The sequence below is a fragment of the Lytechinus variegatus genome, chromosome 4 (assembly GCF_018143015.1).
Source record: "Lytechinus variegatus isolate NC3 chromosome 4, Lvar_3.0, whole genome shotgun sequence".
Taxonomy (NCBI): domain Eukaryota; kingdom Metazoa; phylum Echinodermata; class Echinoidea; order Temnopleuroida; family Toxopneustidae; genus Lytechinus; species Lytechinus variegatus.
In genome coordinates, this window is record NC_054743.1 from 63,653,553 (window position 1) to 63,778,506 (window position 124,954).

The following is a 124,954-nucleotide window of genomic DNA, read 5'->3' on the forward strand; positions in this document are numbered from 1 at the left end:
TACAGTATATGATGTAGATCAGAGGCATTTTATCAACATTTTTGTTCCTCAATCCATCAGATCTTTGGTGTTCAAAAACACCACAGAGATTAGAAATAACACCAAACTTATAATGTTAAAATAGCAATCATTTATCTTTTTTATTCATTTGGTTTAAAACATTATACATGATACAAAGGTCCAAGGACCGATCTGAACAATTTCATAATAATAACAACAAAATTGCAGATGAAAATTAATAGTAGCAACCAAATCAGACTACTGAACTTCGAACAAAGAAAACATAAAAATGCATTGGAATAAAATAGTAAAATAATAGATGGAAACATACATGTATACATTAAGCCTGAGTCATATCGATTATTTTGAAAACCGGTGTTCGACAGCTCTAATTCGATTGAACATCGATGCATCGAATATTCAAGGCGGGGAAAATTTAGTCTTTTGTTTTTGCGTCGATTGCGATGCGATGCGCTTTGCATATGCACTACGCACTGACGGTAAGCGCTGGCGTTGGCCGGGTGAGCGTTGCACAAGCAGATGACAGCAAAGTTCGTTTGTATTTTCCAAGATCACAAAACAGACAAAAAAGGCCGGGGACCAAAGCAGAATTCTTCCCAAAATATCTTCAACAATGATATTTGCAGATGACAACATATAAGTTTAAAATGAAACAATAATAAAGACATGAATCACGCAGAGTCGATCCGAATGATTTTCGGTCAACTAGCCCCGTCCGCAGCTCCGTACACTCACTCTCCCGAAACGACAGGCGTGCTTGACGTCAGCGCCAGCAAACAAGTGCAATCAACGGAGAGCGCTGTAACTTGCCTGAGATTGTGTAGTTGGATCCAAAATGAGCTCCAAATAAATTTATGGGAATAAATACGTAATTTTCTCTGGATGGTCATTTGAATTGCTATTCAATGCTGATATAACGATTGTGAGGAAAGATTGTGGAATATGAGTTATGACGATGTTCGAGAATAATCCTGATAATGACAATCCAGTTTTTTAGACGCAATTGAGCATGCGATCAAAATAAATACGAATGTATCAAATCGATCCCTAAATTCATCTAAATCATTACGATTTAACAAGATTTTATGGTCATACTAAGAATATTGACGATGTCAGCAAAGTATGTTATGTTCATATGGAAGAATTAATACTGGCCGGATTATTTCTATTGTTATTCCATCTCTGGACGTCTCCTCCAAGCTCCGAGAAAATAAGCACAATGCACATGCGTGTTCGATGACGTATGACATATTTTCCCATTCATGAAATCAGAGCCCAAAGTTGGGCAAAACTAGCTTCAAATTGATGGGAAAAAAAATCAAACGCAATTTTCTCTGTTTTGTCATGTAAACTGTTATTATATGGTGATATTACGAACTTGAACAGAGTTTTTGCATGTAGACTATGTTCGAGAATCAATCCTGATGTGATGATTATTTTTTTAGACAAGTGCACTAGCTCGAAGTCAAGTCGATCGTCATGAGATGTCCGCCATTGAAAATTGAAACGAAATACAAATGTTTCACATCAAGCTCTAAATTCATATTAATGATTATCATATGCAAATTATTGTTAAATAATGTTCTATGGTCATGATATTAATATTGTTCATGAAAGCAAGATTTATTTTACGTTGATCGCGTCAATTTCCGGCCATTTTCTGGTTTGATTAAAGGACAGTACTGCGCATGCACGATCGATGGCCATGACTTCCATTCATGAATTCATCGTGCATAAATTATCTCGGCACGAGCAGACGAGTAAGACTCGAACTATGATCGAAATAAACTTAAAATTAATGGTGAATAGCATCATATTTACTCAATCGGTTTCATTTTGGGGGCAATAGAAATCAAGTAAGTAGTAGTAAAGTTGGACATTACTGATATTTTGATGATTGTGTAAACCAAACGAATCGGCCGGCCGACGTATTTTTTTTTTTCGATGCACCGATTTTGCAAAATCTGCACCGGTGTTCGATGACATCGATCGAACACCGATTTTAAAATCGATTCGACTCAGGCTTAGTATACATGTATAAAATAAAATGATAATGTGTAATTGAATAATATATATTTATATAATATACAATAATATTTTTTTTAAATATAAAATATTTGATGTGAAATATGAAACTATAAAAAAATATATGTTATATAATCTTGATTTCCTTTTTGCTTATTCTGGTAATTATGTCATTGGGACAGATGCTACTTAAGCATCGCCATTAAACTTCTTTTTTTTGCATCTAGGTATCTGAGTGATTAGGATTATTGAATTTGTTGAAGTGAAGATGTGCAAAATGATAATTGAAAGGTTTTAACAAATGTCCCCCACATCCTTAAATCTCTTCAAATTGAGCTTTCTTTTTCTAAACTGAGTCTGAGGAGAAAGTCTCGATAAATCTTTACAATTTAGAAAATAAGTATGTTATTGGCTTCATGTAGACATATACCTGTATGCTTGTATCTCTCTTGTCTGCCATGGGCGGGATCCATTATCCCCATGAAAATGTTGCTTTTAAAGGATTTGTAAAGCTCAGACATTTATCTAAATTCTGCTTATTCGTGTCTTCTTTATGAAAAGCATGAAAGGGATCCATTAATATCCATCTCCATGGAGACTGCTTTCCGTGGGAGAGGGGAGCCTGTTATGCTCTTTTGCCTAGATCCAGTTCCTTTTCATTCGCAACATTACCCTTTTAAATGGGGAAACTGGAACGAATGAGATGGTGACATTTAAAAATAAAATGGAAATGCATGTTTCGTATAAAATTCGCTTCTTAGAAAAAAATAAGACAGAAATATCCCCCTTTTTCCTGACTCTGCTTTCGTGTTGTACTGTGTTTCAAAAGTCATGGAAATTGTGTTAACCAAAGTTTCACATTTAACTTTTACTGCATTCATTTAATTGTCAAGTAGAGTTAATAAAACAAAGAATAGAAATTATGTTTTTAGAAATATGGATGGCTGCGATCTGTATATTAGGTTTTAAGCTTTTAAAAGGGAATCGGAACCCATGAGACTTATTGGAAAGAGTACAATGAGTGGGGCCATTTGTAACATTTCAGCTGATTTTGTAGTAAAATCTCAATTTTCTTGTACCCAAATTATCAGATATTTCTATTCATTTCTCTGATCATCTCCTCCTGACCTTGACATATATGTGACATGAATTGTATTTTCCCATCATACATGTAATGTTATAAGAAAGCAAGATGTGAGCTGAAAGATAATGGGAAAATCTGAAACAAAGTTTGTACAAAACAAACGGAGAATTGCCCACAAAATCAGCCATTCTGAAGCATGTTTTGCTTTTTGTGGATTCCTATAGAAAGTATAAGACTTTTCTTGCTTCCATACACTGTATCTCCCTAATTTCATAACCGATTTTGATAAAACTATATATACTTGTATGTTGATCCTCTCATCTTAGTCTTTTTATTCAGATTGATTCACTTCTTGATTTCTTAACAGTCCCCTACTTTCAGAATTTGGTGTGAAACTGTTACAATTACTTTGTTAGATTAAATTTATTTATACATTAATTTACTTTGAAAATAAAGTAAGGTATGATTGATATTCATACAAAACTATTAAACAAATATCAATATTGGAATTATTGGTATCATTTAGAAGTAATCTGGGAAATATAATATATTATTACCTCGGCTGTAGCTGAGCCGCCATATTAATTGGCGCTAAAGCGTTCAAGGAATAATCCTACCACCAGGTACCCATTCACCTCACCTGGGTCGAGTGCAGCACAATGTGGATAATTTTCTTGCCGAAGGAAAACATGCCTTGGCTGGGAATCGAACCCACGACCCTCTGTTTCACAGAGGCTCCAACTACAGTGTAACTCGTGACACACTAAAAGCACAAGTCTTCAATCTTCACTATAAAGAGACTTCTTTTTTTTTTACTTTCGGCTGCCTCCAATGAAATATTCAAGATGCATTTAGTGGCACATTAGAATTGTAGAAAATATTCCTTTTTTATAATTTTACAAACATTATTGATTTTATTTTCTTGATTTCCCGTGGGCAGGTAAATGCATATCCAATTTAACATAAAGCTAGTATCAGGGGAGTTCTTTTTTCAGAAATCAATCCAAATAGATTATATTTGATCAGGTGTTTACAACGGATGGGGGTTTTCCCTAAAAAAATCTGATCCACTCCACTATGTAAATGAAGAAGGCATTATTTTTCAAGAAGGAGGAGAAGAGTGTTGATGATCTATTAAATACAGAGTCCATTTTGAAGTTGATTTGTATTGACCAAAGTTATTTATTTACAATTTAGAACAAAAAACTCAGCCCATCTTGATATTTGAAAATGATGTAGTTTAAGAAGGTTCATATTCACTGTTTCAAATTCTCAAGTAGTCTAATACAACTTGTGCATAATAAACCATTTGGTCTAGTCTACCGTCAGTTTGGTCTAATTGCCGATTGGTCTAATACCAACTTATTCTAATTTTCATTTGGTCTAATGTCAAGTCTAAAGTCAAGTTGGTTTAATTTCCATTTTGTCTCCTTGCTATTTTGTAATTTGCTCATGATTTTGGGTTGATAAACAGTTCATCTAACCATGTAGATAAAGTGGTGTTTAATAGACCGAGTGGATATCAGATTAAATGGGTATCACATAAATAGGAATTAGATGAAAATGGTGAAAAGTCCTAGAAGTGGCAATAATAATAATGATGTTTTATTTGCCAAGGGTAGCCACTTCGGTATTAGGAAACTGCTCTTCTAGTGGGCCCTTCATAACGTAATGGTATTATTACCCTTCTCCAATCTACATGTAAATGCTGAGTGCTTGGAGAAGGCAGGAGGTCCCATGTTTAAAAGTCTTTGGTATGACTCTGCCACCCATTCATGAGGCGGACACTATTACTGTGCAGAGCCATCATGCCCAGTTAGAGTTATTAGAATTTTAGATCACATGTTTAAAGATGAACTGGTTGTAGGCAACATGAGATAAAGCCATTTGGGATGAAAACCAAACAGGGTATTTAAACCCTTTGCCAATTTAGTTTTTAAGAATACCAATACAAATGTCAGGCAGTATCTTTTTCAAACTTATTACTGTCTGTACTTGTGTTCTCTTGTTATCCACTCTATTATCTTGCAGGTATGAATGTTACCATGGTGATTGTAGACAACATGTCCTTGATCCGATTGGTCCATACTGACCAATTTTGACCGCGATAACCCTCCCATCAATCTAATTGCATAAAACGCGTCAAAAGTAGTTCATCTCTGCTGGCGCCTACCGCCCAATTGAATCACGGTCACTGCCGGCAAGTCGGATCAAATCATGCCAGTCCCTTGAGCAGGCGTGAGGCATGTTGGGTTCTGATCACCTGTATTGTCCCGGTGGTGCAGGAAACACACCCACATCCTAATTATATCCCACCTTCACATCCAGAAGGACTGGGGCAATGATGTTACCGAAAACCCTCAGAGACCTCTGGTTGTTATTAATAAGTGCTCTACAAAGCGATATGTTATTAGTAATATCCTACATATCTGCATATTGTGGGGTGCCTCAGGGAAACCAATTAGGGACTCACATTTTCATTTATTTTGGCATTTATGCTTTATTGAATGATAAATTGTCTTTTCAAAATAGGAAGCTTAAAACACGGAAGACAACCAGTAAAATTGTAATATGATTCTTTAGTTTTCAGTACATTTTAGAATAATTTCATTTGCATTTCCACAAAAAAATGGGCCACTCTTTTTTTATACAAAATATCAAGAAATCCTCTAGCTATCAGAAAGAAAACCCCTCTCCTATTTAATTCCTAAACACATTTACAAAATGGTGAAATATTAAATGGGTACTCCTCCTTGATATTAAGTTTATTTGAACACAAAGAGTAACATCAAACATAGGAAATAAAGTTTTGTTGAAAACACATGACAAATAACAAATGTCTTATATTCAGAGCTTTTCCAATTTGTTTAATAACTTGTGGATGAGATACACTGCAGCTTTGAAATAATCAAATCCAATAATCCAAAATAAAAAGGATAATGATGCCACAAGTCCAATTTGTTTTTATTATTATTTTTTGTATATGAAATCAACGAGACAACTTTCTGCTATATATTACTAACAAACCTTTATTGCCTCCGGGAGTTTGTGAAATAAATCATTGTATCCCCCGAACAGAGTTCGTATGATACTATGGATTTGGTCTCGTCGCGCCGCCACTGCAGAGATTTCATTGTGAGCGCTCTATCTGCATTTCTTCTCCGATCATCATCAAATGTCGCATTTTTTGTGGAAAATTTGGTAAAACCTGTAACTTCTGCTTTTTTTCCAGTTTGTCATAGTAGTTGGCACACAGAAGCAATATTAGAAGGTGAAGCGAAGATGCCTATCATTTTTGGTGGGGGGTCTTAGGGTTAGGTTTGCGAAATATATCAGATTACCCTATAATTGTGTTCCCTAACAGGTGATACTGGACAATATTTTATGTTCTGAAGAGTCACGCTGTTGCATCATATTATTGTCATCAAATTTGGTACCCACAGGCAAAATGTGGGCAGGGTCATTGTCGCCATGATAATTGTATTTATTGGTCAAATTTCTGTGTGAGCTCGATATATCGCAATGACGGATGACGCGGTGGGTTCTGGGGATACATATGCTCGGCCGCCTGACCCGCCAAGCATCTCTAGTTATTATGTTTTTACATATTGTTATTGTGGTTATTATTTTTGTTGTTGGTATTATCATTAATATGTTTACTATGGTTATTATTATCATCATCATTGTTATTCCTTTTCTTTTTTTGTTGGCAGGTAAGTGATTTCTCCTGGAGTCATGATGGCCGAATGGCTCTGATCTGCTATAAGGATGGCTTCGTCCTAGTAGGCTCTGTGACCGGTCAACGCTATTGGTCATCTCTGCTTGACCTGGATGCTAAGCTGCTATGTGGGGCATGGGCACCAGATGATAAACAGGTAGGCATGACTTTGTGCATGACCGAGCCATCAATCAAGAATGGCATCTAAATTAAAAAGATGAGTTGAATACCTAGGGAAGTCACTTCCCTGCATGGACAACCCATCCCCCGGGATCATTTTCATGAATATTTTTCTGGTCAGTCATTATCACTGACAAATGTTATAAGCTACTGAAATCCTTGCATATGTTTGGTTGAAAGCAATTTAACAATAAAAAAAAAGTTGGCGCATGAACTCCTCTGGTCAAAATGTGCTAAAAAGTGATATTTTCATTATACCTCAAGACTGCATTGAAATTCCTTGGAGGCAATTCTGAAATATAGTTTGTTCAGAAGGTCTTATGTTAAAGTTATTTTTTTTTTAATTCTCGAAAAATCCCTGCTATATATTGTTTGTACTGTTGTGCACCCGCACTTTTTATTCATCAACCACATAGCCACAATTGATTGAAGAGCCATTGAAATGATGAAATTAATCATATTTTACCCATACCGGCAGTACATGTTTCAGCCCAAACCAATACAAATGAATTTAACCTAGGGCATAATATAATGTGTCTTACAATACAGATGCTTTTCAATTCAATTCAATTCAATTCAAATATGATCTTTATATGATCGAGGATTACCATTCTTTTATGTCTCTTATTTTCATACCGCTTATATTGAAAAATGTCCAATGCTGATGGGTGCTTTTGTCACAGTGCACCAAATTGATGCCTGTTGCCGTGGTTATCCACGCTATTTTATTCGTGAGTCCACTGTTTTGAATTAATGAGCCCACTGCTAAAATAGTGGACTCATGAGTAAAATAGCGTACTTAACCATGGCAACAGGTGTCAATTTGGCGCATTGTGACAAAAGCGCGCATCAGGATTGAACACTTTTCAGTATACGCGGTAAATAAGCGTAATTTATACAGAAAATCTGCATAAACCATGGGTTCAACCGAGGGTTTTCAAAACCACCTTTGTGAATTTGGGCCATTGTGTGTTTATTTGGCATCCTCTCTCATATTTGCTTTTGTTCCCCGATTATTGATACCTGATAAATACCTGAATTATGATTATTTTGGTGTGTACATGTGTACTGTACGGAACATTCTATTTTTGATCATTGCTGAAGCTCCCAGCTTGCCTGTACATATATGCATACAGTCTTTAGGTGTCCGAGTTACGAAGAACGTCAATAAGTCCTTTCACACCTTCCAAATAAGGAAAACATACCTTGTGGTATTCCAGATTTAATTTAAATCTTCACAGAGAGTTGAAGTCAAGCTTATATAAACCTGAAGTGGAATATTAAATCAAAGTCTTATTTTACATTCTTCATAATTTTGTTGGTTCATGCTTGATTATGTTTTATTAATTTGTATTTGTAAACTTTTCATTTCATATTTGTATTTTTTCCATATTATGTCAGTCTCCGGACTGTTTTACAATGTCTTTGAAACAAATATCAAATTGAATATGAATATGAATCAACTATTTCTCTTAAGTCAAATTCTAATACAAGCAATATCTTTTCAATAAATAAAACATCTTAAGCCAGGCTGACACTTGCACGACTTTTGGCCACGATTTTGTCGTGGCAAGTCGTGCCATTTTGGGGCACGAACTGGGAGGCTCCCGCACTGTTTACGACTTGTTCACGACGAGTTCACGAATGCGTGTCATTGTCCACATTGATATGAACTGGCACAACGAGTTCACGCATAGTTTGCGCATAGTTTATGCACTTCCCGCATTGGCACGACGAGTTTGCTCAATTCGGACGGTGTCGTGCTGAACTATTCGTGAACACGGCGTGAGTTGTTCATGAACTATTCGTGGCATGGCGGGCACTGCCACGCACTGGCACGCACTGGCACGCATCCTCCCGCATCGTCCAGACGAGTTCACGAATAGTTTGCGCATAGTTCACGTCCAGTCGCTAAATTTTGTCATGACCAAAATTTTGAACATTTCAAAATTCTCGTCCCGACATGGCACGCAGTCACGACGGGTCACGTGTTTACGCACACTTCATGCCAGTTCACGACGAGTTTGCGCACTGGCACGACTTGAGTCGTGCGAATGCGTGACACAAAATCATGCAAGTGTCAGGCTGGCTTTAGCAATATGATTCTGTAATATGTTTATTTTTTGTTTTAATACAAAGTATGGACCCATCTGGGTTGGAAATGTGTTTTACAATGTCTTTGAAACCATGTTAAATTGAATATGAATATGAATCAACTATTTCTCTTAATTCAAATTCTAATACAGACTATATCCTTTCAATAAAACATCTTGGCAATATGATTCTGTAATCTGTTTATTGTTTGTTTTAATACAAAGTATGAACCCATCTGGGTCGGAAATGTACAACATACATGTACATATTGTATGAGTCGGTAATGAAAATAATGACATACATGTATCTGTAGCCTGTACAAAAGTCAAGGGTATTTTTTTTATTTGGAAGGTGTGAAAGCTTCTAACATTTGCAGACTGTACTAACCCTGGAGTAGAAAACGTATCAGATATCTACCTGCTTGCTTGTTTGTTTGCCATATTTTGATGACAAATAGAGCGGAATCGCATTTCCCAGCTTCGTACCTGGGAAGAAGACAAATCTGTGAAAGGGGGATTTGTCAGAGAGTAACACAATTTTGACCGAAATCGCTCTGCCTTCTGTACTGAAAAGCAGAGGAAAGAGATGTTGAGTTTCATATATGTATACTCATCATTTTTCTTTTTTTTTTGGTGGGGGGGAGTCTCTTCTCCTTTTCCTTGTTCAGGGAAGAGGGAAGGGTCTTTTATTTTCATTTTAGGATACTTTTCAATGTCTACAACTTAAATGTTTAAAATATATTCCATTTTTTAATTATTTTTGGGGTATATTTGTATTTTTTGTTTTTTTGGCTGTTGTCTTTATTAAATACACATTTTCACCTCCCCCCCGCCCAGCACACAAACTCACACACTCTCTTTCTACCTTTCTCTTTCTCTCTCTCTCCCCCTTTCCCATTGACTCCTCCCATTTTATCCATGGTTTATCAACCCAATCTGTTTTTTGTAAAGTCTCCGGAGAGCAGAAATCCATTTTAATGGAGTATCTTTGCCAGATATTAACCAATCTATTGTGTTCAGCCTTACATCCTCATAAGGTTATTTGAGCGATAAAATCCTTGGGGCATTTATTATGTGACGTTGCCTAGCAACATCATCCATGCGTTCAATTTATGTGTTTTCGATTTGAGGAAAACATATCTAGAACCTTTTAATTGCAGTATTTTAAAGTATTTTAACCTTATTATTATCACGGTAAATTCTCATCATTTAAAATGGCACTTTCCTGTGTTACTGAATTGCTTTGTGATGGAATATTAATTACCAAGGGTTTCGTGGTGTCTGTATAGTTATTGGCCCGTAGTCTAAAGTTGTTGTGTAAGTATGGACAGCCAATTGTTACATAAATCACTAACAGTAGACATGTCATATTTCAGCTCATTTGGCTCTCCAATCATTCGTATTTGTCTATAGGAAGGGTAGATAGATAATTGTCTTCACAGAGCTACATGTACCAAGTCTCACGCATTATGCGTGAGACTCAAGCATTTTGGACTCTTGTTCATCCCCTCAAATCTCTGTCTCACGCAACTATCACAGCCTATTAGTACACAATGTCCGTGATCTCACTCAGATTCACAGAAAATCTCACGCATAGCTGGTCTTTGAACTTGGCATCTCTGTTTTCACCATTGATGAATCAGGACAGAGCACAGTAAACATAAGAAACATACAATTCAATAAAAATTTTGATACATTTGGCTTCCCATACTGTCTTAAACCACAACTTTAAACCCGAGTTTAAGTTAAACCTGACTTCAGAATACGGGCCATTAATTTTATGTATAGTAAGACTAAAGTTTGATCAGAGAAAGCTGTCCATTGAAAACAGTCATTGTATTTTTCTTATTGCTATAGGTAATTACTTCTTATTCAGATTTCTTTTTTTCTTAATTTTTTTTATTTCATCTGTTAACACACACACACTCCACCCCCCCTTGAGCCCGAACTCTCCTCTTTCATTTCACATCTCTCTTTCTGCCCCTCTCCCAATATCTACCCCCCCGCCCTCTGCCCCAAGCTCCCCTATTTCATTTTTTTATCTCTTTTATATGTCCCTCTTCTGATATCTTCTAATCCCCAACCCCAAACTCTCCTCTTTAAAGGACAAGTCCACCCCAACAAAATGTTGATTTGAAAAATCCAATAAGCATTACGCTTAATGGTATCAAAGTTGAATTTAGCTAAGAAAGATTGACATTTTTAAGTTTCGCTTTTTATTTTCCAAAACAGGTTATCATGTATGACCATTTTGTTCAGTATGTAAATGAGGGGACTGATGACATCACCCACTCACTTTTTTTTGTCATGAAATTTGAAATATTTTTATTGTCCCCACATTTTCCAGTGAAACAGTTTTATTTCTCCATGAATATTTGGTATTGCCATTGCTTTAACATTTCATGGTTCTGTCAAGTTGGTTATTAATGTCATATCAGTAAAAATTTCATAACTTTCTTATTTCACATCCAAATTGGATGAAATTTTTATTTAGTGTTAGGCCTATGCTTGTTTGATTTTTCTCTATTCATTCAAATCAACATTTTTCTGGAGTGGACTTGACCTTTGATTTTCTCTCATTCTATATCCCCCACTCTCCCTCTATCGTCCCCCCTCCCTCGTTAACAATTTGTTCTCAAGTATCACTTAGGTCCTCCTTCGTCCTTTTTGGTAATCCGAAAAATATATTTCATATACATCCCATCATCATCTCTACAAGATGGCCTCAGAATGTAATAAAATAAACAAGAAAAGGAAACCGAAGTAGAATAATTATTTTAACCTCTTTTCCCACTCTCATTCTCTCCCTCCCTTTCTCTCTCTCTCTCTCTCGCTCTCTTATTTCCAACCAAGGTTTTGTTAGGTACGTCCAAGGGGGAAATCGTCGTGATGGATATCCACGGTGCCTTGGTGACTCAGTGTAACCTAGCAACGGAGCGCCCCCTCAAGGCGCTGCTCTGGTCCTCAGAGAAATTTCGGATGGTTAACATCGGGGACTGCGAAGGGGACGAGCGAAAGAAGAGGAAAGGTAACTGGGCGTGTCATGGGATGAAGCATGGGGGGAAATGGTTTCACGGTAAATAGGACGCTGGTAAATGGACTGTAATTTAATTGCCATATCCATCTTATGGACTTGTCTTCCATCGGCGAAGTGGATTGCTTTCGCCAAACCAGCACTTTGCATGTGTTTTTTGCACTTTAGTTTTCTTGTGAATTTTTGGTGCTAATTATTCTGATCTGTGTAGACTGGGAGCATCGATCAATAGTCTGTTCTAGAACTATGAGAAGACAAAAAAAAATATCAAATTTTGTTTATATTCTATTATAACAGATTAATATTTTAAAGAATTGCCCAATTAGCATCAACAGATATCTCTATGAATCGATTTTTGTTTATCCATTTAAGTAGGCAGTGATAAAGCGGGATTAGAACAACAAAAAAACAAGATGATTATTTCATGGAATTACCCAATAAGCCTGTTCACGGTTGTAAACTGCTCACGAGCAGAAAAAGGTAATTTAAGATAAACCATGAAGGTGGCTTTCAAATTCACTGACATAGGCATTTGTGATTTGATGATTATTCATGTTTTCCTTTCAAAATACTAATTTCATCACATCCTAGCTGAATAGTAATGAATAGAGCCTTTATAATCACTGGTATTTGACAGTAGCGTAAACAATAGTCAAATGTGCCAAAGGCAGACAATAAAACAGATTTCCACCTGGTCTATACAATGCCTTTTTTTCTTAGAATTTGAATGCTCTAGGTAAAGTTTGCGCAACATCTACATTTGAAAATGATAGTGCTCATCCTAATGAAAAATCGCAAAGGTCATTTGAAAAAATTTGATCATGAGCTAACCGTGAATTGACTTTTAGAGGTAAGACTGTACCATGGAGTTTTCTAAATTGTAGGCTAAAAAATTGATCTACTCAAGTAGGCAGTGATGAGCAGAATACAAACAAGAACAAAAAGATTGATTAATCCATAGAGTTGCCCAGTAGAGATGTGACTTTAACACTTATAGAGATTTCATTTTATGACATTTGTTTTCCCCCCCCCCCAGTAAGCAGTGAATCAACAATAAAAAGGTTTATTATTTCATGGAATTACCCAATGGAGGTATGATGGTAACACTAATAGAGATTTTTTTCTTTGTATTTCATTCGCCGACCCAAGTAGGCAGTGATAAGCGGAATCGTAATAAAAGGAAGAGTCCAGTTATGGCTGTAGACCTGGGTGACGGCGAGATCCAGCTGATGAAAAGTCACGATGATCTCACTCCTATATGCGTCAAGACTGGAATGACCGGTAGGTTTCTCAGGGTATGGTTATGTGCACAGCTATTTGTAATGTCCAGATAAATCTACTTGTGCTCCTTAAAAATTGACAGTAGTAGGACTATAGGCACCACTTTTTCTACGAGTCATCAACATTGAAATCTCAACTAGGGTCTAGTTTTGAAATGTCATTATTACTTAAGAAGCATGTGGACCTGGTTCATGAAACATGATGAAGTATCCCTGATAATCTTGCATGAGTTTCGAGTCACATTACCAAGATCAAACGCCATTTAGGGTCAGTGAAATTTGATCATCTTTCTCAACCAATGTAGTGTTTGAAATGTCTTGATAATGTGGGAAATGTATGGACCTAGTTGATAGCAAAGTGATTGTACTGACATCTTACTTGTTATTCTTTGCCATATAAAGCAGCTGTAAAGATGGAGTGGAGTGGTTGCGGGGGCTTCCTGGCCGTGGGTGGCACGCAACCTGTTGAGAGTATCAGCGCCGTCAAGTTCTACGATACCACGGGACATCTACGCTTCACTCTCAATATTCCATCTCAGGTATGACCAAAAAGTCTTAAGGCCACCGCACACCTTACAACTGTTCGCGATCCGATTTTGGAACAAATCACATTTTGCTCATTTTCTGAAAAAGTGAATGGAACATATTTTTTTTATCTGAGGTTAAAATTAAATTGAAGGAATTCTAATATAACCAATTTGTAAGATTGTAAGCCTTTATTTTGGAGTAAAGCCCAAATTAGTTTCAAATCGTAGCCAATCATATGACTGCTATGACATCATTACGACTAGATATTAAATTTGCTTTTATTCTAGGAAGGATGATAGCATAGTCACAGACTTAAACATACACGTAGGCATTCGGACTATGATTTTGAACATTACACAGTAAGATATTCCAAGTCTCAATAATAGCATCAAAATCTACTACGTTTTATTCCAAAATTGCATATGGACTTTACCAATCATAAGGTGTGCGGTCGCCTTTAGAGGGATTTTGTGTTTCGGATGATGCTTGTATAATGAGTAGCACTGACATGTGTCATTTTATTTCGATATTAAACAAGGAATAAAAATAATATAGAACTCAAAATGATTTTTGGGGATTCTTGTTTCTCGTAGAATAAATGTATACTTGCACTATCAAGGAAGGAAAGTTGACATTCATTGAAAGTTTTTGCTCTTGACTGCCGATTACATTTTTGCATACAAAATTCCCCCTGAAATCATAATGAATCCAATATGATTGTAAATGGTCCCTTTTTTGGCAACAATTTCCGGATATTTGCCTATGAATAGTTTGATAATGTAAAATACTTGAATTTTACTTGTTGTGTTATTTTGAAATTTTATTTTGGTAAATGCAAAAGTATGCCAATCATGAATAGAGTTCACTTTGTAACTTTTTTCTCTCGTTCCTCTTGCCTTGTTCGTTTTCAGAGACCACTCTCCGCGTTGACTTGGGGTCACAACGACCAGCGACTCTTTGTTGCATGCGGCTCCATCCTCCACGTGGCATGGATCGAGAAGGGCGTGGCCCCTCTGCAGGTGCTATGTCGGGAGGTGATCACTCCTCTCACCAATGAGGAGAAGCTGATCACCAAACTTCCCTTGCCTCTAAGACTCAGAAATTATGTCTCTGAGAGATTGTCTCTGACAATTAAGGTATGTGTTACTTAAGTTGTGGAGCAAAATTATTTGCATGGAACTATTTTAACACCTTAGAAGTGGACATATATTTTTGTTGATACTTTTTTTTGCTGAGTGGTGTCCAAACACACAGGCAATTTTTTCTTCTTTATTGATTCAGTGCATGTGAATTTCCTCTCTCAGTTTAATACAATTTTCAGCTTGGATGTTGTTTGAAGGTTTGCATGGTGGCATGTACAATTGCTGATGTGGTTTACGGTACACCATGTGGAGTGTTATAGAAACAGTGGATAGGAGAGAAGAAGTGGATAGGCGAGAAAGTGGAGATGTGAGAATAGAGTATTCTTTCTTGAAAATAGTCCTGAAAAGGACTGTAAACCAGAAGGAATGTTGAGTGAGAACAGCTTGAGTAGTAGAGCTGATGAGGAGATGCTGGCTTGAGTCGGCGAGTAGAGATGATGAGTAGTAGAGAGACTCGATGTTTCGGACAGGTTGACTGTCCGTCTTTCTCGCCTATCCACTTCTTCTCTCCTATCCACTGTTTCTATAACACTCCACACGGTGTACCGTAAACCACATCAGCAATTTTCAGCTTACCTGACTAATTCAATAATGATAGTTCTTTTTGTACATTGTATGAATCTGAAATTTTTGAACATTACCGATGATATTCATAATTTTTGTAAGTTCATTGTTAATATTGTATCGCTTCAAATTTACATTATTTCTTTCATGAAACTTCTAAGAATAAACCGTGACGTTAATGATAGTGATGGTGGTTATGATAATGATGATGGTGATGACGATGATGCTGATGATGATGATTGGTGACAATGATGGTGATAATGATATTAATGATGGTGAAGGTGATGATAATGATGATGATAATGGTAGTGATGATGATGGTGATGATGATGATGACAATGATAACAATGAGAATGATGATGATGATGATGGTGAAGAAGAAGAAGATGATTTTGATGATGATGATGACGATAAGGATGATGATTATGATAATCATCATCACCATCATGATTGTACTGGTTATGATAGTAATGTTATATTATTAATGAAACCAAAATCTATTCTATCTCATACAGGGATGCATTCCAGATCCAGCCAAACTCCGAGAGTTTGTCAGTCAACCACCACCAGGTAAGAAATAAACCCGGGGAGCATTTCAAGAAACAAATAGTGATTTTTTTGCTGACTATAGTTGTAAGCTACTGAAATGCTTCCATCTGATTGGCTAAGAATAAATTAGTGAACATCACAAACTATACACAACAAAAAAAGTAAGTCCCCCCTAAATCAAACTGCTGTAACTTTTGAACCGAATTATTTTGAGATATGATATTTCATGGGTGGTTTTATACACTCATTAAGCAGCTTCTGGGGAAAAATGAGATTGATCGATTGAGTCATGCATGAGTAATTAAAGATTGAATTAAAAATGACCATTTTTGAAAGTCACAAGAGTCGTTTTTCAGATTGTGCAAATACAAAGTTGGGCAAAAATTGTTTTTAGGTGAACTTTATAATGTTATGCTGTTTTACTATCCATCATTTAACCATTTCAGACCAAATTTTGATATCGTATGTTCATGGTTGAGTGAGGACGATGTATTGCAGGGGCCGCGGAAGCGGGGAGGGGGGGGGGGGCTGGGGGGCTTCAGCCCCCCCCCCCACTTTTTTCCATAGGCAAGTACAAAAATGTAATACGATTGTGATTTTTGGCATGGTCAGCCTCCCCCCACTTTGAAAACTGCTCTGCGGCCCCTGTATTGTGACGTGTAATCATAGGGTTTTGGGGTATTATCTTTTACAACTTGTTAGATCATGTTAAAATTTGAAAATGTTGATGGCTCCCCCGATTATAGGCCCCTCCCCCATTTAAAATTCTGGATCCACCACTGATCTGTCCATACATTCAACTGATCCTGAGAAATTGTTAGGAAAAGAATACATTTATGCAGTATAAGGAGTATTCATTCCTAAATTTTCGAATGTGCTCGCTCAACCATGAAATGGCTAAAGTTCGGAAAGTGTTTGGTGATAGAAATGATGGATGATAAAAACAACAGCAATTAAAGACACCTTTCAAACCAAATTTGCCCCCAATATTCACTTTATTACCCTTTAAAATGAGTCTGTGACATTGAAAATACCAATTTTCCCACTTTGATGCGTGCTCACTCATCCATAAACAAACAAATCGATTTCATTTTTGCACAGAATTCTGCCCATAGGTTGATAAACATTACTGCCAAACGACATTGCTAAAGACAGTCTTGAAAAAAAGTTCCACCATATTGAATAAGGGGTTTATGTATGCTTAAACATATGCACCCATAATGTACACAAGTCTATGAGAGAGGAAGTCAAAATTTTAACAAATATGAAATGAGGGTTTGTTTCATGGACAGTTTTTGTTACTTCTGCCAACAGTTATTTCATGAAACTTCGCACATGGCTTCAGAGTAACACTATCCAAAATGTGCGCACACCAAAATAACCATTCGATTCGGTACAGAGCGGGGCCAAGGCCTTGAACTTTCTTCTCATTTGCATAATTTTCGAATATTGTGTGCTCACTGATGCATTAAACATCGGGATTTTCATAAAAATCAAATCAAATGAACTGTGCAAGGAGTTGTGTGACAGATATTCATAGTTACAAATTGCATTTTTTCCAATAACGTAAAAAAGAGCTAATCACATTCCACATGTTCATTCAAGCGTAAATGTTTAATTTGACACCTTTGAATCATTGAAGCATGTTAATTGGTCATGAGCATAACAAAAAAGTTGAGAAAAGATCATTTTCAGTTAGAAAAATTAGGCAATACTTGCCTACGATATTTGAAAATCGCATTTTTTGTTTCCAATAAATGTTCATTGAACCGTGAAACGGTGAATATTGTTGGAGATAGTCTTCCCCAAAATAACTGTCATCATATTCTAGCATTTTTCATTGAAAGAAATATGTAAAAATCCAATTATAGCAAATTTGGACTTGAGTTTATTCAACCGTGAAATTTAGCTTAAAAAGTTGTATCGTCTTTTAGAAAGTACCCTTTCCAAGCCTTCTGACTAGTTTTCATGATGAGAATGTGGAATTAGTTCCAATACAATGGAATCAAAGTCGTGATATTTTGCTTGTGACTTTTGAAAAGTGACATTTTTGCCTTCTGACGGTGCTCACTGAAGCATGACGTAAGATACATCCACAACATTTACTCATAGGGTAGCTTATAAAATTACCTACACGCTCATGTAAAAATATATCAAAAACTCGCATTGGTTCGGAAATTATTGATGTTTGTTTAGGGGGGGACTTACTTTTTTTGTTGTGTATAGATGCTTCATTGAATGCTCCCGTTGAAAGCATTTTAGAAACAATGAAACATTTCATGATGCAATATATTTTGGCCGAGGTTCATTTTACTTAGTCCCATGCATACATTTTTATGCAGTGCATTTGACAATTGTTATAAGCAACTTAATGTCATTATTGTGATTCCAAATTCTCAGAACATACAATACTCTTTGCATTATAATCAACATTATTAATATTATTTGAAGCTCCTTCCACAATCGATCTCCCAAAATGAAATTAAAAGTATCATGAACTGAAACAATAATAATGCCTTTAAAGGAATATGGTCTTTTGTTAAATCGATTGGAACATAAAGGCATTGTGTAGTTATTCTGACTTATCTTTCAATTAAATGGCAGTGGGTTCAAATCCAAGCCATGGCATGTTTTCCTTCACTGACGACATACAAAACCTAGGTGAGGTGACTTGGTACAGGCAGAATCAATTCCCCCAGTGCATTGGAAGTGGCAGTAGAATACATCTACGTAGACAGAGCTATATTAATGCCAAAAAAAATCATGAAATACCATGTTCACTCTTTTGCGTAGGCAATGAAAGACTGCACTGCACGATGGTACGGACAGAGTTCGACTCAAGAACTGGTAGTCCATGTTTCACCCTCTTTCTGGAGTTCCTAGGAGGACTTGTCCCCCTTCTGAAGGGGAGAAGGATAAGCAAGCTTAGACCGGAGTTTGTGATCTACGATCCCAAGACAATACCAAAGAGTAAGTCCTCTGGGAGATATCCTTTGTCATTTTGTTGTATGAAATTTTTTGGGGGGAACTTGATTGACGACGTGCCGTAGAATTGTAAATGCATTAAATGGTTGTAGCATTGTGCGTTCGGTAATTATTATAGCTTGACTGTCATGTGGTAGGATTCAGTTGTTGCAGCCAACTACAAATAGGGCTCTAATGTTAGGAATGGTATCACTAAACAGCAAAGAGAGTTTAAGCGTCTAAGTAGCAAGACTTAATTTATTGGCAAATGCATGAAGTGGTATTCTCGCAAACCTATTGTATTGGGGAGTGCAAAAATAAAATATTTCAGCAATGGGTCATGCTTGCATCATACACTCAGCAATGGACAAGTACAGGGTTGAATGCATTCTATAGCTCTGATCACAAAGTGTAGGGAAAGTTCAGGTCACACTCACATTGTCATAGATTTTTTATTCCTAATTTTATATCGATTGCAATGTGAGTTTGATTGAATATATCTCATCTTTTTGTGAGAATGGGCCCAGAATAGAAGAAAAGGGAAGAGGAGAAAGAGGGGGATGAAGAGAAGACATTGTCCGTTGTTGAGCCCAGCCCTTATCCTGTCAGTCCTTGCTCTTGTTAGCTCAACACTCCAATTCACAATCATTTTCATCTTGCAGGTAATGAGGACGATGCCGGCGTCCCAACCTTCATGAGTTCAGACGACAGCTCGTGCTCGGACGACAGCGATGAGGATCTGATGTGCAACATGCGACGAAAGACAGACAACCGCAACAGCAGCAGTAGTCCCAAGCCTAGGGAAAGTACACAAAGTGCATCAGACTCGCCAAGACTGAAGGAGAAGGAATTTGATAGCTTGTTTCTAGATAGTTTACCTGAAGTAAGTCACCTAGCACCCATTACAGAAATGGTTCTGTTCGACCACAGCTATAGTATTGAGGCAAAAATCCAAAGCACATGGTGTTTAGAGGTTAAAAGTCAAGTTGCTTTTGATTATTGAAGTCGTTGATGATTTACATGGGCTGGTACTTCTTGAGCATGTCCCGTCATCATTGATTTCATTCATCTATGATTCAATTTTGCGATTTCATTCTATCATTTGATTCTATAATTTACTCATTTGGTGTCATGCAATGTCATCATTTGATTTTATTTGATGATTTCATCTCTGATATCAATTAGTGATGTCACTCACTTATTTCATTATTTGATATTATTCAATGATATCATTTTGTGATTTCATTTAGTGATGCCATTCCATTCAATGAATTAATTTCTCCTTTTCACATGAACGAAACCTAAAAAAAAAACAGAAAGCAGGCGTTCATTCTGTGATTTCATTTTTTTAATCTATTCTATGATTTCCATCTCGTGACCCTATTCTTTGATGCCATTCCCGATTCCATTCTTTGACCCAATTGTCTTTGTTTGTTCTTACACAGCGCAATCCCCTGGTGGAAGTCACATCTAACATCTGGGGCACCAAGTTCAAGATCCATGGCCTGGCTGAATTCCTGCCAGCCAACCTCGGCCAGATCAACTACAGGACAAGCTTACTACATCTACAACCGAGGCAGATGACCATTGCTCTGGTGGAACTCAAACCCGAGTTCCTGCGCAGTCGGCAGGAAGAGGACTCTGACTTTGATCCTAATGTCTTCAGTGAAGACGACGATGATGTTCAAGGTGAGGACTTTGTAGAAGAATGCTAATTAGAGTCTTGAAATTTATCATTATTATTTGTTTGGCATCACATTTGCCTGGGAAGATATAAGCGAACTGATAAACTGTGGCCCTTATGTCTCTCCTGCCGATATTCCAGATTGGGGTTGTGCAGTTGGACCTCTCCTCCAGGGTTTCTTCCTACTGTTACATGAATAGGGCTGTTGGTTCTTAACATGCCATTGTGGTGAATTTCCTCTACACAAGGGACTCCATTTAACATCATATCTGAGGGACAGTGGTTTCCACTGTAACACAGCCTGTGTCTGTGAAACAAGGGAGGAGCACATTAACAAACAATGCAGGTTTTACATGCGCCAAACTATTTTGACTGAAGTAAGATTGTATTCAGGTTCAAGATAAAGACCATTTGTGGCAAAGAAAGAGGGAGGCAAAAGATTTTTATCTTTTTTTAGCAATAAGTATTTTGAGTCCACCAGTCCTTCCAATATCCCAATTTTTTCATCGTTCCTTTGTTTTTCTTTTCCTCTCCTTTGCAAGATGTAGTGAAGAGTCCCCCTCTTGCCAAAGCAGCAGCAGCACCAATTGCCCCGATGACATCGACCAACAGGAGCTTCTCAGATACAGTAGATTCAAACAACCACAATCTCGTCAGTGAACTGACCCAACAAAGCAACGTTGAAAGTCAAACTGTTGACGAGGGAGAGACCGATTCCATTCCGCTTTTGGCAGAAACCACTCGGGAGGAATACGCTCAACAAGGCGCTATCCCAAAACAGAGACTGGTCTCGCAAGGAAGGCGAAAAATCGAATCGGAATGTGGGACGACGAGCTTAGCCGGTGGTCGCACGGGACCGCTGGATGTTGTAACGGACGTTCGGTTGATGAACGGCGGAGCGGAAGCGCTAGACGAGGGAATTATCTTACCATCCGATGTACAAGGCGAGGAGGAGCTACAGACTGATTTGCCGCGATGGGCGGACACAGCTCCAAGACATCCACGGCCAGGACATTTATGTGACGGTCCAGGTAGTAGTAGTCAGTCACCAAAGAAGATGGCTCGGAGAAGAGAACATTATGAATCAAATGGTCACGGGACGGTGAAAGACACCGATGTGACATTAGCGAACGGAGTCAGACATGTAGCAATAATGAATGGTAGTCCTCAGATAGATAAAATACGTAGAGCACCTATAAGTGTGAATGAACCAGATCTTGACTCGTCAGAGCCAGTGAGGGCGCCCTCCCCCAAGCCTTGTGAAACCCCGGTTGAGGATAAGGGGAAGGAGAAGAAACAAACAGTGTCATCACCTCAGACTAAATCAAAGAGGTCCAAGTTAAAAGGAAAAAAAGCAGAAAATGGACAAGAAGGGGCATCATCTGAGAAGCAAGGATCACCGAAACTCTCCGGAAGCACCCCGGAGAATTCCTCCGGGAAGAGTCGGAAGTCGTTACGCAAAGCGTGGTCCAACTCTGACCGCTCGCCCTCGAGGTCTCGCATGAAATCCCAGGGAGAGAACTCTGACAGTGAGGCGGAGAATCAAAATGCCAACGAGGCAGGGGATTCGTCGACGGCAAGCAGCGCTAAGTCGAGAAAAGCAAAACTGATGAAACAGTACGCTAACTGCAAATCCAAGGTGTTTGTGATGCATAACAAAGCTCCCTTGTGGAATGAGAATACACAGGTTTATCAACTGGACTTTGGCGGGAGAGTCACACAAGAATCAGCTAAGAATTTCCAAGTGGAGTTACATGGAAAACAGGTAGGACACAGAATCCTTTTTAGTACTTAATCTTTTTCAAGAAATTAAATGATGGTAGTATTGTTTATTTCCAGAAATGATGATGTCTCTTACTTGTATTTTATAAATAGCCAATTATATCTCAATTGTGTGTCTAAAACAATAACACTTTACACTTATGAAATGGATACCATGTAAAAAAAAATATAGGGTTGTGGGATATACATGTGAGAAGGTTGTAGACTCATCTTTTCTGACACCTAAAAGTCAGAAAATAATTGATGACCACGGTGTAGTGGTCCACCTGCATTCCCCCAATCAGTTATATCGGGAGGAGAGACCTGCGGGTCATAGTGATTCAGTTCGCTTTTCGCCTCCCAGGCACAGGTGATGCCAAACAAATAATGATAATAATGATGTTTTAGTGATCACTGCTAATTTTTGTAAAGGGTGTGGAATTAGGTTACGCAGGAATGGACCTTCCTATTTGTGAGAGGAAAGTCCTCTGGAGCCTAGGAATTGAAGATGATGAGAAAATTTTTGATCAGTTGTGATGGATTATGTTTTGGTAGTAAATTTTTTTTTGTTTTTTGTCAGATTAACATTTTATGCATAAGTGAATGAGAATTGCATTTATTATTGCAGCATCGAAATTTTCTCCTGGTAGACGCGATGGTGTGTTCCTTGGAGTCAGGGTGGGGGTGATGCAGGAAAGGTCTTGTTAATAATGTGGCGGGTATCTTGCATGTTTGATTTTCATCATGACCATGCAATGACCGGAGGTGTGGGTTGGAAGGGGGGGGGGCGGCTGAGTCACCCCCATCCCCAGCCTTAATAACACATTAGAATAGCCCAACCTTTTTCGAGCTAAAGCAAAGTAATATACAGTCAAACATGTCTTAGTGGCCACCTTTCTATAGGGTCATTCCATCTGGATTCACCCAGTGGTTGCACCCGACCGTCTCAGAATTCGTTGTAATTTGGTATACATAAAATTCACCATGGCTCAAGCACAAAACAAAAAAAATTAGTCCAATCGGTCCGTCGGTTCTCGCGCTATGGCCCGCCGTATTTTCCTTGTTTTGACAAAAATGGGCGTGACCTTCAACTTTCAATGGCCACTGCGTCGTTACGGGTTGACCAATTTTCATAAAACTGGTACCATTTGATAGGAAATTCAGAGGGGAATCCAAAACATGCATCAAATAATGTATTGGAGCAATTTATAAGGTCATGACCTTTGACCTTAACTTTGACCTTGAGTTTGACCCCCGGACAAATAATTTTTTAACTTGATTTTCGTGTATGTTAATTATTGGTATGATATTGACAAAATATGTTAAAATCAATGATGATATTTTATTTCTTCACCTTTAAAAACTCTTCCAAAGATACCATGAAATTTCACTCTAGTCCCACACACTGATATTCATGTTAGCAAAGTGTTTACCAGTTACATGATTTCTTCCAATTTTAAGTTACAGTATGCAAGCACATGAAAAGAAATTAAGCTTAATCAGTTCACAAATAAAAGATTAAACATTTATGCTCATCAATAGGTATCTGTTTAGGCATTTTGATGTTCATCAATATATACTCATTTTGATGTTCGGCAATATATATCATATATATTCATGGTAGTAAAGTCTTCACTTTTATCATCAAAATATATGCATGTATATATATATATGTATATGATATATATAATACATGTATATTGCTGAATCATAAAATGCCTAAACAGATACCTATTCATGAGCATATAGGTTTAATCTTTTATTTGTGAACTGATTAAGCTTAATTTCTTTTCATGTGCTTGCATACTGGTAAGATTGGAAGAAAAATCATGTAACTGGTAAACACTTTGCTAACATGAATATCAGTGTGTGGGACTAGAGTGAAATTTCATGGTATCTTTGGAAGAGTTTTTAAAGGTGAAGAAATAAAATATCATCATTGATTTTAACATATTTTGTCAATATCATACCAATAATTAACATACACGAAAATCAAGTTAAAAAATTATTTGTCCGGGGGTCAAACTCAAGGTCAAAGTTAAGGTCAAAGGTCATGACCTTATAAATTGCTCCAATACATTATTCGATGCATGTTTTGGATTCCTCTCTGAATTTCCTATCAAATGGTACCAGTTTCATGAAAATTGGTCAACACGTAACGACGCAGTGGCCATTGAAAGTTGAAGGTCAAGCCCATTTTTGTCAAAACAAGGAGAAAAGGGCGGGCCGTAGCGCGAGAACCGACGGACCGATTGGACTAATTTTTTTGTTTTGTGCTTGAGCCATGGTGAATTTTATGTATACCAAATTACAACGAATTCTGAGACGGTTGGGTGCAAAATTGCACATTCATTGGGTGAATTGGCATGGAATGACCCTATAGTGAATACCTCTCTCTAGTGGCCAACAAAATTGTCACCCATAGGAAAGGAATATGTAGTCTTCTATTAAGGCTGCCTGTCTCCAGTTGCCACTTTTTCTGTTTCCCCCTGGATTGTTAGACAGGTTTTTTCTGAACCATGAATATATGTCTAAGGTGTTAGATCACCAATTCACACAAATTCTCTTTTTTTGTTTTCTGCCCCGGTGTCCTTCCGCCCCACTGATCCAGGTGATGCAGTTCGGCAAGATAGATGGCCAGGCCTACACCTTGGATTTCCAGAGCCCCTTCTCGGCCATCCAGGCCTTCGCTATTGCTCTCGCAAACGTGACGCAGAGGCTGAAGTGAGGTGGCACTTGTGTGGATGCCTTGGGTTTGCCCATCTTCCAAAGGCTCTTGCAATCTCACTGGAAGCCAGGACCTACTAGTGACATGGACTAGGAACATCAACCTCCGGCAGGCCTGTATTGAGCCCATCATCCATTACACAGGCCTCCGCAATTACTCTTGCAGAAAAGTAAGATGGCTTCACTGGAACATTGGCGAGATGACAAAAGCTTGGAAGAGCAAACTATTGTGTGTTAACAATGGTTTGACTCTCTAAACCTTTGTCTTATCAGAATGTTCCTCTCAGGCCCCCTGCAGTTTCCTCTGGAACTTTGGCCTACTAGTTAAACTCAGACCTCCATTAGGTCCATTCCTGACCTCAGTCATTGGGTATCCTAACCCAGGCATGGGCCTACATGTATAACATGATAGCACTCAAATCTTTCATTATCACTTGTGTAGATATGCAGGGCATTAATTTGTTATCTTTAGGCCTTAGCAGTTCTTTGGATGCGGCTCGAAGACCAAAACGTGATGGGATCATCCTAAATGTACATGTAGCTTCAACCCTCAACCCTAGTGAAGTTTGGATTTTAATGCACTTGAGACCATCCAGGCTTTCGGAATACCTCATGCAAGTGTGGTCAGTGGTGAAAGTGTTGCTGATCACGCTTTCATTGCTTGCAGATGCAGTAGAGAGCGAGTGTCTCTGGTGAAGCACTTGAATGTAGTCATCACTGTCCATAAAGATAAGACATCACTTGTAGATGCCGAGGAAAAAAGGGTGCAAAATGAAGGAAGGTGCCAGGAGAAGCATGAGACTGCCATTGACAAACAAAGTAAATGTAGTTCAAAAGTTGACATTAAGTGTATACAGACTTGTCTTTTCATAAGGCTGTTCTTGACTTAAAAGTAATTTTAGAAAAGACTTGAAAATAGAAAGCCATGTGTTATTCATACAATCTCTTTTAGGATTCCAAGTGTTGCTACTGATCGTTATTGAATCATGGCAAATGGATAACCAGAAGAAAAAAATGATGATATTGATATTGATTTAGTGCTTTCGACAAAAGTTTCAAAGTGCTGCTTATGCATATACAAACGAAAGTGTGAATTACTGTACATGAGGATAATTACATGTACCAATACGTGATAAGGTATCACATATTTATAATTATTTATTTGAATGGAAACACATAATACATGATTAAATAATCTATAAAATGACAAAACATGTTTTATCGTCTAAAATCCTCTTGGATGATTGAACATTGATAATATGCCTTTGATTGCCCAAATGCTCAAGGGTGGTTTGTCACAATCATACTATTTTTTTGAGGGATTCATGGTCTCCGCAGCCATTATAATTTTGTTTCTTGCAGAGTTATACATTTTTTCCCCAAAATCGTAAGCTCAGCCTTCAAATACATTTTAGGAGGTATCGTACAAGGACAGTCTCTGTTCAATTTCCATGAATATTTCAATGCAGCCTTGCTTGGTTGAAATTTCTCGCAGTCTCCCCTATAATCCTTGTTCAGTAACTATACAGTCTTCAAAAGCCTCTGTCATCACTAACCCATCTACGATGCCCACTGCGTAATAATTGTAGACCACAGCCACCTATGACGCGCCCCCTTGCCACCTTTGCCCCCCCCCCCAATAAAGAGTAAAATAAGGAATTGTTTGATGACAGCAGCAAATGTAAACCAAGGACGAGTCATCTCAAAAATTTGGTAAATGTTTACATGTTACTTTTCCATCTAACGCCTGTGCGTTCAAACAAAAACATGAGAATCGTTTGGCTTTCCTTACATAAAGTCTTCTTTAAGGTTCTTTTTTAAGTTAAGAACATGCTTATGAAATATGGCCAAGGCTACAGAATAATGATTATAATGAGCCATTTTAGAGAATATATACATATATATATTAATATCAATAGAAAGATAAGTTGTTAAATGAAGCACAAATCACAAATTCATTCAAAACACTTGCCTGTGAATTTGTATCGGTGTATGCTTGTAGTAGAAATTATATTGTTTTTGGTGCTGAAGGATTTAATAGCTTACCATGTGATTGCCATCTCTCTCTCTCTGTCATACTTGCCTTTCAATTTCTCCTGAAATTCTATCTATAAAAATAGATTTATGTTGTATTAGTGGGAATTTATTGTCTCGGAATGATTAGATAAGGTTGAATATATATAACCCAATAATAATAATAATAATAATAATGGCAAAAGGTGTTGTATAGATGTTTCAAAGCACACAGGTGGATAGACTTATAATAATATTCAATAATTGGTTTATATGTTTGTAATGACAAAAATAAATGATAATAATACTTGTATTCAGTTCTTGTATTTAGCACATTTTAAGTCTCTGAGCACTTCCAAAGAGACTTTGGATATCTACAAAAGTTATACTAGATTTTGCAGGTAGTCACTTGCAGTATACAGAGAAATTAATATGTGGGCCTACACACCAAAGTTTTAGCTCATCAAATTATGAATGCGAGGACTTTTGAAGAGTAGTTACATTATACAGAGAAATTAATATGTGGGCCTACGCACCAAAGTTTTAGCTTGTCGTATTGAGAGTGTGAGGACTTTTGAAGTGCATTCACTTGCAGAATACAGAGAAATTATGGTGTGGGCCTACACACCGAAATTTGTGCTTGTCATATTGTGAATGTGAGGACTTTTGAAGAGCAGATCTTTGCAGTGGACCTGTTTATACTATTATTATTCTTCTTGATTAGGAAAAAACATGAGCAAACCATCAAACCACTCATCACCTTTCAGGACCGTCTCTTCTAACTAAATTCATGATACATGTATGTATCGTGCAATGTTATTGATCAATACGCAGTAGTGCACGTTCTATTGGAATGATCTGACCAATGCGGTGATGTCCTCAATACCACATGCACAGAGGCATGTAAGTGCGACTCTATGTCGTGTGGAGTGTTGTGGCCCAGTGGAATAGTCTCCGGACTGTGAAACAGAGGGTCGTTGGTTCGAATCCCAGCCATGGCGTAATTTCCTTCAGCAAGAAATTTATCCACATTGTGCGGTACTCAACCCAGGTGAGGTGATTGGGTACCCGATAGGAAGAAATTCCTTGAACGCTCGAGCGCCCGATCAAGGAAGCCATGGTAAAGCTAGGGTAATAATAATAGCAGGGCCCGCTGGGAGAACAGTTTTCGGAACTGAAGTGGCTATCCTTGGTAAATATGTCATTATTATGTCATTCTACGCTCATTGCTAAGCTTGTGTGGTACGTGCCCGGGGATGGTCTTTGTGGGCAGTTTCTTATAATACATGATTCAATAGGAGAAACTAGTCATGGGGAACACCAACGAGGCTTGTTGAATTCAGGGAATGTAACGTTTCAATATTTTATTTTATTTTGATATTTGCGTTGTAGGTTTTGGGGTGGTTCTTAGACATTTGGTGAGGTTTGGTTCAAAATTTCAAATACATTCAATGATCCTTTATCAGGGGTGTGAGTGTTCAGATTTTTATCTGATTTCAGATTTTTTTTGTTTTGATTTTCAGCTTTTTTTTGGGGGGGGCATTCCTCTGTACAAAAAGAATGGAAGCTATTTCTATTTCAGACTTTTTCACCACTCCTCAGCTTTTTCAGATCTTTTTATTTGTGACCACTCACACCCCTGCTTTATTATCATCATACATAAAACTATCTTTGCATAATGAAAAAGGGAGCTTGAATTGGTTACAATGTATATTCTTGCATACAGGTTATAAAACATTCATCAAGTTAATGATAATGGGGAAGGAAGGTGTGTGACAGTGTATTTATTATAATCAGCTTTCTTAACTTTTAACTCTTGTTTACTTGGAAAAATTTTAACTTATTGGAAATGAAATGAAATTTAGAGTTTGGTAAAAAAATATAAACGTTGGTTTTGCTCTATGTATAAGCTTGGATTTGATGGGATTTCTGGAATGTCAGAAATAAATATGCATATTTAGGATTTTGAATATGTTTTGTTCACCGATATTTGAAATTTACAGCATAGAGTGGTATTGATTGCAAAGTGGATAAATTTCAACATAGATAGTGACGATGAAGACGCACCCAAAATCTTGATAAACTGGACCATTTGTTCTGTATTGATTTTCACAGTTCTCTATATTACCTCTGAATTGGTTACAATATTTCTTGACTTTTGCTGTATTCCTATTTGAGGGTTTTTTTTTGACAACCCAAGTATGTTGTTTGGAGACTGGGTATCAGAGAAACAAACAGATTTTAATGTAATGTTATTCACCCGACGTCACAGTTTCATATTCAAAACATGGCATAATTTAAACACTTTCAGTGTGTTCATTTCCTGGTGGGCTTCACTTGTGCAATCAGTTTGTGACAAAGGATTTTGACAAATAGAAGTGTAGTTTTCCAAGCACAGAGCAACTGGTGTATATTGTATGTTTGACTTGTTTAAAGTGGGTTGATATTCACCTGGGCCCGTTACACAAAGCTTAGCAATGATTGTAGGACATTTTTAACGATTGATTGCACTGACCGCAATGTGCAATCAGTGGTGAAAAATCAAGCGTACGATTAATCGCTAACCACTGTGTTACGGGACCCTGGTGTACAAGTACATGTAGTTGGGCTATTTCTTTATATCACATTGCCTAAACCACTTTGGTGTACAATGAATTTGGTCTATTTGTTGTTTGCTCCAATACTACCTGTATCTCTAATTCTCATATAGCCTAATTACCATGGTTTGTCCAGTGTTCACCGTTTCCTTATTATGTTTTACTTTGTCAAATGAACATTTAGTTCTTAGACATTTCATCTAATCGTATTAGACTAAATGGTGTTAGACCTGGTGGATATTATACAACATGAGCATAGCCTAACTGGAAATGAGACAAAATTGAAGACTGGCAAAATGGTTAAATTAACAAGATGGTTAGGAGATGAAGTGGTCATAGACAAAGTGGCCCGTATTCTGAAGTCAGGCTAAACTTAGACCATGGTACTCTGTGCTAAAATCACGAATAGCCACTCGTGTCAAAATTTTGTTTGCATTTTATGTTTCCTGTGTTTACTGTACTCTTTCCTAAGTCTTTGATGTCGAAAAAAACATCATCTTATTCATCCATGAGAGGCAGTTAATAATGATTTGAGAGCCAGATGATCTGATACACTGAACCTCTACTGTTAGAGATTTATGTCACAATTGGCTTTCCTTGGTTGAACCACAACTTCAGACCAGAGTTCCAATTTAACCTGACTTCACAATACGGGCCATTAGTAGGTTTAGGTCATGGGGGACGAGACCAAATGGAAATAGATGTATCGGGTGAAGACCATGTGGTAATTTACCGTGCACCAACTCATATCGCCATATATTTCTGAGCTTTGACACAGTGCATTGTTATAATGTATCAAAACTGTATTCTGATGTCGGGTTTAAGGAGACCATGGTCTAACTCTCTGCTAAAATTATGGGGAGCCAAAAATTCAAAAATTCTGTTTATATTGTATATTTCTTATGTTCACTATTTTGTTTTCTTTTTGCTTTCATAATGAAGAAAAATGCTTCAAAATTAGTAAGTTATCATTCCCAGACAATTTGGGTGCCATATGAGTTAGTAAATTGGATGTGTATTCTTAGGGGTTGGTGCCTCAATTGGCTCTCTCTATAGTCGAACCACAACTTTAAACCAGGGTTTAATTTAAACCTGAGTTTAGAATACGAGCCTCTGTATTCAGGATTATGCTTTGAATGGCGAATATACATTTTGTTGTTTTTCACTGCTCTGCACTCACATCTCGCCGTGTCAAGAATATGATTTGAGATGAGAGACCACAAAAAATTGCCTGTTCATAGTCATTTGTGAAACCAAGTTTCCACCAAAATGGTTTAAAGAGATCAATGAATATGGTTTATTATGATGTGTTTGTATGCACCGGTGTCACATTTGCTCCTGTCTTAAAACCTAAGAGGGCATAGAGATAGAGTTGGGATTGTATTTGGTTCAGGATAATATAAAGATAATGGTTTATTTAGCTTTGGAGGTTTGGTTTTAGGTTTGGCTCGACGCACAGATTTTCCATCGGAGCATTTGTCGCCATAGCAAATGTCGTTGAACCGTACATGTATGTACCAGGAGTAGGATCGTCCATTCATTGAAGTATGTGATTTGTTTTTTTATGTCAAGATTTTGATCTATTTATGAAATAAGTGTGTGAGATATAGTCACCATATGTCGTAACTCATGCTCGTAAAGTTTATATCGATTGGTTCTCATTTCATTTGTGAAACAATCTGTGACATGATTTTTGTAAACATTTTTTTTGTTTCCTTCTCTTTTATATAATCTAATGTACAGGTCTGTATAAATTTGTGCCGTGTACATGTATGTATGTATGTATGTATAAAATTGTTATATGTGTGAAATACTTGGATGATGCACATTGTCATTTTGGTCAAAATAATTATGGTACGATGAACATGATTAAATCTTGTTTTTCCTGTTGTTTCATGGTGAAACACTTTCACAGAATATCTGTGTCCATTGACTTTTATTTTAATACATGTATTTATTAAGATCCTTCCCTCCTTTTAATTCATGTGCATCGTCGTTTGAACCCCCCCCCCCCCCATATAGAACGGGCAGTTTCATGAACAAAAAGTGAAGATTAAATTGGTTCATGTTTCACATAAAAATTTGCTTAACCTTATTAAAAACAGGAGTTCAAACAATAATTTGAAATTGAGAAGCTTTCTCAATCATTTTGAGTTACTTTCGTATTTCTAAAATTACTCTTCTTTTATGATTACCTACTGAAGAAAAATAATTAAAGGTATGAAGAAAGTTGAGAACTTCTTATTTTGAAATAAAATACTATAAAACAAACCTTTGAAGTTTCAGCGTATTCAAGAAAAAGCATGTTTATTTTCTTTTAAATACAAATACATCACATGATGTGAGAAAAGCGATATTTATACAGACAGGAATGAATCTAACCTACAATTAGAACCTTAACTCCAATTAGAGTGTGAAGAATAAAAGTTTGTAATCAATCAATTGGACTTTGAAACAAGGATGCTGATTGGTTTGAATGCTCAGCCTCTTGAGTCTAATGAATGCAACCATTCTCCCGATTGGTTACAATCATTTTTGCATCAGACTCGAGCACTGTTTCACAAACGGTATCATCACTGAAATTGTGGGATCTTACAATTTCGGTGAAATCCCTGGTTAAAATTGGCCTAGAAGTGCTGGTCTCTTTACTACTACAGGAACTACTGGAGAAAGACAACTGTCTGTGCTGACAATCTTCAGTTTACATCAGATACATTTTTTCCTCATTCCCTTGACTTTGACCTCTTTTTTTTAGAGTTTGCCTGAGAAGTAACCTGCAACAATTAGAGCATTTTTTTAACAAGCTATGAATAGGGCTTGTCAATTTAACAGAGATGCCAACCATTATGATAAATTAGTATTAATATGACAGTAGTACAAAAGTACAAAAGGGCATCCAATTCAGGGTTAAAACGAGGGGGGGGGTGGGGGCTAAAGTGCTACTTTCACAAGAATATATGTAACGTATGTAAAACATGTTTGTAAGAAGTGAAAGGATTTGGAATCTTGTAAGTCATTGGCCCGTATTCTGAAGTCTGGTTTAACTTAAACTCAGGTTTAAAGTTGTGGAATAAGTATTGGAATCCAAAAGTATCAAAATTGTTATTAAGTTGTATGTTTCTTATGTTTACTGTGCTCTTTCCTGATTCATTGATGGTGAAGACAATCATCTATTCATACTTCCTACACAATTACGAATGATTTGAGAGCCGAATGAGTTGAAGAATGATATCTCTACTGTGAGTGATTATGTAAAAATTGGCTGTCCATACTTATTTAACCTGAGTTTAAGTTAAACCCGACTTAAGAATACAGGCCATAGAAATGCACCACACTGGCTTGGAGAGCAAAGAGTTGTGCATTAGCACTGCATGATAATGGTCAACGAAAAATGAAAAAAAAGACATATCTGAGAAAGCACACATTTTGATGGAGAAATACTAATTTTGGAGGTACATGTACAGAATGTTAATTTGCTCTTCCAAGGGTAGGCAGCTCTGTTAATGCACTAAATATTCTGGTCATTAAAGGAAAGTCTCTGAAAGAAAGCGGGGGAAACAAAAGAAGTATTGGCAAGTATCAACACCAGACCCAGAACCCTTCTCGTGTGTTAAGCTTTAAACAAGGTATAAATGAGAAAATTCCTCGATTACATAGGCATGTACTTCCATAAACATATCATACGAGTCAAAATGCAAAATCCGAACATGATTTTGTCATTACTAGCTATTCAACGTCTAAAAGAATCTAAAGAAATCTAAAGAAATCGTAAAAATAAAAAAGAAGCAAATTACAAGCACACTCGCCGTAAAGGCCACAATCACAGAACAAAGAATAGGGGAGCATTTCACGAAGGGGTTTAGTCATTGACATTCTCTGAGTTAACTTCTCTCAGCCAATCAGATGCAAGGATTTTAGTAGCTTTTAACAACTGCGGGTAAAAAATCCATGCCAAAATTTTCTTGAAACACTCCCCCCGATTACCAAGTATAACTGGGCTGGTTCAATATATATATAACTTTGATTTTACGTTTCATAAAGCTGTTCGTAAGTTAAGAGCGACTTTAAGAACGACTGGTGATCCTTTCTTGTGGTGAATGGTATACACCAAAATAATCATTGGCAATGGTTTAGCGCATAACAAAAGATCACCAGTCATTATTAAAGTTGCTCTTGACTTTACGAACAGCTTTATCAAACACACCCACCTGTATTCTGAAGTCTTTTAAACTTGGGCCTAAAGTGGTATATTGGCGCTGAGATATCAAAATATCCATCGTGATATATACCAGCCCAGAAATTTATCACAACCCCTATTTAATAAGGCCACATGCATACAAATGTCACTTTGTACGATACTCCCTTCTAAAAAATACTCATTCTACACAAAATTCACAATACTAGACAATTGATAAAATAAAATTAAGAAACAATCACAGGACATATACAATCCCATTCAACTCTCCATATTCAAGTCTTTTTTACTGCAAATACCCATGGCTTGCACCCAGTGAATAGGATTGCATATATTCAATCAGAAATAGAAGTCAGAAAAAAATCTTGGAACCAGCACGATTTGTACCTCTCATCTACCGATTGCCAGTCATTGACTCTACCACTAAGCCATCACTGGTCCATGGCGTAGTCCTGATGATATAAGAACCTCAGTTATTTTAATTTGACTTGAATGTCCAACTTACAAACTTTCAGATCAAGTATAGGATCTATATAATTACTGGGTGCGAGCCAGACATTGTATTTACTGTTAAAACCTTTCCATTAAGCCGTATTCCAATCAAGTCTTTGGTAACCCATTCTTGCATTTCTGTCCCCCCACCCCACCCCCTCAGTTGTTTAGGGTTAATTGGTAATGATTGGACCAATGGTAGATTGGCTCAAACCTGGGAAATGTTTCACAAAGATTGAAATATGACTGAAATAGCATTTAAATTCAAAGTTGCCCGTGGTGCATAAAGGCGTCCGCACACCTTACAATTGGTCTCGATGGTCTGCGACCTGATTTTGGAATAAAACGTAGCAGAATATGATGCTGATATTGAGACATGGAATATCTTACTGTGTAATGTTTGAAATCATCTCAGGAATATATGTTTGAAGCTGTGACTATGCTATCATCCTTAGAATTTCATCTCCTCAGAAAAAAGGCGAAATTAGTATCTAGTCTTAATGATGTCATATCAATGGTACGATTGGCTATGATTTGAAACTAATTTGGCCTTAACTCCAAAATAAAGACTTACAATCATTGTGAATTGTTAAATTAGTTTTCTCTAAGTTAATTTGAACCTCAAACAAAAATGATACATTTCATTCACATTTTCAGAAAAAGAACAAAATGTGATTTGTTTCCAAAACGGATCGAGGACTAGTCGTTGAGTGTGCGGAGGCCATTATGGGTGCTTGTCATAGCATGCACACCTACATGTAATAATCACTGCCTCGTAACATACCATGGGCAGAAAATCCCACTCAAATACTTTTATTGGGAGATGAACATTCTGCTTTGATTTGCATTGGTCTAAAACTTCTTCTTTATACTGGAAATCATTTACTTAATTCAATTCTTATTTCTCATTGATATACCTCTCTTCAATTTTTGTCAAATGTACCCCCTCAAAATTGGTAAGTTTATTTTGGATTGTCCCTCCAAAACTGGGTTCCCACTGTAAGGATTAATCTGCTTCAGAATGGCTGCAATTATGACACTACTGATTTTACAGACATTCTTGTCAATATTGCAGATTTTAACAATCAACCCCACCAAAATTAGTTTAACAAAGTAAAGGAACTTCATAAGTAGTAACCAAAAAAGATGACATCACATGCAATCGACCTTTGACCTCTACTCCACCTCGTCGTGCACGGGTCGATAGACCTTGCCCAAGATGAAGCGGCTGCGCAGCAACTTGAAGAGAACGTAGTAGTTGCAGAACAGGAGGAGGGAGAGGGAGATGACGTAGTGCCAGTGAGAATGACGGATGAGGAGATAGAGTTGGGTTGCTATGACGCCCAGCTGTAAGAACACGAAGAGGTTGAGGACTCGAAGCGGGTCGTGGAACATGAACTGTGTGGGATGAGAAGAATTAATAGATAAATGCCAAATGCATCTTAAAAATTAGTTTGAAAAGGATCCAATCATGACAAACTATGAATGTATCTGTATGTAGAAATAAAATATTCCATATGATTTCTGGTAGAGAATGTATAATTGCTGAGAAATTTGCAAAATAAGAATGGTATTCCAGCCGCATGCTGGATCTTTTTCTAAACAACAATGATACACTGTCACACATGTGCTTATCTGTGTTGGTGATCTTCAATGCGATTTATATGTATGTAATTGGGTTTGGTCAAACGTGTATCAATCAGATACATGTACATGTATGTCATTATCAACATCACTGACCATCACCATCGCCAGGGCTTGAACCTCGAACCTGCATGTATGCATCAATTTGTAACTTTCCTACATAGCTTGGATTACAGGCACACGCCAAAATGCCCTGATGTGCAATCTTGATTTTGAGAGCGGTGTTGGCTCAGTCGGTAACGCGTCTGCCCATCGTGGGTTCGAGTTCACCCCGGGCTGATGACTGAAGCCAGTGTGTTGTGTGTAAACGTCTCTCCCATGTTTCATTGATACAGGCTATGTTACAATGGAAAACACTCCGTCCCTCGGATAGGACGTTAAATGGAGGCCCCGTGTAGAGGAGAGTCACCACCTTTGCACGTTAAGAACCCACTGCACTATTCGTATAAGAGTAGGGGGAAACCCCGGTGTAGTGGTCCACCAGCATTCCCCCCAATCAGTTATATCGGGAGGAGAGACCTGCGGGTCATAGTGATTCAATAGCTTTTCGCCTCCGGCACAGGTGACGCCAAACAAATAATAATAATAAAAAAAAGACTTTCGCAAGAATTCGTTTCATATTCAAATTAGAATGACTTTATCGCAGTACTGTGACAATCCATTGAATACATATGCATAAAAAAATTGCATGCATCGGTTATGGCATAATCTGTGCCCTAGAAGTGGATCTGGGGGTATTTCACAGAGTGAAGTATGTATGACTCACAGTCATACTTAGTGCTGACCCCCCGGGGGGGAGGGGCACTTCCATTGACGATTGGCGACCATGGGGTCTCGAAAAGCACCCTAAACACGTATTTTCCATATTCTGAAAATGCACCCCTTAACAAGTATTAGCTTGTGAAACCCTACCCTTAACAAGCATTGGAAACAAAACGATACTCTTGGGAAGTAATCCCTGAAATGAACGCCTAAACAAGTACAGCGACATTTTATTATGTCACCGGTCCGTCGGTCGTCGGTTATACCTTTACACATCATTTGGTTTGGTATGGCCCCACATCTCGCGCAAATCGGACTCTAAACACTTTTATAATATTTGGGGCAAAAAGGACATCCTTTATAAAACATTTTAATTTTGTTTTATCATCCCTGCAAATTTGACCCTAAACAAGTAGCTTTCCTAGTGAAATAGATACACTTTTTTCATTATTTTGTGTTATTGACACCCTTATCATGTAACGTACGTAACATGCCCTATCTTGAAAAAAAGACATCCCTTTTACGTGTTTTTTTTTTGGTAGCTCATGGTAACCACTCATCAATGTAAGTGCCCCCCCCCCCCGGGGCTGACTCGCACATGATACGTAACACGCAATCTTATTGATGCCTTTTGTAAAGCTCACAACTGGGAATTTAAGTGCGACTCTTGTCATACTTAACTCTTGTCATATTTAACTCTTCGTGAAAACAACCCACTGGAGTAGGTGATTCGATTTCAAACCTAAGAAAGTTCAATCTGCACTTACATAGAAACGAGCGTAGGACCGGTCTGAGGGAAAGGCTACATTCTGTTGTCCAGTTGCACGATAGATACCCTTGTTGTATCTGACCAGTACCCCTTGCGGCCACACCGTTGTGTCTGACCAACTAAAACAAACAATTTTGAGGATGCAATTACTCATTTGTATTTGAATAAAATGAAGAATCGTATGGTTCACCTAACATAATTATATTGTTTCCATTTATTCAATTACTATATACACTTATTAACTACTCATTTATACATTCATCCGTCCATCTTATTCATTCGTCCATCCATTCATTCATTCCTTCACTCATTGTACTTTCTCGACTTGACTATTCTAACAGTCTCTTTTCAGTTCTTCGTGCTAAAGACCAGAAAAAACTTCAAAGAGTTCAGAATCGTGCCGCACGTTTAGTGTTTTCAGTTGGTTGCAATTTACATGCGTCTCCTTTGATAAGGGAACTCCATTGGCTCCCTTTTTCTCAACGTGTCATGTTCAAACTTTGTCTGTACATCTATAAATTGGTTAACAGTACTGGTCCTTCATATCTTGTAAACACAATTGCCCATTACACACCTGCTCGTAATCTACGTTCCCTGAATGATACCACCAAACTTGTTATTCTGAGAACAAACCTCTCCATAGCAGAAAAACGTTTTAGGATTGCTTGATCTAGACTTTGGAATACACTCCCCTCTACCATCCAAACAACATTGACCATGTCATTTTAAAACAACAACTTAAGTCATATCTTTTTCCAAATACCTAGTTTTCTGTTTTCATTTACGGTATTTAATATGTATTTGTTTTGATAATTTTTGCTATCACCATTTGGTTTGACTTGGTTAACCCATCTGGGGCCTGATGGCCTCAAGTGCTATACTAGAGCTTCTGTGAATGATGTACTAACCAGGCTTGTCTCTTAAATTGTTGGTGAACGAAGCAGCTAGCAAGAGGCCACCAGGCCTCATCTGGCGCAGTTGGGAACAGAGTTGATGCAATTTAATGTATACAATTCTATATTTTTTGTTACTTAAGACTTATATTTATATTTTACTTCAGATGATTGTAAGGGCTGTGATACTTTTTGTGTGGAGCACATATAAATAACCGTTACTATTATTATTATTATTATTCATTCATTCATTCATTCGTTCTTTTGTTCCTTCCTCAATTCCTTATACATTCATTCATTCATTTTACATTTACCTTTTACTCATCTATCTATTTGCTTATCAAATATGAATTTATCATAATTCGTAAATATATTGTTCATGGAAACATATTTTCATCGACAATTTCATATCATACGCTTCATATAATTCAACATTTAATCACACACACTGAACAGAATGGTGCTTTAAAAATTCATTTAGAATGTTCTAAGCAAACGTTTTTAAAAGGTTGAACCATTGTTAACAGACAATAACTCACCACTCCAAACTTCTGTCTGACTCGTAACATTCTGTATATTTTGATATACTGTAAGATCATTGTAAAACAGACATTTTCCAAGACCATTACACTAAACCTGATTACACCACTACAGATCTTCATAAATAATGAGTTGACACTTTGTGAAAGTTGATACAATATAAAACAGATATCAACATAGACCATTACACATAAACCCTGACTATGGGTCCTTACATAATACATTGATACGTAGTTATAATTCCAATATGCACTGAACACAATGCATTGAACACCAAGAAGTTTTTAGGTTCAGTGCTTTGTGTCAAGGTGCTAGGTGCTTACAGGTGTTGAGGTGTGTTGCTATACCCATGTTCCATCTTCTGCCACCGACCGAGGTGTAGGGAGCACCGATGGAGTGCGTCGCAGTACGCCACGGGTAAGAAGTGTGAGCCAAACATCACGAATGAATTGATCCACACAAAGGCTATAAGAAAACAGGACCACCACAGATCCAAGTACATTGCCGGCTGTAATAAGAACAGAACATAAGAATCAATTCAGTGGTGTGACTACACACAAGTGGAAACAGCTGAAATTGCAAAGGGGCTCACAGGCCTAATTCATTTCCCATAGACTCGTGTGTTAGAGTGGCACTTAAAAAGAATTTATAAAAAATAAGGAGGAAATTCGAGGGTTGCTTGTTTACTTCCAGTGGATAGGATAAATGTCTGACATTCCATATCTGACCAGAAAAGGGTACCTCGACTGGCTCATTTTAAAAATATATCAGCATTTATGAAGACTACACCTACGGGACCAAATTCATCACTTGAGAGAGTAAAATGACCCTAATTTTTGCGCCAGTAAAAATATAGTTCAATAGTGGTGATATATATTTCCAATTAGGAAAAAATGAATTCAGTAGGTACCCTCCTTATAATCAGTGTTAGATTGTCAGTCATATTCATTCATTTTTATCAATCAGCAATATCAAATTTAAAAATTGGGCAATGGGTTGGGTCGAATGAATATCTATGGCCTGCCAGTTGTGATTAGGCCCGTGCAACCAAAAATCCTTTACATTACTCTACAAATTACTGGAAATACAGCACTTACAATCGTCTGTTTTGTTCTGTTTTTCTGTTACCATGTGTTAAATCAATACTCCATATATTCCGGGATGAATTTTATGCCAATCCTGTGACTTACATATCCCACTTTTTCTTCTTTATTTCTCTCTGATAATGTTTGCCAAGTTGAATGGAGTTAGACCTTAATCATGTACTGATTTAACCTTTTGTGTGTAGTCACTTTAATCAGTTTTTATGTGAAACAATGTAAAAGCATTTGTAATTCAGCCATTTCCCTTGGCTGCAAGAAATGTTTTGAGTTATCAATAAAGAACATTATAATTATTAGCCTTTACTGTTTTACAGGAAATGTTTGAATTATCAATACAGAGCATTATTATTATTATCCTTTCCTGTTTTACAGGCAGAGTACCGGGTACACAAAAAGCTGAAAAGAAAAATCAAATATCAAAGAAGCTAATACAATAACAGCTTCTACTTTGCTACTAATAACAGTTTTATGAAACAGGGACCAGCCACAGTATGCCATTTTGGCGGGAAGAGTAAGGTGTTATTCAATTACCTGTAAGAAACAAATCGGCACAAAGCCAACGTAGTATGCGCAGACCATGGAATTGAAAAGCACGCTCTTCATACGGGAGTTGAAGTCTAGCTTGAGGAGGTCGGCTTCCTGCCTGATCTCGTTGGGGACGTGGGAACATTTGTGCTTGGCAGGCGTCAACATGGTGATACCGTTCCATAACAGTTCCTCCTTGCTCCCCTTGGCCGGGGGAGCAAGCTGTGAAAACAGGGTCGTGTTGAAGTCCAGGGTCAGGCCGTACAGGAGAAAATACGAGATCAACCTGTTGCGAGTCATGAGAAGGAAAATGGTTAAAGGTCAAGTCCACCTCAGAAAAATGTGGATTTGAATCAATAGAGAAAAATCAGACAAGCACAATGCTGAAGATTTCATCCAAATCGGATGTAAAATAAGAAAGTTATGACATTTCAAAGTTTCGCTTATTTTCAACAAAATAGTTATATGAACGAGCCAGTTACATCCAAATGAGAGAGTCGATGATGTCACTCACTCACTATTTCTTTTGTTATTTATTGTTTGAATTATACAATATTTCAATTTTTACGAATTTGGTGATTAGGACCTCCTTGCCTGAAGCACAAAATGTTAAAATAATGGAATTCCACGTGTTCAGGGAGGAATGAAACTTCATTTCACATGACAATGACGTGAAAATCAAAATATTTCATATTTCAAACAATAAACAAGTGGAATGCCTCTGGCCGTCTTACCTGCATCACGCATTTACATATAGCAGCAGTGCTGACTTTGAAAACTACTCTAACTCGCACAAGATGTTCAGTGATACATGGTTACTATTATGTCCACTTTTTATGAACTAGACCAATAAACTTACAGAGATATGATGGTTATTCAACAAACAAAAACCAACATGGCCAAAGTTCATTGACCTTACATGACCTTTGACCTTGATCATGTGACCTGAAACTTGCACAGGATGTTCAGTGATACTTGATTACTCTTATGTCCAAGTTTCATGAACCAGATCCATAAACTTTCAAAGTTATGATGGTAATTAAACAGATACACCCAATTCGGCCAAAGTTCATTGACCTTTGACCTTGGTCATGTGACCTGAAATGCGCACAGGATGTTCAGTGATACTTGATTACTCTTATGTCCAAGTTTCATGAATCAGATCCATAAACTTTCAAAGTTATGATGGTAATTCAACAGATACCCCCAATTCGGCCAAAGTTCATTGACCCTAAATGACCTTTGACCTTGGTCATGTGACATTAAACTTATGCAGGATGTTCAGTGATACTTGATTAACCTTATGTCCAAGTTTCATGAACTAGGTCCATATACTTTCCAAGTTATGACGTCATTTCAAAAACTTAACCTCAGGTTAAGATTTTGATGTTGATTCCTCCAACATGGTCTAAGTTCAACATGGTCTGAGTTCATTGACCCTAAATGACCTTTGACCTTGGTCATGTGACATGAAACTCTGATAGGATGTTCAGTAATACTTGATCAACCTTATGGCCAAGTTTCATGAACTAGGTCCATATACTTTCTAAGTTATGATGTCATTTCAAAAACTTAACCTCAGGTTAAGATTTGATGTTGACGCCGCCGCCGTCGCCGTCGGAAAAGCGGCGCCTATAGTCTCGCTCTGCTATGCAGGTGAGACAAACACAAAAGAAATAGTGAGTGACATCATCGACTCTCTCATTTGGATGTAACTGGCTCATTCATATAACTATATAAGCAAAACTTTAAAATGTCATAACTTTCTTATTTTTCATCCGATTTTGATGAAATTTTCAGTGTTATGCTTGTTGAATTTTTCTCTTTTTATTCAAATCAAGTTTTTGTTGGGTGGACTTGTCCTTTAAAGGTAAAAGACAGTAGTTGCAGCAAACAATTATTTCATCGTAAAAATATGATCATACATCTAGACCTGGTACATTAACATAAACTTATCCTTTTTAAATCATGAAATATTAGCTCAAAATCGATAATTCTGATGATCACTTACACAGAAAATCATATATGGGTGCATTAGTATTCCTTTGAAAAATATGCGACATTTGACTGAATTCCGTGCATATTTTGCTCATTTCTCAGCAATAACGGATTTTTCTTCCATTTGGCACATATTTTTATTTATTTGGCACATATTTTTAATTCTACATATAAACACTGGTAGTAATTTCACTGGATTCTATTTGAGATCATTACCACAACTGGTATTTGTCTTTAAAATCAAGGAATGAAGGAGTGCAATCCTCAACATTACATTGTTTGAACGGAATAGGCAATTATACATGTACCTGTATTTTTATGATTGAATGATTGAAATAAATTTTAAATTGATTGATTGAATTAAATACTGTATAAGTGGAAATTTTCGCATATTTCGCGGCTAGATCGGCGAGCTCGAATTTATGAGCATCTATTTTAATGCAAGTTTTGAACTGCGGTTCAATTGCGTGTATCGTTTTGGCAAAGAGATTGCATAATTTGATCTAAAGAGGGCGGCATTTACGCAAGCAAGCTTGAGCTCCAATTTCATGTGCATTGCGAGAATTTGTTCCAAAGCAATGCGATCATTTTTTTAAGTCGCAGATCCGTATCTAAAGTATAATTTTGGTTGAAATATAAATTGCTTTTGCTGTTTGATTGGTGAGTGTTTAGATCTGTTTAGTTTTTAAGAATATGTTGGGTGGATCGCTCATGTTTGTTGAATTGATCCCATGCACAAGTTTGAATAGCCGTAATCCCCCAGGTCCTTACCTGGTGCTCAGCCATCCATACCAGGCCAGCAGCTAGCAGCCCTAGCAGCGCCTCCGTTTTGCCTTCCGCATTGTCCGCCCCACAAAGAAAAGTTGCGCTAAATGTCACAAAAGCTCATGATTAGATCAAAACAACGCTGAATTATGCCGCCCTAGAGCTAGAATTATGATCAGAAAATACCATTGCGTTGCTGAAATTTTAATTAAAACCATTCACAGATGGGCAAGACGGAAGTGACTTTGTGATTATGGAGTGTGCAGCGCGAATTTGAAAACCAGCGAATATGTTTTGAAGCCGCCGAGCGCGAAAAATTAATCCCGCGAAAATAACAGCGTTTACAGTACACTATTTGTAGTTTGTATTCTACGGCAATGTTGCAAACAAACTTATTTTAGTTGATTGCAAATATTTCAATTGTCCAAAAGTTCAAAATTGATTGATCAATATCAACTACTAGTATAGCCAGTTTTAATAAAATTTCTTTATCAAGAAACGGCAATGAATTCATACATGCAATTGATTTCAGGACTTTGAGTAAATAAAACAAGTCTGCAATTAATTGCAAGCACATGATTCTTATTTGACCCTTCCCAATGTGCTTACTTTTGCTTTTGTCACTGTATTACATGAATTATTCGAGGAATTGTAAAATTATCTATAGGTCATCGTTTTTCATCTATTTTCATTTTACAGTGTTTACTTGAATGATATCTGAATAGGTAAAACTGGAGTAAAGTCACTTACGGGTAAGCGAGGAAGAGGAGATTCAGAGGAGAGTTGTTGTTCATCAGCTGCCAGAGACACCAGAGTCCAAGATTAAGGAAGGTTAAGGTGATGATGAGCTTGATGGCCTGAAGGATGCAGTAACGCACTGTAACGACTGTTACTATTGGTGTCAGCTATGGAAACAATAAAGATCAAGGTATTGATCAAGATTGAGGAAGGTTAAGGTGATGATGAGCTTGATGGCCTGAAGGACGCAGTAACACACTGTAACAACTGTTACTATCGGTATCAGCTGTGGAAACAAAAAAATCAAGATTGAGAAAAGTTACGGTGATGATAAGCTGGATGGCCTGAAAAATACAGTAATGCACCGTAACAACTGCTACTATCTGGGTCAGCTATGGAATCAATAAAGATCAAGGTATTGATCAAGATTGAGGAAGGTTTATAGGCTTGATGGCCTGAAGGATGAAGTACCGCACTGTAACAACTGTTATTATCGGTGTCAGCTGTGGAAACAATAAAGATCAGGGTATTGATCAAGATTGAGGAAGGTTAGGTGATGATCAGCTGGATGGCCTGAAAAATGCAGTAACGCACTGTAACGACTGTTACTATTGGTGTAAGCTGTGGAAACAATAAAAATCAAGGTATTGATCAAGATTGAGGAAGGTTTATAGGCTTGATGGCCTAAAGGATGAAGTACCGCACTGTAACAACTGTTACTATCGGTGTCAGCTGTGGAAACAATAAAGATCAAGGTATTGATCAAGATTGAGGAAGGTTAGGTGATGATCAGCTGGATGGCCTGAAAAATGCAGTAACGCACTGTAACCACTGTTACTATTGGTGTCAGCTGTGGAATCAATAAAGATCAAGGTATTGATCAAGATTGAGGTAAGTTACGGTGATGATGAGCTGGATGGCCTGAAAAATGCAGTAACGCACTGTAACGACTGTTACTATTGGTGTCAGCTGTGGAATCAATAAAGATCAAGGTATTGATCAAGATTGAGGAAGGTTAAGGTGATGATGAGCTGGATGGCCTGAAGGATGCAGTAACGCACTGTAACGACTGTTACTATTGGTGTCAGCTGTGGAAACAATAAAGATCAAGGTATTGATCAAGATTGAGGAAGGTTAGGGTTATGAGCTGGATGGCCTGAAGGATGCAGTAACGCACTGTGACAACTGTTACTATCGGTGTCAGCTGTGAAAAAAATAAAGATCATGAAATTATGGATGACTTTCAAGTTAGGATTAGTATGACTGGAAAATGGTACAGCAACACAGAATGATGGCCCCCTTCTGATCTTGGCTGCAGTTCGCACGATCGCAACAAAATTTGGCGTGCACATTCTTTACCACATAAACTACAAGCAAGTATAAAAAAAGTTCTGAAAATAATCATTTTTCATTTATCATGAATAAAATATGCAAATTTATTCATTCATAAAAACATATTTGCATATTTAACACCCAATTTCACTTCATATTTTCTTCTTTTATTGCAGATGTCATCTCTGTAATCTAATTTAAAGGTTTCCACAAAGAAAAATTGTGAATACCAAATTTTTCTTTATGTATTTCTTTGTTTTTAGAATTTCTTATGTATTTCATCTTTTGTTTTTCATTGTTTTTTCAATGTGAAATTATTACAGACCATTGAACAATTAAACTAAACTCTAAATATATTTAGCAGACCAATTAGAATGAAAAATAGTCACCCTTTTGTGAATTTCATCTCCCACAGACTTTGTACACAAAGCTAAAAATGAGCCATTTTCGGCATGACATTGCCTCATAAAAAGTCACGTGATGTCGCGATACTGCACTGTATACCCACATGTCTCAAAAGTTGCGCGAGACTTCAAAGAAAAAATTCATAAAATTTTGCGGCGCTATCTTTTGCGTGTTTTGGAAATGTCGAGCAAAGCATCGAGGGGAGGGGGGCATGATGGCCTAAGTCTAAAATGTCCTTTTAGAGTTAACACAACCCCCAAAATCAAAAGTAAGTCTAAAATGTAGACACATGATTAGTAAATATCATGCTACGTGTACATATGACTCTCGCCTTTCAATGAGAGGGTCATGGGTTCAAAGCCCAGACATGGTGTTAACTTCCTTCATCAAGAAGTACATCCACATTGTGCTGCACTCTACCCAGGCAAAAAAAGGGGGTACCAAGCAGGAATGCTTGAAATTACTTGGGGTTATACCTTGGTCACATTTGTTCTACGGCGGTCGTACGGCGAGTCGAAAACAGCCGTTTTGACATTTTTGTACCAGCTAAGTATAGGTGGTTTGAATAAACATGAATAAAATGGCTGTTTTCGACTCGCCGTATGGCCGCCGTAGAACAAATGTGACCATGGTATTACTGTACTGTGCTTATGTCAACGATGCCTTGAGCGCTCGGTATATACTTGTATTATAACTATCAAAAGATAATTTGTAATTCACATAAAAAGCAAAAATAGCCTAAAAAATAGCCCATATATTGATGACATTATCCCACCCTCACCCCTCAATCTGCGTTTTAAATTCAAACGTACCTCAATGATGAAATGCCAAACCAAGCGCCGGATGAGAACCAGTGTTACAAAGATCATGAGGAAAGGATCAATGAGATGAAAGTTCTGCAGGGGAGAAACAAGAAAGAACTCAAGTCTAGTCTAATATTTTCTACAGTCAATATGAATTTGAATTTTGAATACATGTATGATAAATGATGTAGGATATACAGGAAAAAATATGATTCAAGAACAAACTGTTTTAAAGGGGAATGAAACCTTTGGAACAAGTAGGCTTGTGTCGAAACAGAAATATCAAAGAATGAGAACAAGAAAGTTTGAGAAAAATTTGACAAATAATAAGAAAGTTATGAGCATTTTGATATTGCAATCACTAATGCCATGGAGATCCTCCAATTGGCAATGCGACAAGGATGTGTGATGTTGCATGTGAACAAACTTTCCCATTGATGGACTATAAAATACCCTAAAAATGTGTCTTTTTGCTTTTTCTTATGGTGATACAAACTCTTTATCCATCAAATTTTCTTTAAAAATCTGTATTACATGCCCTCCTTTAGAAAGAACAAATGATCTACTGATTGATGTGATAAAAGAGGCAGTTTATGTGAAATATATACTAAAGTAATGGAAACAGTTGTTCACAAGTGACACCACACACCTTTGCTGCATTGCCAATGTGAGGATCTCCAAAGCATTAGTGATCACAATATTCAAATGCTTATAACTTTCTCATTATTTGTCCAATTTTTCTCAAACTTTTGTTGATCTACTTCTTTAATTTTTCTGTTTTCACACAAGCTATCTTGTTCTAAAAATTTTGTTCTCATCTGGATAAGTGTTTACAAAGAGTAGATGCATTTTGAGTAGCATAAACTTAAACTAAATTGTATTCTCAGCCAATGAGATCGCAAAGATTTTTAGAAGCAAAATTGCATTCACATTAAAATATATTTGCAGGACAGGAAATAGGTTTTATTCATTAGGAGCTACTTTTTATGGGAAGGGCAACTGTTGAATATTTGGGCTATTTCTTTTAATTAATTCAAGAGCTACTTTTTTGTACAATCAACAAATTCTGCAATAAATGCAAATATAATCATCTATCATAAGTAGAAAGAAATTCACGCTTCACTATAAAATGGGTACCCAGTAGGAAGAAATTCCTTGAATTGTTTGAGTGCCTGTCAGGGTAGCCATGCTAAAGCATGGGTAATATTAAGCAGCACTAAGTAGCGCTATTTAAATTTTGCATATCATTATCATAATTATTATTATTACTATTGTTGGAAGCATTATTTCAAGCAAGAATATATGCAAAACAAGTCAAATTTTTGCCAAAGTTAAGTTGAACAGATTTCTGTGGTCACAAGAGATAAATTGACCGACACAAAGTCACCTTTATAAATTGAAGACATTCTCATATCTGGCAAAGGGATGTTTTCAAAAATGTTCCTCCCCTTTCTCACACTTACCATGGCTGTGTTAGAAGGGGCCAGAGGCAACCACCAGACTGTTTTATAGATGTTGATATATTGAAGAAACAGGGCAGTCAGTAAGTAGATAACAGTGTGCGTCTCAAAGAGAAGACTGCCCTCTGTTGGCAGGTTAGGGATATCAGGATGACGGATCGGTGTGATGGTGATTAGAGTAGTTAGAGGGGTGTTGCTGCCACTGCCGCCAGTACCGCCACTGTGAAAACAGGAAGCTAAAAGATTATACATGTATGTTCAACATGATAGGGAGTAAAAAAAAATGCACATGTAAATTGTTAACCCTGTATGAGTCAAACTTCCACAAGTCAAGCATTTTTCTTTTTCGAAAAAAATGTGCAAAAAATGAAGAATATTTGCCAAATAAAGTCAACAAGATTTTGTGGTCCCAAGATATTCAAGTGTCAAGTACGGCCAATTCACCTGTTAGTAGAGTAGTGTCAATTTCATCAATTAAACCACTTATCAAACTCCCTCCATCTCTTCGAAACCTCTCTTCTCTTAACCTCTTCAAAAAACTTCTCAAAACACACTTATATAACCGTAAACCTTAACTTGTATTATGCAATTAACAGCGCTTTGTATCCTCTGGAAAAAGCGCTATATAAATCCAATTATTATTATTATTATTATTATCAAATATACATGATCAAATCAAAAGTTAAATTAAAATTGAATTTTTAAAAAATCATAACTGTATTGAACTCAGTATTTTTGGTTACAAAAATGACATTTTTTAATGTGCATTATATGTTGCAAAGATAGACAGTATATAAATAGATTCACCACAGACAGGGTGGTTGCACTGTGCAAGAGAATTAAACAAGGAACTGCAAGATTGACATTTAGATCTAGTTACTCTTTAGATTTCAAGATTTCACACCACCCAGACAAAAAATAAAAAGATTCCCCAAAGCAGAACTTTCTAGTGCTCCCAGCCTACCCTCCCAAAAATGAAAATAAACAATTTTTTAATCGTCTGCCCTCATTGGTCAAACGTCAGACCACTCTAGGGGACATTGGGACCTGCACAAGAAATTTATTGAGAGAAGATGGTATCTTCTTTTTTTGTTTTTCTTTCAATCTTTATTGATCAAAAAAATAAATCACAGTACAAATCAAACAAATCAACAAACTATTTACATGATTAAACAGAGCAGCACTTACATACATGTAGGTATATATACTTGTCAAGACAGATATATATATAAAACAAATTAGATATCAAATCTCCACTTTTTAAATGTACAGGTAATTTACAATTTTCTTTGCCAAAACATATTCAATATCCTTAAAGGGGAAGTTCACCCTGAAGAAAACTTTGTTGTAAAAATAGCAGAAAAATTAGTAAAAAATATTGGTGAAGGTTTGAGGAAAATCCGTTAAAAAGTAAGAAAGTTATTAGAGTTCAAAGTTTTGGATCTGTGACGTCATAAACGAGCAGCTGCCCCATGTGTTATGTTATATAAAACGCATGAATTTCAATTTTTTTATGGTTCCTGATTACTTAATTTTGTTTTCTATTCATGATCAGGTGTGAAAAAAATTTGTCTATTGATATAAAAAAGGTACAGTGAAAAACATTTTCTATTTTCTGAGAAAATGACATTTCATTGATTTTTTACCATTCGCTATGTATGAATGCTGCTCGCATATGACGTCACAACTTAAATAATTGAAATTCTAATAACTTTTTAATTATTTGATGAATTTTTCTAAAACCTTCGGCAATATTTTTTATTAATTTTTCTGCTATTTTTACAATAAACTTTTTGTCAGGGTGAACTACCCCTTTTATACCTAAGATGGTCTCTTCTTTGTAACTGATGTTTAAGCCGCCCTCTATATGTGTTCGGATCGGTAGCTGCAAGTAGAAGTGCAGAACCTTTGATTTGGCTCTGCAGCTCAGTGCATCGCGCACACAGATTAAAGGTCTTAATAACTCTCTGATCAAGGTAACCGATGAAATACAGTGCGTCCAAGAAAACACAAAACCGAGATTCAGTGTAATTTTTTGCAATCATGATCATAAATTTGCTTCATGAAATGTAAATGAACAGAAAGATATGCTTCTTTTCTTTCATTTGAAGCCCATTTCAACGGTTAGAATGCATGCATGACTGAGTTAGAACAATGGAAAGTGGTGTTACCAAATTTTCATTTGCACGAGCAAATTGCGATTTTGGTTTTAATTGTCTTTTAAAGCTGTCTTATCAGAAAACAAAGTTAATAACATCCATCTTTTCTTCTTTCCTATATGAGACATCATGCATTAAATATGACTGACACATGGATAAGGAAACGTGCTCATTTTTTGCCTATTCGACAGATCGTTGAAAATCAAGCATTACTTTTCCCATTAAAGCAAAGACAATGGACTAGAATACGTGGTGAGTGCTTTCTTACAGTTGGCTGGAATATGATGTTGTATGGAGCCTATCAAAATTTAAAAAAAAAATTGCTTGAAATTATTGGATGAGTCAGGGTCAGCGGAATGTTGGATGGGGGTAACCCACTTAAAAAAAACAACCTCCCAAGACCCCAAAACGGCTTTCTCCTCTGCACTTGCAAAAAGTGAAATGCAGTGACAAAACTGAAAAAAGCTTGAGATACAAATTCATCAAACCTATTACTATTGTAACATTGAATTCCCATTGCCATAGAATCATTGCCATAGAATCCAGCCTGAGTAAAATCCACAGCATTAGCCTCCTATCAGTGTCAAAGCTTATTCTGAATACAGAACCAAGGCTCAACACTAGCGGTGACCAAGGGGCCACCAGAAATTTGCCTCAGGCAACCATTATTGAAAAATGCTAAGTTTTGGTGGCTCGAATCGGGCTACCAATAATTTTCAAAGTAGTGCAATTTTTCTCCCAACTTTGCCCGCATTTATTAATTTTTCCAGTTCAAATTTCAAACCAGTTCGTAATTTGCCCTTTTCCTTGATCTACACACACACAAAGTGTCCAGAGTTATGACAGTACGTACCGCTATATCCAGCCGGCCGCCCACCATGAGCTTAATTAAGCCATTGCAGCTAGCAGCCTAGAGATGCGATAGGAAATGTTGCTGAGACTATTAAGAAATCTTCTACAGAACTTTGAAAATCTAAGTCAGTCACATTTTTCAGCAATGAAATGCCCTTCTACAGTCCATACTGCTAAAATGTACCCTGATTATTTGCAAGTATTGTCTGATTAAAGAATATGTTGCTACTGACAAAAAATAACTAATACAAACTAAAGGATATAAGAATAGAAATGGCCCATTCCCAAAAGGAAAGTGAAAATTATTTGCTTGGCTTTTAATTACATTCCAGTCATAATATACTTTTGCCACAGCTGTTTAAAAAATATTTGTAAAGTCTTCTTAATTTTTCCCCTTTTTTCTCCTTTTGCCCATGTTTATTTTCATTTTGTTTCATCAAATTTTCTTTCACGATCTTTTGTTTCTTTTCTTTCTATTACTTTTTCCTTTCTTTTTTTTTCATCATTTCTTATTTCTTTTGTTTTATTTCTCTTCTTTCTTTAATTATTATTTTTTTAGTATTATATTTTTTGAAAATTATTTTGTTTGTTTCCCCCCTTTTGTACATTGTTCTAGTTTTTTCTGTGATATTTTCCTGCTATAATATGCTGCAACAGAGAAAACAAAAAATAAACTGGATTTTTGGCCTGCATGTATCTAGCTTTTGGGATTCAAAGAGGAAGAAAGGAAAAAATGTTGTTTACATCTGAGTTTGTCATGCATAATTTATTTGCTTTACCATTATGAGTGCGTGTCTATACATGTATATAGATTTAAAAAAAAAAGTCCACACAACCAGGAAACAATACAATTCATTTATTCTCTTTCTATCATTTCATATTTATAATGATAGAACAATTTATATTTTACCACAAAGCAATTTGAGAAATATAATAACCACAAACAAGGTTTACATACAAGATGTACAAAATGAAAGTAAATTTGTGGTTGTGACTGCAGAAATAACATATTAGCAGTTTGTTTTATTCATTTCTAATGTTTTTCTTTACATTTTTGGGGTCACCAAAAAATATTGAATAAAGGTTTTGGTGGCCCGAACAGGCCACCATAAAAAAAGTTAATGTGGAGCCTTGACATAACAATAAAGGGCTTTCCTTTTTCAGACCAAACAGCATTCACTGTTACCCCATTATCTGCTGCTTTATTGGGAAAACAAAATGTTTGTTTTTCAACGATCCGTCGAATAGGTAGTACATGTAGACTCTAGTAATCAAGCGCGTTTCAAGCAACTTTTTCTTGACCATGCGTCAATCAGATTTAAAGCATGATGTCTCATATGGAAGAAGAAATAATGGATATTTAAGTTATGAACTTTTTTCTGAATAGACTGCATTAAAAGCCAGAAAAACTAAATCAAAATCGTAATTTGCTCGAGCAAATTAAAATTTGGTAACACTATTTTCCATAGACCAAAAGCTTCAGTCTCTGTATTTGGTTGTTCCGCTGAACTGCGCTGGCTTCTCTCACCAATACATAGACTGAAGTCAATGGAGGCCAATATGTAAAGCCAACGTATTAGCAGTAAAGTTAGATCAAACATTCGGCGGAAACCCAATTTTCGGATCGTTTTTTGTACAAAAAATATGACATTTACGAAAAAGAAATTACATCCAACTTGACAAGGAAATATCTAAAATTAAGAAATTTCATAATATAGACCGTAGTTACCGCTTACATGTATTCCCTTCAAATGTCATCCTCGATCCTTTCATTCACTCATTCAATGAACAAGGTTATGATACCGTATAACCTTGTTCTCAGTTACATCTCCATGTGTGGCAAAATAAGTGTGGCAATGTTTGGTTTATTTTCTCTTTTTCTATGGGACGAATACTTGATTTTCTTACACTTTCAGTTTTCATTACAGCTATTTGTCATATAACTTGGCTCTTATGAAAATTTAATTCTTTAAATTATTTTTTCTTAATTGAAAATAGAGATTGAAAAATGGAAATTTTCTTGCCATATTACTTTCCACCAATAGAGGGCTTAAAAAAATATGCCCAAAAGTTTTTGACTGCTCTGGTGTATACAAAAATTATTCCCAAGTTATTCCCAAGGTTATAATATAACCTTGTTCTCAGTTATATCTCCATGTGTGGCAAAATAAGGGTGGCAATGTTTGGCTTATTTTCTCTTTTTCTTTGGGGCAAATGTTTGATTTTTTGACACTGTCAGGTTCCATTACACCTATTATTCATACACCCTGGCTCTTATTTAAATTTGATTCTTTAAATCATTTTTTCTTAATTAAAAATAGGGATAAAAAAATGAAAATTTTCTTGCCTTATTACTTTCCACCAATAGAGGGCGTACACAAAAATATGCCCAAAATTCAAGTTTTTGAGCGCTCTGGTGAATACAAAAATTATTCCTAAGTTACTAATGAAAAATCAATTGCAACTGTTTGGAAATTAGTAATTTTGGTCACAAAAGTGATATTTTAATGATTTTTTGAAGTGTGTGCTCTGTACAAAATTGGCATACCATAGTCCTACCTGTAGATTCCCTACAGGCAGGGTGGTAGCAGTGAACGAGTGATCCTTACCGACATCTCTACCAGTCGCCATATATCGCAATTTGTGCCGCTGCGTTGTGCTTCTCTTAGACTAGCTTCTCTTTATATCGCTAATTGTGCATTCGGAAATTGTCGCTCGCATATCGAAAATTCAAATAGGAAACTAGGAAAGCCTCGGTAAAAGCCCAACTCAACGAATGTTAGGGCAGCAACCCACGTCTGCCAGTTTTTCCTCTCCAGCAAAAAATATGAAAAAAAAGTGAATCAATCATTGGTAATGTATATTTTAGATCTTGTTTTATTACACATATTTTGTGGTATCAAAAGAAAGTTTAGCATTTACGGTTTAGCTACTCTAACGAAAATAGTTGGTCATCGTTCAAGAAAAAAAATCTACTGAAAACACTATAGACCCGAATTGGCATGATTGGGAGAAATGATTACACAAGCGGGCTCACACTAACGTACTTCCTTTCCTTCGGTGAATGGGGATGATACACTCCTAGTACCAATGAGGTCCAAACATTACATGTATGGACCTCATAGGCGACATCAGTGGAATTGCAGGGTTAGAAATCTTTGAGTACAGGATATTTCTATATTATTTCACAAGTACGCTCTCTATTTCTTTTTTTTGGCCAATATTATAATTAAGGATCGTAAATTCATTGTAAGCAACAAAAATAAAATGAAAGATATTAAGGGAAACTTACATTTTGACGACTTTTTCCTGATTTTCTTGGCAGTTGCTCTTCACTTCTGACTCGCGATCGAAGCTGTTATGCAGATCACGTGATACGCTTTCTCGTCAGGTGATCGATTGGTTATTCTTTTCGCCAGACATTGATAATGATATATTTCATAACGCTAGCATTCATCGCAAATTCAGGTGAAAGCGATTGGAGTTAACAGCGCAAGCTTTAAATTTTTCAAAAAATAAAGTTTAATTTATTGCATAAGTTTCGCGCCGGACATGAAGGATCATTTGGTCCCATATTGGCGTAATGCATAACAACGGGGGGGGGGGGGGGGGTGTCCCTACCACTTCAACGACTATAGCCAGAAATTATGATTTTTTTTTCTCTCCTAGCTTTTTTAACCAAAATACCCCCCCCCAAAAAAAAAGGGAACTAGTGTTAAAGAGAAAGAGAATTATGATAGAGGAACACAAAATACTTTATTTTTTCAGCTTTTATTTATTCGACTTATAATCCCATAATCAAATATTAAATGGGGCTTCCACAGTTTTTTAAGCCCGGGGGCCACTTACATGAGTGGATACCATATGCGCGACCAAAAAAAAAATCTTTTTCACTATAGGGCACGTTACGTACGTAACGTGATAAGGGTGTCAAAAACACAAAAATAATGAAAAAGGGGTATATCTATTTCGCTAGGAAAATTACGTGTTTAGGGTCGAATTTGAGGGGATGATAAAACAAGATTAAAATGTTTTATAAAGGATGTCCTTGTTTTCCCCGACACCTCGTCTTTAGAGTCCAATTTGCGCAAGGTGTAGAAGCTAGGTGGGGTCGTACTAAGCCAATTAAAGGTAAAAAAGCCGAAGACCGAAGGACCCGTAACAATAAACATTCCTGTACTTGTGCATTTCAGGGAATATTTAAAGAGTATCGTTTTGTTTCCAATTCTTGTCAAGGGTACGGTACACGTCAATACTTGTTAAGGGGTGCATTTTCAGAATCAGGAAATTACGTGTTTAGGGTGCTTTTTGAGACCCCATGATCGCGCATGGTATCCACTCGTGAATGGAAGTGGCCCCCGGCTTTTAAAGTCAATTCATAAAAATATTCCTCCTCGGGATTAGAGCTTTCTTTCATGAAATATCAATCTTTTTCGTGATTACCAGAAATACTTAAAATGTCATTTTTAAAAATCTTTGTATAAAGCTTTAGCTCATGCGTTGCGCCTGCAATATTTTAATGTTGAGATACAACTTTATGCTTTTAATGAATTCCTAAAAACACTAAATTCTCAGATCATTTGTCGCAATCGAATGACATGGAAATGAATGATTAATAAGTTTCATGAATAATGTTTAAAATGCGTCTCTCTATAAGTTTTGAATATTTAAAAAAAATGTCAGCTCGTGCTTTTTGCTCGCAATATTTTGATTAGTAAGAAGTTCTTGTATATGCGAGTTTGATAGATAAATAAATAGAGAGAGAGGGGGAGGGTCCCTCAGCTACTTGTCCTCGCTTATTCCAGTTTTTTTTATTATGCTCGTACGTGTTGTGAGGTTTTCAAAGTCTTCTTTTTCTCACCCTTTTTATTGTCTCGGAGCTTCCCTCTATTTCTTTGCTACGATGTATAGCCCTTCTTACTTGTTTCAATTCTTTTATGTTCTCATTTCACTGAAAACATAATTATTAAACTGACGTAGAAGACTTTACAACAAAATTTTGATATTGTTTTTTCTTGTTTGTTTGGCTTTCTTTTTTCTTCTCCTCATTTCTTGTTTTTTTTCTTCTTAGTTTCCTTTTCCTTATTTTCTCTTATTTCATTTCATGAGGCATCCGCCAACTTATATACAACAACAAACATATTTAGAGGCCGATATCCAGTGAGGGGGCGTGGTGGTATGCCCCTCTAAAAAAGGAGGAAAATAGAAAGGAAAAAAAGAAGGGAAGGGGAAAAAATAAGAAAAAAAGAAAGACGATGATGGCAATGATGATGATGATGAAAATTATCTTGGTGAAGATGATAGTGGTGGTGATGGTGGCGGTGATGATGATGATAATGATAATGATGGTGGTAGTGGTGATGAAGATGAGAATGAAGTTGGTGACGATGCTATGATGATGATGACGAGATGTAATTTTGTTAAGTTGTCTTAAAAAAATAATAGTGCACAGGCGAAATCATTTAAAGTTTATTATGAAAATAGCAGAAAAAAATAATTTGAAAAATTGTACCGTTGCGTATCCAGTGGAAAATCCATCCCCCACCAAAAAAGAAAAAAAAGTGAGATTTTGTTTTGTTATTTGTGACGGCGTAGGTCTATGCGAGCAGCTATGGGATGGGAAAAAAAGTAAATGAAATGTCAAGAAATACATGATAATGACTTTTATTGTACATTCAGTATATCAGTAGATAACTTCATACTCTTTCCAAAAAAGAAACAAGTCGGTATATTATGGAGCATTAAACATGGGCATTTGCTCTGTATATATTATGCAACTGCTCGTGTGTAGCGGTAAGTTATTCACTGATCTACATAATTCATGCGGCGCACGGCGCGTGCGCAATGTTTAATAATTATTGCTGTGAACACAATGAATGTCATCAAAAACATAATCTCACATATGCAGATCAAATAATGCCAGCTCGACGCGCAAAATCAGAAAAAATATATTTTTTCTGCCCTGATAATTTGGTAACCTTATAACCTAACCAAATTTCTAAGTATTTTAAACATAAACAGGATAACTACAGACAATGATTTAAATTAACTTTATATTCTTTTGCGAAAATGAATATGAAGGACAGCTTTTTGATAAAGAACACAGTTTTAGAGTGTTAGAGCGCGATTTATACCTACAACCGCTAAATCCTGTCACTGTCGGTATGAAGCAGTGATTCCATCAGCTTACGGTAATAATTTTTGCAACACGAGCGCCAGTCCGAGAAACAGACAGGCATTTGCCCAAACGGACAACATCTCAACCTCTGCTCATTTCTTTTTGCACGGGCACATAAATCTCGACGTAACCCATCACATTTCTCCCTATTTTCTCCTCCCTTTTATTTTCCATTAATTTTTCTTTCGTTCACTTTTTTCTGTCTTCTTTCCCCAATTTTTTTTACCCATCACATTTCTCCCTATTTTCTCTTCCCTTTTATTTTCCATTAATTTTTCTTTCTTTCACTTTTTTCTGTCCTCTTTTCCGCTTCTATTTTTGTTCTCATCTCACCGCTTTTCCTCATCCCCCAGCCTCCGACGCCCGTGCAGATTCGCAAACAATATCAAGAGTATGTCTACTTGCAAGGGCGGAAATCTCTCCCCAAAGGTAGGGGGACCAGGGGCTGGAAAATTTGACAAACAAACAAACAAACAAAAAAAAGAAGGTTTATCACCCCCTAAAGAAGGTCATCTTAACCAAAAGAAATTTGACAAGCAAACAAGCAAAAAAAGGGGGCATCCCAAAAGTAAGATCGTCTCTTCCAAATGTTTTATTTCGATTTTGAATGAAATGACCAAAAATAGTAGGGGGATATTTCATAATGTGCCCCCTACTATTTTGGGTGAGGGGTACATGTCCCCGGCCCTGGGATTTGCGCCCATGTGGGTGGGGGTGTTGTGCCTCCCTATCGGGATCATATCACAGCGAGTATACACTCTTCCATATGGAAGAGTGTTTACTCTCTGTGATTTCGATCTCACACATATGAAAAAAAATAGAACAGCTAAGCCTTGATTACAGGCCAAAATGCCTAACGATTTCTCCGCGGCATTAACAACTCTCTTAAGGGGAGCTCCATTTATAAATAGAGTTGCATGAACAGCTGTCTATGGCGACAGAATCGTAGGCAGAATTGTTGCCAGAAGCGTGGGAATTTGGCAGAAAATTCAAGAAAAGAACCGGTGAGTACCGATTTAAGAGTAATTATATATTCATTAACGTTTATTGAATCATAAGAATAAAGATTTTTTACGGAAAGAAAGCTTAGTTCTAAGCTAGGGCTGCCCAAATGCGCGTGAGTGGAGTCCCAGTTTCTTAACACGGGTAAGTATTGCGGTGTCGCCTAGAGTGGGATGATACTAAATGTCAGGAATTGTTGAAATAAATCCCCCGAAACGACAGTTACACTTTCCATAGACCAAAAGCTTCAGTCTCTGTATTTTGGTTGTTCCGCTGAACTGCGTTGGCTCCACTCACCCACTCACACATTGTACGAGGTTAGTATGTACTAACCTCGTACAATAGACCGTGTTTGACCCTGGATTTCGAAGTAGTCGGCAAACATCGCTTCATTGCTGAAGTAATATTTGCCGAAGCTCCTTCTCGCTACGCACCGGGGCTCTTGCCGGTAAGTAGCAATAATTTGTTGAATATGAAAATAATAATAAAATAATAATCCGATAAAAAAAGCACATTTTGCTTACCTCGGCCTCGAAAGTGACTTCGCTTGTCTCTTCCACGGAAATACAAGGAAGCCCGTTGGTGGCGCTAATAATTTCACAACCTTGATTCAGCTCCTCTGTAATTTTATAACTGTATCTAAATTCTTTGAATGCGCAATCCTCATGATTAATTTACTAATTATGGGCACCAATTAATGAAATGCCTTCAAAAAACATAATTAATGATTATTATTGGTGATGATAACACTCATTTGCATTAATTTAAAAAGATGACTGATAAATAAAAAATGAAAATAATATACGTGCCTGGAAAGAAACCAGCAGTACAAGCTTTGACGAACGTCAATAATACGTATACAGTATACCACAGTCTATACAATGAAAAGATTGGACACTTCACGGACTTTGCGTAATGCCTTGCGTCGATATGCGTGTAAAATAGTGTAGGTGCCTATTCTTTCCCTTGTCGTGTCTTTGATATGAATATAAATCGCGCGCCCTCTTCAGGAGAAAATTGATATCAACGCTGACTGATTTCTACCTCCGTAAAATCTTCACTAAAGATCAAGAAAATATACATATTTTTAGAAAGAAACTTCAAGGAGAAGTCACGGAAGGATCTAAATGATTCGGTAAGTGTCATAGCTAGCCTGGGGCGTTGTGGGGAGTGAAAGTTATATACTGTACGTAGCTCACTCCCCACTAACGCCTGGAATCACCGTACATGCCTTTGCGTGTAGCCTGGGATTACCCATGGTGAACCTAGACCTAAATCACCAATTTTAGTTATAGTTTTTCGCCCAAAGTTATGTACATGGGCAAGTTTTATGTTTACCCCCATTTGATTATATTTGTTTTATTTTTCATTAAATAAATAGTCGTAAAATTGAAAGAAATTAAGAGCAATAGCGTTCACTTACCCCCGTCTGTTTACGCCGCCATTTTGATTTCTTTTGTTATGATACCTAGATACACACGCGTGCAGAGCTGCAACTTAGATTTAAAAAATACTTGCATTTGTCAATAAAAATCACGATTTGTAAAATATTTGTTTCGGTTGAAAAATATCATGAAATAATTTATATGATATTTATCGATAAAAAAAAATATTTTGCGATTCCTGATATCTATCGGCAGATGCAAATATTTTTTTAATCCAAGTTGGCGGTTTGACTGCCAACTTGAATTAAAAAAATATTTGCATCTGCCGATAGATATCAGGAATCGCAAAATATTTTTTTTATCGATAAATATCATATAAATTATTTCATGATATTTTTCAACCGAAACAAATATTTTACAAATCGTGATTTTTATTGACAAATGCAAGTATTTTTTAAATCTAAGTTGCAGCTCTGCACGCGTGTGTATCTAGGTATCATAACAAAAGAAATCAAAATGGCGGCGTAAACAGACGGGGGTAAGTGAACGCTATTGCTCTTAATTTCTTTCAATTTTACGACTATTTATTTAATGAAAAATAAAACAAATATAATCAAATGGGGGTAAACATAAAACTTGCCCATGTACATAACTTTGGGCGAAAAACTATAACTAAAATTGGTGATTTAGGTCTAGGTTCACCATGGGTAATCCCAGGCTACACGCAAAGGCATGTACGGTGATTCCAGGCGTTAGTGGGGAGTGAGCTACGTACAGTATATAACTTTCACTCCCCACAACGCCCCATGCTAGCAGGTTGTGGAATATTTATTTATACATAATATTTTATGTGGGCAAAAGCCCACTGTATTTTTGAAGTGTAGTTGTGTGTCGCGTGCGTATGACTGATAATCCTTCGCTCGCGAGACGATATGAACCCATGGGTGCCACTCACCATACATAAATGGGGATCACAGTAAAATGTCAGAAATTGTTGAATAAATCCCCAGAAAGAAACGACGGTTATTCCTGTCTACATTTTCCACTGCTTTAACTCATGCATGCAATATTACTGGCATTATGAGATGGGCTTCAAATGAGAGAAGAGAAGCATATCTTTCCCTTCATGTAAATTTCATGAAGCAAATTTATGATCATGATAGCAGAAAATTCGCTGAACCTCTGTTTCGTTTTTTCTGGGACGCTCTGTATTATGGGAAACTGCACTAACATCATAATGAACGTGTGGGACCTACCGATGTCGAACAGACGAACCCTGGGATGAAGTATTACCCCCATGAACAACATTAGTGGCATGAATCGGTGGAGGTGGCATCGATCGGCTCATCTGAGGTCGTCCTGGACCTCGTCGACCTCCTGCCATGGTTCTCAATCGTGTAATTTTGCCAGGATATTGTTGAATTCACATCAATGATTTTCCAATGTTGATTACCAATTTGAGAAGCGTCAATAGCGCATAGTGGGCCTAGCGCGATGTTTTCTTCATTGATTTTTTTAGTAAACATCAAAATATAGACTAAATGTTGTTTGAATTTTTTTGTTTTTTGAAGATTTCTGATTAAAAAAAATAATACATTGACATTATTTTCAGCTTTAGTTTCCGAAATTGTAATTTGTAATACGTGTAGATTGGCAACGTCATAACTCATACGTATCTTTTGTCGAAGTTAGCAGATCATTTTGGGGTTTGGGGTTAATACAATTTTAAAAAATAAAGGGTGTATAGGGGTCTTTTGCAGAAAGAGTTACGTATAAAGGCAATTTAAAAAAAAATCAATTACAAGTCCAAATTGCGCGCTGTTGATTGGTTGAAATTCAAGTTGCACATGATTTTTAGAGTTGCGTTTAATTTGCAACCCTTTCTGCAACAGCGGCCCCTGGATATCCCCCTCCCCAAGTGACAGCGACTCCCGGGTCCAGTCTAGGGGACCTAGCTCTCTCAGCTGGACATGACAGAAGAAAAATACAACAAAGAAAAAGACATTAAAAAAAATCAAATCAAGAAAATCAGAATAAAAAAATAATAATGAAAGAAACAACAGCTAGATCAAGAAAAAAAAGAAGGGATCGAGCTAGGAACAAAGAAAGAAAGAAAGAAAGAAAGAAAAAATGAAAGAAAGAATGAAAGAAAGAAAGAAAGAAAGAAGATGGACGAAGAGGAGTGTTGGGGAGGAAGAGATGGGTGGATGGGAGTTGGGGGATGGGAGGGTATAAGGGATGTGTTGATGGAGGGGAGGGGTGACTGAAAGGGGAGTGAAAGAGGAGGGGGAATTCGATGAAAGGAAGAGAAGGGGTGAGGAACTTGGGTGGAAATGGAGGTGGGTTGGTAAGAAAGAAAGAAAGAAAGAAAGAAAAAAGAAAGAAAGAAAGAAAGAAAAAAGAAAGAAATAAAGAAAGAAAAAAGAAGAAAAAAAAACAAACAAAGAAAAGGTAGCAATCATCAGTGCCATTATTAAGTCGATTGAGTATTCTTTCATTTCATATCAAATTTAATTGACAAATATACATTCTACTGAAGAATATCACCACCACCACCACCTGCAACGCCACCATCATCATCATAAACACTGTATACCACTAATCTGCTATGCAGACTCTGAATGGCTCGTGAGGAGTGATCTGCTATACTGGTTTGCGAAGCAGACCAGCCTGAATTAAGGGCAAGCGAAGCGAGCCATTTCAGATCTGCAGCCTCACTAGACCTAGTCTGCTATGAATCAGCTGTGGTACACACTGCAGATGTGGGTCTACATTTGCAGACTAACATACCACCATTATCATCATTATGATCATGGTCATCATCATCAACAAAGGCATCATCATCATCGATCATCATCATCATCATCATCATGTCATTCGCTGTCAGCCTCTTTAATAATAATAATAATAATAATAAATAATTTGTTAACTTAAACATTAGCTTTGTTGGGAATATCATGCCTTCAATCACAATAAAGCCTGATTACAGTCGCTTTTTTTTTATTTAGAATGATATACAATGTTATAAGAACCATTTGATTTACCATATTTTATGTATTTTTAATGACTGCTGTAAAATATTCAATCATTTAAATATATAGAACTTTTTATTGTATTACAAAATATATATTTCAAAAAGTTTTGTATCATTAATGAATGCAGAAGAAAATAACACAAAATTAATAGATTATATGCATTGCTTTACTAGTGGGTTCATATAGTTGGCATACATGTATTCATGTTTCTATATGTACATCTATATCTATCTATCTATCTATCTAGTATCTATCTATCTATCTATCTACATCTATCTATCTATCTATCTATCTATCTATCTCTGTCTGTTCATATCACATCTATTTTTTCTGCATTCCTCAATAGCTTTCTCAATTTTGCTTGAAAATGATGTGAGGTTTGTTGATGCCCCGGGGTTGATGCTTTTCGATCTTCATCTTTGTATTCCTATAAGCCTTTATAGGCCTGACAGATTGGAAAATCATATACAGTCTCATAGTTTTATTTTGATGACGTTGCTAGCTGTACTTTATGTGAAACTATAAAAACAAATAGGCATGGTGTCATAATCTTCTTTTTTGGCAGATGAGGAAGCAGAACACTAGTACAAAATGGGCGGGAGCAAATCATTTGATTTGATATATATGAAGTGTGCCTGCGGGGTTACAGAAAAAAACAACAACAATATTTTATTCCCCTATCATTTCCTTTTTTCCCTTCCAAATCTCGGTTATTGACCAAGCCCCCCCCCCCACTCCACCGCCACCACCAAATTGCACCCAAATGAAATTTCAGAAAAATCCTTTTTTTTGGGGGGGGGTCTATTTCTTTTTATATTCTGGTACAAAAATGTCGGCTACCTTCAATTTCATACACGTAGATGAATGAGGCTGTTCCCCAATCCTTCACTCGGTGATTTGTTTTTCGTATTCTGACGGCTACGGGAGAAGGTGAATATGATGTTTGTTTTGTGATTCGAAAGGGAATATTGTAAATCTGTTAAATTGTTAAATGTAAAGATGTATTTTATGGCTTTGCGTGTGATAAGTAGATTTTATATTGTTCTTGCAGTGCACGGACAGTCGGCAAACAATTAATTGTAGTCCCATCCATTGATAATTAGGGCTGTATGATGTTAGAATGAGTGGGAGCGCAAATTTTAATAGCGTAGATTGTAGCCAGCCAAAATGGAAATATTTTGGCCAGTTTAGATAAATAATTTTAGATCATGTATTATATTCTCTTATATATGAGTAGTTGATCACCTTACTGTAATTAGGCATCAGGATCATGACATCGTACATAATTCACTTCAGAAACAACACAACTTCACAAAAAAAAAAACTAAAGAGAAAAGAAAAATGGGAGAAATGAATGAAAAAGTAAAGAAAGGAAGAATAGAAAGAAAGAAAGGAGGGAAGGAAGGAAGGAAAAAAAGAAAAAGAAAGGAAAAATGAATTAAAAAAGAAAAAGGGAAGTTAAAATGAAGTTAAAAGTAGGGACCCCAATCGAGAAAATCAAACAAAAATCTCCTTCGTTTTACACTATTAAAAGCACTTACCTCGATTGAAATAAGTGGTACAAATCTATTGGAACAGGTCTTGTTATTCCAACATGTAAATGAAATGTGGAAAAAAGGGTTCAAACTTGGCCAAAAACGTTCAATTTTCCCATTGACTCCGTCCGCGCTGCTTTGTGTCAATATAGCCTTTGCGGCCAGTTTTAGACAGTTTGGGGCGGAGCTAACTGCGCGAAAATATCAGGTGATCGCTGGCGCATCGCGTAAGTCCGATGACCCCTAAATCTAGTCTTGTAAAAGACGTCGTCAACCCGCGCCGTTATTCAATAAATGATCTCGATCCCGAAATATTTCCACCCAGTTATTTCACTTTTAATGTACGCGTCCATCGAACATTGATTGAACAGAAAGAAAGCGTGAGTGAGTCAAGGAAATGAGAGAAAACAGAGAGGGCAATCGGGAGAGTATTTAAATTGTTTTCAGATATTGCTTGTGTGTCATTTATGTAATAATGAAGTCATCAAGCTCGCCCGGCAAGCTCGAAGAGGACGAGCAGAATACAGATAATTTGATCGTTAGATTGTTACATTGTTATGATTTCATTCCTTACTTTGATCTAGAGGATGGTGAATTCTTCTTATTTAGATAATCATGTCACGAGCTCTGTCTCTTTATTTTGGCAGCCTAGCTATTACCTCGGTTGCGTTTGCTTAGCATGCAAAGGCCGTCGGAGGTGTGAAAAAACGCCCGTCTTAACATTTTAAATAGCTCCGTGGTTTGAATAAAAATTAATAAAACGGCCGTCGTATTAACAAATGTGACCGAGGTAGAGGCTCCAGTGGCGTAAGCGGAAGGGGGGGCGGGGGTATATATAGGGGCTCACCTTAACCCCCTTAAATTCCCCCCTCCTATTTTTTTTGCTTGCTTGCTTGTCAATTTTTTTTTTTGGTGGGGGGGGGGTAAGTCAAGACCAAGTCGAAATAATGATGATTATTTATTCTTTATGACTTCTAGACGATCTTATACCGCCCCCAAGAAAAACACACCTAGCTCTTACCAGATCATTCTTCCGCGAGCACATTGTTCCCCTTTATTGTTCCCACTTACGATAATGACTTAATGTCGACCTTTCTCAATGTTTTCATATTTCTCCCCCCCCCTCTCATCGCAAGTGGGAACAAAGATACGAGGGGTGCATTGAGGAGGGACATGAGGGTTGAAGGAAAAGAGTAAGTTGTTGAGATTATGGGTTTGGCGCCCCCCCCCCCTTATCCGTTGTTTGAAATATATTTTCTATACATGCTTACACACACAAAAATCATATACCAGTAAAAGCCAGTGATCTAATCTTATGTTTTTATGGAATAGAATCAAGTTATTAAGAACATTTAAAAATTATCTTTGCATGTACATATAGGCCCAATTTGAGTAAGGTTTGGGGGATGTTTATATCGAATTCTGTCTTTATAATTTATAAGGTTTGAACATTCCTGCAGTGGAAAATAAATTTGAAAAAGGCCTACATACTGATTTTAATTATGAATTGTAATGGATGATTCTTACCCGGATGCCCTCGTCCATCTGGAGTATACCCTGGATCGGAAGGCAGGGGACACGCCCAGCTCAGGGATCCCTGGGAGTATTCTTGTTTTTTCAGGCTAGAACACACAAACCCATCATGGGTTCATTCAGAAGATCAATGGAAAGAGGTGCTTTTCACTGGTCGGCACATGAATGCTTTGCCCAATCAGAAGTGAAAACGCAAGAAAAAAAATCATTCATCTCATGAAATGTTCCCATCGATGGGGACGGAATGTCTGGCTTCCAAGACCTTATCGGACATGCGGTTTCATGTCTGTCAACACCGCGGCAACTTCAGAGAAACAAATTCTTTCACACCCTCCTTATTCCGAAAAATCCCCGTAAATTACTTTCTTTTTTTGTCAACACCTTTCGATATCGATCTTTTAAAGTACACCCTTTAAATACCGACAGTTGTAATATTTTGGCATTTCTTTACGTAATCAAATAATTTCTTTTGTGCTGTCATACATGAAGAGTTCATATTTTGGGGGATCTTGCAGACTGAACAAATAAAACGTTTTCTCATGCAGGTTCCCTCATGTTATCGCTGTATTATTCATAAATGATGCCATGTCTGATTTGTACACCATGTTAATTCTTCTGATGTAATACTTTTTGTAAATGTTCATGATTATGACTTGTGAAATAATGCCATATCTTAAAATTGACGAGAAGAGCTCCACATAGCAACCTTCAGAATATTTTTCTTTTTGGACTACTCACAAGTAGCCAGGGACACCAAAGGAGGGGGCAATAAGATAAAAAGTGAGTATTTTCGATCGTCTGATCGTTGTTACATGATGATACCCTTTATACCCCCACCCTATCCCTGTCCCCTCATATCGACCCTCAACTATCACAGGTTTAAGTTGAGACTCATCGCGGAAAAGGAGACAATTAAATGGAGAAATGTGAATGAGCCATGTAGGCCCCCTCCCAGTGTAAAAAAAAATCAATATATGGCACATCCCTTGATATCAGATTTCAATTTCAATTTGACAGTCGCATTGGATACCTTATTTATTTTTATGGGGTAGGCAGTGGTATAAAAGCCCCATATTTTTGTCAACGCAGGTCAATGTTTTGACTATCTTTTCATCCACGACAGGGCATGATGATAAGACGAAGTGTTTGAAAAATATATTCCCATGATAAGCAGATTACGGATGTATAATTCAGGGGGGTTCTATGAGAAACATGTTTTTTCCAACTCTCCGCTCAATCATACCAATGACCTCCAATTTCCAGGGGGGGGGGCGTAAAAAGGTTCTTTGCAGGAATTGGCAGAATAATTATCGTAGTTCAGGACATACGTACGTTTCTCCAATTAGGCAAATAATTTTTTATTTAATTCATTTATTTATTTTTGTTGATGGCAATGATATCAAGGGCGCAGCTTGGACCGAGGGAACGAAGAGACCCCCCCCCCTCCGCCTGCATTAGAAAATAAAAATAACTGACGTCTCGTCGAGCAATTTTTGTAGGCCTAATATTAAAATAATCAGTATGTATGATCTCTGTAGAAATAAAATCTTAAATATGTGTGATTGTGAGAGGGCATTGTGCGTAAATATTGCCATTAAAACATTGATTTTTTAATAAACAAAATATATTTTAGTAGGCCTAAACAATTGATTACTAATTGAAAAGTATTCAGCTACACACCGAGGGATTCCCCTATTTTAATTTAGCCCGTACGAGCGAGTGTACAGTTACAACGAACATGTCCATGCTTTTTTTACACACGCAGTCTCATCCACTCTAATTATTCCCATGCCACCATCTCGGTCACAGACCTCACGCAAATGTAAACATCCTTGCACAGAATTCACACCACACCACACAGTAACTGTATACCGCCATTATGCCATGTACAATATCTCATACACACGACCTTTCAAAATCACGACGTTACAGAGTTTCAACAAATTTTACAAATCATAAAAATTGCCTGAATCAAGACTATCACATGGTCTACGTTCGTGATAGGCCCCTCCCACCACTTCGGGCGATCTTCAACTTCATGACGAAAATTACGTCACGTACACGTCATATGGAGGTTTTTGCTTTGCATTTTGGAATTTATAAGTCAGTTCACTAATTTTTTTTTCTTAAATTAATCTAGATGCAAGACTTCGTCCCAAAACCATCTTTTTTAAGAATGAAAAGTCCCAAAACGGACCCCAAGATGTTTTTAGTGAATATCTTGAAGTAGAAAAGGGCGGGTCCTTCAAAAAGATTATACAGCTCTGCATGAACTTCCAAGACGGCCCCTGAGACGAGAATTTAGGGAAAATCCCCAAAGATGCAGCAAATGCAGAATTTTTATTGGTCAAATTTTGGAGGGCGCCGCCCCCAAATCAAGAACTTGGCTCGCTCACACGCAATCGTGGTGACGTCATGGTAACGGATCTCGTGTGCAAAACTTTGAATTTCCCATTGACTTTATACACATACAAACTCTGCACAATTCATGTGGAATACAAGGACAAAGTACGATATTTTCCCATTCAATGGACAAGTAGAGGTAAGCCATTCGAAAAAATAAAGATCTAAAGAACCACTGACCAATAATTACCGATCCTTTAGATAGCAAAATATTCTTAGCTACCCGAAATAACTCAATTTAGGGTGAAATTATCAGTCAAGAGGAAGCATCATCCGGGGCTTCGTAGGATCAACGGACGCGCGCGACGCACTCGCAATGGTATGTAGGGATTTTGATAGAGAAAATGCCGTAGGTATTGGGGACCCTAGGCTATAGAAAGAAATGAAGGACGATTAAAGGATGCAAGTTAGAAAGAAAGAAAGAAAGAAAGAAGGAAAATAAAACAAAAGAGAAAGAAGGAAAGCAAGAATTTAAAAAAGGCAAGGAGATAAGGAAGGATGAAGAAAGGATGAAAGAAAGATGGAAAGAAAGAAAGGAATGAAGAATTAAGTAAGAAAAGAAAGTAAAAAAAAACAGGAGAGAAAGGACAAAGGAAGAAAGAAGGTAATAAAAAGAAAGAAGGACTTGGGGAAAGAAATAATGAAAGGAAGGAAATAATGAAAGAATAAATGAAAGGGGGAAAAATGAAAGGGAAAGAAAGGGAGAATGAGTGAAAAGGAAGGAAATTAGGAATGAAATAAGAAAAAGAAGGAAGGAAGAAGGAAAGAAAGACAGAAAGAAAATATTAAAGGGACATATTGATGAAAGGAAGGAAAGAAAGATGGGAAACAAGAAAGAACAACATCACCAAATCAATTATTTGAAAATCTATGAAATGATTACCATATCAAGATTTTGCGATAATTTCAGTGGAAAAGTGATTTTTTATGTGAGATTTTTCAGCTCTGATTCAGAGTTTGATCGGGGAGTTGTGTGTGCAGCAATGTGTAATTAGGTGGTTTAAAACCGCCTCGATCATAAGAATCCCCGTTAAATGACGAAATTTTTTAGGCTAAAAAATACCCATTATTCCTGCATTCACATTGCCCCGAAACATATCCTTCCAGATAAATTCCTGAAGTTAGGAGCATGCGCAGTATGGTCTGATAAGGAGGCAAGGCGTGAGATTAAAAAAACACAAGCTCAGCAGCCACTCATGGCTCCCGCACCCAACTACGCGCTTGGCCAAAAGTTCCCGTAAATTGCTTTCACATTGCCAAAATACCTGCGACCTTGGAAAAATCCCTGCGAAAGTTCTCTTAATTTTGCCAAGTACCTACTATTTAGTGGGTATTTTCTTTCGGGGATATTGCGCGTAATTTGCTTTCACATTGCCAATATTACCTGGTATTTCTGATCGGATAAATTTCCTGATCAGAAAATACCTGGAACTGACAAACTTCGAGGCAGTCTGAAACCACCTATTGAGAACTTGCCAATCCCCCAAGCCTGCCATGCCATGCATATGTCACACCCTACCATTCCATTGTGACAGTTTAGCATAAAACTCTAATCTGTAGCCTCAACTTCTCGACCATAAGCAAGTAACCGCAGAAATGAGCAGCGAAAAAAATACACGGGGCGGAGGGCAAATTCACCCTGGAAAAGCCTGAAGTCGCCCTCGAAATCACCCGAAATCATGCTTTCGGGGGCGACATAAAATCTTAATGTTGCCCCTGAAATTATTGCTGAGCAATAACAACTCAGCGGCCCACAAGCGCCATATGCTCGAGCTCCATTACCCATTTAAAAATAATCAAAAATCTGCACTTAAAATCATGAACAAGCCTTGGAAATAGCGAGAAGCACAGTTCCAAATTCCGAAGTTGCGTCTTTTTCTGTACCACGTTTTTCCATACACATGGTATGGAAAAAAATTAATGCAACGGTTGGGAAATGGTTGTATGTATAGGGGTCCATTATGACTACCACCATGTGCAATTTCTAATGCACATTTTCCCCTACAGATATCACAATTCTGTGATAAAATAATTCGAATTACACAGGAAATAAATCCCAGAGACTAGTAACCCCGGTGGGGTCACTCAATATGACTTGGGGACCGCATGACCGTTACCAAAATCGCGGGAAAAGGGGTCAATTTCACGGAACGTCCGCGGACAGAACTCTCCTCGAAGTAGTGAAAATAGGGGTGCTCACTGTCCTCGATCTGATGGAAATAGGGGTCAGGAAAAAGGGGAGAGAACGATTACGGGAAGTAAAATCCATCGCCGAGTCACCAGCCACAGAGGGTGCCCGCATCATGCTCTGTATCTTTATATGGACAACTCTCCATTTATTTTTACAAAGAATTCTACTTTTCTTATTTTTCAAGAAAAATAAAGTTCTTTTGGATTATTGTATCAGTATGACTTGGCTCTTAGTTGGTCATCTTTAAAGGTAAATGCTAGTTTTGGTAACGATATCAAAATGAGTTTGTACAGAATCCAATGAAATGACCACCAAAGTGTCTGTTTGTATAAATAAAACGCATGTGCCAAAGAATTCTGGAAGAAATTGTGTAATTGCTGAGAAATCAGCAAATAAGCACAGGAATCGGGTAGGGCATCGGGCCCGACGCCCTAAGCAATAATTATACATTGTCCCATGTGCGCTTTTCTGTGTTGGGGATCTTCGGGGTGAACATTTTTCAGCGTAGATTTCAAGATTTCACAAAGTTCAGTTAATGTAACTGTACCAGATCTAGATCCTTGGACCTCGATGATATACTGACAATTAAGCATTGTAAATCAGTGTTTACTGCAACTACTGGAATTTCTCTTTAAGGACTGAGCACTCTGACGCCTGTGTTGCAATTTCCTCTGAGGAAAGGGTGTTAAATGCCCTGTCCTTGAAATACGGTAAATAGGGGTAAATTTGCGAAATGGGCAAAAGTGTCCTTACAATCTTATAATTAGGGGTGTTTCAAGGTACCATTTTACCGCAATTTTGTCCTTGTTTTGCGTGAAAATAGGGGGGTAAATTTCACAAAATGTCCTTGAAATTGACTGCAATAGGGGGTCACTTGCATTTGTGGTAACGGTCATACGTGTCCCCAGCGTTCTCGCCAGAAAAAATTCACCCATGTCGGGGACTTTTGCTGCCACTCCCGGAGCGCGGAAGCGACGGCCTTTTCATGAAATAGAGACGCCAAGGGAGCCCCATTGTGGCGTATTTTTAAGCCCACACAAATGCACATAAATGCTAGGCCTGGGAGTAAACATCGATTGATCAAATGGTTCGATTGGCATGCCGCCAATCACCAATCGATAAGCAAAATTTACACAAATCGAATGTTCGGCAGATCCCGATTATGACATTGGGAGAACTCAAATACCCAAGTAATAATAACAAAATGACAAGAAAACAATGATGACACTTCATACAGGTTTAAAAATTATGTTACCGAGATAATTTTTCAAAAATAATCAATGATTGTATTACATTCACAGTTACCAACATGAAAGCGCTCCAAATTTTTTTTTATCCCACCCAACCTTGCCCTCGATACACAAAATGAGTTCATTGTCTGCGTGCACAAAACAATAAGAAAACACACAACCAAGCTCACTTGAGCTGATTGGACCTTCGGATAGCCAATGAAACTTTTGGGGAAACAAAGAAGAAGGCAGTGGTTCCCTTATCAGGAGAGGTCATGACTTCAGAAATAAATTGACCCCTCCCCCATCTGTGTGTGTGTGAGGGAGAGCTAGAGAAAGATAAGGGTGGGAGCCGGAGAATTCCTTTGTTTCAAAACAATAATGCAACCTTTTTTCTATCCCCCTCACACAATGAAAACTACATTCCAACATGCGCCCGTCTTCACCGGTACTTTCTCGACTAGTCTCCAAAAATAGACCCAGTTATACATGTAGGTTCAAATGATAAAAAATCGTAATTTTATAAGGTATTTCAAATTAAATATTTTGCAAAATATTTTTTTGAAATACATGTGTAGAATCGTGGGCAGTGCCACAAGTGGGGGCGGGGACATGGTGTGGGCAAGGGATGAAATTGTTCAAGAAATGCTCCACCTGGGGTCAGTCTCAAAGAATAGTTCATGAATGAGTTGTTTACATCTTTGGGATTTGGACTTTGCACTGGCTGATGTGGGCTGATTCATTCATATGCAGGGGTGTGGCACTTGGAGGGATGCATGCATAATACCAGAGTATACCAGCATGGATTTAGGAAGGATTTTCATTGGAACAATAAACTGAAAGTTTTAATCTCATTTCATGTAGTTTCTTTTGATATAAATATCATGGAGAAGGGGAAAAAGGTCCTACTTTCATTTATTCTAAACATGTGACTTTGATGGAGATTTCACCATAAAGTAGGTCAACTATTGTGACTTAAAAGACCTGATTCCCGACGAACAATCGAATCATTCGATTATTTTTTCAGGAAATAATTGAATGGTAAAAATGACAATCGTCCCATGCCTAACATCCATGCACCATAGCGGTCACGCACAGTTCTCAAACTCCTATTCGTTCATTGTGTGCAGAGAGGGCGGGATAAAATGACAAACACAGTACAACTCCTTTGCTATTCGTTCATTGTGTGTATAGAGGGCGGGATAAATGACAAACACAGTACATGTTCCTTGTATATACAATGCATTTATTCCAAGTTCCACTCCCATCATATCAGTAAGCGCAGCTACCGGTAGGTCATGGAGCATAGCCGGTGTGATGTGCGGGGCAGACGGGGGAATAGTCAACGGAACGACCGTACCGTGCCGTCATATGCCCGCAATAGCAGCCGCGAGCTAGCTGGGCGCCTTGCCACTTTCCTAGCCGTAGTCGGCCTGTATCTGTAAGTGGTCTTAAGTTGGTGGACTTCGGCGCAACCCGATAAATGAAGTTGCTATCACTAAGATGAGTTCATGGAGTGTATTATTTTTTTCTGAATATTTCCATTTAATTTTTCCACGCATGTCGCTGAAATTTTACGCATGGTTCCACTTGGTCTCCATTTCCGCACGCATGGTGTTTGCACCATGCGTGTTATACACTGGCGAGAACGCTGCGTGTCCCCCTCTGCGGCTGAGTGACCCCACCGGGTAGTAACTTCGCATTGGTGAGTTGTCATTAGGCTTTGCTTTTCAAAATGGCCTAGAAACATCCAAAACAACTTTATTTGCTAATTATAACTTGAAAAATTATTTGTTTATGTTTTAGGGGATGAGGTAAATATCAGACACTAAATCATCAAACAAAGCTCCATCTATTTTACAAGGCTGGTGGGAGGCTCACGCCCGTATGCATTGGCGCTTGTACTAGCTAGCCAGTCTGAGCTCTGTCTCTCTGCCAGAGCTCTGGGGGACAATTTGCTCAGTAAAGGCCTCAATGATGGTGATTTTCCTCATTTTCTTTCAAATTGCATCTTGCCTCCTTCTGAGCACAACAAATGTCATGGGAAAATATAATCCACACCATATATGTCAAGGTCAGGAGGAGATAATGTGAAATATGTAAAATAAAGGAGAAAATCTGAAAATATGTGTACAAAACAAATGGAGAGTTGTCCACAAAATCAGCCATTTTGATGCATATTTGCCAATTTGAGGATCCACATAGTAAGTACAACAAGACTTTTTAATCGTCCATAACTTGCTTATTTCATAACCGATTTTGATGAAACTTTTTATAAATTGTTCCTCTCATTTTACTCTTTCCAATAAGATTGCTTCTCTTCTTGGGTTTTGGTTTCCTTTAATGAGTTCATTCTCACCAAATTTAGACTCTCCCATAGAGAAATGCAATTTTCAAAGAACTTCAGTAAAAGTTAGGGTATGTGAGCCTTTATTACATGGCCGAGTACAGGTTATTGTACTGGAATAGATGGAGTAGAAATTAGATATTGAATTCATTTATATCCACGTTCAACTCACACTCACACCCACATCCAAGATTCTAAGCATGAAAAAAATAACTTTAAAAATCATACAATATTAAACAATAAGTAATAATTCATTAATAAGTGAACAGGTATTCCTCATAATACTAAAATGTAGCATTTGAAAATAGCCCCAAAATGCAAAAAGTGGCCCCCAAAAGGTAGAAATGGAGCCCCCGAAATTAAAGAAATAATTTTGAATTAGGGGCCCCAGAAAAAAAAAATATATATTTTCCCTGAAAATGAGTGTTCCAAATCTCAGGCTTTATCGTCCACTCTGTAGAAATTCTATACCTCTGCATCACTCTATTTTTTATATCCTACGTTTTCTGCCAATTCGAGGATTGGCAAGTATAACCGTAAGACATTGCACAATTGCTTTCAGTTACAGTTTTCTAGGGGGTATTATTTAAATAATTGTTAGATACATTTGTATGAAGAAAGGGGAAAACATTTTAACAGCAAAAATTTATCAAAATTGCTTCCTTGTCTACAAAATAACATAATTTACTTTCAGATAAGGGAAATCAACCAAAAGGAAATAAATAGAATAGAATTACAAATTAATCCTATTTATGAAAATGTTCGATGACAGATTACATTGGTGTGTGCAGCGCAAATAACGATGGTCCATGCCTTTTACCCTGTTTATTATTACCTTAACAATAGGTAGGGAGCTGAATAAAGACAATGGAAGGGCCCAGTGGCAGCTTCCCGCAGATCGACCTGAGCAACAAACTCATCATCAAAGCCCAGCTTGGGGACGACATCAGGAGGATACCCATCCACAATGAGGACATCACCTACGATGAACTGGTCCTGATGATGCAGAGGGTCTACCGGGGCAAGCTCAATCCAAGCGATGAGGTCGTCATTAAATATAAAGATGAAGGTATGTAGGCATCGTTGGTTAGGGTATGGAAAATGATTTTGCGTTTACCGGTAAATGAAAATTGAAAAACTGTTTGGTTCTTTACTCTTCATGTGAAAATTAATGAAATGTACTTCTACAGGATAGACTTCATGTTTTCATCTTGTGCATTTCCTATGACAAAACAGAATTTCCAATTTAGACCAAAACTGCATTACAGGTTTTCAGAAATGAAGAAGACCATATTTTCAAATGGAAAATCACTGTCAATACACTGGTTATCCAGGATGCCAGGATGAGAAAAGAATTAACTTCTTTTATTTTTTTGGGGGGATGATAAGATACCATTGATCAATACCGCCAAACAAGATCAATCAGCTTTCTTTTTCCCACAATTTATGAAATTAGGGTTCCAACCCTATCAAAATCAAAATCAAAGTTCTTTAGACAAGCCTTTGAATTGTGTGTTATATATAAATACCTTTCTTGAACTTATCATTTGGATAAATTTAAATGAATTTTTTTTCTTTTACAGATGGTGATCTGATAACAATTTTCGATAGTACCGATCTTTCATTTGCAATTCAGTGCAGTAGGATTTTAAAAATCACCTTATTTGGTAAGTTCATTAAATCCACTTTGATCTACGATGCATATAAAACCTTCGGGATAATTTTAATCCTTTTGCTTTGGAGATATTTCTTTCCAATGTGGCAGTGCCTACTGTAAGCCCAAATTTTTGCTCGTTATTTGATAAGAAAGTAAGCTCCTTTTCTGCTGAACTAGTTTTTAAGGTCGAAATTGAAATAATTATTCTTTTGGCATTTCTTTTAATTATGCAATTTTGAATATAGTATCGATACTGGTTATCACAGTTTTAGTTATCTGTTTAAAAAACATGTTATCTCAAAAGCACATCTATTTTTTTTCAGAAAAAATGAAGGACGCTAATTGAAATGTTTGCTTAATGAACAATAATTATACCAGAATTGAAAACTAAAATAATGAGAATATAATAGATAAAGTGAAGACCTAATTGATAATAAAATTCTATTTTAGAATTTAGTATATGAAAGAGATGTCATTTTAATCAAAATAACTTAATGTTGGTGTGGACTTGACCATTAAATTTTTCAGTCAATGGTCAGCCAAGACCGATCGAGAGTGACCAAGTCAAGAATCTCAGGCGAGAGCTGCAGTCCATACGCAACCAAGTCAACTTTCTCCTGGACTCCTTGGAGCCTCGGTTACCCATCGAGAAACCCGAAGGTACTTGTAAGCCCTCTGTGCGATCAAAGAAAAAAACAAAAGGTATAAGTTAGTGGTCTTGGAAATAAGACTGCCACCATTATCAAACTGAAGCTAGCAGCATGAAAACTTAACCACTTTCATCTGGCAAGTATGGGCGCTTTAAAGATCTCTTGGGCAGAAAATAATGAAAATGTTCTCCTTGACCTTTTGTTAAATAATTGCCATTTTCATATAAAAATCTCTAGGTTTCCATGAGGAAGAGATATATTATATTCCTCCATCTGGCAAATATGGGTGCTTTAAAGGTCTCCTTGGTGGAAAAATTGGATATACTCTTTCGGGCCACAGCTTTAAGGGCACCGCATTTTTAGTGAAAATCAAGTTTCCTGAAGGTCAAGGGCTATTTCCCCTCATCTGGAAAGTATGGGTGCTTTTAAATAAATCTTTGGCAGAAAAGATGTTGTTTTTTCCCTACAATTTAGTAGGTAACATCCAATTTTCTTTAGTGAAGAAAGCTTTCTTGAAGGTAAAGGGTTATTTCCTTCAATCTCGCAAGTATGGATGCTGTCAAGATCTCTCTTGGAGGGAAACTTGAAGGTTCTTGCCAATTTTCTAGCTTGACCCATTTTCATGGTGGTCGCTATTTCATGGCACTACTAAGTGGTCTTAAAGCCAAATATGAAGCAAACATCGATGAAATAACAATCTGACATTTGTGACAAATATTTATGTTTAATGTGAATTATGCAAATAAAACAAGATTAGAGGTGGAAATGAGCGCAAGAGCAATTCCTCTTTGCAAGGAGTTTAGTTTGGAAACACTTTTCATTTGAAATAAGCGTTGGATAGAAGCAGTGTCTTTCATGATGAGTGGTAGTCAGAAATTTTCTGTGCCAGTTGGGCCTGACCACTGCTGTCCACTGTAGCTATAACACTGGTTCTTACAACCTGCAGTTTTAAAGAGAATTGCCTTTTTCTTGATTAAAAAAAGGTTTGAAGGTGGAGGGATGTTTCAGAAGAAAATATTATAGGTCTGGCCACTTCCCCTTCTTGAATTTATGAAAGCCTGGATGATGAATATAATTTGTGGTTAAAAGAAAGACTTCTTCCTCCCAGATGAGCTAATTTCGTCCCACTGGATTGGGATGAGCGGAATACCAGATCCTGCTAAAAGTTATAAATATATTCATCAAATCAATTTGACCATATTTCATCATTGAAATGGGCAAAAATATAGTTTAATAACATTACATAGCATATATAACCTGCCTTGTAACTGGTTGCCTATTTAATGGTGCAATATATATATTATTGTGCTGATAAGTTGTATCTCGGTGAGTGCTATGCCAAAGAATTCCGTTCATGTTGATAATTCTAAAATCATTTAGCTTTCCTGCAAAATGCAACATGATTTCTTGACAGTGGTATGAACCAGGCCCAATAAGAGCAAAAGTTATATTTATCATCAGTAACTCATTTGCATGAAATTGAAAGCATGATCAAACCTGCATGAAAATTTATATTTATGCTGAATACGCTTTATTGCCAAATAACAGTTTTACGCTGAATTGGTATTATTTGTAAAAAAAACTGGGAGCTCTATATACTCCTGTTTAGATAATGATCAAATTTTCAAAAGAAAAGATAATCTATACGTATCTGGGAATTGTTTTTTAATTAGTTAATTTCATGAGACTTTCTATTTCTTTGCTTTATTAATTTTGTATATTTGTGCGCATTTTATTACTAAAAACAAGTGTTCAGATATTTTCTGAATAAAATGAAATTGTTCTTGTAAGAATATTAAAATCTCAAGAAATAGATCAACAAACTTTGAATAGAATTTGGAATAATAATGAGAAAATAATGAGCATTTTAATTTTTAGACCATTAATTGCTATGGAAATCCTTCCATTGGGATTACGATCAAGATGTGTGATGATGTCACACATGAACTAATTTTCTGCACAAATCCTTTACTCAAGTCAAGGGACTGGATGTGCAGCTTATATTTTATGTTTTATTTGTGCTAGTCTTTGCATGGAGACCCACTTGTTGATCAATGTTTCATTCACGGTCTGTGCCAGAAGATTCCACGTGAACAACTTCTTCATCGCTTCTGTATAATTTCACTGTAAATTAGTGAGTTTTCGCAGTCACTATCCAGACATTTTCTGGAACGTTGAGAATCTATTGGAGATGTTCGAATCACAGTGAACTGCTTAGCAAAAATTGGTAAATTGAGACAGCAGATATTCCTAAGATTCAGAGCTGATCAAAAATTGCAGATATTTTCCAAACGTGTTCAGAATCGAGGAAGACTTTGCTGTTCTGACTCACCGATTTTCGACAAAGGCTGCTTTGTTATGAAGTGAAGGGCTTTTCACAATAGATTCTCAATGTTCTAAAAAGTGTCTGTGTAGTAGTTGCAAAAACTCCCCCGTGACTCATCAAGTCTATCCTTAAATCAGAAGACAATAATTCTTTCATACACTTTGATTTGAATTGAATTGATAGAGAATGCCGCGGAGGAGCAAGCTGAAGCCAAGCCTGCCGTTAGCACAGCCCAAACTGCCATGTTTGATCCATACAAACAACCGGCTCCGAACGCAGCCGTCATGAACAGCTTCGGTATTGACAAAGATGGTAGGTGACAAGAGGGAAAGAATAAAGTGTGATGAGTTGAAAATTTGTATGGTGTACTATTTTGCTATACCCTATTTATTGATTTTGGAAACTCATGTTGGAATGCTCCCCAGGGAGTGGAGAAATGCATCCGTGGTCAAGCTAGGATTCAATGACTAGGGTAACAATAGGATAATTACAAAAAATATGTAAAGTGCATAGAGTGGTCATTCCAATATACTGTATAAAAATGCAACATATTATATTATCGTGCGAAAGACTTTTCTTGACGTTGATTCAAGGTCCATTGACCAGGCACAAAACTTTCACTTTATGGTTGATTTTATAGAAGCAACAGAAAGGCCGGCCTCACCTGCTGACAGCGTTTCAAGTCGGAGCTCCAATGTCAGTCAACAGCAACAGCAGCAGCAGCAACAGAGGCAACAACCCCCTGCCAACCAGCCAGGTGCACCCCACCCCCAACCTGGTGCCCCTGGGGTCACTCAGGGTATGTCACCGGTTCACTCGCCCCGCCCCGGCCCCCAGCAGCCCGGCATGCCGCAGTCCCAGCAGCAGCAACAGGCTTATGCTCGTAAGTGATGTGAAATAACCTGTATTTACAGTGGCAATAGTTTTGTTTTTGTTTTTTGCTGTGCCAATTCCCAATGCTTGCGGTTTGCAAAAGACAATTACTTCACAGGACCTGAAGTATTTAGAATGATCATGACTGCATGAAGGTACAAGAATTCGATTCTGAATAGAATGCCAAGCCAAACTGACATTTTTTAATTACATTCATTGGAAATATGTTGATTCAAGGAGTTGTAATTGATACCATCCCATTTTTCATGTGTTTCTTTTTTTGTAGCAAGTATGTACTAGGCATGTAGTTGCAATTAATATGAATAACCATTAAAAAAATTATCATTACCCATATTTTAAGCATGCGGTTTAGTTGTAAGTAACATTAATAACATTGAAAGATATCATTTTAAAATGCATGCTGTATTTTTTTCATTTGGTTTTTGTGTGGTTGTTTGCTGGAAGTGTGTTTGCAATGCCGTTTAAATATTGGTATGAATAACTTTTCGATATACTCTATTTCCTATCACTACAAATTACATGTAGTTTCCACCAGCTGCATGCATGCATGTTTCATTGTCTTTTCTTTCATATTTTACCATTGATATATTATGGTTATTAAGGCTTTCTGTGTAATGTTCTTAACAGTTCTTAAGTAGACAAAAATCATGGAGTGAAATAGAATAGAATTAAGACATGAAAATTGAATAAACATCAAGTACAACTCAATTCATTGAGAGCACATTCAAAATTGAAGAACGAAATTATGCCTTTTCCAGCAAAATCAAGATGAATTCTCATTTCTGAATATACTGTAACTTCCAATTTTATTCTTTGTTGATGCATTTGAAATCCGTATGAAACATAAGTGAATGTGTTGATTTTGAATGAAAGTCTAGTATAGTTTTCCTTGAAAAAAGTCTCCAAATATCTGAACTTGTCTAATATTTATTCAACCCAATTTCATTGCTTGATTCTGTATGAATTTGTTTTATGATATTTAAAGGTCAAGTCCACCGCACAAAAATGTTGATTTGAATAAATAGACAAAAATAAAACTAGCAAAATGCTGAAAATTTCATCAAAATCGGATGTAAAATTAGAAAGTTATGACATTTTAAAGTTTTGCTTATTTTTCAAAAAACAGTGATACAGTCAATGATGTCCCTCACTCACTATTTCTTTTGTTTTTTATTGTTTGAATTATACAATATTTCATTTTTTATAGCTTTGACAATAAGGACCAACTTGACTGAATCATATAGCATTAAACAATGCTCCAATGCTCATTCCACATGTTCAGGGAGGAATTAATCGTTTCACTTGACAATTAGGAGAAAAATAGGACATTTCCTATTTTATGTAAAAAAAATACAAAAGAAATAGTGAGTGGATGACATCATCAGTCTCCTCATTTGCATACCCAACAGGATGTGCATCTAACTGTTTTGTGAAATTAAGCAAAACTTTTAAATGGCATAACTTTCTTATTTTACATCCAATTTTGATGAAATTTTCAGCATAATGCTTCCTTGATTTTGTCTATTTATTAAAATCAACATTTTTCTGGGGTGGACTTGACCATTAAGAATTATATTTGCATGAAAGTGTCTGATCCGGATATGGCTATGGCTTGAAAATGTAGGAAAAGAGTCATATTTGATATTTGAGCAAAGAACAAAATATGAACATACTAAACTCTTCCTTGACACAAAGATTTGAGTAATTTTCCAAGACAATATGTGAAAGAAAAATAAACTTTTCGAGACAAAAATGCAAATGATATATTTTTTAGAATGAATATCATAATAAAAGAATCAGGTTTGTGTATGTATGAAAATTTTCAAAGCCATTTTGAGTAATGTTGGCACTTTATGATCGATGAGCTTGAAAACATTCTGAGATACGTTTGAAAATGATTTGTAAAAATGATTCAGCACGTTTCTAACACAATTTGAATTGATAGAAAATGTTTGTAAATAAAAATCTTCATCAAACATGTTGGAGACTGGAATTGCATTTTCCATTGACATCTGCCCGCATCGAGCATAGCCTCCAATAGGTTTAGGTAAAAAATGTGTTATCCTAACCCAGATTTTGAGCCGAAGTTAAGTAGTCATTTATTACTCAAATGTTTTGGTATGATTAACCACCCACAGAAGGGTCAAGTCTACATGAAATTAACAAAAATATTAAAAAGAAATGAAAATATCTCTTCAAAATGTCTGCTCTTGCAGTATTTGAAAACCATGCATGTTGCTTCCATTGTGTTTGTATTTTCATCCTCTCCTAGCTCGTCCTTCAAGCCAACCCACCACCCCGGGGCTCTATGGCGCTCCTACTCCTACTTCATTGGGATATCAGCCAGGTATAATGTCTGGGCTGGGTAAGGGTGGGGTGGGATGGGGTAGATCAGGGGTGGGGTACGTCAGGAATGGGGCAGGACAGAAGTGGGATAAGGCAGTGCATGATTTTGATGGGCCAGGGATGGGGTGAGGCAGGGTTAGTGTGGGGCAGGGATGGGGTGGGGCAGGGTTGGGGTGGGGCAGGGTTGGGGTGGAGCAGGGATGGGTGGGCAGGGTTGGGGTGGGGAAGGGTTGGAATGGGATGGCAGAATGGGGTAGAGGCAGGGCAAGGTTTAATAGGGTGAGGTGGGATCATATACAAAGTTTCTATCGCCCTAGAAGAAGATCATGTTGTATTTTTAAAAAATGATGCTAGAAAACGATCTTGAAAATTGACGGAGGAGAGGGGACCAAAGCATGCTTGCCCCCTGGATTTTACACTTACAAGGATGGGTGGGGTTACAAAGTGGTATATATGCTTGCCCCTGGGTTTTACACATGAGGAAGGATGGGGTCAAGAACTGATATATGCTTGCCCCTGGGTTTTACAATTAAGGAAGGATGAGGTCAAGAAGTGGTATATGCTTGCCCCTGGGTTTTACACATAAGGAAGGATGGGGTCAAGAAGTCTGTAGGATACCAACTGGTAGGAGGAACAAGTGGGAATTGGAAATGGAAACTTGAAAAAGAGGGGAAAAGAAAGGATGGAATGTGTTTATTTATTTTCTCTTCTATTTAAAAAAAAATGCTTTTCTTTTGTTTGATGTATTGCAACCAAAGCATTACTTACATGAACATATAAAAAAAAATTTGCATGACACCGTTTTGCTTCTTGCAAAATTATCAATTTTTGTTAATGTTTACTTGTTACAGATTATTAATCTGGGGCCCGTTTCATAAAGCTGTTCGTAAGTTACGCACGACTTTACGCATGACAGGTGACCCTTTCTTGTGCTATATGATGTATCCTTTATATGTAGCTGACTTATTTATAAGAACATTTTCCATTTGTGCGTAACTTTACGAACAGCTTTATGAAACACCACCCTGTGTTGCTTATAATTCCTTGTCATTGAGAGTTGTTTTCTTTCAACTTTCTTCTTCAGATGTAGGCTTTGTATTTTCTATTTTTTCGAGATGCAAATCCAGCTCACAAAACACACATACCAGTTTGTACAATCGATTTCATTGAGAGGTTCCCTGTCAAATTCATCAAAAATTCAAATTTGATAAAAGTGTTCAAAGATAAAAAATTGAAAATTTGAAGGTTGGTTTGTTTAAACATTCCTAGAAATGTTGATGTAATAGTGCTAATCTGGGCCTTGAAACACAAACCTAAGCAATTAATTGTAAGACTGATATTTATGAAGGATCAGTCGTAGAAGTCAGCCCCATGATCAGGGCCCTGTGAAGTTGGGGTGCTAGAGGTGTTCATCACACCCAAGATTTTTCCTTAGGCAGCACCCCCTGGAATTCTGGTAGTCATGGAAATATTGAAAAATTTAACCGAAATGACACACTTTTTGTGGTAAATCCCTTATTTTTTATTTTTGCCTGTCAAATTTCTCCGAATCAAAAAGACCTTTATTTTGCAGCAAAGTCTTTTTTTTTTTCAAATTTGCATCAGCACCCATAGTGAAAAAGAAATCGTTCTCAGGACCGTGCCCATGATCAGTTGCTAACATTTGTTACTGGACCCGGCTTTAGAAAAAAGGGATTTTGCAAAGGAAGTAGTGGTTTGTAATTTGCAAATTATGTTTATTTTTTTCAGGCAACATGCCCCAACCTCAGCAACAACAGCAACAGCCAGCTGTTTCTCAAGGCTACAACCAGCCGCAAGCCCCGTACAGTGGTCAACAAGAACAACCGCAACCACAGCAGCCGCAGGGATTCCCACAACAGCAGCAACAAGGATACCCACCGCAACCACAGCAGCCGGGGTATAATCCCCAGCAACAACAGCAACAGCAACAACCAGCTGCCTACAGCGCATACCAGCAGCAACCCGGACAACAACCTGGCGGGCAACAACCATACCCAACACCAGCTGGGGGCCCGGGCAACCCCTACGCTAGGAACACCCCTTATGGCAGGCCCGGGGCGTACCAGCAGCCGGGATTGGGGTATAAATGAGTGTCATGCCTGAGGGAAGGTCCTAATAGAAACATGGAAAGAAGCTGAGAAGCATTTTATTGTATGTTTTTGTATTATGGTTATTTTATCAAAATTCCAATGGTATTTTAGGGTATTTCCTATCTCATTGATAGTTGACTAAAGATCTAGAATTGTTAAAAAAAAGAAATATATATGACATACAGTCAGACCTTTACAAATTCAAACTTTTGATCCAAAGGCAAAATGAAAATCAGTAAAAATTATTTACCTTTAACTTTTTGACTGCACACCTAAGTCTTCAGGGATATGACCTGTCTGATCATCGCTGGAAGTGACGTAGCAGCAAAGAGTTGGGTCATAAACTCTTGGAAGTCGTGTCGGCCCCTGTCATGATTCAGCGAAGGTTGGTGCGCCCTTTAATATGTAGATGTATATATTTTTTTACCGAGTTTCATTTGGCATTTGGATCAAAAGTTTACAGTAAATTTGTGGATGTTTCATCAATGCAGTTTAACTCTCATTCAATTGTGACAGTCAGACCTGTCTTTAAAGACTTCTCAAGGGTGACAAACGTGTGCCTGTAATCCAACCTATGTACAGTTGAGGCCAGAAGTTTACATACACCCAGAGAATTCAAAGAAAAGTTGACACTTGCCAAACAAGGTGTCATTTTCTCCCTAAAAATCTTCATATTTAGACACATTAAATATAAAATATTTCATAATTGTGCTAGTTACTTCTTAACACAAACATTTCAGATTACACTTTTTGTTCAGTGGTGACATATAATAGAAAATGTAATATAAATCATAGATTTGGCATTTATATATTTCTGTGGAATGATGTTTAAAAATTGTAAATTTATATTGCGCAATTTCTATTTGGATATACTCAACTGTGCATTACAATACATAACAGATAAGCAGAAAAACAATTATTAACAGGATATGCAAAAATTTTAAAAGTAAATTTAAGTTTGTTAAATTAATCGAAGAAAAATAAGTAAAGATTAATTAATTCTACAAAATACATAACAAAAAACATGAAAAAAATGACTTATTTATTTAAAAACTCTCTTGAAAGAGGTGGGATTTCAGTTTTGTTTTAAATAAGTTGACAGAGGATGCATTTCTTATCGAGGAAGGGAGACTGTTCCAGAGTTTGGGTGCAGCACTGATAAAGGCACGGTCACCTAGTGTGATCTTTGTTTTACATGGTGGGAGACTGAGGAGCATTGCGTCATGGGAACTACGAAGCCTGTAAGACTGGGTGGGTGATTTTAATTTAAGGAGTTCTCTGAGATGTGCTGGTGCTGGTGATCTCTGCGAGTGTGCAATAGACAAAATCATATGGATCCAAAATTGCAGAATGAATGAATCCAAAATTCTGTGGGTGATGACGCCATTGTAAAATGGGCCGAGAATGATCGACATCAAACAACCAATCAAATGACAAGGATCTACATGCATCTCAGTGTCATATAAAATGGGTTATTCCCTCCATGCAGGGTGCTACATAAGCACTTGCCCGATTGCCCGGGGCAAGTAAAAGTTAGAGTCGGGCAAGTGTTTTGAAGTCGTGACCAAAGCTACTTGCCCGAATTGGGCAAGCAAAATTCTCACAGTAACGTTAGAATGACCAAAATTAGGGTAGATATGATAGTGACCCTAATTTTAGTCAAGGCAGGCAAGATGAATTCACTTTGGAAAAAGAAATGCGATAACAAGGTAGATCAGTTTGTGTCAAAAGAGAGAAAAAGGTCAATGGTTCATAAAACCGCAAAACTTTCTTTTGAAGAGGTAAAGCTTTTTGGGGGCAAGTGAAATAGATTTTCGGGCAAGAATATTCTAACTATTTCAAAATTTACTTTCCCGACTGGGCAAGTGCTCCTAAAAAGTTATGTAGCACCCTGCCTCCATGGTTTGTTTCTTTTAATTCGTCAGCATTGTGAGAGAAGAAAAGCCTGCCTGAAAGCCTGCCTGGTCACATAATTTCCAAATTGCTTCTCAGGATTTTTTTTTCATGTTTCTTTTAGATACCCTTTCTTCTTTCTATTTTGTACAGAAATTTAATGATAAATTCATGATAGTATATTGTTCACTATTTTGTTTGTATAAAATGACCAATCAAGCCAAAATTGGAATTATGTGTTTATATATGAATAAGGGGAATGCTAATGCAATGTATGCCACTGGACCCCGTGACACCAATGTTTGCGATTGATTATAAATATGAAAGATCAATTCTGATTGGTTCCTGGCTAGTGCTCTGAACAAAATGTGCATGCAACAATGATCTTGATTGGTCATTTGTCATTTAGCAATTGATTGCAAACGTTTGTGTTACATAGCCCTGGTCTGTTAGAAATGCAGAAATGTAGCTGTGATTTAGATAATAGAGATGACTATTAGAAGGTTGTATGCATCCAATTTACATAATTTTATATGAAATGACTACTTTGGTTGTCCTAAATGGATGAAGAGCATGGAAATTTATATAAATAATTCGATGATATGATGAAGTAAAAATCAATAAAAATTATATGATCATTACTTACCATTATACAACGAATTTAGAGATCAGATTTACTCTGAAGGCTTACATGATAATAATTCTACTTTTATATTGCGGTAAAGACATAGGAATACTGTCTTTCGGATATTTGAAAAAAATGTCTATTTCCTGGTCAGTGTATTCTTGTTTGCCCACACACATTGCCTGATGATACAGATAATGTAAAAGAGGTTTCTAGAGGAATACTTATCAGGATTTTTCCACATTTTTATCTGACGGATCCTGTCCATTCTATAATGGAAGTGACCCCCTGGTATTAAAGGTATTGTTTAACCTTGTGAGCAGCCGATTTAAAAAAATTCTCAAACCAAGATGAAACATGTGTACAAGTGCATGTATTAGAACTAATAAACCCTGAAAACAGCCATTATTAAGAATGAAAAGCTGAAACTACAAGGCAAACCCCGATTTTGTAAATAGGCATCTTATAGACGCCTAAATAGTACACATAACTGTATGGGATGAAATTAAGATGGTGTTTCCGATCACTTTATATTTCAATTTTTGAAGCACTAAATTATGATTTTCGAATGCAATTTTTTCTGGGCTTCATTTTTGTGACATATCACAGACACAGGTGACAAGTGTGACATTCTGGCTAAGATTTTTAAAAAGTCAAACCAATGTTAACCAATCACTTTAATCTTAGCTTTAAAAAAGGTGGTTTGTGAACATTACTTGACAATGTTTGACATTTATTGATATCTTGAATTATAGATACAGTGGCACTTGAAAGTCAGCGAAACCCACCAAAAAAAAGGGAACTCCTTCATGCTGAGTGTTGGATGTAGACAACAATATCGGTACTACAATTTTTGGCAAGCCCAGAGAAAAACACTTTAATGTAATATTATATCACCCGACTTCCAAGCGTTGTGGCCCAGTGGATGAGTCTTCTGACTTTGAAACAGAGGGTCAGGGGTTCTTTCCCAGCTATGGAAAAATTTCCTTCAGCAAGATATTCATCCACATTGTGCTGCACTCAACCCAGGTGATATGAATGGGTACCTGGCAAGAATTCATTCTTTAAAATGCCACCGAGCTGTAAAGGCTGTGGGGTTAAAGCCAGGGTAATGATATCCAGGTGCTTTGGAAGCACATAGGGACGTTATGACATAATGTGATATGCGATATATACAAGAAATATGTTATTATTATTGATTAAATATCTATATTTAACATGGCAGAACTATTAGATATGTTCATTTTCTGGGGGGGGGTCACAAACTTTTTAGCACCACTGTTTATCATAGATAAACATATATATATTTTTTTCAGTTTGAAACATTTATATTCCCAGGAGGGGGGGGGGTCTGAAGAATATAATACCCCAAACATATTATTCTACCATATCATTAATGCTAACTTCCATAAATTACTAACACCCTTCCCCTTTGGTTTTCTTAAGATATGAATTATTTTACTACAGTACGTACTTATATTATTGTTTTGTAATCAACTTTAAAAGACGGTATATCTTCTCGGCCGAAATTATAGGTTAAATTTCATAAAGCTAAATCAAGGAAGAATTGATTATTTATGCTGTATTGATTATGTTATCGATTCATATATTGCACATTGCACACAGTAAAATCATTGAAGGTAATGAAAAGTTTTAACTGGATTTACACATCACCCATTGGGTTGTGGCCAGTAAGCCAAGAGTATTCTGAAACTTGTAGTAGGTGAAATGTAGTTTCCACATGGGAGAAGTAATTGCTAAATAGTTTTTCATTTCTATTTTTTTACACAACATATGATATTATAAGCATATAGAAACTTATTTTGTGAATTTCTTTCTTACTCAAGTTTTAATTTTTCAGGGTAACATCAATATTTTTTTTTGCATTCCGTATTCATGTAGGCTACACAATCTATTACTTAATTTGTTAAAATAAAATTTGAGCGAAATCAGCTGCAGCCCTCATTCCACCCCTCCCCTAAAAAAAATCTTAGAAAGCATCTTGTTTGGGATTAAAGGGGCAAACATAGTCGCAGGTACCCAGAATTTTGTTTTTCCTCAGTTCCTATGTTCAAACTGGCTTCAGAGCAGGGGAGTAACAAGTTAGAGGTTTGGGGTTGGGGAGGGGGAAAAGTGGCATGCTACTGACGTGCCACTTTCACTGATAGCAAAAATATAAATTGAAATATAGTTTATTTTTTTGTATTGATTACTCCTAAACAACTCTTCTATGTCATGCCACCCAGAGGAATATAATTCCATTTTTTATTCAGCCAGGTTTACAACCTGTAACATAACATTCTTTATATTTATGCATAAGGGGAATGTTGTTAATTGTAGGGGTTGATCCAGGTTTCACCATAAGGAGGGAAAATATATTGACAACACCCCCCCCCCCCTTCCTCTGTGGGAAAGAGGGGGCAGGGTCAAAGGTCAACACTGTTTGAAGCACTTCCTGTTGTGACATTTTGTTTTCTGATAAGCAAAGAAAGAATAATATCCTCAAAGGGGGGGGGGTGCCCCTTGGCCTTTTGCCCTCCCCCGCTGCCATTGCCCCGGTTTGGCACATGAAGAGCATTGCTTAGGTAGAATACAATATTTAGAATACAATGATGATTATTGTGTAGTTATTTCATGAAATAAAATCAAGTGAATGTGCACGGAGCACACAAAACGCAGAGGTATTCGTTTATCTGATTTTAAATGTTAATGTGAATGTGGTCTCTGTGCATGTCATGTGTATCATGTATCATTCTTAAATAAATAATGGGGAAAATATAGCACCTTTTGTCTCCTTTTTGTATTTTGGCACACTTGTGTTCAGGAAAAAAAGTAAGAATGAAAAGAGAGGGAGATAGTGGGTAAAGGGGATATGGAGAAAAGGAAGAGAAGAGAGGAGAGGGAGGTGGAGAGGGGGAAAGAAAAAGAGGGGGAGAAGATGTAGAGATCAAGGGCCCAGCTGAGGATGGGAGAGAGGGGTAGAGAGGGTTGATAGAAGAGAGAGATGAAAAAGAAGGGAAAGAAAGAGGATATGTCAACAAAGAACACTAAATTACTTTTTCAATTTACATCTCCCTGTAAAACTTGGATACAGTCCGATACTTCCTGTCATGATAATGATAGATTGGCTGGAAAAAGAATCATCGCTGCCCAAAACTATCTTGTGACGGTCTAGAGATTTTATAAATGATTAAAGCTTGTCAGCAAGAGAAGTGGAATTTGTATATTTCGGAAAGATGCCTATAATATATTATATCCAATTGTTTTATTTATTTGATTTCATTATTATTTCATTTTTTTTTATTTTTTGGGGAGAGGGCATGCTTTAGTCTCAATCTAGGAGCCCCCTCCAACCGTGAAGAGGCTGATTTTGTATGACAAACTAGGAAACTGAGACAAGAAAAAAAATGTGTTATGGTACACAAAAGGAGGAGCTATAGCATGCACATTTCCTTTTCTGTCCACTCTACTATTCCCACCCTTCTCTGTGTTTTGTTTGTTCCTTTTGATATAGGCCCTTTTTTCATGTTCATTTCTTTCTCTACTGTCTTTTATTTATCTCTCTTTTTTGGGGGGTATAATCCCCGGGGGGGGGGGCCACTTCCATTCACGAGTGGATACCATGCGCGACCATGGGGTCTCGAAAAGCACCCTAAACACGTAATTTCCATATTCTGAAAATGCACCCCTTAACAAGTATTGGCGTGTGAAACCCTACCCTTAACAAGTATTGGAAACAAAACGATACTCTTGGCAAATATTCCCCGAAATGAACCCCTAAACAAGTACAGGAATGTTTTATTGTTCCGGGTCCTTCGGTCGTCGGCTTAACCTTATTTGGTTTAGTATACGACCCCACCTTCTACACCTCGCGCAAATCGGACTCTAAACACGAAGTTTTGGGGCAAAAAGGACATCCTTTTTAAAACATTTTAATTTTGTTTTATCATCCCGCAAATTCCACCCTAAACACGTAATTTTCCTAGCGAAATAGATACCCTTTTTTCATTATTTTCGTGTTTTAGACACCCTTATCACGTTACGTACGTAACGTGCCCTATCGTGAAAAAGACATCCTTTTTACGTGTTTTTTTGGTCGCGCATGGTATCCACTCGCCAATGTAAGTGGCCCCCCCGGGGGGTATAATCAGAAAAAATGGTCATCTTCAATGGCTCCAACAGGCCTATGTACATCAGATCAAATTTCTAACCCTTTCTTATTGTTTGTATTGTTGATACCAAAGGTTGATACTCCCGTGGCAGTGCTCCTTTCTCAAATGTCGCCCAAGGCCCAACCCCCAACCCCGCCCACCCCCCTCCCCAAAAGCGATTCCGTTTATATTGCCGTGTAAATCGTAGCGGGCGTTCTTCACATCACGTTGGCAGCAGTGCCGTAGTTTCACGAGTCCGATAGTGCCAGGTGAATACACTAAAAATCTAATTTTAAATTTTTATAGTATTTCTAATTGTGATTTTAGATTTGAATTACTCAGTTAGGAAGCATACAAGCTATTGTTAACTGCTCAATTAATAAAATCATCCTTTTGATATCTGAGAGAATGGGAAATTCCGTTGCTGTTTGAATCTCTTACCTGCGGGATTCGCATAAATCCAGGCGGCCAACTCTGGCGTGGTGCACCAGTTGTAGTGCGGTGTCGAGTTGTGCGAGAAGCTGCGCTGCTTAATTCTGCTACTAGTGCTAGTGCTACATCATAACTGATGCTGCGCTGCTTTAATTTCTATGCACTTCACAAATTCATGTTGATGTTTTTATGAATCTTATGAATGATTGATATTTTTGTCTGTTAAAATTATCTGAGACTTGATTTAGCTTTTAGTTTTAGCTAGAGTCGAGTCAAAAGTAATACTGCGATTTTCCCTGGGCCTGGCCCTGGGGACCCCGTTTGTTGAACTTGAACAAAGTTCGCTGGCAAAGCCAAGGCCAGGGGATGGGGAAAGTGTCCAGTATGAAAGATACACAGGAAAAGTTCGCGGTGAAAAGGCCAATATGAAAACTCGCCAGTGAACTTCTCCACTTTCAATGATGTCAGATATAAATTTCATATCCCTGAGGCCTGAAATGCCGTGAAGATGAACCAAGATTCTGCACGATGATAAAGCGGATTGCTGATCAATCAAAATTATACTTTGTTTAAATGTATTTTTAAGCATCTTTTACATGCTCAAATGCACTGAAAATATTGAAAATACTCTGCGTTTTGTTTTGTTTTGCTTATAATTAGGCCCGTTTCGGGTACACGTGTACACGCAGCGTTCTCGCCAGAAAAAAAATCACGCATGTCGGGGACTTGTGCTGCCACTCCTGGGGGGTGGGTGCGCGGAGCGCGGAAGCGACGGCCTTTTCATCAAATAGAGACGCTAAGGAAGCCCCATTGTGGCGTATTTTTAAGCCCACACAAATGCACATAAATGCACAGATACTTGCCGTTCAGTAGGCTTGGGAGCCAGCGCCGAATCCAAGCACTGAGATAGAAAAAACATGGAATTTGGAGCTGACAGAATGATTTACTTCGAGCAGAGGACAAACTTTCTCTGCTTGGAGCCTGCAGTGTATGCCGTGATGCATCGTGTGTGTTGTGTGTATTTCTGTGACTGTGCAAAGCCAGTACAGAGCACATGCGTTGCGTTAAGCAACACTTGTGATTGTATCATCAAAGTACATAGGGATTTGTGTGTGACTTGTGTGAGAAGTTTTTTTGGGGGGTTTTCATTCCAGAACCCCCCCCCCACCATCATTTGCTCGCTAGTCTTAAATGGGAGTCTTGTCATATTGGAATATTGACCAGAAGTTAATAAAACACATATTATTGTTCTGTCAGTAATGAAATTAGCGATTGAACTATGGATATTTTTCAGTCATATTTCCTTTAATCTTAGTCTTTTCATTCCAAACAATCATTTTTTAAATGATGTATTTCACCTTTATCCAGTTTGCCATTTTCTTAAGTGACTGAAAACAAAGACTAGTCCCAACCCTCCGCGAGTTGTTTACATAACTTTCTTTGTCTCCGCTAGTATTGCACAATCTTGAGAAGCACATGTTTGGAAATCTGATATTCTTGCGGAGGGGGGGGTTACAAGATTGTCGCCCTTTTCATTCTGTGTTGGGTTTGGCTGCTACATGGCCTGTGTTGAGAAATTAGGTCAGGGTAAATTTAATTGCAAAGAGAGGCTTTGGACGGCATTCATGATGGATAGTCTTTTTTTTAATGCATCATTTAAATAATTTCAACTTCACATTTGCAGGTATATTGTATGATAAAATTACTTTTCTCAGAATTGTACGAAAGTTCTACAAAAACTTTATCTTTTTACATTGTATTTGGACACGAATGCAGATCTTTCTTGACAAATAATGGGCTAAAAATACTAAACAGTACATACAGACCTCAAGTAAACTAAGTACCACACATTCAAACTTGGATTAAATCAAAGTTAATAAAACACATATTATTGTTCTGTCAGTAATGAAATTAGCGATTGAACTATGGATATTTTTCAGTCATATTTCCTTTAATCTTAGTCTTTTCATTCCAAACAATCATTTTTTAAATGATGTATTTCACCTTTATCCAGTTTGCCATTTTCTTAAGTGACTGAAAACAAAGACTAGTCCCAACCCTCCGCGAGTTGTTTACATAACTTTCTTTGTCTCCGCTAGTATTGCACAATCTTGAGAAGCACATGTTTGGAAATCTGATATTCTTGCGGTGGGGGGGGGTTACAAGATTGCCGCCCTTTTCATTCTGTGTTGGGTTTGGCTGCTACATGGCCTGTGTTGAGAAATTAGGTCAGGGTAAATTTAATTGCAAAGAGAGGCTTTGGACGGCATTCATGATGGATAGTCTTTTTTTTAAATGCATCATTTAAATAATTTCAACTTCACATTTGCAGGTATATTGTATGATAAAATTACTTTTCTCAGAATTGTACGAAAGTTCTACAAAAACTTTATCTTTTTACATTGTATTTGGACACGAATGCAGATCTTTCTTGACAAATAATGGGCTAAAAATACTAAACAGTAAACATACAGACCTCAAGTAAACCAAGTACCACACATTAGGCGGTGCTGCACCATCCCGAGTTTGCTCAATCTCGAGATTTTAGCCCGATCAGCCCTCTTCGCGATTAATCTCGAGATTCAAGAAACCCCGTCTCCACCATCGCACGAAGAGCGATTCTTCCTCGAGCGAGGCAACAAGCCCGATATTCCGAGCATGCGCACTTTCAATCTTGGAGTTTCAACGGCCCGCGCTTTTGAATAACTTCCCGCGATATGCAATCAAGTACATGTACTCTTTCGCCGAATTCGACCGTTGTTATGCAACAATCCTTTCAGCTAAGCCGCGCTATAATTATAAGCGAGTGAAGTATTCTTCGTTTAATATGATGGCGGACTCCGAGGCAACGACAGAGGGGGAGAGAGAGAGAGGGGAGGAAAGAAATGCTATTTGCTCACATTTTGCGAAGGAATAAGACGACAATGCTGTCAGTATTGTTATTGACTATGACCATCGTCGATAATGAGCGCCTCCCCCATCGGTCTGGTCTCTCCCAAAATCCATTCACGGGGGGCTTGACACCATCGTTGCTGATTGGGGAATTGATGAACGCTATGATAAAGTTGACTTTCGCATGCGTTCGGTATAATCGCTGTTTATGTTTTTACCAAGGCGGAAATGGAACGCGAATTGCATTATGGACTGAAGGTCATGAATAAATTAACCCGAGTCCAAACCCGAGTGCGTCTGCACCTACGAATTAGCGCGATAATTCGTAAATAGCGCGCTATTTTGCAAGTAAACCCGAGTTGACTTGGGATTGCAATCTCGAGATTAATCCTACGAACTAGCGCGATAATTGCGTCTGCATTACAAACAATCTCGAGATTTTTCAGATCGGGATAATTTGCCGGATCAGAAATAGCGCGCTAATTTGAAAACTCGGGATGGTGCAGACGGCCCTAATCAAACTAGGATTAAATCAAATCAGATATCAGTCAAGCACGGAAATCACTCTATCATCACAGCACTAAAAATTATAAACAATCACTTCGAAGAAACAATTGCCAGGGTCAAACCACGGTCAAACATGTGCTTGCGTTGTGTCCTGTGTGTGTATAATGTTTGCAGTGAGTTGATCTTGTGATGATGGGGAGAGAATTTGTGTGTGTGGTTTTTATGTCTGCAGTGAGTTGGGTCATGGATGACTGGGAGAGAATGAAAGGACCAGGGAGTCGGGAGGAGAACCGTAGCGAGCAGCCGCGAGCTAGCTGGGCGCCTTGCCACTTTCCTAGCCGTGGCGTAGGAGGCCTGTAAGTGGTCTTAAGTTGGTGGGACTTCGGCGCAACCCGATAAATTAAGTTGATATCACTAAGATGAGTTCAGGGAGTGTATTTTTTTTTAATGAATATTTCCATTTAATTTTTCCACGCATGTCGCTGAAATTTTACGCATGGTTCCACTTGGTCTCCATTTCCGCACGCATGGTGTTTGCACCATGCGTATTATACACTGGCGAGAACGCTGTAGTACACGCACGGTCAAGTCAGTGCACGTGTACTAAATTCCATCACCGTGTACACGGTAACATCTGCATAAAGCTTGCGTGGGACTGCAAAGTCAGTGAACAAACTCACAGCCTCACATTAATTCTTAGTTCAAAGACACTGCACATGTTTTAATCACTAATATGTCAATATATTTAAATTAACCTAGAGTGAGTTTACTTCCAAAATCGCCGATTTAATCCACATTTATTCTGGAGACTCAAGTTTTTGTACCACACGAAATGGGTATGCTCCGGTCAGTGCAGGGCCCTAGTTAGCGCCGACGTTCGTTGGATGCGCAATTCGCATACTGTACCGTACATACATGCACAGATTGCTGCAGAATTGAGTGTGACTGAAGTTATCGATTGATTTTCATTATTTTATTGCCAATTTGAGGAGCGTGTGTTTGTAGGCTTGTAGCACATGTGTATGAGCGTATAACACGTAACGAGACTCTCGAAAGCGTTCTTCAATCACTTTTAGAGCCAATTTGAGAATCACCAATTGCGACAGCGATCATTGCTCCAGTTACGTGTTATACGCTCATAAACATATGCTACAAGCCTACAAACACACGCTCCTCAAATTGGCAATAAAATAATGAAAATCAATCGATAACTTCAGTTACACTTGATTCTGCAGCGATCTGTGCATGCATGTACGGTACAGTATGCAAAATGCGCATCCAACGAACGTCGGCGCTAACTAGGGCCCTGCACTGATTTACTTTTGCATTCTTTATTAATTTAATGCGCTGCTAAACTTAATAAACTTTTTAATTGCACCAATTTTTGTGGATTGATACTTCTAACTTCTCAGGTAAGCTTTAAAACCGTGACTTAGTCTACAATACATGTAGGAAACACTGAAAACATACTGTAACTCTCACTCAGTGTTTACAACGTGTACACGTGTACACGACCGAAAAACACGCCGTGTACACGTGCATCAAAAATGGACTTTCAAACCGGGCCTACTTAAAATCTTTCCAAAATATGTTGTATTTTTAACCTTTTTGACACCTTTTGTAATCGATAAGAAGAGAGTTTACAATTTTCTTTAAGTTCGTTGTATTTACGTGCAAGCATGTTCAGCTTGGCTTGGGCTAACGAGTAACGTTGCTATATTGCGATGTCGGAAAAAAAAAAATAGCCTGCTTTCGCCTGAACAAAACGGACGTTGACTTTTGCCGGGGAAGAGATGTTAGTGCAAAAGGTCACATTTTTCTCTTTGCCAGGGAAGTGAGGAATGTGTGCAGGAGAAGTTCGCCAGCGAAAATCGCCGGGGAAAAAGGGGAGAAGCCAGTATGAAAGGGGTATTAGACTTAAGTCAGTAGAGGCGCTGGTCCCAAAATTGGGATGGTCCCAGAAAACCAGGATATATATATCCTCATAAACCAAGACAAATCATATCTCAATAAATTGATATTGTTCTTGTTTATTGAGAATTTTTTTCACTTATCCCTGCGGGACATAGACAGCAGTTACGAGGAATGAGAGTGCTAAAACAGATTCAGTTTTCTGTCTGTTTTTCACGACTTCTCATCTTTCAACAATCTTCTTATGAAACCTGATATGTTTACATTGACTAGCGCACTTGATTGATGTCGGCACTTGACAGGTGAATGAACTTTCCTAGATTTCTTATGTGGAGAAATCTATGAAAATTTAGACAGTCCCTGTAAACTGGGATGATCACAATTTTCTGACCAGTGCCTCTACTAAAGGATTCTGGAATTGAAAATTACAAGACAAGCATTGCCATTGGCAAGTAGAGTATTTTGTCGATGATAATTGTTGGTAGCTGTTGCAGTAGGAAACCTCCCCCTAAATTTATATCAATTTTTGCATAGATTTGTTTCCACTATCTAATTAATCAATCTGAATTTTAGCTGCATTAGGTATTGGGCATGTTGCTTGTTGAGAACAGCTCTTGATTGTTTTGGTTTTGGACTGGACATCATTCAAAGTTTCTTTTCGGTGTATAGGGCCTTGAATGATGCGAGCGATCAAAATTCATTAAAACGTGCAACTAAATGTTTGTGCCCTGCAGATCTGCATTGTAAGGCAAAGTCTGACCACAAGTAGGCTATAACAGGATCAAGGGAAAACATTTTACCTTCCTCTATTAAAGTAATACAATAAGGGATCACAGCCATGCTGTGTCATGGTGGCACTGACAGCAACAGCAAAGGGCTTTCAGTAGTCAATAGACTGAGCAAACATACTTTGTCTTATTTCATAATTTATAATTCCAATGATTGACCAAGGCTAATTTTTTCCTTCACTTCTCATAGTGCTTTCCTCTGCCACCTGTACCTTCAAGAATGGGCCTAGTATCTTCCATCAAGAGTTCTGGCCTGGTCCACATCTGGTTCTTCTGCCTCTTTGTGATAAGTGCCCTCATTGTCACGACGTGCCAATGCTTCACCCTGGTTTTATGGCCGATCAGCAAGAGGTTATACAGGGAAGCCAATGGCCTCATTATCGCTTTGATGTGGCATGGTAAGGAACTTCAATGAAGAATTTGTCTTTGATTGATACATTCTCAAACAGAAAGCCTTTCTGAAAGGTCACTTTAAGTGGAAAATTGAAGTATACTTGCCCCAAGAATAATAATTACAGCAATACATGTACATGAACATTTATGTCACACAATAAAAACGTAGATGAGAATACAAGAACCATTGTAATTCAGTCCGACCTCTCTTATCCGGCCTCCTCTTATCCGGATCTCTCTTTTATCTGGACACACACTAGCCAAGATTTTTTTTTCCAATTCAATCTAGTATGTTGGAAACTCAAGGACTACTCAAACTCACTTTGATTACATATATTTTTCAAAATAGTCTACCTACAACCACATTTTTCATGAAATTATCTCACCCAAATCACTGAAAGAACTTAGACAGGATAATTTTCTAGTAAATCAGGGTGCAGCGCAAACATTTCATCACGTTCTCTTTTTTATTTCCTGTGGGAAAAAACAACACATGTCTCGCTAGCTAGTGCTACATTGTAGGCCTCAATACGAACAGCACCAAACTATCATGTTTGAGCCTACAGTCAGTATAATAATGGCTGACATTGCGAAGCTATGATACCCACCGGGATGATCCAATTGTAAAACTTAGTTTCATCAAGTCATTCTCTTTCTTTCGAGGTACATGTATGCTTGATGTATACCTCAGTTATTTTTATAGCAGGTAAATTATCCAAAAGTTTGGGCCATCAATCAGTTTCATTTCCGTAAAAATATTGCATATAATCTGCATTGACACTGCATTGAATACTGTCTGCAGGCCCACTACAAAAGATTATGTGTAGCTACTGTCGTTGGGGAGGCAGCTGCGTGTATATAATATTGGTTCTCCCAGATCCGGATAAATCCCTTATCTGGATCGGTGCTAAAAAAATGTGTCAGGATAAGAGAGGTCGGATTGTAATATGAATTTATATTTTGCTATAGAAATAATCTATTCTTAGGTGCACCATTATTTTTACCCTGGAGCTGCCGGTTCAAGTGCTATGTATTCAAGGATTTATCCATTCTTGGTACCCATTTGTCTCACCTGGGTCGAGTACAGCACAATGGTAAATTTCTTGCTGAAGGAAATCATGCCATGGCTGGACTTTAACTCTTCATATGTTACGTTCGTAGTATTGCACATCCGTAGGCGTGTTTCGTTCGCATTTTTGCACAACCACACATTTCCCATAGACGTCCCCTGTCCCTTTGTTTTTGGAACAATTGCATGCCCCGGAGCGTGACTAGCTACAATGTATAGCCTGGCGTTTGTGTATACCGTACATGTGTAGCGATCGACCAATGGCGCGTGTGACATTAGTTTAGCGTTCGACGGATTACAGCCAGGAAGTTCATTGAAAAAGGAGGGGAGAAAATCAATAAAAACCCTTCTCACAAACGATACCATGGCCAGGTTTATTGTTAGGAGTCTGTGACTCATGGCACAAATTTTGTTGGAAGTATTAGGAGAAAGCATTTAGAAAATGTAAATTACTATACATTTTTCCATAATTTATCCAATAAATTTATATACGATAAGAAAGCCCAGGAAACACTCTACAAGTTTGCTACACAACATTTTCTTTCAAAATGATCAGATAAAAAGTTACTGCACTCTGAATAACAGAGTGTATTATACTGCGTAGAGGGGATCACGCTGAAATAATGCAACACACAGGGGGTTTACAGGTGAACGCATGAAGAGTTAAACCCATGACTCTCTGATTGTATTAACACATAAGTCAGAACCACTCGACCATGATGTCTTCGATCTTCAGATCGTGGAGAAGCGATCATATAGTGTGTTGCAAGAGACCTGGTTGCAGCTGATTGCAAACCTATGTGTTAAGGCCACCGCTCACCTTACGACTGGTCTGTGACCCGATTTTGCAATAGAACACAGTAGAACTGATGCTAATATTGAGACATGGAATATCGTACTGTGTAATGTTCTACATGTAAATCAACCTAAGAATACCTATGTTCAAATCTATGACTATGCTATCATGCTTAGAATAAAAGCAAATTAAATATCAAATCGTAATGACGTCATTGCAATTGTACGATTAGCTACGATTTGAAATTACCTTGTAATTTGACCTTCTCCAAATAAAGTTTTGCAGTCATCCAAAATTGTTATATCAGTATTCTTACAGTTAAATTGAAACTCAAATTAAAAGAGATTTTTCATTCATATTTTTAGAAAGTGACATATACGTGCGATTGGTTCCAAATTCGGATCGTGGATCAGTCATAACGTGTGCAGTGGCCGTTAGAGTGCTCAGGAATGTAATTTCTGTATTGTGTCTTTTATTAGAGCCGTTGTGGCTGATTGACTACTGGTCTGGATCAGAGGTCCATCTCTACATCAAAGATGAGGAACTGGACCTGATAGGAAAGGAGCACGTAGTCCTGATCTTGAATCACAGACAAGACGTGGACTGGCTCGTCACCTGGCAAATAGCAGAAAGGTGTAATGTACTTAGGGTGAGTTCTTATTCCTTTGGTTTAAAGGTCAAGTTCACCTCAGAAAAATGTTGATTTGAATCAATAGAGAAAAAATCAGACGAGCACAATGCTGAAAATATCATCAAAGTTGGATGTAAAATAAGAAAGTTATGACATTTCAAAGTTTCGCTTATTTTTAACAAAATAGTTATATGAACGAGCCAGTTACATCAAAATGAGAGAGTCGATGATGTCACTCACTCACTATTTCTTTTGTTTTTTATTGTTTGAATTATGAAATATTTCAATTTTTACGAATTTGATGATTAGGACCTCCTTGCCTGAAGCACAAAATGTTAAAATAATAGAATTGAACGTGTTCAGGGAGGAATGAAACTTCATTTCACATGACAATGAAGAGAAAATAAAAATATTTCATATAATGAAATACAAAAAGAAATAGTGATCGAGTGATGTCATCAGTTCCCTCATTTGCATACCGACCGAGATGTGCATATAACTGTTGTTTTTAAATGAAGCAAAACTTTAGAATGTCATAACTTTCTTATTTTACATCCGATTTCGATGAAATTTTCAGTGTTATGCTTGTTGAATTTTTCTCTTTTTATTCAAATCAAGTTTTTGTTGGGGTGGACTTGTCCTTTAACAAATCACAGAACTGTTCCTGAGATGACCCCACAGTTCAAATGGTAGTGAATGTTGTATTGTGACTGCAATGGTAAATGTTCTACTCTAGAGCTTGTTTAATATTGTGTTTAAACTTCAAGCAATCATTCTCACCCTAGAGTTGTGATTTTCAAAGTAGACTGGCTTGTTACCTGGCATACATGTATGCATGCAGCTTTATAGAGTTATTACGTGCTTAGAGAGTTCTTATTCCTTGTGTTCACATTGTGTGTAAAGGGGCTTTCACAATTGCTTGTGCGATCGTTTCTGATCATTTGGTCACAATATACAGAATTGCAACCGTTGTAAGCAGTTGCACCACCAATTGTGAAAGGGGCTTTAACCCTTTTCTCCTAAGAATTGTGACTTTACAAAAATGTTGGCAAAGTCTATGGGAATTACCGATTTGTGGTCCATGGGTAAAATTGCAGTTCCATTGAGGTAATTTTTCACAGATATCCAAAGTACATGTATTATTGTAAATGCTTTTATAATCACAAACAAGAAATACTGAAAAGGTAGGTTTTGAAATGCAATTCTGCAGAACCAAGGTTGCTGAAAATAGTCTGAACACAACAGAGATCTCAGTCATTATGACACAATTGAATTGCTCCGCTGTTGGTTCAGATTTACATTGCCTTATTGCATACACCAGGTTGGCTTTTATTTCCTGTGTTAAACTTTGCATTACTTTGGCAGTGACCTGTTTTGGTGTATAAAGGAGAGTGAGCATTGATATTGTCGTAGTAATAACGATTTGTGTTAATAATTTAATTTGTAATTCATATGTGATTCTAGATTCAGAAATCATTTCAACTTGCTATAAATCTTTCATTTCATTATTCTTCAAGGAAATAGATACTTGAATTAAAAAGAAACACATTCATTTAGTCTCATTTCCTTCTTTTTTTCAGTGAAAGTTACACTTTGCAAAGGTTGTGATACATTTCTGTTACGGCTGTTGCTGTATTGTTCACCTAATCCACAAGGAATTTCCTTGTATAAACTTTAATCCTCATTAGATAATCTCCAGTCATACTAGAATGTTCTACTTTCAGCGAATGCAGGCATACCTTTGGCAAGCTGGGTTTTTTTATTATCTATTTCTTGGTCAAGAATTGCCATGGATTAATGCAATTTTTGTGTATATTAAGAAATCGGTTGACATTATAAAATGGCTTGCCATATGAATGTTTTTTTGTAATATCCCGGTGTGAAGTCCCTTTGATTTCTTATCTCAAATACAATTGATATGATATTCTATAAATGGCTGTAGACATACTATTGCCTTGGCTTTTACACCACCCCCCTGATCAGATGCTCTAACATTCAAGAATTTTTTCATATCAGGTATTACTCCTGGGTAGAGGGTGGCAAATGTAGATACACACCTTGCCAAGGGACGCAAATGCTTTGAATCCTGGACCTTGTGCTTAGAAGTTCTGAGAATTATCCACTGAGCCACAACTTCTCTAAAAACAAGGTCCCAGGTTCACATCCTTCTGCGGCACTCGCATCCTCTGGCAAGGCGTTTCTATTCATGTGCCACTCTCCACCCAGGTGTAGTAAATGGGAACCCAGTACATGGAAGAAATTCCTTGAATGCTTGAGTGTCTGATCAGAGTAAATGCGCTATTAAACCTGGGGTAATAATATGCTGCGCTTAGAAACATTGTATTAAGTGCTATATAAATGTTGAATATTATTATAAAAACTATTTTCTCTCTCTCTTTTTTAGGGGGCAAAGAGTCTGATGAAGAATGAGCTGAAGTATGTGCCTTTCTTTGGTTGGTCTTTCTACCTCACTGAGCAGCTGTTCGTCAACAGAGATTACGCTAAAGATAAAACATCCCTGGTGAACCATTTTAAGAACATCACAACATTCCACTATCCATGTGTTGTAAGTATTTCAGAATGCCACATTTTAATGTTTTCTTATTTGTGTGTACGTATGGTGAAAAGCAATACTAGTATCAAAATTGTATACTTTTTTTTATATCCAATGCAAAAAGAAACCCTGATAGCTGGCACAACGATGTATATCAGTAGCAGTGTATCAGAAAATAATCCAGGGTTGGAATATTATTAGTGGTCGATTTGGTAACATTCCTTTTTTTGGGGGGGGGGCTGTACAGCCCAGACCTTCATTTTTGAGGAGCGCGATTGTGCCGGGGCTCCTACCACGCTCCTAAAAAAGTTTTTTATACATTTTTTTTCATAGTTTTTTAGTTCCGGTATATTTATGTCACAAAAATAGACCCAACCTGATATGCTTGCCAGTTACCCAGGTACTTGTACTTGATGATCAATGCTGAATGGTGAAAATCATTTTCATAGAGTATCAGTTTAAAGAGGCTATCTTTAAAAGGGGTCAGGTTGATGTCATGAGGTATGTTGTGTCAATGGAGTCAACAAAGTATTACATGGTCTGTGAAGTTCTCGGCTGATCCGAGAAGAAATTGTACGTTTTATGGCATGTTCAGGAGTGTCAACCCTGTTGAGGTAAATGGTTACCTGGCAGAAATTAATTCCTTGAAGTGCACGTGAGCTGTAAATAATTACGGCCGGTGGGAATTGTATTCCTTGAAGGGATGAATTCCTTGAAGTGTGTGTGTGCTGTAAATACATGTACATGTAATTACAGCCGCCAAAACCTGGAGTAATAATATTCAAATCATTTGGAAGCACATGTCATAATGTGATACACTGTAAAAGAGCTTTATTATTATTATTATCATTATTATTTGGTGGTGATTTTTTTTTTACCTGATTGCTAAGAAAGCATGAATGCTTGTAAGCAAGCAACCAGAGGACCGACGGCTTAAGGTCCTCTCTGAAGGACCTGGTACTGAGAATTAATGCCTTACCAAAGGGCACTAGCGCACCAAGTGGGAATCGAACCCGGGTCACCGGAATACAAATCCCCTGCTCTGCTGACTGAGCTATCGCGCTTCCTCATACTCAAGATATATTATTATTGTCATTATTATTATTGTGTCTAGAGATTGTTCTTTGCCACAATTTATTTTACCAAGAGTGTAGCACAAATTCAGGATGCTTTTAAATCAATACAAGGATGAATGGAACTTTTGAACACAATGGCCTGAATCCTAAAACTCTAGTTTAATTAGTCTAAAGTTCTGGCTTGGCTATGGAAACTGAATTAGACTCAAATCTCTCTTATTTAGAACAATTTTATTTCATTTTATGAACTCATTTGAAATGATGTTCAAATCATTCACAGCTGTCTGGAATAGTTTTTCCAAACCATTATTGTGATGAGCACATTAAAGGACAAGTCCACCCAAACAAAAACTTGATTTAAATAAAAAGTGAAAAATTCAACAAGCATAACACTGAAAATTTCATCAAAATCGGATGTAAAATAAGAAAGTTATGGCATTTTAAAGTTTCGCTTATTTTCAAGAAAATAGTTATATGAACTAGCCAGTTACATCCAAATGAGAGAATTGATGACATCACTCACTCACTATTTCTTTTGTATTTTATTATGCATGAAATATGAAATATTGTTATTTTCTCGTCTCATGTGAAATGAAGTTTCATTCCTCCCTGAACACGTGGAATTCCATTATTTTAACATTTTGTGCTTCAGGCAAGGAGGTCCTAATCGTCAAATTCGTAAAAATTGAAATATTGTATAATTCAAACAATAAAAAAAAAAATAGTGACATCATCGACTCTCTCATTTGGATGGAACTGGCTCGTTCATATAACTATTTTGTTGAAAATAAGCGAAACTTTGAAATGTCATATCTTTCTTATTTTACATCCGATTTTGATGAAATTTTCAGCATTGTGCTTGTATGATTTTTCTCTATTGATTCAAATCAACATTTTTCTGAGGTGGACTTGACCTTTAACATATTAAAAATACTGTACGCAAAATTGTGATATTTATTTCAGCTTCCCATAATTCTAGCTCAGACTTATGACCTTGGCCTATAAAGTTGAACTGGATGTAGAGTTCAGGCCAGTATATCCTGAGTGCCTGTGGCTACAGTACAGTACATTATGTGCATTGTGTTTTCAGTGTAGTAGGCTAAGAAATGATGCAATCGTACTTTGGTCTCCTATTATCTGAATTTATCTTCCTATTGCACTTCAGATAAAGATTCTTATCCTCACAAATTTGATTGGAATTCCTGTATCTTGCACTGTGGATATACATGTAGAGCTAACTTGTATTGATTTGACCTATTTTTTTTTCTTGAATATTATTCTCTAAATTTATCTTCCTATTGCACTTCATTATTATTATCTAAATTTATTTTCCTATTGCACTTCAGATAAAGATTTTTATTCTCACAAATTTGATTGGAATTGTTGTATCTTCCACTGTGGATTTACAAGTACAGCTAACGTGTATTGATATAACCTATTTTTTCTTGAATATTAAAGGTCAATTTCATGGTTTGAAATCTGGCAATGCTCCTCAAGTTTTCACGTCATGAAATGTTAATCTCCTACGATCTGACCTACATGCATATTGAGGGAGGGGAGGGGGGGGGCGGGGGTAATTATATTACGTGTACATTATTGACTTTAATAGCTGGTGTGGGGATACACTAGATTTCCCAACCATTTTGAATTTCGAGGAATGAATGTGCTGTTTCTTCCATACTGGGCCCTATCTTACAAAGAGTTACGATTGATCCAATCAATTGCAACTCTATGGAAATCCATCAGTGTCATAATTTTTTCTACAGGAAATGTGCACAATGTCTTTTGTAAACAAAGAGAAGCACAGTGAATTTTCAAGACAACGATGGATGCATGAATACACATCATAGCTAGAAAATATTTTGAACAAACATGCATAACAGATGTTGACATTGCTGGCCGTCCATAGTTGCGATCGATCGGATCAATCGCAACTATTTGTAAGACGGGGCCCTGATCTCTTAATATTTCAATATACTAGTACTGTACTTTTGTAGTTTTCCTTTTTTCCCCCTGTTTTTGTTTTTGTAGCAAAATCATAACCAATTTCCAGTTAAATGGGTTGGGAGTTTTGAGATAAATAGTAAACTAAGATCACATTGTCCGAGTAGCGTGGGCAATATTTCTGATTTCTTGATTACATAATTGTGTTTCTATTTTTCTATGCAAATGTGGGCAAGGGGTACATGTATATGCACTGGGGTGCCACAATCATGGGGGCTGGGGACATAAAAAGGTACATGTACATGTGAAATAAGGCAGAAAAGACTTGTAAGTGTGAACACCCCCCCCCACAAAAAAAAAAAATCAATACTTATCCTCTTTTTTTTTTACAAATTGCAAGAAATTGTAGAATGTGAGACTATTGCCCTCTGCAAAAGTGCAATATCTACAGAGGAGCCTTTTAAGGGGGCACTCTAGCACATGTTGCTCTCTCTGAGGTTTTGGATTCAGAATAGCATGCAAAACAGCCAGTTATTTTGCAGCTAAAGTTACTTATTTCATAATATGATATTACTCTTCAAACAAAGGAAACGTGCCTTATATTTTTTAGTCCCCATGCAACTCCAACTTGAATACGCATCTGTTTTCCCCCCTTCCATGTAGACATTGATCTTCTGTGAGGGAACCCGTTTCACAGAGGAGAAGTACAAGAAAAGCCAGGCGTTTGCCAAAGAAAAGGGACTCCCAGGCCTTAAACACCATCTCATGCCAAGAACAAAGGGCTTCAATCTATGCATGCAGACTTATAAAGGAAAAGGTGAGGTGAAGAAGGAAGTTGGACTCCAATTCTATTCAATTCCATTAAATACTACTACTACTACTACTACTACTACTACTACTACTACTACTACTACTACTACTACTACTACTACTACTACTACTACTACTACTACTACTACTACTACTACTACTACTACTACTACTACTACTACTACTACTACTACTACTACTACTACTACTACTACTACTACTACTACTACTACTACTACTACTACTACTACTACTACTACTACTACTACTACTACTACTGCTACTGCTACTGCTGCTACTGCTACTACTACTACTACTACTACTACTACTACTACTACTACTACTACTACTTCTACTACTACTACTACTACTACTACTACTATACTACTACTACTACTACTACTACTACTACTACTACTACTACTACTACTACTACTACTACTACTACTACTACTACTACTTCTACTACTACTACTACTACTACTACTACTACTACTACTTCTACTACTACTACTACTACTACTACTACTACTACTACTACTACTACTACTACTACTACTACTTCTATTACTACTGCTACTTCTACTACTACTACTACTACTACTACTACTACTACTACTACTACTACTACTACTACTACTACTACTACTACTACTACTACTACTACTACTACTACTGCTACTACTGCTACTACTACTACTACTACTACTACTACTGCTACTACTGCTGCTACTGCTGCTACTGCTACTACTACTACTACTACTACTACTACTACTACTACTACTACTACTACTACTACTACTACTACTACTACTACTACTACTACTACTGCTACTGCTGCTACTGCTACTACTACTACTACTACTACTACTACTACTACTACTACTACTACTACTACTACTACTACTACTACTTCTACTACTACTACTACTACTATACTACTACTACTACTACTACTACTACTACTACTACTACTACTACTACTACTACTACTACTACTACTACTACTACTTCTACTACTACTACTACTACTACTACTACTACTTCTACTACTACTACTACTACTACTACTACTACTACTACTACTACTACTACTACTACTACTTCTACTACTACTGCTACTTCTACTACTGCTACTGCTACTACTACTACTACTACTACTACTACTACTACTACTACTACTGCTGCTACTGCTACTGCTACTACTACTACTACTACTACTACTACTACTACTACTACTACTACTACTACTACTACTACTACTACTACTACTACTACTGCAACTGCTACTACTACTACTACTACTACTACTACTACTACTACTACTACTACTACTACTACTACTACTACTACTACTACTACTACTACTGCAACTGCTGCTGCTGCTACTACTACTACTACTACTACTACTACTACTACTACTACTACTACTACTACTGCTACTACTACTACTACTACTACTACTACTACTACTGCTGCTGCTGCTGCTGCTATTACTACTACTACTTCTACTACTTCTACTACTACTACTACTACTACTACTACTACTACTACTACTACTACTACTACTACTACTACTACTACTTCTACTACTACTGCTACTACTACTACTACTACTACTACTACTACTACTACTACTACTACTACTACTACTACTACTACTACTACTACTACTACTACTACTGCTACTTATAATAATGATAATAGTAATAATAATGATAACCAGTTTATCACAGTGCATACCACATAGCTAAAAAAAGCATGTCCCTATGCACTTTATATGAAATGATTGAAACTAGTATAAACTAAGAAATGATGTTACCGAGAAGTTGAAGAAAGTTGGGCACTGAGCTCATTGCATGTTAAATAGACACCTTGTTTGGAGAAGTCTAGAACTTATCTAAAATGTTTTTATAAAAATTTTTATCAAAATAAAAAAATCATGTATATTTTGCATATGGGTAGGAAGGGCATTCCATGAAATGGTGGAAGCATGTACAAATGAGTGCTCACCACAAGTTTTGGTATAACGGGAGGAACACTTAACTATTGCACTGTGCTTGAGTAGGCAAAATTCAGTTTATTTTTTGTTGTGAGTTAGTTTGTATAAATAAGGAAATTTTGAATGCTGAAATCATTTTGTTGATATCAGCATGAAACAAAAATTATTTTTCTTCTTTTTCTTCCGGGTGTAGTACAGACCTCTGGGTAGAGTATTTTCGTACTTTGTGCAGTGCTGAAAAACTAGTGTGCCATGCTGCATTGCCAAACCTCAGTAATATGCTTAAGAGGTTAAAGGTGTACGTACATATTAGGTAAAAGTGCTCCTTGTGCAAGTAAAAACTAACTCCCTTTCCATCTAAGCCTGGCGCAGCGTTATCCCGTCCAGCTGCCTCTTAAACTGTTCTAGAGAAAAAGCAGATGTTACACTGGCAGGGAGCTGGTTCCAATGGCGTACAACACCAGGAAAGAAGGAGGTCTCCCGTTATTGATTTGATATTGAATATGCTTAAAAAAGTTTCTTATTACATTTTTTTCTGTTCGCCTTTCAGTTTCACATATTGTTGACGCAACGATAGCTTATAAAGATGGTGCTAAATCCTCGCTGTATGATCTTCTTTGTGGAAAGAAATTTGAATACCATGTATACGGCAGGTCAGTATGTCCTGTTTACTTATCATGAGCTGTTGAAACCTGATGGCCTGTATTCTGTAGTCAAGAATTATGGAAAGCCAAAACTGTCAAAACTTTGTTTATAGGCCTATTGGACGGTTGGAGGGTGTATGTCTTGTGATGTTGACCCTGACAGCGATGGGCCATTTTTGGTCACATGAGTGACAGAAATTATGACAAATCATGACTTTAATTCCATCTAGTTATAATAAATCTATGTTTTTTAGAGAGATTTATGACTAATTATGATGTATTGAAAGTCTGAATTTCATTTTGAAATGCACAGGAATTTTAAAAATGAAATTAAACTTTCAAAATCATGGTTCTGTGTGAAGTCACACATGTGACCCTCTTCTGTTGACCTCTGACATTGAACCTATATATTGGAGACAGAAAAAAATATTTCCAAGTGATAGCTGACTGAACATGTTAATGTTTTATAACTTTTTTACTACTAAATCTCCAAAAAAATAGATTTATAAATAAAGTAAAGATTTGTCGTAATTTCAGTCTCAAATGTAATCAAGAATGGCCCTAATGATGATGATAGCGGTGATAATGATCACGTGAAGATGATGATGATGATGTCGACGACGATGATGGTGATGATGATGATGGTAAAGATAACATGATGATGATGATGATTATTTTTTTCTTATTTTCTAAAATTTTACTCTCTATACCAGTTGTTTGCTATCCTTCTTTTATATATTTTGTTCACTTTTTGGATGTTCTTTCAATACTATTCTGTTTTCAACCAAATATATGCTGTTGCAATATGTATTGCTCTCTTCGGTATTAAAAAATAATGTATTTGATGATATTGACTTCCACTGAAATTGCATTTATCGACTGATTAAGCCACCTTGCAAAAAATTATAATGAATAAATTGGTAAAACAATACATGTGTAATTGTGGCCTCGCTGAAAAAGAGCCATCTGGCTGACTTCTAACGTTTAATATCATTGATAAATGATATTAAAGTCTGGATCCAATAAATCATATTTACACCGGAACAATCAGGAAAATATTCAAAAAATCATAAGACCTTGTTTCAGGGCAGACATTTCATACAAAGCTATGCACGACTAAAAATGTTGTGACAACTTTACACATATATTAGTGATCTTTTTTTATGCTAAATGAGATCTACCCAATAGTTTCTTGTTTTAACATGATGGGAGTGAACATTCTGTATAGTTTTCCTCAAAGCTTGACAAATACTTGTAAATAGTATGTGTTTGTTAGAAATGTGAACAATTTTTGGTTTAAATAACAAGAATTTTTTTCCACAGAGATCAGATTTCAGTCTACTATACATTATTGAGAATCTGCTCAACCCCAAGAAATGGTTGTAGATTACCTTCAAACAGCTTTATGAAACATCTCCCAGATATTTTTGGTTTTCACTTCAAAATGGGCATGTTATTGATTAAATTTCTACTCCAAGCATACCACCTACCTGATTTCCAGGGGGTGCTGCCTATGATGAATAACACATGCAGCACCTCTAAGGCAAATCTTGGGGTGGGGGGGGGGGCTTCAAGGGTGCTTCAACCCTGCCTCCCAGGGCCATGTCTTGCAAGTCTTGATCATCAAATATTTGTCATTCTTTTTTTTTATGCCTTTCTTTGTTACCTGTTTGACCCACCTCTCACTAATTCTCTTGTTATTCATCTCTTCCTCACACCCTCTATCACTGTTTTGTTCCAGATCCTGTTTGATGTTGCCTGCCTCGTATCTTAATCCCTCTCGTCTTGAGGTCTTTCTTTGGCCTTACACTAACTTCCCTTTGTGTCTGCATACTCCTTTTCTTTCATCCCCTTCATTAACATGATTGGTCATCTCTTCTCTCTAATGCCCCTTTTGTTTCCTTGTTTCTAGTGTTGCTGTTGAATGTCTGTGGTCTGTATTATGGTTGTTCCACATTATTTGTTTGTCATTTTGCCTCCGAAGAAGATTCTGCTAGGATCGAAATTTTAGGCCCCTTTTGACTCTCTATTCTTTTGTTTTCACAGGGTTTTACCTCTTGACGAGGTACCTACCGATTCAGAAGAAGCAACTGCTGAATATTGCCATGAATTATATAGGAAAAAGGTAATAAAATATTTTAAGAATCGGGGGGGGGGGGGGGAGGGGGGGCAGCCAACAAGTTACGCAGGGGCAGATGGCGATTCGCCCCAAAATTTAAGAAATAATCCATGTACATGTATGTGGGGTTGCATGACATGGGCTCCGATGGAAAATCTACATCAGCCATTTTCATTATTTTATTTATTATTATTAATCATTATTACTTTTGTTGAAGCTCCAAATTTCTTGTTGAGAATCTGCTCCACTATCTAACATGCAAAGTAGTGTGGTGGATGTGGAGGGGGGGGGGGGGTGCAGGACTACCTGAAGCATGGTTTCGATCCCCAACAGGGTCATACAAATATAATATAGGAATGGAACCTTCTACATTCTGCTTGGCGCTCAGCATTTAGATTGGAGAAGGGTAATAATAACATACATGAAGTGCAGGGCCCGCTGCAGTTCCCTAACCGAAATGGCTACCCTGATTGAATAAAAACGTAATTATGATTATTATCATCATTAAAAGCACTATTTACAAATCTGTGTTCACACATGTACGTAGTCTTTGTACCAGTCGTAAATAAATACATCAAGAATAGAATAAATAAGAAGAAGAACACCATCAAACCTCCATAAATGGGGTTATTGAATGCTAGATTACACATAATCAGAGGAAATCAATAAGCATTTTAATTTCAAATAGAGCTGAATTCTTATTTTCCCTTTGTAATAAAAAAAATAATGATCAAACCTCGATTCCAGATTAGTAGTAGATCAAACAGTTATTTTCTCATGTTTTTTTTTCTATGCTGGCTCCCATGCACCACTCTGCAAGGCTCGGTGCGTCACCATTTGAGAATCCCTGATCTACATGTTAAGCCAAACATACCACCTAATCCCCAGAACTATTAAAATAAACCCTAATCCTTATCTTTGCATTATTCTTAAACAAATGCTCTATTACATTACAATCCTAACTCCATGCCCCCTGAGATATTAAGTCATGAGCAAATGTCGCAAGAGCAAATGCAGTGTCACTGTATGTGGATGTAAAAGAGTGAAGGGCTGATTTCATAAGGAATTGCATCTACTGTAACTTATATCATTGTAGCTTCTATGGAAACCTAAATTATTATTGGCTTGTAAACCATGTTACGACGATGGTGGTTGCCATCATTGCGAAGTTACAGCTCTATTAAATTACAATCCTAACTCCATGCCCGCTGAGATATTAAGTCATGAGCAAATGTCGCAAGAGCAAATGTGGTGTCACCGTGTGTGGATGTAAAAGAGTGCAGGGGCTGATTTCATAAGGAATTGCATCTACTGTAACTTATATCATTGTAGCTTCTATGGAAACCTAAATTATTATTGGCTTGTACATATGTAAGCCATGTTACGATGGTGGTTGCCATTATTGCGAAGTTACAGCTCTATTAAATTACAATCTTAACTCCATGCCCCCTGAGGTATTAAGTCATGAGCAAATGTCGCAAGAGCAAATGCGGTGTCACTGTATGTGGATGTAAAACAGTGCAGGGGCTGTTTTCATAAGGAATTGCATCTACTGTAACTTATATCATTGTAGCTGCTATGGAAATCTAAATTATTGGCTTGTAAACCATGTTACGATGGTGGTTGCCATTATTGCGAAGTTACAGCTATTGTAACTCTTTATAAAACAGGCCCCTGGTATTAGAAATACAAACAGTCAAAACACCTTCCATGTAAGAGATAATCATTATTTTCTCTCACAGGATATTAGAAATCATCTTATTTTATCCTCAATATTATGCTTTTGACCATGATTCGTACCTTTACCTTTGTTTACTGTATACCGGTACGTAGCACCTCGAGTGATGATTCATCAAACAGTATCCATTAGGAATACTTCTCATTTCATATTGAAGCCCAGCTAAAGCTTTGATAGAGGGTCAGTGTTGGGAATTATAATCAATTATCATCTACTATCATCCAAACTTATATATGTGTAGTAGTCTTGAATCTGTTTTCTTAACTAATAATAATACTTGTGGCATATTTACCCACGGTAGCCACTTCAGTTCCGAAAATTGTTCTCCCAGCGGATCCTGCTATTATTATGCTTTGGCATGGCTACCTTGTTCGGTTGCTCAAGCATTCAAGGAATTTCTTCCCACTGGGTACCCATTCTCACCTGGGTCGAGTGAGGCACAATGTGGATGAATTTCTTGCTGAAGAAAACTAATGTAAACCCTAGCTGGGATTCGAACCCACAACCCGGGCCTCTGTTTCAAAGTCTGGAGACTAAACCACTGGGCCACAACGCTCCATGTTACTGCTGACTCTCTGGGATTTCGAATTATAAAATCTCAGATATCTAGCACTTTGAAATGGGAATTTTATAAAAACAAACAGAAAATCATGTGTATATTTTATTTTGATCAGTCACTCGATAAAATATTATATTGATGTAAATTAGCAAAATTTATCTTGTAAAACACGCTTTCATTTCATTTTCATGCATATCTAGTGAAAAAAATGAGTTAGAATAATCAGAGATGCATTTAGGGGATATACCATAGCCAAAGACAGGCTTTTAACCTCAAACTTCACTTTGATCTCCACAGGACGAGACATTCCAGTACTTCTTGGACCACAACACGTTTGAAGGGTACGATCCCGAGAGGGGGCACAAGTTTTTACCCCCTTCCCCCACTCCTAAGTACGTGATGATATTTTGGTTCACGGTGTTAGGAATTCCTCTTATTTACTACGCCTTTGTCACGCTTCTCTCCGGCTCAACTCTCCTAATCCTTCTTGTGGCTGGTGCCGTCTATGGAGGTGAGGCTTTAGTGATGGAGGGGTGTCTCCCAAAGATTTAAGGATGACTTAGAGTCGCAGTTAAATGCCAATGCCTACATGATATGCAGCGCGCAGTCTTATTGATCAATACGCAGAAGTGCGCGTCCTCTTGGCATGATCGACCAATGCGTCATGTTTAAATTTTTTTTCATCTGCAAAAGCAGTGTGCATTTTAGCTTGCATGCACCTTTAGCGCCGCAATGAACAAGTGCGCCATGCATTTTATTATGAAATACACTTTTTTAAGGGAAAAATGCACTTTTTTATCACAGAATACAATTTTTCATTCCCAGAGGTTGGTAAGTCTGGAATTTAATTCTAAAGAAGGATGAAACTTGAACTATGTTGGGGATAGGTCAGTAGGGGTTGGGTTGATTAAATAGAAAACATTATTTGGTAATTATACACCTGTTGGTGTATAATTTGATAAAATAACCCTCCTTGATTTTGACTTGATAATTTGTTTGGGCAGTAAAGAGAATTTTGAAACAATGATAGGCCTTGGGGTGGCAATTGTAAGTGTTTCCAGTTATGGGAATTTTTATCCTTCTCTATCTCATTGTTTCTCTATTCTTGATTTATATCCTGCAGTGTTTACCTACACCAAGTCTATCATCAACGTCACGGTAGCATCCAAAGGCTCTGCTTACGGTAGCACCAAGGCCAGCGGGAGTCAAGGGGTTAAGAACGGCTCGGTGGACACCAGCAGTAAAGTGGAGAAGAAGGAGAATTAATGCTTCAACTCTCACAAGAACAACGCCCACAAGAATAGTCACAACAGTGTCAACTATGGTAAAGTGCCACTTGGTCTACATCCGCTTCGTCTTCTTTCTGTTAAGGCCTCATCCCACATGGTCATTCTGTTTCATCTACTACCAGTCCTACCAACCATTTTGTCTTGTTGCCATTGAGCACATCAATCATGTTGTTTAATTTTTTTGTTAGGCTATACCCATTTGGTCTAATAGCCACTTGGTCTAACATCAATTGGTCTATATGATTAGGTGACTAACTTCATTTTACAACGTAAGAAAATTAGACCAACTGGATATTTAATAGACTAAATGACAATTAGACCATCTGTATTTTACCAAGTTTAATGTAGACTGAATGTTGGTGAAATAACATTGATTGTAGACCTGATTGCATGTGGTCTCAAAAGAGGTTTCAAATGTACCGTGGTAACAAAACCTTGGACTGTGCTGGTTTCTGGTATGATCATGCTTCAAGTAGGGGCGCCCTTTGCAATTCATAATTGGACATTTCATAGTGTACATGATGAAATAAATGTAATTTATATACACTATTCTGCATGATCCATGGTTATGTACCATGGTATGATTGAAACCTCTTTCGAGAATAAGGGCCAATAGGTTTAGTCCATGTGGCATAAGACTGTCTGAAAACTAGACCATCTTGTAGACCAATATTATACAGATATTGCCTACCTAGAGTTTGAATATAACATTTAATAATAATAATAGTAATAATATGCAACATTTATATAGCGCTTAATACTAATGTTTCTAAGCGCTGCATACTATTTCCTCTCCCCGACGGAGTTATATTTTTCCCAAGGGATTATATTTTGCCCGAAGCGCGCAATGCTCAGGGAAAATATTCCCCCGGGGGGAAAATATAACTTCGGAGGGGAAGTGAAATGTTGTTTATTAAAACGACAGACCAGGCAATATCTGTTATATTATATAGTCTATACATGTACATGTGGATTCGCCATCAGAGATTGCATTCATCATCTGGCTCCAACCAGAAATTCTTGCTAAAGCTCTGATCCATCTATGTCATGATAGAATTTTCTTTGAAAATACATCAAGCGCGTTCTTCATGCAATCGACGCGTTTACACTAGCGCGTACATCATTACACAACTTGTAAGCAGTGAGTCACCTTAGTGAATATAACACCGCAATTGACAATACAATGCAGTTATGTTCACTGAGGTGACGTCAAAACCTAGAATATAACAAATGCGATCCTCGCAGCTACGGTCACGTGATGGCATATTGACCTATCATTGATTCGAATCTACATTACCTATGTAATATAAGCATATTTTACACAGAAGTGGTGAGCAATCTAGCTTTTCCAGAAAATCCTTTTAAAAGGAGACAAGAGTCACTCTGAAAAAAAAAGAAACGATACCATGCCACACAATCAATACACTAGGCTCCAATTCACCAATCCACAAAATTGGTGCTACAACTCTTGATGAAAAACAGTAATATTCAATCCATCGAGCTTTGAGAGCGGAGTTTATCAGTGAAGTCTGATTAAAATTATGTTAAAAGTGAAAATTGAAATAAGTTTTGGGTAACCTTTTGCTAATGTTTTCTCAGGTATGCAATATGTGTTGCCATAGCCAAAGGTATGGATACCTTATAATATTAGAAGTATGTAGTAAGGATGTAATTTGTATACATCGGGAATAGGTACTTTCCTGCGGTGTTAGTTGAAAAAAATATAATTTAAGTTGAAAACTACGCTAAAATTGAGGAATCTATGATCATATTTTGCACATATTTCTTACCCTGAATAAAAGTTAATTCAATCATTAGAAACTCCAAATTGGCAATGTGATGAAACAACAAAGTCACTGTTTAAAAATAAGCATGTAAAGTGGCAACTTTTCATTAAAACTTGCTATTAACGTCCATTTTGAAGTTTGACTCATTAAATTAAATTTGAGTTTATTTTAAAGTATGAAAATTAATAGAAAATTAAAAAGTGTTGCCAATTTGGGGATTATAGGACACTTTGTCTTTACTTTACAAAAGCTGTACCTTTAAAGATTAATCCGAGACTACATATGATTTTTTTAAAGAAATGATGTCTCACCTTAATTCCCTATATCAGGCAATGTCACTATGTGCAGGTCCTATCATGTTGGGATATAAGTAGATTTAACTGTATTGTTTTTAACTTCATTATCAAACCATGTTTTAATTTCTTTTGTTGCTAATATGAACTAATAAAGACTATATGAAATATGTAAGCTAGCAAATCTATTTTAAACATTAATGAAGGATACTGAATTTTATCAGATTTATACAATTTTAAGAGGGCTATTATGATAAGATTTTACTTCCCTTTTTGTTTCTTTTATATTTCATTTTAACATACTATATAACTCTAATGGTTTTAATAATACTTCTTTTCATATTCATCACACTCAGGTCAGAACTAAAAATAGATTAAAAAAGAAATGATCGAAAAACACAAAAAGACTAGTTATAATGTTCAATCAACGATCAACTGTTTGAATGTATTGGCACTATCAGTTCAAAGTGATGATTTTTTATAAGAAAATAGCAAACTATTTTATTTTTAGAATGTAAGAAGAAAATTATGGATTTCTACAACTGTCACAGTACTGTAAACTGCTTTTTAGTATGACCCCACATTCCTTGCCCTGAAATGTTGATATTTTTATTTGCATAAGCAAGCTTGGCCGATGACTTTTTCGGAGGTAAACTGGGTTTGCTTCCCCCCAAAGATGACTATAATAAAGGCATTTATAATCGTGCTTTTCACTTAATTCGATGTCAAAAAATAATGATCAAATCCCCCATGAAATCATGTGCCCAGCTGACTTTAATAAATGTATAAGCCCTGTTTTCATATTTCCAAGATCAAGTTTTCTGTAAGATATGCAATATAATTTCAACCAAAGTTCATGTATAAATAATAAGTGATGATTGTGCAGTGAATTTGTTTGTATGATTTTTTTTATAAATGCAATCTACCTCTAAAGTGAGTAAAAAAAAATAATTAAACAGACATAATTAAAATGTGCTGGTTGAGGACCCAATCACAAATTTGAATATGATTTCTCTACAAGTTTTGACGACTTCGCAAGGCAACCGAATGATCGTCTACTCTAAATTTGAATTTGTTTTAAAATTGGGGGAAAAGCTATTAATGAAATGTTTTATTTGTGAGACTGTCTATCTTTCGAGAATGAGGGGAATCTCACTTGAGTTTTTTTTCTGTTTTCCTTTTATAGCCAGGTTTGAGGAGGCTTTTGTATTGTAACTGTGGTCTTGGTGGTAAATGGGCTTGTAATTTCATTGTGCCATAAAGAATTGTTTGAAGTGTCAAGTGTGATATGAAGTGCCATCCGTGAAGAAATTTTCATGAGCAGTGTCTACCCAAGTTTGAGTGGAATTGAACTAAGGAGTGAAATTGAGGAAGCAAATCTGTAAGAGTGAAAAATAAGTGTGCATCTGCATCTAGTTCATATTGAATTGAATAATTATTTTGGAAAGTATACATGTGTATGGATGCATCTGGTTAAATGTTTTATGGTAGGCCTACACGTATGTGTATGCCAAGATCAGAAGAATGGAGAGTTCTATTTAAATGAATTAGTGATTTACTGAAGAAAAAAAATATTTGACCAAATTACCTTGTACCCTTTGTTAGGCATCTTAAAAGAAAAAGTCAAACAGTAAGTAAACATGGTTTTAATCGGAAATTATTATTTTGACATGAGCCTGTTGGGTTTTTTTTACGCAAGAAGTAATAACTTTTGAGTGCCACTGATGTAGACTTTTAAATAATTGCTTGTTTTCCATTGTATATGACAATCTGGATATTGTTATGTGATGATAAGTCATATCTCACATATTCAATATTATATCTACCGGTATACATAATCAATACTTAATCAATACTTCTAAAGGAAGTATACCAGCTCCAACTTTCATGAGAAAGTATTACTCATTCTTCTTCCAGCTAAACTTCTGATGCACACACATTTTATGAGTTTCTTATTCACTACATTTCATGTTCTCCCTAAAAGGTCAACTCCCCCAATTCAGAGTAAAGTTATGACGTACAGATTGTTTTGGTCAAGTGTCCAAGGTTGACCAACACCTGTTTGATCGTAGAGTCTAGACCAGACCAATATAAAAGGGGTTCACTTCTGAACCGAAAGATTACTTCAGAGATTATTAGATTGGTTAGAGATTGTTCCAGCATATACAGACAGCTAGAGTTTATATTTTATACTGCAGAGTATAGTCACCATCAGACTTATGTTCCTGTATTATTTGTATCAACATCAACTTAATTATGTCTGGTTGAAAATAAAAGAGCAATAAGATCCAGCCCCAACACAACAATATTTCAATTGTCGTGTTGATAAAATCTTATAATAGAGCAATTGTGTCTTTTTGATTGTTGATGCTAGCTGTGTATTTTCATTTGAATAATGTATTGTCATGTCCAATACTGTTATGTCCGGGTAAAGTTTAAGGGCAAGGTTAAAGATATATGAATGAAGTTGCAGTAATTGCCTTTTTCATGAGAAAATCTGTACAACCAAACTTAATTCTCACTATATCATTGTTCCTCTAGATCTGGGATAGTTACGTAACTATACTTTGTGAAATCATGAAATCTAAGCTGAAATGTATCACACTGAAGATTACCAACACAGATAAGCACATATGGGGCAGTGCATTGTTATTGTTATAAAAATAGTATACTCAACATCTGTCTTGAATGCCATGCTTATTTTCCTAATTTCTCAGCTTTTACACAATTTTTACTAGAATCCTTAAGTACATATTGTTTATTCATTCATATATACATAATTGTGCATGTACTAATAATTTGGGTATAAGTTTATTTGATTCTATGTAGACACATTATGAGTCTGCGCTGGCAATTTATGTGTAAAAGAAGCTGGGCAACTCAATGTGGTGGCGTGCGTCTGTGATCTAGTGAAATGGTCGTTACGCAGTGATTTTGACTGCCTTTGTTCAGAGCCATGTTGATTCGATATTTACATTGATTTTTTTCTTATAATACTCTGGATTTTAAAATACTCTAGATTTATCAGTATATGCAAACCCTCAAAGATCATTTGGCAATACTTGTTTGATAATTACTCATGGAAATGGTTGATTGACTACCTAAAAGTTACTGATATATCTTCAAAGCATTCAAAGACAATTTGCTTATGTATTTAGTGCTGTATAAAAGCAGAATATCACCATCATACTCTTACTCTTGTTAAGTTGCTAAGAAATTATTCTGCTTGTAATTGGACCAGATATTAATGTATTGTAAACTCTTGTTTTTGCCATTACAATGCAACTTTTTCTGTGTGTGATCTATATGTCATTTGATGTGATTAGAGTGTCTCAGTTGAATGATAAAGCCTTCCTTTCAAGACTGAAGTGGTTGATAATAAGTGGACACACTGCAAAAACTCTGGTGTTGATTTAACACTAGCCTGGAATTTATAAATGTCCACACCAGAGAAGTATTGAAACAACACCAGTTTGGAATCAATTCCATGCTGCTTTACTTATAATTGGTGTTGTATAAACACCTATCTGGTGTTAGACCAAAACCAAACTGGTTTTGGTCTACGTCCACTTCTCTGGTGTGGACGTATATAGATTCCGGGCTGGTGTTAAATCAACACCAGTGTTTTTGCAGTGAGTGCTGTGCCTTGTACCACAAAAATTTAAGGTTCTGCGCCCTTCTGTCAAAGCACAAATACAAAAATAGTATTATTGGATGTACATGTAGTCAGATTTTGATGAAATGCAGGAAGGTCAGATTGTCAAATAAGGATAAAAGTGATTTCAAGTCTGGTGTTGAAATCTGGTGTCGGTGATGTGAAAACACCAACCAGCGACAACACCATACTTGAAATGAGGTTGGTGTTGAGATTATACTCGGAAAATATGACATATATCCGGTCAAAGTGGACAAAGTTGATGCAGTAACATTAGATCCTTTCATGCCTCCATTGAAATAGATTTTGTATTTTATAGTTGACTCGGGTTGAATGTTTTACAAAAGCACAGAAGTAAACAAAAAAGCCTTAAAACAGTACTGATTCATTCAAGCAAGTTCTGTGCCATTTAATATTGATATATATCTCACTTTATCAAGCCATATATATTTTTGCCTTAATTGTTTTTCATTGTGCCAATTAAATTTCATTTTACTTTCGCCACTAATCGCATATTTGATTTTCACGATTGATAATGATCGATACCATCACTTGAAAATATTAGCCCTATGTTCAATCCCCGGAGGGGCCACTTACATTGACGAGTGGATACCATGCGCGACCCAAAAAACACGTTAAAAGGATGTCTTTTTCACAATAGGGCACGTTACGTACGTAACGTGATAAGGGTGTCAAAAACACAAAAATAATGAAAAAAGGGTATCTATGTCGCTAGGAAAATTACGTGTTAAGGGTCTAATTTGCGGGCATGATAAAACAAAATTAAAATGTTTTATGAAGGATGTCATTTTTGCTCCAACACTTCGTTTTTAGAGTCCGATTTGCGCGAGGTGTAGAAGTGTGGTCGTACTAAACCAAATAAGGTAAAGCCGACGACCAAAGGAACCGTAACAATAAAACATTCCTGTACTTGTTTAGGGGTTCATTTCAGGGAATATTTGCCAAGAGTATCGTTTTGTTTCCAATACTTGTTAAGGGTAGGGTTTCACACGCCAATACTTGATAAGGGGTTCATTTTCAGAATATGGATATTACGTGTTTAGGGTGCCTTTCGAGACCCCTTGGTCGCACATGGTATCCACTCGTGAATGGAAGTGGCCCCCCCGGGGTTCAATCACTGACTTTCATGAAACATTACCCAGGGTTCAGGAGCATGAATTTTCAGAAAATAACAATCTTTGTAAAAACATTGAGAGGCCAATCAAAGTAATTGTTATACGGACCAATGCTTGCCTGGTATGGCAGTAACCAATCAGAATTGTTGTTTCAACTTTTTGCTTGATCACAAGCCTTTGTGTAACATATATTCATTTCTATTCAGAGATTGCCGATCATAGACTTGGGCCCGTAGTCTGGGGTCAGGTTTAACTTAGACCATGGTCTAATGCTGTGCCTAAATTATAGGAAGCTGAAATTGTCCAAAGTTTTTTTACGTTGTTTGTTTCTATTGATTCCTGTCCTCTTTGCTCATGCAATATTAATTAAGAAAGCAATAATAGTTGTCACTTCCTAACAATCGTGAATGATCTGAGTTTCAAATGAGCTTGTTCATTGAACTTTTACAGTTAGAGATTCTAGATACAGATTCTAGTTACAGTTGGCTATCCATAGTTAAACCACAACACCAGAATTAAACTTGTGACACAATTGGCTATCCATAGTAAACCACAACTGTAAAATAGAGTTTATAAACCCAAGTTCAGAGTACATGCCATGGAACTTTCTTGAACACACTTTCTCAAACAATGAATCCATTCAGAATAGTCATTATCACTCTTGCCTTCAGTTTTCCATATCGGCTGCACAATGCAAATACTTTCTGCACAGAGAGTTATCATACATTGTAATTTGTGCATTTCAATAGTAACTTCAGCATTGCTGTTTTGTGTTCATCTTCATGCAAAATTGGAGGAGGAAAATTCAAGTCGTGTAATTCTGAACAATAAATGGATGGATTGTTGTGAGGGACATACTTGTTAGGTTACAAGTTTGTCTTTAGAAAGGGGGGGGGGGGGGAATTGGGAGAAAAATTTACAACTGCAGTTAGAAACATGTGATTTATTTTAGTAGGGTATTTCTATTCATTTTGAATTTTCAACATACAAATCAGGAGTACAGAAATGCAAAGAATTAAAAAGAGCAACGAACATACAGTTGCAATTAGGTAATATTGATACAAACAAAACACTATCAATACAGGTCATCATTTCTCAAAATGCAGTAAATTAAAGCAAACAATATGATGATTTATTTAAAGATGATAAAAAACTGAAATTAAGATTGTCTTGTTTTTAAATTGATTTAATCATTTTAAGTGGTTTACTTTAAAATTGATTGTTTGCTAAATATGAAGTGCTTTTGAAACATTTTTTTCTCCATATTTCATAGGTCTTATGTGCCAAAGGGGCCTAATTCCATTGACCTCATTAATGCTCTTCTGACAAAATGCCGCTAATTTGTAATAGTTTAAATTCCTCGTCTGTGATACATATATTGATTATTTTATTCAATGCATATAACAAATAGCAAGCTCTGGTGTTGATATTGTAATGATATACGTTTCTATTTTTTCGTTGTTACCATCATCCCTATACTATGAAATGTGTACATATTCTTGTATTATGTGATTGAATACAAAATCAACAATAAAAAAATTGTCTATTAAAATAAGAATTGTGCACCAATTGTGTTATTGCCTTGTAATTTGATGAATTGAATATGGAGACAGTCATTTCTAACATAATTTCAATACTACAAGCAGAGCTGCCAAGTAGTGTTGATTTTCTGTATTTAGTACTGAAAATGAGAATACTGATGGTTTCATGCAAAATACTGATTTCTAAAGTCCCATTTTTATGTTTTATCCTGTGGTATTTCTTAAAAAGTACTGATTTTCAGCTTTGAAATACTGAATTGTTTCTTGTTCAGGTTGGTAGCTCTGTAAAAGGCTCAAGTCATGGTAGGCGTTTTCATAGAGGTGTTCATAAGTTACAAGCAAATTTATGAATGAGTGGTGATCCTTTCTTAGGCACTGAAAATTTGGTGTATATCATTTACCACAAGAAAGGATCACTAGTCGTTCTAAAAGTTGCTCTTAACATATGTACAGCTTTATGAAACGCCAAATCATTGCCAATAAATATTTTGGTGTATACAATTTAACCATCAAGAAAGGATCACCAGTCGTTCATAAAGTCGCTTGTAACCTACAAACAGCTTTACGAAACACCCACAGATAGGAAAAGATACCGACAGTATTGCGAATTATTAAAATTTGCGTACATGGCTAGTCAAAGATTTACAAAAATTGTAAATCTATGATTTTTTTTATGAGTCTTTGAAATTTTGAGTTAAACATGGGACATTGGGATTGTTGCTTATACATGCACAAGTCCATCTTATGTGTAATTTGTATCCCAGCCCATCCAGTGCAGACTTTGGTCAGTTTTTCTTTAATGTTGGGCACTTTTGGTTGGATTTTAGGGATAAATTCACAAACAAGGTGCACTCAGGTATAAGCAACGATATTCCGTGTTTAACTCAATCTTTCTATTCCAGATAGACTTGTACAAAAAACCTGCAGTGGTAGTGGTAATGATTATTTTACCTGATTGCTAAGAAAGCATGAATGCTTGTAAGCAAGCAACCAGAGGACCGATGGCTTAAGGGCCTTTCCAAGGAACCTGGTAATGAGGATTTAAATGCCTTACCAAAAGTCAATTGCGCACCAATTGGGAATCGACCCCGGGTCACCGGAATGCGAACACCCGCTCTACCGACTGAGCTATCGCGCCTGTAATTTCATCTTTCATGTAAGAATTAATGCAATATCCCCTCTACATTAAAAAAAAATCTGTTGAATATGAGAAAATTTAGAAAAATCACCTCTTTCCTGCATGATTATTTTTTTTTTATTCTCTGCAGCATTTAAGTTTTAGCTTTATTGGTTACTTATTTTGATTGGTGTAATACAGTGCTATGGTAGTAGACCTCAATGCAAGTAATCACTATTGTCATGAATTTACAGGGAAAAAAAATTAAAAGGGGCTTATTGCAAATGAAAAGGTGTTAGAAAAATCTTGGGTAAAGTGGTATTCCTGCTATTCTGTAAAATGTATTGAACAGGTATTAAAAGAAAAACCAGACTAACAAAA

At 37.0% G+C, this 124,954-nt stretch overlaps 4 protein-coding genes across 7 annotated transcripts; 3 read left to right on the top strand and 1 right to left on the bottom strand.

The window, feature by feature from the left end:
* Window positions 1-6,843: 6,843 nt before the first annotated feature.
* On the top strand, window positions 6,844-28,389 carry LOC121414500 (tubby-related protein 4-like). 3 transcript variants are annotated; one of them, XM_041607698.1, is made up of 11 exons: window positions 6,844-7,005; window positions 11,975-12,149; window positions 13,305-13,436; window positions 13,838-13,974; window positions 14,875-15,099; window positions 16,185-16,239; window positions 19,012-19,188; window positions 19,845-20,065; window positions 20,628-20,871; window positions 21,409-22,631; window positions 25,233-28,389. In XM_041607698.1, the coding sequence occupies exons 1-11, from the start codon at window positions 6,877-6,879 to the stop codon at window positions 25,353-25,355; spliced, it is 2,841 nt and encodes a 946-aa protein (XP_041463632.1). In that variant the 5' UTR covers window positions 6,844-6,876; the 3' UTR covers window positions 25,356-28,389. The 3 variants fall into 3 exon arrangements, with proteins under 3 accessions (XP_041463632.1, XP_041463634.1, XP_041463633.1); XM_041607700.1 differs by having other exon boundaries at window positions 13,841-13,974; XM_041607699.1 differs by having other exon boundaries at window positions 13,308-13,436.
* A 5,732-nt stretch (window positions 28,390-34,121) lies between these two features.
* On the bottom strand, window positions 34,122-61,427 carry LOC121413155 (transmembrane protein 39A-like). Its single transcript, XM_041605917.1, has 9 exons — window positions 61,221-61,427; window positions 48,392-48,608; window positions 46,938-47,021; window positions 45,369-45,476; window positions 44,401-44,555; window positions 40,894-41,173; window positions 39,583-39,767; window positions 37,825-37,945; window positions 34,122-36,049 (listed from the first exon to the last, which is right to left on the bottom strand). Exons 1-9 carry the CDS (start codon window positions 61,346-61,348, stop codon window positions 35,828-35,830), a joined length of 1,500 nt encoding a protein of 499 aa, XP_041461851.1. The 5' UTR covers window positions 61,349-61,427; the 3' UTR covers window positions 34,122-35,827.
* A 2,415-nt stretch (window positions 61,428-63,842) lies between these two features.
* Window positions 63,843-84,666, top strand: LOC121414501 (protein TFG-like). Of its 2 annotated transcripts, XM_041607701.1 has the most exons (8): window positions 63,843-63,929; window positions 75,084-75,306; window positions 75,821-75,904; window positions 76,423-76,554; window positions 79,054-79,182; window positions 79,511-79,753; window positions 82,037-82,111; window positions 83,860-84,666. In XM_041607701.1, exons 2-8 carry the CDS (start codon window positions 75,105-75,107, stop codon window positions 84,219-84,221), a joined length of 1,227 nt encoding a protein of 408 aa, XP_041463635.1. In that variant the 5' UTR covers window positions 63,843-63,929; window positions 75,084-75,104; the 3' UTR covers window positions 84,222-84,666. The 2 variants fall into 2 exon arrangements, with proteins under 2 accessions (XP_041463635.1, XP_041463636.1); XM_041607702.1 differs by lacking the exon at window positions 82,037-82,111.
* Window positions 84,667-91,103: 6,437 nt separating this feature from the next.
* LOC121414502 (1-acyl-sn-glycerol-3-phosphate acyltransferase gamma-like) lies at window positions 91,104-115,053 on the top strand. The gene is made up of 9 exons (XM_041607703.1): window positions 91,104-91,159; window positions 97,611-97,818; window positions 100,158-100,327; window positions 102,714-102,875; window positions 106,547-106,700; window positions 109,246-109,348; window positions 111,386-111,464; window positions 114,053-114,266; window positions 114,879-115,053. The coding sequence occupies exons 2-9, from the start codon at window positions 97,641-97,643 to the stop codon at window positions 115,019-115,021; spliced, it is 1,203 nt and encodes a 400-aa protein (XP_041463637.1). The 5' UTR covers window positions 91,104-91,159; window positions 97,611-97,640; the 3' UTR covers window positions 115,022-115,053.
* The last annotated feature ends 9,901 nt before the right edge of the window (window positions 115,054-124,954 follow it).

Coding starts and splice junctions, on each gene's coding strand:
- LOC121413155 (XM_041605917.1), bottom strand. CDS start 61,348: ATGGCAGGAGGTCGACGAGGTCCAGGACGACCTCAGATGAGCCGATCG. Junction 48,609..61,220: donor GGTTCGTCTGTTCGACATCG/GTAGGTCCCACA, acceptor CTGTTTTCACAG/TGGCGGTACTGGCGGCAGTG. Junction 47,022..48,391: donor CCCCTTCTAACACAGCCATG/GTAAGTGTGAGA, acceptor TCTCCCCTGCAG/AACTTTCATCTCATTGATCC.
- LOC121414501 (XM_041607701.1), top strand. CDS start 75,105: ATGGAAGGGCCCAGTGGCAGCTTCCCGCAGATCGACCTGAGCAACAAA. Junction 75,307..75,820: donor CATTAAATATAAAGATGAAG/GTATGTAGGCAT, acceptor TTTCTTTTACAG/ATGGTGATCTGATAACAATT. Junction 75,905..76,422: donor TTTAAAAATCACCTTATTTG/GTAAGTTCATTA, acceptor TAAATTTTTCAG/TCAATGGTCAGCCAAGACCG.
- LOC121414500 (XM_041607698.1), top strand. CDS start 6,877: ATGGCTCTGATCTGCTATAAGGATGGCTTCGTCCTAGTAGGCTCTGTG. Junction 7,006..11,974: donor GGGCACCAGATGATAAACAG/GTAGGCATGACT, acceptor TTTCCAACCAAG/GTTTTGTTAGGTACGTCCAA. Junction 13,437..13,837: donor CGTCAAGACTGGAATGACCG/GTAGGTTTCTCA, acceptor TGCCATATAAAG/CAGCTGTAAAGATGGAGTGG.
- LOC121414502 (XM_041607703.1), top strand. CDS start 97,641: ATGGGCCTAGTATCTTCCATCAAGAGTTCTGGCCTGGTCCACATCTGG. Junction 97,819..100,157: donor TATCGCTTTGATGTGGCATG/GTAAGGAACTTC, acceptor GTCTTTTATTAG/AGCCGTTGTGGCTGATTGAC. Junction 114,267..114,878: donor GGCTGGTGCCGTCTATGGAG/GTGAGGCTTTAG, acceptor TATATCCTGCAG/TGTTTACCTACACCAAGTCT.